Below are 117,213 nucleotides of genomic sequence, written 5' to 3'. Positions count from 1 at the left end.
GCCTCCTTCTCCCCGATGGCATTTCACAGAGGACAATGCTGCGGCGCGCATACAAGTGGGTTAATTAAAAGATTCATAAGTCAATCAGAGAGCATTAACATACTCGGGGAGCGCTTTCAATGCACAGGGTTCAGTGCGAGAAACATCAAAGGGTTTAAACTGCAGGCATGAAAGGCATGGGAAATGAGCTTTCAAAAGGAACGCATTGCCAAGCCTGCAGGAGGAGAAGAGCCTCTCGCTGACACTCAGGTACTGTAAGCCTCCGATGGAGCCGTTACACCCAACTGGCTGGAGGAGGGGAGTGGGTGAGGAGAGGATCAGAAGAAGAGAGAGAGAGAGAGGGATATGGGGGGGGGAATACAGAGAGAAAACACCTTTTTTTTATCATCCCCCCTCTACTGATAAATCAACTTACATGTTTGCTTTCTCATACCCCCTTTGTGCGGTGTGTTCTCTTTTTTTCCCCCCTCGCTGTTGCCTGTAGGTCCCCTATGAAATGAATTTCCCAGCAGTGTCTGTATTAAAAACCAATTCTCCTCTCTCACACAGCCATCCATCGCTTGACATTTTATTCGATATATATATAAAAAAGAAATCATCAACATCAGAACCTGCACTTCCAAAGCACTTGCCAGCAAATGATTTAGAGTTATAAGATGGACAGGCAAAGCAGAAAGGCTGCTATTTGTTATTTCATATGAAATGTGTATGGAAGCTGTCTGTAGCCAAATAGTAAAGTACAGCAACAAATACAGTCTAATGCATCACTGCACTTTACTGGCCTGATGTGCATTTTGCAGTGGTCCAGTACAGGTAAGTGCCACCACCACTATAACCACCATCATCATCGTCTTCATCATCATCATCATCACCACAATAGCACGCTATTCAAAGCATTTGAAAGCAAAAAAGCAAGCAACAACAGATGCAAAATAGCATGAAACTGAAGCAGGGATACAGGAACTGGATTTGTTGTTAGATGCATCCAAAGCTCTGCCCGGTCCCACACGCACCAAAACAAGCCACCAGGTGTATATGAATGAAAACAGCACCCACCCTGGGGGTCACTCCCCGCACCCTGACCTACTTCACCCTCCACGCTCCATTCACCTGACAGCTTCGATAGACATCAGCTTGTCCTGTCACATAAATAACTTTTCCAATTGCCACTCACATAAAAAAAAAATAAGTCCCATGTTCTATTCGTGCAGCCCAGAGTGCCTCAAATCCAGCGGGGGGGAAGGCAGCGGAGAAACGGGTCAATTCTAAACATTAGCATGGAGAAACTTACCCGCATCCCGCAGCCGGTCTTGACATCTTTATTTATAACGTGTATCCCCCCCCTCCTGCCGTAAAGCTTTTTTTCAGCTGACGCTCCTCGCCCTCGGGACCCTAACCTTTGCCCAAAAATACAGCCGAGCAGAGGGTAAAAAAGTGCCGGTTTGTTCCTTGGGGAGGTGAAGTCCTTTTTGGCCCGACCCGACGACGCGCAGCGCTGCTCAGACAGGAGCGCTTTATTGCTAACAGGCGCGCTACCGCAACATGGCAATACGGGGTCTAACCTAGCGTGATAGGAGCGCTTGTTAAACTGACACTGTTAACCACATGACATGAGCGTTTAGGTGGCGCTTATCAACACACTATAGTTCATCCCCGCCGATGACTTCAGCAGGCGACATCCCCTAGCCCCGATACGATCCGTTCTCTCTGGCACGGGGAGGACGTGAAGCCGAACTCCTTTTAAAAAATCTGGTGTTTTAATGCCGCCTTGCTTATCGGCAAAGATAACGACCAGGACGAACTTGACTTTAGACAGTTTACGGATCGCTAGGGTGTTCTGGGAATTTCGGCATGCCATTGATTCAACATGCAGCACTTTATTTCAGTAAAGCTTCCACTTTTAGAATTGGTTCACACTGCTCGCTAACGCCCATCACGGTGTGTTTTGGTGGAAGAAGATTGTGGGAATAACCGTAATAAGAGGTGAACACATTCTAAAAGTTGATATTTTGATTAAATAACTGCTGCTTGTTGTATTAGGTGTATGCCGAATTGGAGAATGGATCCTGAACATTTATAAAACGTCTTAAGTCATGTTCTACCTGGTACCGATAAGCAAGGAAACATTAAAGTCAGATTTCTGAATGGAGTTCGGTATGAAGTTCTTTCCACATAGGAGAACGGGAAGTATCGGTGCAAGCGACGTCCCAGATTACAAAAGGTTGCTCTTTCACGCACCGCTCCTGCCCGTTGACACCGACGGCACATGCGCATCAAGTGTTTTTTTTTAATGCCATTCATGAATTTATGTCACTTCACAGGTCATGTGGCATCAAGCTCTGTTAGGCATGTGTGGCTCTGTTGGTTTTTATCACTATAGTGGAGAGCATGGTGGGTGACCTGGTTGATGAGACCATGTTTTAACAGAACATCAAGCTAAATTCACCTAATTAAATCTTATTATTAAAGATCAAGCAAAAATAGAAATCTATTTGGAAGCCATATCTTTAAAAATATATCCCATCAAGGAGCATCAGGACAAATGTTCCCTCTAAGCTAATCGTTTGTTGACCTACCTAATAATTTATAACATTGACCAGATACTATCTTGTCAGTCATCAGTCACTGCTCCACTTTGTCACCTGAAATTGAGTCGAGAACCAAGACTCTGTTTTGCAACAACATTAAATGCAAAGCCTGGAGTCACTCCATTAACAACAAATCTGAGACTTAATGGTCATTTGCTGATTCGGGCTGCTTATTTGAGTTTTTACACCCAAATTAGTTTAATTTTATGATGGCGCTCCGAGCTCTGCACCTGAAAATATGGCCTCATTCCTAGAAAATCATATTGGGCTCCTTTTCTATTTCTCCCAATTGATTCCTAGAGCGTTACACCAGTGCAGCGTCACACTGTTTAATTGCAAACCCACCAACCACAATGGTACTGTACTCGAATACAAGGAAATAGAAAACCGTGAAGCAAAACAAGAAAGTCTATTAACTCTTCCAATGCCAACCTGCTCCCAAAGGTCCATGGCAACAAACAAGTGACCTGGAAAAAGAGGAAGATACACTCACCACCTACAGTGAGTGTATTTTCATGACCTCTGCCCTTATGACACCTAACTCACCTGAAATGAGAAAAAGAGCCTTTGACACAACAAAGATCAAACAAGCAACGATGACCAACCTCCATCACCTTTGCGACCTCTTCACCTCCTTTCTCACCAACAGCCACTTCAGCTCACCATGGACGATTGCACACACTATGATTCGCTGAAATACTCATGTCATGTTTCGCCAACCATGTGGAACCAATGGACATTCTCTAACCCAGTTTAAATTCCTGCAATATTAGGGATGGAGTGGTTCCTGGTGGAGAATGGGAGTCTGTGGTTCCTTTTTATTGCTTTGTTCTGAATTGTTTGCAGTCATATGTGATGATCAGCAGTTATCCGGGCTGGGGTGGATTCAAAAAAGTGGTCTGACAGTGGTTTGACAGGTGAACTTCAGGATGATGTGCCGTGCCACTGAGTCACTGGAGAACACATCAGCTGATGGATTTCACTCAACAAAAGACATTAAATATGAGCCCTAGTTTTAATGTGTCCATTTGTTTTTGCTCTTCATACCACCATATACCATTAATTAAAAAAACATGTTCTGTGCACATAAACCTTCACATGATTGAATCTTTGATGTTTATGATGAGATGCCCAGGAAAACGTCTCTAATGCCCAACATAAATTTACTAATCAACATAAATTTACTAATTTCATGACACATTCACTGCTTTAGACTACAGGTTACCCATAATTGCATGAATAAAGGTGTGTTGTGAAGAAATGTGCAAAGACACTGTAACAGTAGGGTGCAAACAAATGCATTTGAATAATATGAGTTGTTAATTTCTGTAAAGTGGATAGGAAGATGACAGCAGTTCAGAAGTGCACTGCAGGTGAGAGGGCAGTCAAGCAGGGCTTTGGCTCATCTGCTTCTGTTTGGCAGGTCTGTTGGAGTGGCGATTTCTTTTTCTTCCTCCGGAATAGCCAAGAAAAGAAGCCACGCTTCTTCTTTGGTTTTGCAGAAAGGCTGTCTTTGGCACTGGAACTCTGAGGTCCTGTAGGTTCGAGCAGCTGGACGGCAGGAAGTTTATCCATAAAGATAAACTGTATTTCCAACAAACTTTACATTTTGGATTTTGTCGTCTCAACTCGCTACCAGCCTCCATTGGTAAGCTGCGCTATTTTAGTGGGGGAGACCGTGGGAGTGAGAGGCGAACCGTTTCAAAAATTGTATTTCTCACTGAAATAAGTGCTGGTTGGGGGATCAGATACACGCTGAATTAAACACAGACTCATAACACTGTTAATTCACCGTCTATCATGTGTGTCTGACAGTATTTGAGGAGTTTTTTCGTCTGTTACCAAAGTAACTACCCGGTTTGCTGCTTCCTGTTTGGTGCTGGAGAGAGCGCATCTACCTTCCGATAATATTAAACATGTTTGATTGGCAAAGTTAGCTAACGTTGACTTGCAAATCGGTTCGGCATTTCGGCAACAGTACAATCCTACTGTTAGCTAGTTTAAAGTTTGGCTGGAGTCAGTGGGCCAAGCAGGTTCATTCAACATACGCTAGCCTATCTTTTCCTATGTTCTATTTTCAGTCAATGATTGCAGTTAAGCTAAATGGCATGTTTCTTACCATTGTAACAGACTCCTGTGTGGATTCATTGACAGACTGTGATTGACAGCCAAAGCATGCTGTGGCAAACGATCAGCAACGGGTTCGACTGAACCAACTCAAAGGGTGGTCCAAAAATGTGATTTTTTTATTACTTGTTTTTGTCAGTTGCTGAAAATAGTAAAATGATCATTGATATAGGCTGCTTAAATATAATCACCTGATTGCGGAGACTGTATGATGATATTTATTTTTAAAAAGACAAAAAGTGGGGTAGCAAAACCATAACTTTGCTCCCCCTGATTAATGGGGATGCATTTGCTCCACTTGCTTCATTGCTCAGGTACCTAGAGGTATCTCTTTCCAACTGCCTCCAGGTGGTAGTCACTGTCAAAACCAATGGGGGAGTGCTGAAGCAGCCTCAATCTCTCAATGATTTTGAAGTCATCAGTTTGAGCCTCATGGGATTGAGCCTCAACATGCTGAGCTGGGTGGATGGATGCTCCAGCATTACCTAACGCTGTGTCCTCGGTCATGAGAGGAGACTCTTTCTCTGTGGGAGGAAGGTCTCCTTTGTCCATATCCAAGAGAAGTTTGCATGCTGATGAAGCTGTGATGACTATTGGTTCCCATATATTGAGGCTCTCAATTCCAGGTGAAAGGTCACAGTCGAGCTCAGCAGGAACTCCAGAGAAACTAGAGGCTTCAGCATCAAAGGTACTGCTCCTTGTTCAGGACTTTTGCAAACATGCAGTTGATGTTTTCATGGCGATCGTCATTAAGGGCATTGAGTCAAGCGACCATTTGCATAGATGCTGAAAGAAATGCAATGGCAACATCTTAATGAAACAAATAACCACCTGATGTAGCTTCATTCAAGGTCAACATGCTTCATGCCTTCCATCATAGTTTTATTTCAACAACAAATCTAACTGTGAATTTACAATGTAAATACAACTAAGGAAGAACTGGACACAAACGTAAATGCTTCAACACAAACGATTAGTCTTCAGCAAAATCCTCTACTAATCTTTTTATGTTAAATAATAATATTAAAAATGCATGTGGCTTACCAAGATCGAAGTCACTCTCCATGTTTTCCGTCCTAAACGGTAGATATTGTTGTTGATGTTTCTCCAAATGAATGCAACATGAGTTTTCTTTCTCAGTTTGCAGGTGAACACCAATCAGAGAAGACAACTGTGTCTATTTTCAGGTCAATCGCTGCCTTTATGGCAAGTTCTTTCTAAATTCTATGATCTCTGCCTCCATTCTGTCCAGCTGCATTATGATTCATCAGATGAAGTTCAGGCCCCAAACTTTGATGGCAGATGACCCACTTTGTAGGCCTTTTTGGTTTATAACCAAAACATGATTAAACTAGAAGGGCACTCGGAGAGCGCAGACCTCCGCCAAGGCCAATAGTCCAGTCTTCTATGATATGCAAATGTAAAAGCGCAACCAATATACGGATCCGCTGTGTGTGTGTGTGTGTGCGTGTGTGTGTGTGTGTGTGTGTGTATGTGTGTAGAGTGGGGGAGTTAGACATATAACTCAGTGGCAATAAAAGTGCTACTGTATGGTACTGCACTGTACTGTACTAGTCTGTAACACTAGAACACTGTGGTACTGTGCTGGGAAGCATCCAGGTGTTCCAGCTGATATTCACACTGTCGAGCCAACATGGCACAAAAAATACCATTTGGTTCATAGTGAAATAAAGTTGCGAGGTGGGGATGCAGAATTCGGCATAACCGGCTCTGGCGACACGGTTCAATGACCTAATCCCTCTAACGTTACTTAAACACCACAAGATAATAACGTTACCTACTATTACAGTTTGTAGGGCAGCAGGATAAGAAGTTACATTTTCTTGTGGGAAATTTTCTATATTTTTTAATCTATAATTATTAAATAACAATTCAAAAATATATATATACTGTATGTACTGTGTATATACGTATAGTTGTGTATATATCGTTGTGGTCCTTGACCTGCACTGGGCCTCATGCTGCTACTACAGCTGTACAGAGCAGCTGAGATATTGGAGCGCTTGACTTCTTAATGTACTCCATGCCCCCACCGCTGCAGCCCATTCAGTGGCAAAAGATGATGTTGTTATCAGCGCTAAGGGCTGAGTGTGCATTCCTCTTCTTGAAGATATTGTCTCTCCCTTCCCCTGCAGACAGCCAGAGAAAGGGGAGAGTGATAGCGGCGGAGAGGTGGGAAACTCCTCTTTCTGACACCATATCAACTCACCGCTCCTTATCGTTCCCATTTGCTGCTGAGCCAGACAATTACCAGAGTGGCTTTATTCACACAGCCTCGACACTCAATTAGTCTCCCACACCCACTCGCTCTGTCAGGGCTCACCGGTGGGGACCCACAGCAGCAGACGCAAACACTCACCGCTCCATTAAAATGCAGATGAGTTGACCCATAGTAACAGATTGAAGCTTGCCGTGTTTTAAGAAAAGCTACCTCTCTTGACCTGATGTCTGAGATAAGGATTTTTTGTGTTGTGTGAAAGAAAGGAAAAATGTGTGTCTAAGTGCTTCAGTGTTTTTGTTTTATCTTGACATGGATTGTGTGGATGAATATAGTAATTAATCATCACAGTCAAGGCTGGGCAACCAGGTCAGTTATCCATGACCCTTAACACAGGGGGCAGGGGGTGAAAGTTACCCCAGTCAAATGATTAATAATGGGGCAGTTACTTGAGTTGTATTTTTTGTACTGGGAATTCTTACAATGCATTAGGCTGCTGCAGTCATATTTACTTCACACTCTGCCACAAAGGCAGAGTGTCGTTTTACACAGCAAACTTATTCAGTCAGTCAGTCAGTATTAATTTAACTGTGTAAAAATCAACACTAATTATTCTGTAAGTCCACACCATTAGAGTTCATTTAACACTTAGTTTTGAACAGCCGCTCCAGTGCCATATCAGCTCTATGAATGAATAAACAACACGCCAATCAACACTTGGCAACAGGAAAATTTGTTAGAGTTGCTGCAGAGGCAGAAAAATCTCATTGGTTGAGTTAAATCTCAATGGGCAGAGCCACAGAAACTTTTGGAGCGCAAGTTAGTTAACTGGCAAACTTGAATGGCAAAGAAGAAACTGGTCAAAATACACAAAACAGACAAATGGCAATGAGTTATTTTGTGATACAACAATAAGTCTATCAAAATCTGTTACCAAACCTTTTCATTCAACTCTTTCCAGAATCTTGTCGCTGATCTCTGGGTTTCTAGTCTTTGCACAGTGGCATAGTGACTAAGCTAGCTAACCTAGCTAATTAGCTTCATTATCGACACATCACAGCCAGGGAATGAGCACTTGCTATGTTCTCTCTTGCCTTTGACAGTAGCAAGGTAGCATTAGCTTGTTAATGTTAGCCACATAAGCTGAAACATTATAATAATTGAGTGAACGTGAAACAAACATTTTACATGAAAAAGCGTGTAGCTTAATCAAGCTAGCAAGCTGAAAAGTAATGCTTTGCCCAGTCATCTTTGTGACAGATGTAAAACACTATCAGTATGGAACTATGGGACCAAAATTATCAAATTTCAAATTCTACTACAGTTTTAAGTGTGACTTGAGTGCAAGTATAACGCCTTTTTCACTGGGCATCAGTTTAATGTTACTTAGCCAGAAAACTGTGGTTTTTTGGCTCCGCCCACTGAGGTTTAACTCACCCAATGAGATTATTTCTGCGCTGTCACCGAGAAATGTTTGTATAACTCAAAGTAGGCTACAACCTACATCAGTGATTCTCAACCTTTTTCATATCAAGGACCCCCATTTAATGAGATTTTGTGTCTCTGACCCAAATTTGAGAATATTTTTATTGTCAGATTTGATTTTGTCCACAATTCCATGACTATCTGTATTGCAGGTAGAGAGATAACAGTGAAACTATGATCAGAACAGTCATTCTTCTACATTTTCTAATTGCATTAACTTCTTGTAAATGAAATAACGGTGTCAAACAAGTCAAACAATTCATCAATTTGCTGGGGACCCCCTGGAACCCCCTCAAGGACCCCTGGTGGTCCCCGGACCCCACGTTGAGAACCACCGATCTACGTCATGAAGAATCAGTACATGCAGATTCATGTTGGATCCAAAGCAGATAGATCATCTCGCCACTTGCCAGGTAATCACTGTTGCGGTGTCAGTTCTTTACGGGAAGGAAATTGAAACATTTGTAATCGCCGGACGGTATCGATGCGTTGAAAACCGTGTTTCCCACCATTATGGCCCGCATTCCTTCCTGCCTGACAGTCTTATTCCAGCCCCTCTAACCACCAAATTACATCTGTATCGAGTCTGGATCAGCCTCACCTGACCTCCTCAAATAAAGAATCAAGATCACTATCCTCGTCGCGGTGGCAGGTCCATCGGTGATCTCAGGCTCGATTCAGCCGCCACTGTACGAATTGTGTATCTCATGTAGTTTCTTCTCTCTGGGCCGAGGGAGACGAGGCCGCTATTCATGTAGAGTGTTTGACAGGAAACGCTGTCATTTGTCCGTCTATTGACTCACAGGGAAAGTGGAGAAGACAACTTTGGTGCGTTTCCCAGGAGCGGAGACGATGGATGTCCCTTCCGCCGCGTGCTGCGCCGCTCCAATCACCAACATAATTACAAAAAGTCTATTTGCCGGGGGAGGATTTGCCTCTGCTTGACTTGACTCTGCTTTTGATCAATGTCCATGCATGGCGACCACCCCCCGCCCCACCCCCCCCATTTGGCAAATATGAGTTGAGAAACACTTACCTGTCACTGTCAGCTCATCTGTTTTTCACCGTTAAATTCCTCTGTCCTGTTTTGTTTTTTTCTTCTTCTTACCACAGCACATATTTAGAGGATCACATCTTTTTTTTTTTTTTTTTTTCCAGAATGTGCAGTCAGCAAGCCAGGCCTAATGGCTTTCATATTTCAGCGTGATGGGCATCGATGGCACGGCGCACTCCTCTCAAAGAGTTTTTGATTATTGCGGGCGGCTCGGGTTCCTGCAGACACAGCGATGCTCGGGGGGGGGGATTTTTACACCTTGAGGAGATGCTTTTCCTCCAGACCGGACCCCCCCCCCCCCCAAAATCTGGGTATCTGTGAATGGGCCTCAACTGTTTTTAATCAGCGGTTATATGCCGTGTTTACATTCAATTCAGAACTTCAGTGTGTGTGTCTGTGTGTGTCTCTGGGTGTGTTGTATAATATCTGTGCTGGGTTTGACTGATAGGGGCTTTTGAAGGCCCGATACCAATATTTGCTCTTCTGCTTTTCCTCCAGAGAGTCTAGACGATCAAATCATATTGGCCAGACCTTGATGAAATCATGGCACAAAGTCAATCAATCACACTCTCAGATATCAAATGTTTTTTCTCCATCATATTCAATAAGCCTACATCCATGTGATGTAGTCAAGCCTCTATGGTCGGCACAGTTGTGGGTTAAGAGTAACTACTGTAAATTACATAATTAAGACTAGGGTTTGACTGATATAGGTTTTCGAAGGCCAATACATAAGCCGATATTTCAATTTCTTTAAATTTGACCATTTTCATACTTAAAAAAATGACAAGTATCCAGTGCTTTCCCCCATATTTTTATTCTTGTCAGGGTGGAAAAGCCTCTGAAACTGCATTTACACCATCATGGGACACTAAAACTCTCCACTGAAATCCAGGATGATAATAATAAAACCATATTCATGCACACTTGTATGGAATCTGATCAAAATGCCTCATTAGAATCAAAGCAGGTTAAGGTCTTCCTGCAGTCAACCAGTGTCGTATTGATCAATTCTACAATAAATATATAATCAATCAAACTGCATCATATCCATCATATCAGAGGCGGACCACACTGACTGTCTCATGTTTAATAAAAGGCCAATATCAGCCCTATATATCGGTCTTACCCTAGTTTCTCTGTGTGCACATGCCTAAGTAGGCCTATGTAATGAGGTGTTACACAGCGCAGGGTGGCACTGTCCACATGAAGATGAATGGGAAGCAGCTGGACTCCATCATCTTCCCGCCTCGGGCCCCGCGGCGCCCACTCTGATCGACGCCACGGGATCTGGCGCTCCTTCGGCGCGCGCGGGATTTACGTGTTATTAACGCGTTCGCCTCAGACACACTCCGCACAGATCAATGCCCGCTTTGTCACGGCGCTCCGAGGGCTCTCACTTGCCATTGATTGACGGAGGGGAGAGAGCTGCCAAGCCTCCGCCGGCGAAATAAATAATTATTGACCCCATGTGAGAGGATAAACTGTGGCTCATCCTGGCTTAGTGAACATCTATACTGTACTGGAGAGATGCCGCTGATAACAGAGTGTCCCGGCCACGCTGAGCCACGGAGCTGACGGGAACACAGCCGGGGGGGATTTATCCAAAGATTAAAAAAAAAAAAAAAATGGCTCTTCTATTTAGTTCAAATTCTATTTTCAAAAGAATTCATATAGCAGAACAAAAAAAAGGTTATTGGATAGGGTTTGTCAATACATTGGGGCTGATACTGGCCTTTTATTACAAATCAGATATATCTCTTCCTTTGATATGATGGGGAATTGATTCCAATGTGACTTTTTGATCTGATTCCACACAAAAATGCATGAATATCATCAATATCAATGGAGAGTTTTAGTGTCCCATGATGGTCCAGATGCTGTTTCAGAGGCTTTTCCACCCTGACGAGAAGAAAACTCTGCTGGAATCACTGAATATATAATTTAGAGATAATGAATATCAGCTATCAGCAGCATCGATCCAAAAATATCGGTATCAGTATCGACCTTAAAAAAAAAATATCGGTCAAACTCTAAATGAGTAGGTACAGCGCTCACTCGTCTACTCTTCATTCCTGATCGCAGAGGCTTGATTGCATCACATGGATGTCCCGAATATGATGGAGAAAAATCATTGGAAATTGGACAGCGTGACTGATCACTTTGTGCCATGATTTCATCAAGGTCTGGCCGATATAATTTGATCTCGCAGAGTCTCTGGAGGAAAAGCAGAGGAGCAATCAAGAAAGAAGGCCCCCGTCGCTATTGTCATCCACGCCCAGCGGAGCGCCCTGTAGGGAGCGGGCCTCAAAATGCATCACCAAAAAGACATGAATGCATCACGAAGAGGTGAGACAGTGGAGGCGGCATTTATCATCTAATCCCAACTCCCCCCCCCCCCACAAGTGCATCCGTCTTCCTCCTTCATTCCAAAGCACCTTCTGGATTTGTCCCTACGCTCCTAAACAGACGTTTCCGCTGTAGTTAAATGATATTATTCAAAGTTTTTTTTTTTTTCTTTTTCTTTTGCTGAGAACAACACCTCTCATTGCAGGATGGATGGCGGGCCGTGTTCGCCCCCCCCCCCCCCCCATGGCGTGTGATTTCTTATCTCTGTCACCATGCAGCGCGGTGGTGCAGGGGCTCACCGGGGCCTCGCGGGACACCCTCCATCTATCTGAGTTTGCAGCGCGGCTCGGGGGGGGGTGGGGGGAAACTGCAGCAGGGGTCAAACGGAGGGCAGCGCGAGAAACAATAACACGCAGCAAGATAATGACACAATGCAATACACTCGGCGGAAAATGGCCGTCTTATCATCAAGGATATCATGTGTTGGAGAATGTTGTGACACGGCGATATGAGAATCAAGGACTCCCCCTAGTGAGGGAACGCTGTTTATGGATATCATTTACCTGGGCAGTGGTATATCTCAGGACTCTGAGGCAGAGGTGTGACCAAGTCAGCTTTGCTCGAGTCCCAAGTCAGTCTCAAGTCTTGAGGCACAAGTCTCAAGGCAAGTCCCAAGTCTGAATGTAGATTACCAAGTCAAGTCCAAGTCAAGTCCATGTCATTAAAGTCAAGTCTCAAGTCTAAATGTAGAACAGCAAGTCAAATCAGAACAAATCAAGAGACCAGTATCAATTTAATATCTAAAAGAAAACTAAATATCTTGGACTTTTCAATGAAATATGGTTTTATTGGGTTTAAAAACTTGGTAAGAGCATCATGAGTTTGATTTCTATAATCAGTTTCAACTTCAATAAATTCAATCATTCCATACAAACTAGTCCAGACCCAGGGATGCACGCGCCACAACTGACAGACTTGCCAAAAATGCGCATAAACAGCATAAATTTGGGAAAATGGAAAAATCATTGCCCATGTGTAGTTTCAGATTGATTGGCCAACCCATTGAGGAGCAAAATGGATGCAGACAGACAGACAGAAGGACAGAGTTTTCCTCATTTTATAGTAGGATTCAGAAAACAGAATTTAAATTCAGTCGTCTGCTGGAACAAATCTCATCACGTTCAATCTAAGTCATTTACACAAACACAAGATCTCAAGTCAAGACTTTAGAAACCTTTTCAAGTCATCAAAGTACAAGTCAGAGTCCCAAGTCACCAGAACCCAAGTCAAGTCAAGTCTCAAGTTTTCTCTTCATGCATCAAGTCAAGTCTCAAGTAATAAAAACTGTGACTCAAGTCTGACTCAAGTTTGTCTCTCCCCCTGTCTTCCCTAGTCTTTCCTACACCTGGTTTCACTCAAACTAAGAAAGGGTCGATGTTCAAACTGTGGTTGATTGCATATGGAAACCGTTTGTGATTGTAAACTAAAGCTGCAGGCCAACATTCACACAGTTTGCCAAAAGTTTGTTTGGTTGCCATGGTTTGGTTTGGACAAATATCTTTAGGAGGGCCAATGCCATCCTCTCAATCCCCCGTTTGAGTTTGAGTTTGTGCCAAATGTATTGAGGATCACGATGATCTATTTTCTTTAGCTCTGTATTCTCGCTCTGTTTTTCTTTTGCATCATTGCACGTGGTGCGACATGCAATGTTGCTGCACAGTATGGGAATCTTGCATCAGACGTCTCTTTTCTAATCAGTCTCCTAGTCTTATCAACTGCTGTGTGTGCTCATTTTAATTTCAATGATCTGCCTCAACATGACAATAGAACAATGAAATCATAATCTCTTAAACAATATAATAGCTCAGAGTTTGAAATACTTGCAGTACATTTAAAATACAATGCTATGGTTGCAAAGTGTCTGCTGAAGCAAAAGGTTCATTCAGTTGTTTCAAATTTGATTTCAATAATGCCTAATTACAAACACTGTTCACCACATTTTTGCCTATTTGACATTGGAAATACTGTTTGTTTACTGGATCTGAATTCTCAATGTAACAATGTAATTATAAGTCCATACATATGACCACTTGATGGCAGCAGAGGGCTGTGTTGTTCATGTTATATAATTTGGCTTGGCACCAGACCTGGAATTCTTTCTGCCAATCAGGTAAGACAGTGAAGTTATCACGACTCTAGACCAAATATTTCACGAATTCCTGCTCTGTACATGTTCATCATGCTTATAAGGAGAGACTCGTGCGCTGAAGAGCTCGTATCAAAGCCACAGTGGATGCCAGGATTTCCCAATGAAATATGTGGATTTGTGGGAGAGTGACATTATTATGTGTGTTTAAACTCTCTGACCAGCTGTTGGGATTACAGACTTGGAGAGCTGCAGCGGTGGAAGTCCAGCGTGTCTCATTTTCCTCTGCAGTCACAGCGGTGCAGGGCCTCCGCTCTTCTTCAGGATGATGGGATGGATCTGGCTCGGCATGACCTGAAACAAATCCTGAAGACTGGGTGTGTCGCGCAACGTACAGTACACTCACACAAATAAATAACAACGAGTAAAGTCAAGGGTTTTTAGGGTGAGCTGCTCCGTGCTTTGAACCTGACACAGTTTGGACACAGAACAAGTTTCCACATTCCTCCACTGAACATGAATAGTCACGTTGGATGCGTACAGTATCAAATCCCTATCTTTGAATATCTGTGCAGCACTGCGGTGTATTCTAAAGCAGTGGTTTCTCAACGTGGGGTCCGGGGACCACAAGAGGTCCGTGAGGGGGTTCCAGGGGGTCCCCAGAAAAATGATGAATTGTTAACCTTCAGCACTATTTCATTTACATGAAGTTAACACAATTAGAGAATGTAGAAGAATGACTATTTTGGTCATAGTTTCACTGTTACCTCTCTACCTACAATACAGATAGTCATGGAATTCTAGACAAAATCATATCTAACAATAAAAAATATTCTCAGATTTGGGTCTGAGAGACAAAATCTCATCAAATGGGGGTCCGTGGCCCTAATGTGGACTCAATTATATGAAAAAGGTTGAGAATCATTGTTCTAAAGTCATAGATACTATTTGTAGGTATTCATGCAGAGACTTAATTGTAGATTATCCAGTTGGTGATTATCATCATGCAGAAATAACCAAACCACAGAGGTGGAGACTCGAGTCACATGACTTGGACTCATTTGAGTCACAATTTGAATTGCTTGAGACTTGACTTGTTCTTCTTTAAGAACTGATACTGGACTCTTGATTTGTTCTGACTTGACATTAATGACATGGATTTGACTTGGACTTGACTTCTACGTTTAGACTTGAGACTTGAATTGAGACCTTTGCCTCAAGACTTGAGACTGACTTGGGACTCAAGCAAAGTTAACTTGGTCACACCTCTGCCAAACCACAAACCAAGCCACAAAAATAAACCACCTGAACTTTCATTTTAATAATCATCCTCCTCCACTCCACCCACTCCTAGTTAAACAGCAATTATAGCAGTTCTATCCAGTAATGTAATGGTAAATAAAAGGAGGGTAAACCACCAATATTCTATTTTAAAACATTAATTTATGCTTTTGTGCTTTATACCCCTTCTTAGAAGACTCCATCCTCATGCAGCTTAGATCAGTTTGACACTTCTTACTATAATTTATACTAAGAACCTACCTCATAAAGATTTATGAACTCTTTCTGTGAATAAAAATGTGGGTAAAATGAGTTAAGGCGGGCTTACGCTCCACTACTAGGCCACATAATTAATGTAGAAGCTCATGTATGATACAGAATCCTGTTCCACCAGAAGGAAACCCAGACTACATATCTCTGCAGTAAGTCTAGGCCAGGTCTAGCCACCAAATTACCAGAGGCTGTGCCCAGAGCTGGTTCTACTCTCTGGTTAATGTCAGTTCACCTGCATGGTGACCTGTGAAACAACTGGTTATGAGATGTTCTGCTGTGTGTGAACTGGTCTGGAGGGCTCCGTGTTGACTCTAATGCCGCCTGACAGCTCCCAGAACAAAATGCCCCGGTAGCCAGAGGGAGAGGCAGACTCAACCGCACACAGATACTTTATTTATAGGTGGAGTGGATCGGAGAGAGGTTGGGTTCACCGGGTCGGCTCCCGACACATCCCTGTTTGTATTTCACATGGCGGGATGGCACTTCAGACAAACCGCTGAAAAGCCCAAGAACGCTCCCTCCAACAGGCGGCGGGGGAATACGGGCCGGATCGATCGCATTTTTGACCTTTTTACCTTTACCTTTTTTAGGTATTTTTATCCAAGCATGTACATGTTTGGATGGACTGGAATCTCTTTTTGAACGTGAGCTTTCAACACATTATAATTATAAGTTTAATGTGCACCCACTGCTGAAATTCCTATTCCTTCTATACATTTTCTGTCTTAGTCCACCTTGATTCCTTAACCCTCCAAGCCAATATAGAACAATACAATTGTTGTAATGTTGGAATACCATGGCAAACTTTTGGAGAAAAAAACAAACAACAAACAACTTTGTCTGGAGTGAGATTTTCATGTCATGGGCTGCAACTTTTACCCCTTCACCATAAATCATTATGCACTTAGCCTAAACATTCACAAACAACTGTCACCGTCACTCGTCACTGACATGGAAAGTTGCCTGAAATGTGTAAACACTGCCTCCTCCCCTTTCAGCCCTATTGTGTATGACATAACTGTCCTAATGTACGAACCTGAGCTGCTGAGAATTACAGTACAAGTTCAAGTTCAACCTCTTTATTGTCCCAAAGGGAAATTGGTTATGCAGGTCAGGTAAAGACAAAGACAAAAACAACACTGTAGATAAAAACCGAACACATAAAAGACATGTAAGCGTCAGAATCCCTGAAATAAGATCAGCTGGGTAATAGAATAAGGCAGAAAGGAGTTGTTTGACCTGTTTAGTGTCAGGCTAGGCGGTCTACAGCCTGCCTGGGGGAAGCAGCACAGACTCAAACCGGAGAGCACGGTCATGACGGTTGAGGATGGTGTTTGTCTTCCTCAGCACCTGTCTGTCATACAGGTCGGTTAACTGTGTCCCATTCTCTCCAGTGACCTTGCCTGTTAAGTTTGTCTTTGTTAGACACATTTAGGTTAGTACTGACTCAATACAACAGTGACATCACTGACTTGCTGACATTAAGAGAGTTCATCATCCTCAGAAAGATATAAAATAGTTACTTTTTTTTTTTTTTTTTGCCTCGTTAAGGCATGTTTCACATCAAGCATTTTATAATGTCCGCAACAATCACATATCTTCTTCTGTTGATTCTGGAAATAATATCTATGACAAAAAATAACAATATCAAGATATATGAAATAAATACCAGATGAGAAAAATATGAGAATGCAAAGAAAAAAATGTGAATTTACAGCAAATGTGCCTACAGAAGGCCATTCATATGTATAGAAAGTGTTAGAATTTACACGTGGATAACTGTACACCACATGCATCACTATGTCCTCCAAATATTTCAGTATTTCGAAATAGTTCTATACAAAAAGTGCATGATTATTGGTGGTTATATAGTAGGTTTTTTTTTTAATAAATTAATAATAAATAAATAATAAAAACCACCATTTGTGACCATACACCTCGAGAATATGACTTCATCAAGGTATATATATATATACATATATGTACAAATGTATATACTGTATATTACACAAATCTTAAACTTTTCTTATGCTATGCTCCTTTAAAATAGCTGGCATAGCAAAAGAAATGCTTTTCTTTCAGTTTCTCTTCCACCATGCCACACCTTCGCTGGAAATTCTTGCCAGTTCAGTTTTTGTTTTACTTTGTAAACTCTTCGTTGGCAGACCGAGGACCGACAAGCAGCCTCGACAATGGGTAAGTTACTTTGGGGTGAGTGGGGGGGGAGGATAGAGAGACAGAAAGGTTTAGGCCTACTGAGAGTAGATGTGGACTACTGACACGTTTCCTCGCTTTCCCACAGAGGCAGCGTCAACTCTGCGAGCGCTACTGAAAACGAGCGTGGCTTGCTTTTCCCTGCGCCTGGCAGTAAAAAAAGCAGCGGAGGCGGTGGAGATAACCTGGTATTCTAAGGCTCACGACTGTAGTGTAGGCTCATGAATAAAACACCGGACTCTTAACAAGTGCCGTTTACTTCAACAGGCTAACAGCAAAGCAAAACATATTCTCAGTAGCGGCATAGCATCGTGCATTCAGTAGTAGCCATCTTGAATCTGTCTATATACAGCGTCTCAACTAGTAACTACTTTATGACAGTGCCGCCTAGTGGTAGAAAGTAGCACTAATATAAATGATGGAACACAACAACGACCTCGTCGAAGTCACAGGACTCTGCGGACTGGCGTCTCTCTTGGGTGGTTTCTCGGGCTCGGCCTGGCCTTCCTGTCTACGGCGTGTGGAGTTGCGGTGGGATCCGGTGGCGCGACGATGATTGCGAAGAGGCAAATTCAACCTGTTCTACGCACAGGCTTCACTGGGCTAGCAATATTGCTGGGATGTGGATTTGGAGTTTGGAGTTTGGAGCGCTCCTTGGATCCGCCTCAATAACTCTCATGGTTTTGGGGCTGAGTGGTCTCTTTGTGATGGGGTTCATCCTCAGCGTCGGCTTACTCGCCATAAGAAAGCAACAGAAGGCAAGACTAGCCACTGCCACAGCGATGCTCTCCCTTCTTGCCCTGACGTTCATGACGATGCTCCTCGGCGTCTGGGTAGGAATGGCAACAGTTGGATACATGGTCACTGATCCTAGAGAAGCAATTGTCCCTTGCGTATCCCTTGCTGTGGAGGGAGTTTTGGGTCGCTGGTAGCGGTGACCGGACTCCTGCTCGGACTAGGAAGCGGATATCATTCTAGAGCGAATCCATTTTTCTATGAAACGTTTTTCACAGTTCGCTCTGTGGTGTATATAGTAGAGATGCTAACCGGAGTGGTTGGTGCTGTTCTAGGGGCGGCGTCAGTCAGCTTCATGGAGGCAGACGGCTTGTCTTTGTGGATATCTGTCCCTGCCGCTGTGCTCCTATACAATCTACATGTGGACGTGCCACACACAGGCCTTCTCGGTCTGACTGAACGGTGTCTCGGTGCAGGGGGAGAAGTCGGACTGCTGTTGGGCCTCACCGGAGCTTCTGGGATCTTCTTGGGATCGTCAACAGGAAAACCGGCTTCACTTTGGCCACTTGCAGTGCTGGTATTTGTAGTGGAGTCTGGGGCCTTTTATGGAGATTCCTTCTCAGTCAATAATTTAGTCGTGTGTATGGCTTTGACGCTAACTCTTGTGCTTGCAACCGGTGCAGAGACTACAAGTGAACAGAAGAGTGGAAATAAAGTGACTCTCTTGCTGGAGGCTGCACTGAGTTTTGCAGCTCTTGGTGTGGCGATGATGGGGGCGATGGTGCTGGGGGCAGTTGGACTCCTCACAGCTGCTCTGGGATCTGCAGGATTGTATGGAGTTATACTAGCCACCCTAATAGCAGTAATAAATAATGTATATTATTTATATCAGTGGTTCTCAACGTGGGGTCCTTGAGGGGGTTCCAGGGGGTCCCCAGCAAATTGATGAATTATTAAACTTCAGCATTATTTTATTTACAAGAAGTTAACACAATTAGAGAATGTAGAAGAATGACTGTTTTATAGTTTCTCTGTTATCTCTCTACTTACAATACAGATAGTCATGGAATTCTGGACAAAATCATATCTAACAATATAAATATTCTCATATTTGGGTCCGAGAGACACAATCTCATCAAATGGGGGCCCTACTGTGGCTCTAATGTGGACTAAATTAGTGTCCTTGATGTGAAAAAGGTTGAGAATCAGTGATTTATATAACTTATATAATTTATATAATTTATATAATTTATATAATTTAAGTTAGTTCCGGTCGAGTAATGTGATTGGACAGGTGTCACTCCTGGCTTAACAAGGAAAAAAACTATTTACCATAGTGCTAGTATGTGTAAGTATGTGTATCTCTATAATAAAAATATGTATTAATTCTCTCACACAATGACAAACCATATTTATTTGGCTTCACATTCACGGCCATGGTTTTATGGAAGTTGCCATTTTTACAGTTTTTCACAATTGATTAAAAGCATTTCTTAATACTGAACTTTCAAAACCTTTAATGGAACAAGTCAACAAGTCAACCAAAACAGCACATGATGTCATCAGCTGAGTAGAGTATTTGGTCAGGTAGTCAGTTACACACTGACCCAGAAAACACTAAGAACAGCTATCAATACTGCATTGAGATCTTGTGTGGATCAGTTGACAGTATAAAATATATATACTGTGGATAATTTGCTTATTTTACTTTTGCTTGTAAAACAGCATGGGACCACTTGTTTTACTGTGTGCAAAACTGGAAGAAAGGGTTATACACATTAGAAATACTGTAGAAAAGGCTTCAGTGTATTTTACTCTTTCACATTCTATAGCGATGTGGATCAAGGTGTTTTTGCGTAATTACAAGATACACAAAACAAAATAGTGATGGAAACAAAAATTCCGACACTATAACAGGAAATACGCTAGCGACTCCGTAACCTGGCAACAGCCAATGCAGACAGAGAGAGAGAGAGAGAGAGAGAGAGAGAGTAGTATTTTCTATAAAATTTACCCCGTTTCATTATTATTCATAATTATACAACAGTTAGTTCCGGTCGAGTAGTTTAATTGGACAGTAGGCATTCCATGAGTGCTGATACAGTATAACAGAACTGGGGCGTTTTACTTTATGTATCACTCCACTTTACACCTGTTCTAAACCCCAAGCAGAGCCCAGTGTGTTCTGTACCAGAGCGGGTTGTGTAGTGAAGGCAGTAGAGAGACTTTTATGTGTGGCCTTAACATGGGTATTACCTCCCTCCTGCCTAACTCATATGAACCCCTAAGTTAAGTTAAGGTATCTTTTAGAAATCCACTACCAGCTCCTTTGTCTTACTGACGTTGAGCTGCTAATGGTTCTTCTTGCACCACCAGATGAAACGCTCCTCCAGACTTTTTACTCCTCCTGATGCATCCTGAAATAGAGGACTCATCAGAGAAGGTTAAAGGTCCCATATTCTACACTTTCCAGTGTTTTATTTTATGTCTGTTTGTGTGGTATCCAAAAACACTCTCAATCCATTTTTACACGTTCATTTTCCAGCATCTCTCTGAGCCTTACCAAGAACAGGCTGTTTCTGTCGCTGTGTCTTTAAGGCTCATTAATATTAACGACCCCTCTGTTCTGATTGGCTAACCGTTTCAAGAGTGAAATGTGAGACACCGCGGCCCGGCAGCTACAGGTAGGGAAAACTCTCCGGTAATAAACAATGACAACCGCTCAACTGCTTTGAAAAAACACTTTGTTAGTTTATTATTTCTTACAAAAATTATAATGAGCGAACCTTTGTGACGCCACAAAGTTACGGAAGTCCAAACGGCTCGTTTAGAGGCTCGCTTTTCTAATATGGATTGTGTGGATTTAGTTGGCGACCGTGCGTTTTGATACTTTCACCTTGTTTAGAGGCAACGGAAATCCTGTTTTACACCATATGGGACCTTTAAGACATGTCATGACCCACAGCTGAATCTGGAATCTTAAGTGTAGAGGGGGAACAGGAAAGGTAGAATTTGGCTGAGGCTAATGATACGTTCAAATTACGGGCTACAGAAACTACAAAATGGTCCAAGCCACATTGTTGCCAACGGAGCAGCAAATTGTTGCCCAGGTGGTCGTTGACAGTTCATGGAGCCATCACGTTGTGTACACCAACTAATAATGTAGCCTAATACTAAGTTATCTAGGTTAGCTTGTTAGCTTAGCTTGTAGCCTGTAGCAATCTAAGCATGCCTGTTAGCTAGACCAAGATCATGAATGCCATGGTTATGAAGGAATATTTAAACAATTGCCATTTATATTTGTATTTTGAGTCCTTTCTTTGCCATTCAAGTTTGCCCACCTATGTAATTGTGCTCCAACTGTGGTTTTAATTTAATCTAATACAACCCTCCAGGCACTGCTGTTCTTTTTTCTTTCTTTCTTTTGGACGGAGAAATGAAATGACATGACACAACATGGTAAAGTTGAGACATGTTCTACTTGGAACACAGCACTCCAAAAGGCGCCGTGGTCCAAACATGAGAAGCATAGTTTGGAGATGCACACCTGCTGTAACCAAACTATTTAAAATAACTGAAAAACGAAGCAGTGTCATATGCGTTCACAGTCTTACTCAACAGGTAAGATTATTTCTGCCTCCAGAGCAGCTCTGCCTACTAGAAATATCTGTATAACTGTATAACCTGTAATTCAAGAAACCATGGTGTTGCCAACCTGCATTGCTCTGAGCTTCTCCCGGGGCAGGAGGGGCTGGATAGAGTTGAGAGCACTGGAGGAATCAAAGGACATGATTTTCATCATTCTGCCAGGACTCTTCAGTGGGAACGAGCCCTGTGGAGCAGGTATAAGATGCTATCAGCCATGCCCATGTTGGCCTGGAATGAAAACATACACAGAGTTCTTCATCACGTGTCTGAGGTGCATGCAGGACCAGCCTCTCAAAGGTCTTCATAGTGTCAGATTACAGTGCCACTGGTTAAGCACGCTGTTCTGAAAAATCTAACAGATTCAAAGCTTTTACATTTGCTGACACTTGGTGTCTGGTACTGTAGGTCTTTCCAGGGAAAACATTTCTGCCGCACAGGATGTAATGCGTTTTATGTTTACAATTTGTTTGGAGTACGCTGGGAAAGTTAGCATGGTGGCACATCTGGGCTTCCAGTTTGTAGTCAGGAGGCTGTACAGTCCTCCGGCCAAACTTTGTCTCCATAGTATGTCCTCAGTCAAACTAGTAGCAACAAGATGTAGGTAAGTATACAGGTGACCCACAAGATGATCATTATCAACACTAAAAATGCTGTTTTAATTAACAGAACTGGGATTGAGTTAACCAGGAGAAGAACTGGGTAGTCAGCATGAGCAGTGATAGCCACCATGACTGAACAGACAAAGAACAGAGCGCCACCTACAGAAACTCAAACTGCATCAACAGAAAATCCAAGGAGAAAGACGTGACAGTACTGGACACACTGTTGATCTCTGGGAAGAGCAGTGCAGAAACACCACAGCAATGAGTGCTTAGAACTAAGATGGAGAGTAAATTAAAAAAACAAAAACAAGTTCAATCAACCTACATTCATCCATAGAAACATTAGCAATAATCCATAAATCTCTGAACATTTTATAATTTAACTATTTTGGCAATATTCTTGTGGGAAATTAATTTAACTATATAATTTTGAGATTAAATATCAAGTAACAGTAATGGGGTTTGCAAAATGATATAATATAATAAATAAATATAATAATATAAGGGGAAAAAAGATAAAGAATTCTTCACCCACAAGAAAATCTATTCTGGAAGAAATCTGGACTTGCTGCTGTTAGCATCACCAAGTCAAAGATCCAATATGAACCCAGTCACCCTCTTACACTCGTGTGACCTGGCCAGTGATATGACCCCTAGATCAGTGACACGCTCCTCTTCTCAGACTTGATGCAAACACACCCTGCTGTTTTTTTTCCCCTTAAACATCAACCAGCATACAGCAAGAGGTCATGTGGTCTACACTGCTGTGGATTGGCCTGTCCTCCTGGTGTGTTTGTATTCTCCTTCATGCCCCACATATGAGCGGTGCGGGCATACGGGCTGTGTGTGTTTTAACCTTGAATTCTCTGTCAAGATTTTACTGTACTAGGAGATATTCAACAGCAACAAGTTGTTCAACTGCACCTTAAAGGAAGAATCCCATGACTTGGACTCAAGTTACCCTCGAGTCACAGTTTTAATTGCTTGAGGCTTTACTTGACTTGGGTTCTGGTGACTTGGGACTTGACTTTGACTTGTACTTTGATGACTTGAAAAGGTTTCTAAAGTCTTGACTTGAGATCTTGTGTTTGTGTAAAGGACTTAGATTGAAAGTGAGGAGATTTGTTCCAGCAGATGACGATTATAGAAATCAAACTCATGATGCTCTTAACCAAGTTTTTATCCTATTAAAACCATATTGCATTGAAAAGTCCTAGATATTTAGTTTTCTTTAAGATATTAAATTGATACTGGACTCTTGATTTGTTCTGACTTGACTTGCTGTTCTACATTTAGACTTGAGACTTGACTTGGGATTCAAGCAAAGTTGACTTGGTCACCCTTGGTTTGTTTAATTGGCCCTATGTACAGTAGAAGACATCAAGATATTTCCAGCAGCTACAATGGAGTTTGATATGAGAAAATGTTTCAGGGTGTAAAACATAAGCGGTAAACGTCAGGTTTTGGTGTCAGTCCCTCAGAATCAAAGAGCGAGGGCTTCTTTCTAGAGCCGCCATTTTGCACCAAGACACGTTCCACAATCATACGGGGAGAAATCCGTCGTAATTTGACGAAGGCAGGTTGAGGGAAAGCGGGGACACGGAAAGAGTAAATTATAACATTTCATCACAAAAGAACTAGTCCAGCTTGGAGCCTTCTCCCTTAGATTTCTCAATTGGATAAAACATGGGGCTTTCCATCCGTTCTCCTATGTCTGCAGCAGTTGAAATTCCTTAAAGCGGTAGATAATCTAGCCTTCCCCGGCCACGTTAACGCTCAACCTTTCAGACACATACTAGTGATCATGTACATGAATGTTTGATGAACCGATGCCCACACAGACTTCGTTCCCCCCCGGTCTGGCTGAGGCCCCCCGAGCCCTGCGTAAAAAAAAGAGTTGGACGACTGCATTGCTGCCTGCACCACAGCACACTTGGAGTACTACCAAGTCAAACATAAAAAGCAAAGTTGATATATAAGAGAGTAAACAGGCCCTGCACCAACCGATCAGCTCCATGCAAGGCATGCATGATAGGGAGAGATAAATACAAACGGCTGCCAGAAGATGTTGAAAGCCCAGCACTAATAATTTACTGGGGAGCTGTGATTCTGCCAAGAGAGAAACTGTAACAGCACCTCAGCTAATATATTACAGAAGCAGGCTTGTGATTCAAGGGTCACCAGTTTGAATCCTTGGACCAGGGCAGGGGAAATCGTGAATGAGTAACATGAGGTGCCTCAGAGTAAGACATTTAACCCCCAGCTGCTCCAGTACAGCTGCTCAGTGGCCAGCAGCAGAAGACTGTGGTTGTACTGTAGATGTGACTGTGTGCAAAGTGTATGAATGCAAAGCAGGGCGTTCCTGAAAAAAGAAAAAGAAAGAGCATGCGTACTCAGCGAACATTCCCTGGGAGTAATACAAATTTGTGGTAATCCACAAGATTCTTGTTTTGTTTTTTAATTTAGTCTCCATCTTTGGTGCTCAGCGCTCATCGCCGTGGTGTTTCTGCACTGCACTTCACCTGTCAATCAAACACTGTATCCAGTACTGTGATGTCTTTTTCCTTAGATTTTCTGCTGATGCAGTTTGAGTTTCTCTTTTCTTTGTGTGTTCAGCCATGGTGGCTATCTCCGCTCACGCTAACTACCCAGTTCTTCTTCTTCTGTTTATTATAAACAAACCGGAAACGTTCGTCGCGCCCCGTGCAGCAGAGGATTTCTCCCAGGAAAGAGTTTAGAACAGCAAATGGAAAAGCTTTCATGAACTGGATATAGGTTGAATCACTATTGTGTTATATGTCATTTATTTACATGAAAATATCATGGATTATTACTTTAAATAGATACCATGCTTACAATATGATTAGCTGAGAGGGAGGAACATAGGCAGAAGAGAAGCATGAAAAGAATGAAGAGCTGTCATGATAAAGTTAGGGCAGGCAGGTACTGTGACTAATCTCTATATGTCCAGGACTACACCAGTGATCATCTGATGTTGTGTGAACAGACATATCCTGAGACTTGCTGCATAATCTAGTACCAGGTAGGCTAATCAGGCAATTCAGATGGTGGTATTGACTGGTATTGATAGTAGGTGGAATGCCAGTGACACAGTACACAGAAAAATAAGGGTGCCAACTGGAACCAAAAATGGTTCTTTGGAGTGACGTCATAGAAGAACCATTTCAGATCAAGGTTCTTTAAAGAACCATCTCTGCAGGGTGTGTTTATTTTCCAAATGTATGCCATCACCCACCATCCAATAACTCAAATAACAATTAAGGACCTTTTAATATCCCAAAGAACCATGAGGAACATGAAGAACCATCCACTAAAAGAGGTTCTTTAGCAGGTGATGGTTCTCTGTGGAACCACACAGCCTTTAAAGGAACCAGTTAAGAACCATTATGTTTCTATGTGATACCAGATAAAATAATGTATAATCATGCAAAATGTATGAATTTAAATGAATTAGTCTTAATTAAAAAAAAAAAAGGAAAGTGACCACTACTCATGGTCGTCACTTGGGTATGGCAAGGTGTGGCACTCTCCACCTTAACCTAAGTGAATCCATTTGATCTTTTAGTTTTTATCATGATAATGCAGAGCAAAGATCAAGCAAAAATCAGCCTGTATTTGGAAGCCATATCTAAAACAAATCCCATCAGGGAGCATTCAGGAGATGGATGCCCTTTACTAAAAAAAAAGTAAAATCACATTCTGCAACAATTGTATATGTGAATGAATGTGAAAATTATTCAGTTAATATATCAATCACAATTAATAAATTAATAAGAATAAAAAAGACAATACACGAATTGACATATTGTTATTGTTAATTGTCTATTGTTAATAACAATAATAATAATAATAATAATAATAATAATAATAATATTATTATATAATGAATGATATTGTACTAAGAATATGATTATTATGATTTCATTAAAATCCTGAACATCAAACGTGATTGATCAGGCTACCCACAACGCATGATTTTCTTAAAACACACACACACGCGCGCCCGCGCCCACATAGGCTACACACACACGAGCGCGCGCGCAACTTAGAGCATTTACTGTCTGCTGGCTGAGCATGTACTGTAAAAACAGCCAACCACCATAGAAAAAACTTGAGAGTTTGTAGTAAGGGCGAGGCTTTTTTTTTTTTTTTTTTGGTTCCTGCTAGTGATTCAGCTCTCTGATTCCCCATAGCGATCAATCCGAGCGGTGCAATTGTCAGTTCGTTAGTGTTGTTTTTTTTTGTTTGTTTTGTTTTCGGCTCCATGTTGAAGTTTTTGCTTCCAGACCAGAGACTCTTGTAGCAGCATACAGTATATTACACATACACGCACACGCGCGCACATACGCACACACACAGCGTTCGCCTGCGTTAACACCAGAGCGGGTCATTTCAGGTTAAAGCCTGGCGCTGCGTCCCGTTCAGTTTAGCCGACGGAGATCAACACTGGTTCCAGTTGAGAAGGAATGCACAGGCACTGGGACTCAAAATAATATTTGGACACGAGCTTCGAATTGCATATGCGGTATGTTCCATTTTTTGTTGTTATTTTTGACAACATAGCCTAATGACAGCCTCACCAAAAACAGGGCACTAGTAGGTGGCCATGCAATTCCAGGCTAAATGTTCATGCTTTTATGTAGCCCCCAAAATGTTCCGTTCTCTCCTATGGAGGGAACAAGTAAAGCCGAACTCCATTAAAAAAACCGCAATGTAATGCTGCCTTGCTTATCGGCAGACGTTGCGTACTTCGTAGAACACGAGTAAAGACCTTGAACGAATTATTTGGGTCTTTTGGTAAATTCGGCGTAGAGGTTATCCATCAAGCAGCACCTTATTACAGTAAAATTTCAACTTTATAATTGGTTCACACTGCTCGCTACCGCCCTCCAAGGTGTTATTTTGGTGGAATGAGATAGCTGGAATAAAAGGCAAATCCCTTCTAAAAGTTAAAATTGTATTCTAATAAGTGATGCTTGCTGTATTAGATTTGTGCCGAATTAAATAATGGCTCCTAACGATTCATAAAAGGTCTTGAATTATGTTTTATGATGTACGTATTTTAATTAGAAGCAAGGCCACATGGAATTGACTGATTTTTTTAATTGCACTTGGCGTAACTCTCTCTCCATAAGAGAACGCACATATCTGAGCTAGCTTTTATGAAGACTTCAGCGAGTTGGTTTATGGGCCTAAGTTATCGTCTCACTCATAGCCTAGCGTATAATGATAGCTTAGGATAATGGACGTCTGGCAAGGTTTGGTCAATTTTTACTTATATGGCCTAAAATATGTCAGACATAATAGAAAATATGCTACACCACCTCACTACTTCTGATGTAACATTTCCTCTCGCTTTGGCAATATGAACTTCACCGAAGCGATCGATAACATCTGGCATGCTAAATAAGCAAACCTCTTTACAGTACATCAACCTCAGGTAGGACTACTAAACATTAGGCTATATTCCATAGTCTATCACTGATATTTCAGACATAATTTGTGTTGTTTGCTTATCTAAAAGTGATGCATGAGCTGACAAAATATGTGCCATTAGCTCGGGCAAATGATTTGTTTCTGAATGTGCATTAGGAGGTTTCAACTACATGTTGCTGACAGTCAGATTGAAATATTTGTTTAGACATATTTTACAGATAATTCTTAATTGTCCTTTATGCCGTGCCGTAGACAGCGTTATAGTAGGTGACATGATACTTGTATGTGGATCAAATAATGCCTTCAGATGTGAAGTAATGACGACTTTTACAGTCGGTGGTTAAACCGCACATGAACGACCCAACAAGGTGGTATATGACTGGCAGTGGGGGGATTTTCTCTGATACCCGAGTTGCAGAGATGTGAGGTTCAGGGGGTGGATAACATAGAAGCCATGTCAACAATTGATGCTACAAGTGATGTGTAACGGACGACGTTTTTTGGCTTATAAATGAAAGCAAATTCTCTCCTCCTGCTGCTGCTACAGCACCAAGTTAGTGATTTCTAAATTAATACATCAGTAACTAAAAAATAATTTTGCTACAGGGCTCATTTTGTTATTATTTTAGACCAGAAGGCACCCGAATCCGCCGCAATTCATATTTACATCTTGTGAAGTCGGAAGCGGGAGTTTACAAGGAGCACTTGAAGGCAGCATTAGTTCGCTGCTGAGGGTATTTCAGGTCATCTGTCTGCCTACGCCGCTTGTATGCTGTGTGAAAATGAAGTCAGTTCGCGAGGTTCTGTGGAAATCGTCATCGCACAGGACAGGGTTCAGGTTTGCAACTGTGCAGCCAACGTATATTAAGCCACATCGGTTTATAAAATGATGTAATTTGCATGCAAACAGCAGCAACATTCACGGAGCTTGGGAGCAAATCGGTGGAAAGCGCGTTTGTATTAAGCTCAGTAGTTACACGGAGTTCCCTTTTGATGTCGTTGTTGAAACTTGTTCGGCTGCTTTCGAGCCAAGCTGGATGCCCCACCCCAAGAATGACAGTTGTCAAAATTTATACATGGCCAGTCTTGCTTCTTGCTAAGCGAAATTAACCCCTAAATATTATGGCGTAGTCCCAACATTTAATAGGTAGGTAGGTAGGTACTGTATTAATCCCCGGGGGGGGTCATTTCTTTGCCACAGCAGCAACAGCAATACACAGAATATCGTTTGCCTCCAAAACTGTATATCTATTTCATTTCTGGGGACAAATGATAAACGTCATTTGATTATTTGGTCAAGTGTGATAAATTATTAGACCACTTACTAAACCATTAGAAATGATTCGACGGTTTTATGAAAGCAGGAATACAGAAATGCACGTGCTCCAGAGTTTCTAGATACCGTATGCTAATTTGTGGCACGCGCTGCCCCTGTTGGTTACATTCAGCTCTAATAAAGTTCCCATTCGTTTTCTAATACAGACATTTGCCGAAAAAAGTGTGCCCAGACAATCATTTTGAGTAGGAGTGTCTATAATGTAAATATTTAAGTTAATTTCAATAAAACCTTTTTTAAAGAAGGTTTAAAATTGTCTAGTATTTAATCATATTCAATATGGCATTCCACCATTGCCATATATGCAATGAGTTCTGAAGATTTTGTCTACTTATAGGCACATAAAAAAATGAAATGGGGCTTTCAGTATAACAAGTTTGAGCTGCCTTCCAACATCCTTACTCATAAGTATTAAGCCCATCCACTAGCCTATTTCAGTGGTTCTCAACGTGGGGTCCAGGGACCACCAGGGGTCCTTGAGGGGGTTCCCCAGCAAATCGCTAAATTGTTAAACTTCAACATTATTTCATATACAAGTAGTTAACACAATTAGAGAATGTAAAAGAATGACTATTTTTTATCATAGTTTCACTGTTATCTCTCTACCTACAATACAGATAGTCATGGAATTCTGGATAAAATCATATCTAACAATAAAAATATTCTCAGATTTGGGTCAAGTGAGACAAAATCTCATCAAATGGGGGTCCGTGGCTCTAATGTGGACTAAATTAGGGGTCCGTGATATGACAAAGGTTGAGAATCACTGGCCTATTTCATACTCCACAAACATGTAACAAAAGTAATGGATGCAAAGTTTTAATGCTCTGACTTGTGATGACATTCTCAAGTGGACACATGTTCCGTTGTGTGCGCCTCTCAACCCTCCTACTGCCCCGCATGATTTAAGATGCGATTATTCGTGATTATTTATGAGCCTGCCCAGACTCTGTCATCGTACACGGACGTGGGAAGCATTATTGTGATGATGTGTCCATTGAGAGGAATGTTAGTCAACTGTTGTTGCTGGTTTCGGTTGGGCCTCCTCCTGCTAAGGCCTTGCAGTCTTGGATCATGTTGCTCCCAAGGTGGTTCTGTGGCTTATAATTGTTCCCATATATGTTTGTTGTTAGTCGCACACTCAGGAAGTAATGGCTTGATTTGTTATGGAATCCAAAGCTACAACATGCAACTTTTCACCTTGAGGCAGTAAGTCCCTCTTCCCGCTCAGTCGGTCGAGTTCCCGCCCCAACACCTGTCACTCATCTTGGTGAGCTGTATCTAGCCTGAGCAAGCATATGCCTGAGTTACTGTAAACACTTACACACTTTCTTATGAATACCTCAAAGCGTTTCCCACTAGATGTAACAAAATAAAATCTCTTCCACATAGTGAAAATATTACTTTTCACTGTCTGGCATTAAGTATGTGCCGCATGATTTGTTGTCGCCCAGTGTGTGGGTGACAACAAATCTAACTGTTGTAGTTTAAGGTGTAACCTATGGCCTTACTAATTATGTCGCCTTTTTTACAAATGAACTGCACAGGATTTCCCGCTCGCCGGTAAAAAACACAACAGTCAACATATGATTAAGAGTGAAACAAAATGATAGAAACATACTGTGTATATACCACATTTCTCAGGCAGTATTTGCTTCTAAAATAGTAGGTGTTTTCTCTACGGCTGTGTGATTAATCAAACGAAAACTGAAGTTGCGATTTAAACATGCAGGGGAAATGTGACAAATGGATTATTCAGCGGTTGTTTTGAATGCGTCAGCCAATGGCTGTAAATAAACTTTGGAAAATGAACTAGCATACAGGCTTAATAGTCTTATTTGACTCTAACAGACAATATTTCATTACGATGTACATATGTGCCAACACTTTTTTTTCTAATCTGTTTCCTAGAAATGCTCCCTTGCTGTCATTTCCCCTGACTATAGACTATTCAGTTAGCTGTTAGATTCGTTGAATGACTGGATCACCTGAAAGTGAGACTCTCACTTTATTTGTGTATCTGATCTTTCGGGGGAGATGGGATTTTGCCTCTTGGCTTCGTGAGATGCAAATCAAGTACAACTGTGAACCAGAGAACCATCTTGTGATCACAGTTGAGGTCAAACAAGATATTCACCATGGAAATTATCATTGTGTTGTCATACACATAGCAAGTCCTCCTCAGTTGTCCAGTTTTGCTGCATTAGTGACAGTTAGGTTGCCTGCAGCTGCATAAAGAGGCAAATCTATGGTAATATATGAATCAGTCCCTATCAACAGGAGGTACATTTGGCTGTGCGGTGTAAATGAGTCAAGCCCGCTGAGGGACCCGGGGCTCTATTTTTTCCCAGGCCACGACAGTCCGTTCACAAGCGTCATTCATAACCCCCGACTATTACATGAAATTGTAGGCGCTGTTAGGGGCCGCGCAGTTCATCAGAAAAATAAATACATTTGAAATTGCGAAATTGCCGTGCAGTTTTCCCCCGAATCGCCGGAGTTTACAGTTGTTTGATCAAGGCGTCGTATTCTTCAGACGGCTTCCTATGTTCTGCTGATGTTTCATTTGGAATCTTCTGTTGTATTCGAGCAGAAAGCCTCCCCCTCTCTTTGAACTTTCTTTTTTAAGATCTTAGATGCCTTTATTAGGTAGACGCTAGTGAAGAGAGACAGGAAAGGATGATGAGAGAGAGGCGGATGACAAAGGTTCTGGTGCAAATTTACGTGCATCTGCAATCATTGCATCTGCAATAATCCAAAAAATCTGCTGAGTTTCCCAGTTCAGTCAGCTCTATAGGACATGAATGGACTTCCGGTGACTTGTTGATCCTGTTGCTCAAAGTGTGCAGTCACAAATAAGGCTGTGATCATCCTCCAGGGCAGTGCAGGTTATTCTAGGTATCACAGACCGACAACAGCAGCTATGAGTAAAGAAAAGTCTGACAAGCTGAGTCATTGTGTGCTGTAGTCTACTACTGATGACATGACAGTTCAAGGTTTTCGGCCGCTACGCCAGAACGCTCGATGTATTTCTGTTGTTTGTGATTTATGTAGGCGGCATCGTACCCCTCCACCTACATTCTGAATTGCCTAATGTAGCTAAAGCCCGGTTCTTAGGGCATGATTGATTTCTCAGTGGGTGCGCTGGAAAGAGTCGATTCATATGCTCCTAACCTTGTCCTTTGTGCGATACGTTCTAAAATTGTTTATGGCCCAGCGTGCAGAAATAGGTTGACATTTCCCAAAAAAGAAAATGCAAATTTTCTGTGAGCCATTTTTTGTGGGCCATTAGCAGATGATGTTGAACTTCAAAAGCTAATGAAACAGATTTACCTTGGTCAGTGTTATGTAGCTATTATTTAGCTGCTTGTCCTGATGCTTCATTTGAGCCATAACACAGCTATATTGAATATAGCAAGTCTGGGATACCATTGTCATAACAAATACCTAGCATCAGTATGAAAAAATGGTGGCCATGTGTTATGCTTTTTTTTTCATACTATGACATGGTTGACTGAGCAATTGGACCAGTATTGGATTTTGAAGGCCTATACCAATATTTTCAAGATTTCAAGATTCAAGATTCAATAGTTTATTGCCATATCAACAGAGTTGATTGGAATTAGTCTTAGTCTTATTTTATTTTATCTTATCTTAACTTATTTTATCTTGTGTCTTATTTTTGGATTGAAGCTGCCAATAGCTGATATTTTCATTTCAATATCTTTAACTTTGTCCATTTTCATGGCAAAAAATGTGACAAATTTGAAAGTGTTCAGTGTTTCAAGTATGTCATTAAACATTATGGTCATAATTTCGGAGGGTGACATCATTGGCTAGCCGATATATGAGATTTAATAAAAGATTTAATAAAAGGCCAATAACTTTTATAGGAGTTTATAGGAACTTCTACTGTGTCATAATGTGCTTGTTTGATCTTGACCACCTCTTGCATGTCGCCGTCTGTCAAATGCTTGCTGGGTAATGACTCAGAATTTGAGTGACATTTCCCTGATAGGCTTAATGCCTTTCAACGGCACGCAAACAGTCTTACAGTCTTAATGTTGCATAGCCTATCTCTGCAATTTGTATAGGCTTGCAGCTCTGAACATAACCTTCACTGTCACGGGAAACATGGATCTTGAAACATAACTTCAGCTTTTGTTGTACTTGTACTGACGGTTTGTTTGTGGGTGAGCGATACTTGTCATGAATCAGCATATAAGCCTAGCCAAGGGGCCTTACTAGGAACAGATGTAGTATATAAATACAAAGTAATTTAGGTAGCTTGTAGGAAAGTTTCTATGAATCAAAACATAGTAACATAACAGCGATCTCACACTGTGGACTTGAAAAGCAAGCCGCCACTGTTCTGAGGTCGAGATGAAAGACTTTGAACTCAGCCGAGGAAATATGATTCACATGCCCTGTAACTGAAATCTAATCTTCATAAGCGTGCATTCAACTGATAACTTGTTATTGCCTGTATTATGCTGTAGTAGTATTGTTGATTTGTGTGGAGTCCAGTGGGATTTCTGAATTAGTCGTCCGTTTGGCTTCAGTTTGATAGCGGGCTTAGTGTTCGTTGAACTGTTGATTGGACTTTCAAGCCTATGGTGTGTATTGTTATGATAACATTATGATATGATAACATTACTCTACTAGTCTTGCCCTTTCCATTCTGCTGACTAGGCCTTAATAGAGCCAACATGGCAAGCCTCCCTTTATTATAGCTGATCATTTTGTTCCTTTAGGTGCTGTGCAAACCTTCTCCTCCTCCTCCTCCTCTGCAGTTAGTGGATCTTTGGATCAATGCAACAATTTGTGTCCGATCAGTTGTGTGTTGAGTGCTATTTTATTGGGTGCCTGTGCTGAGTGAACAGTGGTAACCTAGAGAATATACAGCTCTGAATCATGCATTTATTTCAGTAGAGCTGCCACTTCTCTTTCCAAGAATGCTTGGACTCAACAGTGCTCCAGTCCAACTGGCTTTGTGCGAAATCTCTGCAAAGTTGCATCTCTGCAAAACAAAGACGCACTTACCGTAAATTAACAATGCAAGATGGTGATGCTGATAACACGGTCAACACAGCAGCATCAGCACAATCAAGGCAGAGAGCGATGTCGAGCAAAGATATCTGGAGTGAACAAGCACTAGAACCCAATACTCCATCTAGTTACTGCATGTTTTCAGTAATGAGTGTCTTGGAACTCCAATGGGTGGGGAATTTTTGTTCCAAAACAGAGTGTGAAATCTCAACGCTTTGCCAGGTGCTTTTACCATGTAATCGATGAGTCATTGTATTGATCAACCCCCTCAAGATATACACTATAATGGTCAATTTATGCTATGGGACAGTAAAAACCCTACTTATTTCCCCTTTAAGGAATGAAGTTATTTAAGAAACTTTCCCCCATTCTTTCATGTGAAAGATTAAAAGGCGGTTATTTCTTCATGTTGCTTTTAATCATCTTTACTATAGTGACCTCACCTTTATTATAGTGATTGAGAACAAGTCTGATCTAGTCTCAAAGACTTATTAGGCTAACCATCAGTTATTATTTTACAGTTCTCATACAGGGACGATCAAAAGGAACCTTATGCCTTTTTATTTCATTTAAGTTTGAAGCATTGCTGATTTTTGAGTATACTAGGAGTAAATATCTTTAAAGGGTAAACAATTTGCAAGTAATATTCCCCTTTTCTCCAAAGATATTTGGAGTTTTGCCTTCCGCGTTTGTTATTTTCTTCGCCAACCCAAAGTAGGTCTTACCTTTGTATAATATGCCATAGAGTCTGTAAAGTCTCTCTTAAGTAAGTCTGAGTGATTGGCAATGCGCTTCGGGTTGAGATAAACCTGTATGAACTTCCTTAAAGAGCGTGAAACTACAGACAAAGTGTGTTTAATCTCACTTCCACTAAAAAAAAAACACTTTTAAGGCCTGTGTTGTTAACAGAACACGCTCCTCTCCCATTTATCCTTGTCTGAATGTCATCGTCTTTGCAGAAGCTCATATATAAATGAATTCCGTACAACTCCATTTGGCCTTATCAAAAGAAACTATTACCATGGGTAAGTAATCATTCACCTTGAAAAACGTCAGTGTTTGATAATTAAATGATGCACTGGAGCAAGAGTGTGCGGCTCTCATCTTTTTTATCGTTAATCTTAAACGCGAACCGAAATGCGTTTATGAAAGCCTTTCCAAATTGAACCATCAGAATTTATGAAGTAGTCTGTCTACTCTTGGTTTAATCTATTTATTCCCCGGATAGCCATAGATATTCATTGAATGACTGTATTTTGCACCCAGTATTCACTCCTCAAGAAACCATTTTGAGACATTCCTTTGTGAAACGATGCAATACCGGACTGTTTCATTGACTTGCCGCTTATTGGCCAAATGAGCTTGCGGTTTTAAGTGTGCCTGCAGGGGATTTTTTATGAATGATGCAGCAAAAATAGATTGAGCAGATGGTAAGCAGGCCGCTACAGGTATGAGCTTCGTGGCATGTAACGATGAGCCAAGGGAACGGCCCAGAAGGCCTGATTCAGTCTAGTTTCTCTCCCACAGATGAGAAGGATGTGTCTCATTCTGTGGCCAAGCGTTTGGATAGAGAACAGACTGTCACGGCTTGGCAAAGTAGACCCGGGAAGAATTCATATTTAGCTGTGTTTTTTTTTTTTTTTTTTGATCAAACAGGATTTTATGGCGGTTTTTGCTCGACTGGAGCTGTCAGATTTTTTTTTTTTTTACTAGTGCAGCAAACGGCACCGAGTCAAAACACAACCGCACACCGAGGTGGCCGAGCCTGACAACTGAGAAATGCGGGCTTGTGTGGCAGGAGCGTATCTGAAGCCTTGTGTTTCTTTCTGGTCAAGGATAAAGCTGCTGCCTGGCAACAAGTCTCTCTGTCTTGGAGCATCTGCCTTTTCTTTATCCAGACTGCGATCGTGATCCTGTCTTCCCACAGCTGATCACCCTGATGATTTGAGAGATTTGTCGAGATCACTCGGCAGAACGGCGTGAAAAAAGGGAGAGCGCGCGCCTTTTAATACGCCCAAACTAAGACACTAAGTCAGACGGGTTTTTTTTTTTTTCCTCTCCAACGTGCGAGGAGGGTGACGGTTAACCTGTTTTGTTTTCCTCGTGGCTGTGGACGGGTGGAGGCGGCGTGAGGTCGGACAAAGTTCAGAAATTAATGCATAATGCAATCCTTGTGCTGCTTTGATAGCCAAGTATTTGCTGTTTATTGGTTTCTGTCAGCGTCTTCGGCCAAAGTTGTTCATCACAGGGTCAAGCGGAGCGGACCTGAGACTGCGCTGACTGAAAATGTTTCTAACACATGTTTTAAGACCGCTGTCAGTTTCCTTGAAAATAGAGGGCGTCCCAAAGTTTGGAGTCATAGGGGACACCTCAAACCAAAGCAGTATCAAAACTGCTTTTCAGAAAACACACATGGTGTTTCCTTACCCCTATGATTCCAGAGTTTTCGGACACCTTGCACCTTGCATGCGTTTTGCTTTGAGATATCTGAGTGGCACACCTTGGCACATCCTGCTACTGCGAGCTTAGAGGAAACTGTGCCGCTGACGATGAGACAGAACTCCTCTGAACTCCGACTCTGACGAACAAGGCCTGTTTATGAAGTTTGTCTGGCTGGATATGCCTGCAGCTGTCAGAAACAACTGCCCCCATGGCATACACACAGTAAATCACTTTGATTCAACAATGGTCAATGCTGGACGGATGGATGGGTTTCCTGCAGTGTTTTTTTAATTCATGGAACACCATGTAAGCACTGGGCACATCGAGCCGCGTATTATGTATTCATGACATTACGCCCTATGTGACCCGGCCTTCCCTTCACTCTTCACTGTGTACCGTGCTATAGGGCTGGGCAGTACCAGTTTTGCCCAAATATAATGGGGCTGTGGCTGAGTCGGCTCATTAAACGAACACAAAACAACCTCAAAAAAGTAGAAAATATAGACTACTATACCTCCAGGCTTCTGGACAAAAAGGCATGTCTGGCTTCAGCTGTATAGAAATTGGCAGCGCACATATATACATAGAGGACATACATAAAAATTGTTTTCTCTCGACTTAATTATCTTATCACGACAAAACAAACGTCGTTTTCTCATCCTAAAGACTCATTTTTTTTATTACCACAACATAAAAGATGTTTTTCTCATCATAACAAGATCATTTTGTATTGTGAGATGATGTTGTATTTTAGACTGTTGCAAGAAGCCAAAAAATGGAGCAGAAGATCCAGATTTTATTTTGACCACGGTTTGCCATATCAGTACTGTGTCCATCACCTCCGAAGTAAGCTGTCTAATCTGGGCCTTTAGTAGCTGAAGTAGATAATAGCGTGACATTTTCCCAATAGAGAGGAGTAAGCAAGCTAATCAGAGCAGAGATCAATACATAATAATAACACACAGCCGTCTAAAACACTGGAGTAATTTGCTTTTTTTTTGGCCTGAGAACAAAATGTGCACTGTTCTAATGGTTGAGTCATTGATAGTGATCAACAACTCTGTCACCCCCCCCCCCCCCACCCACCGATATATTATGCTCATTCTGTGCTATGGGACAGTAAAAAAGTTTATTTGGCCCAAATCAGCCGACTTTTCCTCATATCACTCCACTTGAACCTGAAGAGCTGCCAAACCGCCGCAGTAGCGTTTTCTCTTTTTAATTTCCCTCACCTTCCCCCTCAGAGCGGCTATTGCAAAGTCAGTTGACACTTGCCTGAAGGGAGTAACAGTGTAATTTGCGCTCCAGCTGCAATGACTAGTGGTGCTGGTATACACAAGAGCTAATGAATAGCAAACATAATGTGTTATTTTAATAGGAAACGCAAATTATATCACAGTACTGAATATGATACCTTGAACCCTGGCATACAATATAAGAACGTTAATATTATCAATATTGGGATTCTGCCGTCTTAGAAAAAATGAAGTGTAATTCCAATGCTATCTGTCTCTCTACATCTGTATATATATGTATGGAGTGGTGTTTTTCCAGAGCCCAGTCACCGGTCACAGTTGCTCACTCTACTCTCGTCTCTCCCTCAGCGAATCACGAAGCCAGACGCTGGAGTTTCCTTTTAGACAGAAGGAAGTGAAACACAATAGCTAGGCAAAACAGAAGCTGGCAGACTGTGCTCTGGGTGCTACATGCAGCGTCTCACTTATTCTCTTCTTTTTTCGCTCTTGCCGCGTCGCGCACACGCTCTCCGATGGGTGTGTATGTGAGAATGCAGAGCACGGGTCGGCCGGTCTGCCGTGGCATTCGCCGCCAGTTGCCAGGAGGTGTGTGATTGACTCTGCGTCACCCTGCTTTCTGCCCTTCCTGTGTCACTTCTTCTTTGTTTTGTTTTTTTTTGGTTCCCTGTACCGTATATCGGTTTCTATAGGTGCTGTGTGTGTGTGTGTGTGCGTGTGTGTTCATGTTAAAGCCATTCGAAGAGTAAAGAAAGAGGAAGGCTGCAAATCATTTCATTCTGGTGAGGAAGGCTGCATGCAAGAGCAGCGTATGTTATTTATTTTGGAGGCTTTTATTTTGTATTAATTCATATATCAAATAGCTCCACTGGCATAATTGTGTTTTTTTTATGTTTGTTGGATGTCTTTGAATTATTTATAGAAGTATGAAGGAGACGGAAACCTAGCTGCAGAGGGAGGCAACTTTCAGTCACACTTGCAATATACTAAAAAAAAATGGCTTTAAAAGGCAACAAATAAGGGTTTTGTTTGACACGTGAGACTGTAGTCTTGTTCTGAGACGATGAGACAGGGGGGGGGATTGCCGACTTGTTTAGCTATGAGACTGTTGAGAGGCGTCGTGTTCTGTGTCCTCAGAGTGGGAGTTTCAGACAAGACACATTAAGGCAATTGGATTCGCGAGGCCTATAAAGCAGTCGAACGATACACCCTGATCTGGAGGAGAAGAAACCATGTGTTCGGTCTTTAGAGGGCTTCTGCCACAACACGCCCCAAACCGGCTCTTGATGTGGGGCCGAGGCTCGAGCGTAAGCAGATTTTTTGTCCCGTACCTCACCTTTCCTCTCCGCGATTAAAGCGCCCTAAAGCCGATTGTGGCTTTGCGTCGTCTGAACCCTTTTTTTTTTGGTCGAAATCTGCTTTGTCGCCGAAGAGAAGAGAACCAAAGCCTAAATCGGAAATCTCTTTTGTTTTTAGGAATACAAAGATTTGGGGACTTTCGGACAAAGAACGGCTGTTTTTTTTTTTCTGGGAATGTGGCAGAAGAGTTTTTGAAGCAGATTTGTTTGCTTCGGGTGTTAATTGACCGCATAGTCAGATGATAAAAAAAGATGCAAAGATGTCAATTTCTAGTCTCGCCGCAGAAATGAAATGAGTGTTTTCTCCGACGCTGGGATCACACTCAATCTGTAATGGATTTGTGTTGCTGCAGACCGGGTGACGCTCGATGTCAGGATCCCAAAACGTATTGAGAAGAGGCGGATTAGACGCGCTAATCGGCTGCAGCATTACAGCACAGATTTCCGATTTGGCTCTGATTCACTAACCAAATATTTTCAGCATGAAAAACTTAACAGAGAGCAAGCGAAAAAAAAAGAAAAAAGAAGCAAAACGGCATTAGTAAAAGAAATCCAAAGCATGGGACGCCTTCATCACACCGCGAAGCACCTGCAGCAGTGATGGGTACTTTTATTTTGAAATGAGCGAGCTTCCACGAGAGGTTCAAGCGCGATCCGTGGCCCGAGTCTCCTTTTTGAAAGTTCAACAGTGCACACTAAACTATATCTTTGCTTCCAAAAGTTGACCGGCTTTTTTTTAATTGGCATTTCAGCAAAAAACAGCCTGGAACGAATGCGAGTGTTGTGTTTTTGCTGAAAAGCTCCGGGTTGTCCTTTGACATTTTTTTCGGGGAGAGAGGGAAGCCCCCCCCCCCCCCCGTGGATTGGAAAAGAAACAGCGGCGTTGATCGCCGGGGTCACTGTGTGCAGCATACAAATGGGAAAGTTCACTGAATCGGTTCCCAGAGAAAAAAAAAAGGTGGCAGCCAAAATGAGCGTTACACCAATATGAAGTCTTTACTTGTCAGATTGTTTCGGTTTCTTCCCCCTCTGTTCTGATCTGTTATTCGTTCCTCTCGTCTTGAAACGTGCGATTGGGACGCCTTCTCTCTATCATCCTGACATCTTGACCTCAGCATTGGCAGCCTGTCTCAGTCGCTCTTCCAACGGTGTTGCTGTCCCTCGGTTTTTTTTTTTCTGTCATTTACCTTTCCCCCTGTAATCACGACAGCCGTCACTAAACGCGGCCCGCCTTTGTTCCACGCATCATCATCATTCATGCACTTCTTGTTATTTGCATCATTCGTTTCCCCTGCTTTGCATATGTGCTTGATGTACCTTGTTTTACCCCTGAGAGATTCAGCCGCTGCCACTTTCTGATAACAGCGTAGGGCTTCCCAAAGGAGCGGTTATCATATTCTGATGGCTTTATATTGGTTCTAATATCTAACCCGCTTTCAATCTGATCAGAAGGCTTTTTCGGTAAAAGCTTTATCTTGATTAGCAACCGGGTTTGTTTTCCATTCCATTTCCATGATTTTCTACTTCCATGATGATCCTGAATAATTTATTCGATGTCCGCAGATCAGAAAGATCAATATTGACATAATGTTATGACTTGGAAAAGCCAAAGTAGATTGGTGGCAGAAGGAGAAGGAGAAGGAGAATCATAGATAGTCAAGTATGTTTAACTAAAGGACAGGAACAAATGAGGGATGTTCTCTCATTCTGTTGACAGACATGTGTCATTTCATTGTGAATATTGCAATATTTGAATTTTTTTTAATAAATAATTTAGGACAAGTAAAATAAAAACCCCACCCCGCGAATGGTGATAATATCGTATATCGCAATATTTTGGTAGGACAGTATCGCAATATTAAATTTTGGATTTCGCCTAATTTGATGTGTATTAGATGTTGGAAAAAGATACTGTTGTCTGCCATCTTTCTGCTGGCATGTCGCCTGTAGCTCGGTGACAGACACTTCCTACTACCTGCCTTATCGAGCAAGCAAAGGTCATCACCGGCAGCACATTTCAACACAGATACAGTATACCAGCCATTCACCGTGTGGTTGTGTTTTAACAAAAGACATCAGCAGTGCAGGGAGGCCTTCAAGGGAAAGTAAAGCTTTATTTAGATGAAACCGTTGTTCTTTCACATCCAAACCGCCTGAACCGGATCGCTAGACACGCAACCTGGCTGGTTTTATTACAGTTCACCTCCCTCACAAATAAATAACTCAAGTCTGTAAGGTTTGGATCTAACCTGCAGCATATGCGGTTATGCATTTGATGCCAGTTGACCTGCTGGTGATGCAGTATGCAATGATCTACAAAAACTAAAACTAAACTAAAACTAACCTTATGCCCTCTCTTTCTCTTTTATGTGACTGGATCTCGACAACCAACTACTGACACCACTGCAGGTAAGTCCTGGTCTCTTTTCATTCCTTGTGTGTGTGTTGGATTCTCTGAAATCACTTGTTTTCCCCAAATTCCCTCGAATTTTTTTCCTGTAACTTTTCCCAGAATCATTAAGTGTTTTTACACGCGATAACGCTTGTGCTCCCAGGTGTGTTGTCTCAGTTAATAGATATCTCTGCGTAGCGCCTTTTGATCGTTCGGCGGTATCATTAATCATAGTGATATGTTTAATCATAGCGAGCACTGATATTATGGGCTTAAATATAATTTTGTAATCAAACCTAAGGCCAAAACGTTTCATCCATCGGAAAGTGCAGAGGCAGCGTCAGGTTTTATTGAAAAGGAGACTGTCAGATAAAGATGCACGCATGCACAGGCACACACACACATACACACACACATACACACACATACACACACACACGCATGATGCAGAAGGCTTCCAACACACGGAACTGCTCAGAACTTGTCACAGACAGTTTGAAAGTGACGGCACTTGGAAGCACTTGGAAAATATGTGTGGGGGGGGTAATTTTACATATCACTGATTGATGCAAATACACACACACACACGCATACACACACAGAGAAACACCCCACACATTACATGTTGCGATAATGGAATAGGTTTCTGTTTATCTTTCCATGATAGAAACTATTTTCGCAACAAATTTGCCAAAACCTCATGTTTCCTAGCGTCTGTTAAATTCTCTTTTCCCCAAACTCCAGGCTCCGTGATTCAGTCCACAGTTTCTGCAAAGTGGAAAACACAGGCCGCTGTGTGGGTTGATATAGGTACCTATGCCTGTGCCTTCAGCCATACCGCTAGCTGTGTGGCCTAATGTGATCCTGTTATAATCTGGAGTGGATCTATGTTAGGTATGAGGAGCTTATGAACCCCCGGCAGTCGGTGTGGAGCTGCGCCGTGTTTTCGTGCTTCGGGGAAAGTCTGAGAAACACTCTCAGGCTTGGATGGGGTTGAATTATTCATGGAGAGAGAGAGAGAGAGAGAGAGAGAGAGAAAGAGAAAGAGAGAGAGGGGAGCTGTAAAAGCCTTCATCTTCACTTTTCTGCCCCTGGCTGTGCCGCTCTGTGGTTGCACTCGCAGTGATGGGGTCAGTCGGGGTAAGAAGCCACGTGATCTCCCCCCCCCGCCAAAATACCCCCTCATCCTATAGATGCCACATGGAGAGGGGCTAAAAGGGGGATAGGGGGGTGGGAAGGAAACCCTAACAGGCTACACAAATTGCCCCCCCCCTGCCTGCCGCTTGTAGATTCCTATCCAAACCACACATTTTAAGGATGTCAGCGATCCCTATCTAAACATCTGCTCTGTATTTTTGTTCACCCGTCACCGTGTTGGTCGTGTCGACTTGTACATATTTGTCTGTCTCCGCTGTCAACAGATTGTAAAGCGGTGAGAAGTTATAACTTTGTAATGCTGAGGGCCATGAAAAGAGACACTGCTCGCCTGTAGGCTGCAGATGAGCAGTCACTGGAATTCTTACAGTAATTCTGAAATCTGATAATGACGTAATGATGTTCTGCTCGTGTCAGAGACTGTGGCCGTCGGTTTTTAAACGGGAGCGCCGGAGATCTCGACTTTCTTCACGATCTCTCTCTCTCGGACCCGGTCGGTGTGGAGTGCAGTTATTTTGGACCCGAGCGCGGTTTGCCCTTTAGTTCTGGTTTGCGTGGCCAGATGCGAACACTGCGATCGGACCGAGACTTTGTTGAGAGGGGAGGGAGGTTTCCCCACTTCTTTTCCCAAACCAACCGTGGAGCTTCGTTTCGGAGGGAGAATGTGATTCAGCCATGGTCCCAGCAACACACAGGAAGCACGGCACATTAAGCACGCAATGAATTATGGGGATAGGACAAGTTTTACCCCAGAAGAAAGTCTACTAACTCATTTTTTTTTTTTTTAGCAGTACATAGAATGCAAACGTGAGAAATAAAGTGTAAAATAGAATAAAAATGTATTAATAAAATAAAATGAATCAAATTAAATAACAGACACATATCAGAACAAACAGAAATATATAAACAAACGAGCAAACAAATAAATAACAAAAATGTTATTTGTGAGGAAAGCATGATGTTACGGAAATAACATGGTAATTAAAAAAGTAAAGACCAAACATTAAAGCGGCAGTACAATTGTGTTAAATTTCATTTTCACACAACAGTTAAGACATTTTGGGCAATTTTACATTAACATACTGAAAAACACAATCTCCACTGCAGTGGATCTTTAAAGAAAAAAAGAAAAAACACAGCTATTAAAGTAAGAGCTGTATGTTAGAACAGCCTAGGAACATAGGCAATAGCATGAGACCAGGTGGATAATGTCTCAAGAAAGTCTACTAACTAATGAAGGAAAAGTGGCTTTCGGTTGATACATTTTGGTTCGCTGGGAATTTTGCGTATCATTATGTGTATCATTTTAACATCAATAAATTATTACCACATTCAGTTTGAAACATTAATAGAACAAGGCAATCGCTGTGAAGATTGTTACATTTGCATATTGCATTTTACATTGTGAGCCAGCAGGTCAGATTTGGTGGGAAATCTGATGGATTGCTTTAAAAAAGGACATTGTTAGGAGATTGCTTTATGGCACAAAATAGGAACCATTTTCCCATCTTTGCAAGTAATGCAGAACTTTATTCGAGTTCCATTATTCTAACTGCAGAGTTTCAGCTTACCTGCTTAGAATGCATATCGGCTGTTATCAAGGCTGCTATTGCTCTTATCTTTGAGAAACAAAATGCTACATGTGGCACCTTTGTGGCACATGTAGCCAAAAGCAATAGATAAATGAAGCAAAGTGACAACCTGATCCCTCCTTCAGACCAAAGACTGTAGATTTAACCTTAATCTCAGTGTTACCCTCACTTAAACAGACAATCCACCCTAATGCAGATTAGCAAAAAATAACCATTTGTGATGTGTACCTTGCATTTCTGGGCCCATTTTTCTGTTTGGGGGTATATTATTCTTATTCCCTCGTAGAAGACGTGACGTCAGATCGAGATATTTCCTGCACAGCTACAACGGAGTTTAATAGCAGAAATATTTTCCACCGATGTTCAACAATCACCATCATATAAGAGACAGAGATACCAATTTCTCCACCGACAGTAGCAAGTAGTAGCCTCAAGAGACCAGAATACAATGCAGCCACAAGACATCTTGGGCTCACCTCCTTGCCTTGCGTCTCCTCCTCGACTCCTCGTGACCCCGGTGTCCTGTCAATTGGAAAGTCCTTGAACGCGCCATATCGAAGTGATGTTTGAAGTGTGGCGTTGAGGCTCCTCGCGGCACGGTATCTCCTTCCTAGCTGTAAGAACATAATATGCAAATAATGTTTAGTAAAAATGTATTATCCCTGAAGGGAAATTCCATGGCAACCCACATAAACACAGTTCACAAGAAAACGCAGAATGAGAGACACATCAAGGTTTTCAATCACAGCAAAACAAACAAGTCACCCAGAGAAGGCAGAAATTCCCCGTGAAGATTTTCAGTGCGGAGATTAATCAGCAGCCGCGTCTCCTCCTCTGTTCCTACAATCACATTCAGAAGCCTTAAAGAAATAGTTTGCCCAAAAATGGAAACGTTGTCATACTCACTCTCATGTCAGTTGAAACACTGGGGAAGTTTGTATGTCAATATAACACACAGCAAGGTGGTGTGGTGCAGCGTCATTCCAGCTTTCTCCAAAAGTGAATGGAGGCCGTCTCTTTAGAGTTCCAAAAAGGGCAAAAACAATGACCATAAAATTTCTCCAAACAGCATAATCCAAATGTTCTGAAGCCGAACGATTGCACTGTGGGTCCAAAAGTCCAACTTTTTATTTTAGATTTTCCCCAATCATGGAGCTCTGGTCACAGAATATTCAAATTAGTTGTGTAACTGATATTTTAGTAACTTTACTGGCTAAAAGTTGCTATGCACCTAAAGGCTCAACAAAGAGTGAGAATGTTACATCTTGGCGTCTTGGGTATCATGTAAAATTCAACTTTCCCATTTGTATTTACCACTTTATTAGGTCATTCAAGAGCGTTTTGCCTGTAATTCCAATATTCCCGACAGCATTTGAAGGCAACATTTGCTTTGTGCTGTAGTGATGCTTGGCACGGTGCAGAACAAGTGTGGAAAATCTGGGAGATAATGAGGTAAATATTGGACTTTTGGACCCACAGTGCAGTCATTTGGCTTCAAAACACCAGGATTATGCTGTTTGGAGAAATGTTACGGTCATTTAATTTTATTATACAACTCAATCAGAGCTGTCAGCATATGCACATTTAACACTTAACAAATATTAGGCTAAGATTTAAAACCTATTAATCTTTGGAGAATATACAACATAGTAGTTTGGGCTACCTACAGCTGTGGTTGTTTTTTCTGCACATTTCTGGCAGTGGGCACACCAATTGTCTTCACTCATTATTTTTGAGTTGAGGATACATAATGATTGCGGCCCATTTTTGGATGCCGAGTCAGCGAGGAGTCGAGGACGAGGGGGGGGGGGGGGGGGGGTTGGGGTGGAGGAGGAGACGCATTTTGGCCAAATGGGACGCACCTAAAGTCCCAAGTCCCAAACTTTTAGGTTGCGTCCCAAAAGTTCACGAACTAAGGCAACAAGTTCACACCCTTTCTCTGGGGGGGGGGTTGTCGAAAGGCATTCTGGGAAACGTAGGAAATCGCTCACTGCAGCAGGGGTAGAGGAGGCAGGTTGAGGGGTTACAAAATAACTCCTGGAATGCCCTGAGCATCACGAATTAGTATCTAACGGCGTTAAGAGCATCCGTCTTGGGATTTTTCCGTTAAGATAACATTTGATGGTCCCGGCTGAGCGGCCCATGTGGCCCCCGTCTGCCGGCCCTCCAGGCTTTAAGGAGTGCTGGAATGGAAGCCTCCAGCAGTGTGACCTGTTATGTAAGGCTTTGGCTGTTGTGCTCGGAGCAGCGTGGCCCCTGCCCCTGTCCCGCTGCCAACAAGCACAGGAGGTTTCATCACCCCCGCTGTTTCAAAGGGCCCTCTGGACTCTGGATATTGTTTTGTGCGGCAGCGCGGGCCGAACTAATTCATTCTCTCCTCTTCTCTCTCTCTCTCTCTCTCCTTTTGCACTGACCATCTGTCACCCTACCCTGGTATTCTTCCTCCTCTAAACCCTCTTTCGCTTTTCCTCCTCCACTCGCACTCCCGTTTTGCTGACTCACTCCACTCTCTGAAATTATAATGCGCTGAAATAGCTGACTCTCTCCCGTGGTCTTATTGCGCCATTTTGTTTTTTATATGATCCCCTTCTCCTCGGCGATTCCGTCCCCGCCGAGAGCCTGTCCAGCACCGGGCTGTGAGGCGAGGAAGAAAAGTTACTTTTTTATACTTTTGTTTTTTTTTGGATTTGGAGTTGGTTTGGATTTTTGAAAGTAGAGCTGATTGTTATTATTTGGCCTATTTGGTTTTGAGGGAAGCCTTATCAGCAGCCAGATATCATCATCATCATTATAGTTATAATAAATAACATTTAGACTATTACTGATAACAGAAATTCTTTAATTTCCAGTCTTATTGGGACAATCAGTAACACTTTATTTTAAGTGGTGCTCAAAAGACATTGTAAGGAAGCATAAGCACATTATAAACAGAACCTTAGTGCATGATAATTATTATAATCAGAGGATGACAAATTTAATCTGCAAAAAAGTAATGGGGTTGAATACTTTAGGGAGCTACTGTATGGTTAAAGACACGATATTAAATTGAATGTTGTTTTCTGATGTTTCTCTGATGATTATATTGTAAGAAAAATGTATCTGTGCTTTCTAATGGGCTTATAAACTGCTTGTAATGCAGCACTTCATGTAAAGTGCTGCTGTGTAAAATGAAGGAAAACTAATCGCAACAAGAGGACATTCAGACTGTGATTTCAAGCTCTTGATTCAGGTTCTCATTGCTTGGAATTTGTCAACTCGCAGCTCGGACCATTGCAAGGAAACGGGCCAAAATTCGGAGTGTTTTTCACAATGGCTGGTCCAGATTGTAACCTGAGTCTGATGGCTCTTACCCTGCATTCACACTGTGAACAACTTGGTCATTGTGATGCTCTATTCTGACCGTTTGTAAGCGATTGTAAGGCAAATGATGTGTTTTTTGCTGCTTTGCCTTTCATAACGTTACATTCTTTTGCTGAGTTAACATAGCTAGTTAGCAAGCAGTAATTAGGCAGCATTCATTTGAAATAAACAGAAAACCTACTTCAGCACTTACCATCGACCCCACTGATGGATACAACCGTTCCTAAGAATGGTTTCTGAGACATTTATTCCTGTAGTTGCAGAGAACTGGGAAGCGTTAACGGCTGGAATCAACTTCTTGTCCATTTTCCACTTTCCAGGCAGAACTATTGTTCATAGGAAGGGAAACAGCTTCTCCACACTTCATTGAAACAAAGATTTTTTAAATTAGGTTGGCAAGCTTTTCAGTCCTACATGACCAGATCTTTTAAATTAGGTTGGAAAGACAGGCTTAATTTGTTGGCCTAACTTTTTACTTTTAACTTCAGACTTGCACACCCTTATATTATTTAATATTATTTATCATCTTTTACTTATTGCCACTGCACAGCACTTTACTCGATTTGATTGTGTACTTTATTTTGCACTTCACTTGCAGTGCATAGTATCGGATCTGGTATTGTTTCCCATTTTTGGTTTTTCAGTTTCTGGTTCAGTGTGGTAGGAGTGTCTTCGTTTTTACTTGAGTTGTTGGTTGATTCCGGGAATTTCCGTGTTCTATATTTCTGTTGTTGATGTTTTTATGTTTTTATGTCACCTGATGTGTTTCGATGCCCGCTGCATTCCTTCGGGATAGTAATAAAGTTGAAGTTTAAGTTGAAGCTGAAGCTTTCGGTCCTGCGTGACCTTCATCAGACAACCCAACCGACATCCTAATTCAGTTGTTGTTGTTTTTCTTTGCTTCGATAAAGTATACAGAAGCTGTTTTCCTTTCTTTGTACTGTCTTTTTGCCAGCACTTTTTTCTGAGTCTTGATTAGAACTATTGTTCATGAAATGGAATCACATCAGTGGGGAAACACGGAAGCGCGCAAATCTGATTGGCTGCTTATGTCCGACGATCGTAAAAAAGTTGAGCCGTGGCCAACATTCCTTAGCCGAGAAGCTTGTTGACTGTCTGCATATCAGCCGAGTTTCCCAGGTCGCTCAGCTCTGTAGGAAACGAATGGACTTCCGATGACTTGTTGATTGTGTACATCTTTTAAGCGGGTAATATTTGGGTTGTATCTGTTGCAGCAGAGAGCTTTGTGCTCAGCTGCAGGAGTCCAGAATGCCTCCAACAGCTAAGTGTACCAGTGCCTTTGTTATAGCCGATGCAGTGGCTTCAGATTTGATGTTTCTTCGGGGCGTATGAATGTATCCGGACACACAAAGGCCCTATTCTAGTTTCACAGCTGTGCACGAGGCTTCAGCTGGACTCGGTGCCCCGGTTTTGGCCGCGTATTGACACACACATACACAAATACACAGGGAGCTGAGAGAGAGAGAGAGCGCTCAGGGTGGGGGGGGGGGGGGGGGGGGGGCATCGGCGGGCGAAACAATGCGTGGCGTTAGACTGCCGAGCGTCCTCACCGACCAAATGAAAGACTTTGGTGTTTTTTCCCTGTTGCGATGTGGCCTAGATTTCCCCCCAAACCCGGTTGCAACGGCTAAAGGAGGCTACTGAGTTATCTGTGGTTTTCTAAGTGCTGAAAGATTTGTCGTTTTTTTTTTATCTCTCGCTTTTCCTTGAGCGATCGCACCGCATTCAGCTGTCTGCAGTTCCTTCCAGGGCGAAGTGGAAGAAAAAAAAAAAAAAAAAAAAAAAAGCTGATCTCTGATTATCTTTAAATACGATATCGCTTTTGGTTGGCTGGTGTTAACATGCCTCAGACCAGAGGAAATCCATGCAGACTCCTGTGTCAACAACACAGAGAGGTTTCTGGAGGAACCGGCTGTTGTGCCAAGGAGGCAACCTGTTATTTGGCTGCCAAGGACTATCACATCGGTAACGGGACTTTTTTTTATTGACACAGGTTTATTTTGTCAGCGGATATACGAGGCGTGAAAGTTTTTCCAACGCACACAGTCAGCTAGCGCTAAGGAGTTTATGATTTCGTTATCATGGGTATGCGGTAGGAGAGCAGGGACAGGCCTGAGTTGTGTGTGCTCAGGCGCCGCCCCGGGAACTGAAACCGAAACCCCTCGGATAAATAAACCGTGGAAGAAGCCGGGTCCATGTCATTGTGTTTTTTGGTGAATACTGTAGTTTTAGATCGGGTTAGGCTGATTTATGGAGCTGATATTGGCAGTCCTTTTATTAAAAATCAGATCTGGTCCAGTCAGTGTGGCTCACCTCTGATATGATGGATATGATGCATTTTGATTGATTACATATTTATTGTAGAATTGATCAATACTACACTGGTTGTCTATGGGAACCTGAATATTTCTATAATGAAACATTTTGATCAGATTCCATACAAGTATGCATGATGATGATGATTATGACTATTATCATCCCAAGTGTCCCATGGTGTAAATGTTTCAGAGAATTAAAGACAAGAATAAAACAAACAAAACAAGAATAAATCTCTGGCGGAAATTAGTGAATTTGCATGAAAATGGTCAAATTTTCAACATTTTATAAAAGTAAAAAAACCCAAAACACTATGTATGCATACTTACAAATATCCAATATTATAAAAATATAAACATATACATGATATATACATAGATACATACATATTAATGCAGTGGTTCTCAACATGGGGTCCGGGGACCACCAGGGGTCCTTGAGGGCATCCCAGGGGGTCCCCAGCAAATTGATGAAGCGTTAAACTTCATTATTTCATTTACAAGAACAATTATAGAATGTAGGAGACTGACTATTTTGATCATAGTTTCACTGTTATCTCTCTCACTACAATACAGATAGTCATGGAGTTCTGGACAAAATCATATCAAACAATAAAAATATTCTCAGATTTGGGTCCGAGGGACAAAATTGCATCAAATGGGGGTCCGTGGGCCTAATGTGGACTAAATTAGGGGTCCTTGATATGAAAAAGGTTGAGAATCACTGTATTAATGAACAAACAATATTAAAATGATTACAAATAAATACATTAAATTAACTCCCATTACATAATTGGTAAAATAATCATAGTAATGACAATAATAATAATAAAAAAAAACCATTAAGGGGGTACATTGCAACAGAAGCACTTACAATACCTAAATATTCATCACTTATATTGCACTACATTCATCTAAAACAGTTGCTTAAATGACCTCTATTGCAGAGGCTATAATTATCCTTCCCCAGACTAGTCCAACATATGAGATAAATCCTTGTCCATAATATAGTTTATAAATTGGCCCCAGATACTGAAAATGGTCAAATTTAACGCTATTGAATATTGGCACAAAACATCAGCTATTGGCAGTTTCAATCCCTAGTTTTACAATTGTAGTTTTCGGAACACTAAGGCCCAGAAATCTGTTTTAAAGAACATTTCACAAGGCCGTTAAAGCATTGTGATATGAGCTACATCTGGGATGAGGCTGCTGACTTTGACCTTTTCACCTGCAGCAAGTTGAAGCCTCTGCTGTCTGCTGCTTTATCTGCAGAATATGGTGGAGTGCAGTCAAGAGTGTAGGTGGCCACTTGTGTGCGATACGCTGATAACATTCTAGTTTTGTTCACAATGCATGTTATGAACCTGCCCGAGCACATGAAGTGAACACAATAACTTATGAAAACGGTAGGTCTGAGATTTCTTTTTCGAGTCTTAAATCATGGATGACAATAATCTGAACGCACTCAGTCTTTTGGAATGAGTGAAATCTCTCCTCCGTGGGGATGGAAGCTCTTATGTCATCATTATGAATGCTTAGCCAGGATTGGGAACAGAGCAAGTACAATGATGGTCCTGGTTAAAGCAGATGAAGGAAGATTTCCGGGAACGGAGACCAAACCAAGTGAGCAATCTGCCGCTCTGTCTGGAAGCCTGTTCTGCCGCTCAGCTCCTTTGAACTCTTCCATCATGCTCAACGTCTCTGTTGTTTTTACAGTCTCTGCTTTTGAATATTTGACGTGGCACCGTATGACTAAAGCTGGGGATACAACACACAACTTGTAAAATCCTAACAGATTATGAAAAGACTGGGCGTACACGCTAACCCACTGGTTTCTGCATATTTGTTTTATGACGACTGATAAACACATTTAACGACTTGCGCCAGATGAGGGATCACACACTTAGCAAAGCAAACACGGGGGATACAGCATAGAAATAAATTCACATTATACATTTTTATGGGTACTAGAGCTTGCTGTTGTTGTTGCGCCACCATCTGCATGGAATAAAGGAAGTAACAGCAGGCAGAACAGTCCAGTGCGTGTACCTTCGTATCAGTCGTTTAAACGCAATAAATAAAAAGGCGATTTTACTGCCATTTTGCTTTTGCATTTGAGTTGACACCACAGAAAAGGAAAGAGCGATGTGCATCTTTCCTTTTTGCTTTTAGTCTGTCAGTCCAGAAAAGGAGTGAAGTGTTGCGGAGGTGTGGACAGGACAGCTGTGACTTCCAGACAGGATTTCAGAGTAAAGGCCTTACTTTTACCGGTTTTAACTTTATAACTTGTCTGACCGTAGGTTTGAATAAGCTCCTTTTTTAAGCTTCACAGCTTGCTTTCTAACGTGAGTAGCCCTAGCTAACGTTAGCCTAGACAGTGGTCGTTACATTACGCCCAGACGTCAAGGAGCAAGCCAAGCACAACAGACTGGAATAGGTTAGGATGAAGACAACGATGGATGAACCGACACTGAATAAATTACATTGAAGCTCCATGATCAGTGATGTCTTCGTTTGTAGGACATTGAAGATTAATTCCATTGTACTGATGGCAGGGTCTGTAAAAATAATATTTTATCTTATTTTCACTTTTCTGGAGGATGACATTAAGTAACTGAGTGGAAACCATAACCCAGCAAGTCAAGGTCAACAGGAGAAACCAGAGAACACCAAGCTGTTTTAACAGTAATGTACAGGACTAGGTCGATTTTGTTTTACTCTTGTTTATCTGTTACAGAATGTTATAATCTTTATTTGCAGAGATCTGCCAGTTAAAACACTGAGCCAGTGACTTGGCTTTGTGTGGTTGGACTGTCGTTTTGTTATTTGTAAGAAATCTGATCCCTGACTTCCAAAGATGTAGCTAAAATGTTCATAGTCCTAAATTATACAAAGTAATAGGGTACATTTACTGAAGGCTGTGTCCATGGTACTGTGTGAGTTGTTTTTTAAACTTGAATATATTCTTGAAACAATTTACAGTTTACTAGCACACAAGCTGACCTTGACTGCTGACTACACATTTCTTTTATTTAGGCCCACATGACTCTACTGCTGACTTTAATTAGCATAAAAAATATGGCCCTATTTAATAATTCCACAACTTTATAGAAAGAATTACATTGCTTTGCCGGTATACTGGGTGCTGCCTGGCCCACTAGGGCTCAGCAACAATCTAGTCTACAGGAATAAATAAAAAAATAAAAAAATAAAAATTCAAGTAAACAAAGGTGCTTTTCCTTTATACATCCCAATCAAAGTTGAGCGCACATGCACGAGCCTCTCACCCCGCCTTGCCTCCTCCCAGAATTAACTATGCAAAGTGTTCAGTGTTCCCCTCTCCAAATATTCCCAATGTGCTTTTACGCATGCAGTGTTTTTGCAGTCAGCGCACAGCTTCGGTGGTTTGTGTGAGCAGGTACTACACACGAATCGTTCGGACATCACACACTTGTTCCAGGACTTATTCCGAGTGCGTCTGCCCACCCGACACTGCGTTTTCCTCCCAGGAGAGACGGATCTGTGCGCCATGGATCTCTGCGCGCCTCGGAAACCGTACAGTCCCCGACGTGCGTCAACATCCCCATGTCACACAAACAAAGACAAATGTCCAGTTTACTGGCGATCTTGGTTTTGGCACTGTGAGTAAGGCCTGATGTCATCTGTGGGAAATGAGGTTCACTAGGTTTTCATTGCGCTCAATAAGTCAGACCTAGGCTACTTGAAGCGAGCCGGAGGAGAGAGAGACGCGCATTCACACAAACCAACGCGGCGATACAGCGGAGAGTGCCTGTATCTATTTCCCAAGTGGCTTTTTTTCATTCATTTAAAACCCTCATATTTAGGAAAAGTTATGGAAGGAGGAAAAAATAGCATTTTCCTCCAGTGTTGGAGGAACTAACAATTGAAAATGACAATGCCAGATGGGTTTTGGCCTTTCTAATCTTAAACATTATCCACATAAATAACCAAACTATTATGCTGTATCAGCGGAAATAATTCTCGTTTTTCATAGACTACTTCATAGATATAGCAGTGAATTGAGTGAAAACGTTATTTTGAAACATTTGGAGAGTTTCACTACTTTGTAGTTTGCCGTCACCAGCTGACAAAGCCAGACAAATGTGCGTACGCATGGTCTAAAGTTTGCGGGACGGGAACTTGACATTCTCACGTGAAGTTGGAGAGCCCTGGAGAGTGAGACACAGAAACTGGGGGCAAGAGCGGGGCACTGTGTAATCCAATAATAATACTAGTAAACTATATTTCTGATAGAAAATATGTGCAAAGACCATTTTGCTAATCAAAAGTCCTGTCTGGAATAACCTCACCTTCCTATTCCTGCTGCAACAGCTCTAACAAGTTCATCTTCCTCCTTATCCTTTTTTCTCCAAGCAAGATTTTTATTCTAGCGCGGGTAAACAGGTTTACATAATGTCATCAAATTGTACAGTAATGTAGAAATAAGAATAACGCATATCGGATCATAAATTAGACCCAATCATGTGTGATCAATCAGTAAGATATTATGGCTCACAATATATAGCGGTACATAATGGCGGTGTGTAATGATACAGTGGCTGCTGTGGCCCTGTTAGTAAGCAGAGGACGAGTCTGATTTTTCTGAAAGCGCAAATAAAAACGCATTCCAGGAAATCCATGCAGTAAATTCACGATGATTGAACAATCCTGCCATGTTTATGAAATACCTTATAGTTTGTTACTGTTCATCATTTAATTGCAGTTCTTTTGGCCGTTTTGCTACTCAAGCACTTTGGGCGATGTGCCTGTAATATTTAAGCTAATAGTGTAATGACTACGCCTCTGTTTCCTCTGTATATATTGTTTTTTATTGTGTTGCTTTATTCCAAAGATGAGGTTTTGAAGTATGGCGTTTTCAGGATACATTAGTTATTAGATTTGCTGTGGATGCAGGCTTCAGCTGTAATGCTGCTGGTCTGTTGGTGTCTGGACTCACAGCTATAGTCCAGACAGTAACTGTGACTGATCTCATCTCTCCATGGTCACCTTCTGAAAAATGGTGTCTTTTCTATATTCCTTTTGTTTCAATTATGAATATGGATCATGGACTGATGAGCAGTCCTAAACATCCCTATGCTATTTTTCCTGTCTATTTTAATGTAATGTGCACCAATTGGCTGAATTACCATAAAAATCGCTTGATATGTGTGTGTGTGTGTGTGTGTGTTTAAAATTAAAGAAATTATGTATTAATTTGCCTACTATGGCCTTAGATAAAAACAAACAGTGCACATTATACCTTACAGTCCTGAAAAACACTCATATTAACACTACTTTTTGGCCGTTCTATTTTCTTTTCAGAAACAGAAAATAAAAAATGGAAAACGAATGATGAATTAATTTTCATTTCAAAATCCAAAAATGGAAAACCGAGATATACAAAGCATTGTCCGCTTTCCTGGTGAGAAACGGCGGATACGACATTTACAAAGGACTTGATTTTCCCTTTTCTCCTTTGTAAAACAGAAAATAAAATAACAAAACTTAAATAAGCCCATTTTGGGATTGCAACCCGAATACAGCGCTGCGCGTCTTTCAGCACCATCGAGGCCTGGAAAGCGGAAAAGAGAGCGAGGGAAGCGAGGGAGGAAAATAGAATTATCAAAAAAATACACAGACCCAAAACGCATTTACACAAAGGTGTCAGAGGGACTACCAACCGGATAATTGAACCTGACTTCCCGGTCTAAAATCGGCATCTGGCAGCCAAAGTTTTGTGGAATCAATAATTGAGTCTTCCCTGTATTTTTCTTCCTGTGTGCCTTGGTACCAGAATGATTGGTAGGCTATCTATACATTTCTCGTATGAACAATTAACTAGTTGATTGCTCCTTGGTGTGGGCTTGTTATGAAGGTGGTGTGGGTAAGGAAAGGGCAGGCAGGGGTAGCTTGGAGGCTAGGAGGTAGCTGGCAGGGAGACAAGCAGGAAGACAGGCAGGCGGGTGATGATCCTGGGGCACAAGAGAGACCGGTTAGTCACAGGAAACACAAAGAGACAAAGTCACTGGGATGCTCTAACTAGATTGGCCTTGAAGCGTAACTGCCACTGAGGTTGGAACAACAATCTGGCGAAGAACGTCGAAGATACATACTGCAGGCAGATGAGCCGATGAGAGGCAGGTGAGCAGACTGGGAGAGGCAGACAGGTGTGCGGGAGAACGAGGAAGGGAGACCACGCCCCACGCCAACACACACACACACAAACGAAACATAGACAGAGAGAGAGAGAGAGAGACAGACCGGGGAGCACTGGGAACACAGGGGAGAGGAAACACAAGGAAACACTAGGGAATCTGAATCCTGGCTACAATCGGGGCAATAGTTAGTCCAGTGTATCCCCAGCTTAAGTCCACGCTGCATGGCCTTCACGCTCAATGCTGAATTACTTCTCATATCTGATTTGTTTTTGGATGACTGTTCATATTTTGAGGATGTAACACATATCTGATACGCTGTCGATGTCCAAAAGACACGTATGCCACATCCTTTTTTCTACCTATGCTTTCCCTGCTTGTTTTGGTTCCGACTTCTGACTGAATTTAGCCGTCTCCCCAAGTACAAATCAAGTCGCTCTTTGTCTCTTTTTTTTTTTTTTTTTCCCATTTCTGTCTTTTTTTTCCTCCGGCCAAGTTGTCACGGTGCCAAAATCATGACAACCGTCTCAGGTGAAAGATGTAACGTTTACTTATCGTCATGGCAACGCTGACAGATTCCAATTTTAGCGTTCAAAGTACAAGTGACATGTAGGTCACATGCCTCAGGATCAGATATCCATGTGGTTCAGATCAGAATGGAATTTGCTCTCCACACTTAGAAAACATCAGATCTGTGTCACACGTGAGGTAGAATAATCAGAATTGGGACACTTTCAGCTGCAGTGTGAACGGAGTCTATGTCTATAGTGCATTGGGAGCATCATAATGGATGGATGGATGGATGGATGGATTCAATGGATGATGAATTAACCCTGCATGTATCCTGCACAGATAACTGAGGATTGTGACCTGCTCCTATCCAGCTGTATCATGGTTTATCCGTTAGATGTCTATGCATAGCGTTAGATCAGCTTTGTTCTGCTTGCCTGGTTTAGCCTGTTTTGAAACAAAGTTGTCTGGAACAGTTACTGATTTACACTTTTGCAAAAGAACTGCACAAAGGCCTCGGCCCCCCCCCCACCTCCCTCACTCTGTCTGCTAATGCCAAGGGTTGTCTCAAAAACAAAAGCAGTGCAAAAAAAAAAAGAGAAAAGAGTAGAATGTGGATACAGTAGCTTTCTTGGGAAAAAAAAAAAAAGCATTGCCAAAAAATGTGTGCTGCTTGAAAGTTGGATTGCCTTCAAGCACAGGAGATAAAGAGAGGTGGGGGGGGGGGGGGGGGGGGGGGGGGTGAGGGAATGAAGGAAGTAACAAGTGAATAAGGGAGAGAGAGGCGTGTATGGGTAAAGTGTTTTCCGAATTTTCCCGGGATCCCAGCGGCTACAGTGTCATACAAACCAAATATGCACATGTTGTGTAGGCCTGTAGGGTGGGGGGGGGGCGGGGGGGCGGGGGGGGGTAAAGCGGTGTCGGTTGTCATTCCCTTTAAATTAAGCCATGGGCAGAGACGGAGAGGAAGCTTTCTAATAACAAGTTAGAGCCCATTGATTTCAGCTTGAGTCTTTCTTCTATTTTGGTTTCATGGTTTTCATTTGGGGCTCAGCGTTCTCTGGCACTGTTTTCACCCTCTCCTTTTCCCTTTCCCTTTTTTTAATGTGGCTGTTCAGTCAAGTGCTCGTAAATGTGGCACTGGCCGGTTTTCACTCACGCTCAGCATTGCGAGCCGGGCCTTTTGCCTTCTCTTTGTAGCTTGCGTGACAGACTACTTTCACTCGCGTCGTTTCGCATCCCAAAAAGAAAGTTTCATGCTTACTAGGGGGGGGGGGGGGGGGTGGCCACAGGTGGGAGCTGTGACTTCGAGAAAGGGGAAAGGAAAAGCTTCTTTGTGGGGTTTCAAGGCACTTTAATTCGGGTTTGACTGATATTTGGGTTTGCCGATATGTCAGGCGAAAATTGGCCTTTTATTAAAAATCAGATCTGGTGCAGTCAGTGTGGTCCACCCCTGATATGATAGATATGATACAGTGTGATTGATTGCATATTTATTGTAGAATTGCTCAATACTGCACTGGTTCTCTGTGGGAAGCCCTCAACCTAAATTGATTCTAATACAACATTTTGATCAGATTCCATACTAGCATGAATTATTACATTGTAATATGGTCTCAGAGGCTTTTTCAGAGGCCCATAGACATGAATATAATGATTATTTATTGACTATGCATGCAATATATTTATTGTTGACTATATATGGAATCCTGTGGGACATGCGACATAATATTGAACCTTTGCCAATTGCTTTAATTCTGCTGGATTTTCCTTCCGTTGGTTCTTTTTGATTCACTGAACTGAATACTTATATCTTTTGGGATTTTTTTGGAAAGAAAATTCAATTTAAACTCACTGAATATCAGCACAAAATATCGGCAATCAATCAGTAGCTTCACTCCAAAAACGTCAATGTTGGTCAAAAACCCAAATCAGTCAAAACCCCAACGTCAATCTCATCACTTCATCATTTCACTGTCCTGCGTGCAGACAGTGTATCTGCCAAGATCCCGCTGTGTTGTGTCACACATGGCTGATGGCTCTGCTTGGTTGATGTCACTGTTAACACTGTAAACATGTCAAGAACTGCTTACAATTTATAGCAGTTGTGGAAATACATTGCACATGTATCCACATTAATCATTCAGCCATTTGTTGAAGTGAGGCAAAGCCTGTTGCTGCCCCGACTGCAGCAAGATTATAGGATTTTGCACAGTAACCTTCCCAGGGACTGAGGCTTTTTATTCACCGTGCGTGCAAGTCTGTCTGGTGCAAGTTTTAGCTTAACCCTACTTAGGGTGGCAAAAGGACGTGTTTCTGTGTATCCCTACATTTAGGGATATAAACCGGGTCGTACACTTGTTCCCCATTTGTAGCTTTCCATCCAAAACGCTCATTTTTTGATAACCGGAGAACTAAGTTGAACCGCTAAACATCTGTTTTGTATTTCTGCGGGCCTGTCGTGATGTTATCCTCGTCGTGTTCGGTCTTATCCTTGTCCTGTCTCCATGTCTTTTTGCATATTTGGCTTCTGCCGCCGCTGTCAGAAGACTCCAGGATGAATAACTTTGTAACGCGAACAGAGATAGAGACAGACCGCGCGCACCGTAGCCTATTTCTGGGCTCCGCCTGAGGTCGAACGCTCAGGAATTGCACATATGCTGCTGCCAGATGTGGATCAAACTGTGACCTCAGCTCAACGCTTCACCTTTTTGAAGTTGCTTGCACATGTTAGGACACACACACACACACGCACACACACACGCACGCAGTGTAGTCCCCGTGTTTGTTGTGAAGAGCAGAGGAGTGTATAGCTCTGTAAATACCACCACTGTGATTCCCCCAATATCTTCCCTCATCATCCAGCAATCTCATCTGCTTTCATTTTACTCCCGATGAAATTAATGCAGCACTTTTTTTTTTTTTTTTTTACCAGGCTGAAATGAATCAAAAACCCCATTTTTGGTATGTACGTCTGGTTTGTGGGTGTTTACTTCCATCTAAAAAAAAAAACAAAAAACAAATACGGCGACTAACCGAGGCGTGTCTTGCCCATAATTCCTGCTGAGAGCACAAAAGGATTTTGAATTATTTTCTGCCTCTCCAGTTTTAATCTAGTGTCTTCCTCTTCCAGTTAGCCAGATTGTGCACTTGTGCAACCTCTCCTAAAGGAGATTTGTCTGCAGCTTTCATCCACTTCCAGGGGTAATGTGGTGGGCAATCAGGGTGAGGTCCAACTCATCCTGCACACGAGGGAGAGAGTGTTTTAACGCCGTGGGTGGACAGAGATGCTGCTGCCTCTCCCCGTCTATTTTCTCCTCGCCTTTGTTATGGCAGCGAGAGTGATGCTCGTACAATATGACTGAGCTAACATATTTGTTGTATTGCCACGGAAATACAGTTTTCACATTGCATAATGCTCGTGCGCTGTGCTTTCAAACAATGACAATGGGGGTTTTCTCGCTCCGGCCTGTATTATCCTCTCGCAGTTTCAGAGAATTGACTGTTGTTGCCGCCGCTTCTGGCCTCTGCATTCCTGTTTTTGGGTTTAGAATTTACCACTTTTGGTCGGCACGCATTTCTGACAAAACAAAATCTATGGTATTTCTCTATCTGCGTTTCCCAAAGCAGTAAGGGCGTGTTCACACTGTTTCGCTTTTCCTTGGAAAAAGTGCTGCCTTGACCACAGTTGAGTTGATAATGAAAGGCAGGTTGCGTGGTGTATAGGCCTACTTTGTTTCCATAACTGGCTGCAGTAGCCGTCACTGTCAGCAAGCAGCACTTAAGTACAACTGTCAAACACTTAAAGGAATAGTTCACCCAAAAATGAAAATTCTGTCATCATCTACTCACCCTCATGCCAAATGAAACACGGGTGAAATTTGTTAGTCCGTATAACACACAGGGAGGTTGCCAGCACAACTTGGTAGCAGCCTTCTCCAAAACAACTGAAGTCAATGGGGACCTGTTCTTTAGAGTTCCAAAACAAAAACAGCCAAACAATCACACTGTGAATAGAAAGACCTATACACCATTATTTGTTGCAAATCAATCAGCTGTAGTTCAGATTTGCACTATATGATGGTGTAAATATACTGTAGGTCTTTTTGGAACTCTGAAGAACTGGTCCCCACTGACTTCAGTTATTTGGAGAAGGCTGCTATGGAGTTGTGCTGGCAGCCTCCCTGTGTGTTATATGGACAAACTTCACCTGTGTTTCAACATGAGGGTGAGTAGATGATGACAGAATTTTCATTATTCCTATTCCTTTAACTACCACATCACAGTCTACAAACTACTTACTTTACTACCTTTACATGCTTAGTGATGGAAGATTCATGAATGATTCCTTTGTGGCGAACAAGTCTTCATATGGAACTGGGAGCCAGGACTCATGCTGCCAAACGAGCCCTTCATTCACGGCCGTCACCGACATTACTTCCTCAACAAAGTCCAACAAACAATATGCAAAGACTAATAATAAATAATGCAGTGTTGTAAAATGACACGACTTGCCTCATCAGGAATGAGGAGACCAGGGAACTTGAAATTAATCTTCTTCTGGCTAGCTAAATGCTTCCACAAGCAATTTCAGTTGAAGAGAAAAGTGAAATGGAAATATCAATCTTCCAGTGCAGCTGGAGTGAAGGAGTGTCCGCAGGAGCATCAGCCGGTCTAGAAAGGTTTCTACCACAGGCTTTTCAGACATGGCATTTCAACAAGGACCTAATGAAAATACTACAGGCTCTTAGACACAAGAGCACATGGAGATGCTGGACCTACTGGCATAAGCAGAATAGTGTGAACACTGCCTAATGCAATGCACAGGGTATGGATGCTCAATGCTGAATAATACTCTACAACATAAGGTATGAATTGAAAATACTACATATAGTATGATTATTAATTCATTTTCTCTGCTTTACTGGAGGTTAGAGGTTAGAGGGATTCAGGAAATTCCACATGAATTCAACCTGTGACTTTCTAGTCATGAGACAGTCTCTCTCTCCTCCAGGCCACCATACTACCTCCGCTACATGATCACTTTCTTCCATGTTGACGTTTTTGGTTCACGGCACATTTTCAAACTGAGGGGAGCATACCAACTAGTTTGTCTTTTTCTGTTGTTGCTTCTGGCGCCTCCGGCTGTTATGTGTTCCTCATGGAGAGTGAGTATGCTGTCAACACCATCAGCAGAGCAAGGCTAAATTATCACTGGCCTGGAGTGGAGATACTTCCTTTTGTTCTCCCACCCTAATTGTGTTTGCTGTGCTACAGGGTTGACTATTGCCGGTGATGTTGCCCAGCTCACACTAACACTTGTCCTTGTTTCAGTTGTAAACATCAGACATGTTTGAAATGATCACGATGGTCCTGACTGGATTGGAAGGCCACAGATTAAAGTTCTTGAACCTCAGGAAGTACAAGATCATCTGTGCCGACTGTCCATTGCGACCGCCCAAACCATCACCAACTTGCTCCAATCTTGAAAATCGGTCTTGATGAGCAGTAGTCATATATTTTGTCCTCAGCATTACAGACAGTACACCATGTTGAGCTGCATGCCTAAATTTGTCCCCCATAGAACCCCATAGTTTTTTTTCCAAAATCATTTTTTCCAAACCGTTCCTCATTTCGACACAACTCCAGTCCATCAAGAAGCACTTTTTTCAATAAAGTGACGTCTTTAAAAACTGGTTTGTACCACTCTACTGCCTCACATAATTTCTTTTGTTGGAAGAAGACAAAGAAATAACACACAAACTGCAACTGTATTAAAATTAGGGTTGCTCATACTTTCGGTCACTACCCAGACCTTGTGACCATAGGTATGGGTTGGAACGAAGATCTGAGAGCTTTGCTTAAAGGATAAGGCTGGTGTTTTTTAATGCATTGCTAACCATCAACAAATCCTATGAAAATAACAAAATCAACAATGTGTTCGCTCTACTCCCGTTACTTTCTGACTTCCCACGTACCGTATTACCATACGTATTGGTTCCAATTGTAAGCTGAATACCTTGAAATACAGCTCACAAAGACATAGTTTCCATTTTAAAAATCGCTAACTGTTACAATGAAAAGTCAGGCTGTTGTAGTTATTACCAAATCAAATTCAAATGGGAACAAATTCTTCATTATGCCGGGGACTATTTTTGGTGCTACGGAACTACTTTCCTGAGATCGCAAAGTGTTTACAGCCAGATGATAAAATATGCTGCCCAGAGCAACGGCATGGCTCTTTGATGTGTTTTTAACCGTTTTTTTAATACAATGGAGTTCTATGGCTGCTGGGACATGGCTTCATTGGGCACCGGCTACATGGACGAGACTTGTTGGCAAAACAAAATCATTGCTGATTTTGTTATTTTCATAGGATTTGTTGTAAGCAATGCGTTAAAAAACACAGGCCTTTAACGTCTCTGCTCTTTCTTCACCACCACGGCAAGATACAAGGCCCACTTTACTGCAGCCAATGCACATAACTCACAATCCTTCTTACCTTCACTTGTGAACAAGGCCCGAAGATACCTGAACTCCTCCACTTGGGTTTGACGGCTTGATTTGACGTTCTATCCAATGCAAAGAGAGATTGGGCTAGCTGGACTCCGAAAGTATTATGGTGCTGTTTTTGTTTGATAATATCTGTTTCGAGCCATCTGTAATTTCTTATTTGGGCATGATCTGCCCCATTCTTTACTTTGTTACCCTCAGATTCTTGCGTTGTGTAGTCTATTGTTGCAATAGGCTCTGATACATAAGAGTGCTTTATCGATTGCAGTAGATATGCAGGCATCGGAAAATGTTTCTATCATCGTTTAGAACTTCTGAAAGAGTGCAAAAGCCCACAAATGAAAATGAAAATGAAAAGTAGAATCTCTTTTTTAATTATTCAAGTTACCAACTGTGTTTTAAATCTGTTTTATTGCTGTCAGTGGATCTTCCTTCCATATTGGCAAAGTCTTCTGCTCATATCAGAGGTAATATGTTGGGGACAGTGGCCAAGATAGAATTAGATGTGTCTGGGGCCGATAAAGATCCTTGAGGTAATGCACTGTACTATGTTGTATTTGCTGTAAGATGGTACATTCTCATAACATGTTTCTGCACATCAACAATAGATTCTAATCTTTCGCGTGAGTTTTCATTTCAAACCGAACTGCAGTGCACAGTGTAGCGCTGGCTGGACGGGTTTAGCCGTCTGGAACTGTGCCTCGTTCTCTGGACAACCCAGGTGTACTGTTCAGGGTCAGGGAAATTGTTCTCCCAGAGACCAGTGGCTCCAGCTGTAGGGCGGAGATGAGCACCAGTATACTCACAGGGGACAGAAAAAGTTGACTCTGCCTGCCAAATCTTCATGAATGCAGCATCCAAGGAATTCGGCCCGTGGTTTCAGATAGATGTGACATCACGATGTTTATAGGCTTGAATGCATGTATGGCTGCTTGGGCTCTGAAATGCAAGTGGTCATCTTACTTCCTCGATGTAGGCGGAACACTGTGACCTTCCAGAGAGAGTGCACTCTGTAATATTAGGATTTTAACTGAGTATGTGTGTGTGTCTTTTTGTTTTTTTGCTCGAATCTGGCAGGGTTCCTAGCTAGCGAGGGTTGTGTCAGTGTGTTATCCAGGTTTCAGCCCCAGAGACGTGGAAAGCGACCAATCAGAGGAGGAGTTTTGGAGAAAATCCTAGGGTGCCTGTTGCTGACCTATTTGCCGTTAGACAGGCAGTGACATTCTTTGAAAACCCTGCGCCTGTCAGAGCAGCCCTCTGACACATCGGAAGATGTGTACAACATGTTACACTAGCTTCAGTATGGAGTTTTTACAATGAGTCATTCCGCAGGGTTCTCCTGGTTCTGTTTTTCAGTGGCGGAAAGTTTCTCTTCCTTTAGTTTCTTATTTCAACTTTACTTGTTGATTCATTTCTCTTTGTTTTCTTGTATTGCTTTCTGCTCGGACCGCCTGGAATGCTGCAGTCTGGATTCGGCTTCCTGTACGCCTGCCAAGAAACGTCTTGTCCGTCCAAGGTTCTCGCCATGGCACTGGCAGCCGTGCGCCCGTCCTGCCTCTTCCCTTCCCTGCCTGCATGGGAAAACCTAGTGTTTACCGTAGAGAACTGGGCTGTGCTGTGTGCCAGCGAGAGGAAAACCCTCCCAGACCCGGCCTTTAGTGGTTAAAGACGGTCTGAATTTGGATACTGCTCCCTAAGCTATATATTATCTTTATGTGGGGCCTGGAAAAATAGCAAGGAGTCAAACCCCCAAAGACTAACGAGTAAAACATTTGTTCTGTAGGCAACATGGAGGATTTTCTTAGAAAGACAAGCTTTTACTGTGTGGTAACTTTTATGAATAGGCTGTGTCTTTAATTTAAGGTATGGCCTAGATGCAATCACTCCCTGTGTTACATGGTTCATAACTAACTAAGCTTAAATCGTAATGTCTCTGTCTGCAGTTTTATTATAGTCATTACTGCCTTGTAAAAAAAGGAACTATGCCTTAGATGAATTGCCGAAATTAGCACTTACAGTACAAGTGAGATGTTTACAGTGCCTGAATTGTAAATCAAGAGACATTGGAACGCAAGGGGGATAAAGGTTAGTGGTTTGTACAAAGGTCAGTTTCTGAAATGTATTAGTACGTCAGACTTCAAAATCCCTTCCCATGCAGAGTTTCCATGGTGCAGTCTATTACTTGAAAGCATAAGGCCTCCTCACTGCACAAAATACTCTGAAACAGCCACATAATGGTGCGGGATTACAAGATAGCTCTCCAATGTTATTTTCAAGACAGCGCCGTGCTGTTTGCTAGAATACAATGCTACTTTGTGTTATTGCTCAGATACTGCATAATGCGCATTAAGCTTACAGGGGGTGTGTTTACATACACGCGCTGTAGTCTGAATAATAGATAATACCCCAGTTGAGGTCTTGTCTGGGATAAGCTGTTGAAATGCATCTTCGTGTCCCATTCAGAAATACTCCTGTATGCACACGTTCTGGGCGTGCTCCCTTGCTATTTGCGCCATGATATCACTTAAAAACTTGGTGAGAATTGCTGTTCAGAGTCGCAGGAATTGTTATAGCTTTCTTTCCATAGAGTCACAACTAAATTAGGCATGCATTCTCGCTTCATCTTTCTATAAAATATTTAAAAATTGAAAATGCTGGTGTCTTGGTGAGTTTAAAGTAACTGAACAGTCTTGTGGCAGGCTTAACAAGGGACAGTCTGTGCTTTGTTTAGCCAAGATTTTACAGGCTTTGGCCCCTGATCCTGCTGCTTTGCTATTGGACTTTTGACTTAAGCGTTTTGCTCTTAACTTTATGCGAGTTAGACTGTCTTTTGCTTTTGTACGTTGTTCTAAATTGTTTTGTCTGCAACTTTTCTATTTGTCATGATGCTGAATTCTTGATCCCGTCTCTCCTGGAAAGAGATTCTCACTCTCAGTGGGACTGACCCGGTTAAATAAACTTTAAACAAATATAAACAGAAACCCGAGCTAAATGTGTGTTTTTGCGATTATCCAGGTTAAATTAGTGTAAATGGGATATGTTGTTTACAGCGGCCGATTCAGAAGAACATTTGAGTATCCCAAATATTAACAGGATGTTAGTGTAAATGCACTCACTGTCAGGACCTCAGACTTAAAGGAATTCTCTCTGCGTCTTACTAAAAATGCTCAAACCATTTGTTTTTCTAAGGTATTTATTCAGAAACAACCAACTCAATTTATTTTTACAAAAACGGTAGTGAAAAACAAAATTGCCAAGATGTGATTGGTCCAAGATCAGTTAACCGAGAGTAGTCCAAAAGCATGTTCTTTTATATTTACAAGTATGCCAGGCCTACAATCTATGTTTTGGAGAGGGAAAATGAAAGGTCACTCAAATTAACCAAGTTAATGAAAAGAATAGTTTTTACTGCCACAGGAGGTGGGCAACTGTTATAGATGCTGGAACAGAAACGAAACAAACTATTCAGGCTGAATCTGTCCTAAATTAAGCTCTGCATGTTTACAGCTGGGTAAATGCTGGGCACCATAGACAAACACAAGCTGTGCATATTAGGTATGTTTCCGTCCGACTGTCAAGTGAATTGCAAGCAAACTTTTGAAATGTTGCAAAAAATAAAATGTGAATTCCGAAGTGAATAAACAGGCTTCCTGAGAATAGAATGGAGCTACAGCTGAAAACACGTCCATGATAAAAAAAAAAAGTGGAAAGAGCCTTTAAAGAATTGATTAGTATCGGTCCAATTGTTACAGTTCTTTAGTGTCAGCTCATGTCGGCCATATTTCACGCTGTCTGAAGATAAAAACTAAAGAAATGCAGTTGGTGATATTCTATTGCACCAACTAACATTTATCCAACCACAACTGAGTAATTCAATATTCAGCTTTTTATGTAATACTGAGTTCAATTTGACCAGAATTAGCTAATAGATAACAGTTTCCATTCAGATTTTCTAATTCGATAAATCATAATTTGCATAAAAATGCTTGGATGGAAACCCAGCTATGCACATACCGCAGATCATTAGGCATTGGCTATGTGGGCACTTGGCTGAGCGCTATGTGTATCATTTTAACATCAATAAATCATGACCACATTAATTTTGAGATTTTAGTAAAATTACAGTAATTAAACAAGACCATTGTCGGGGGAAGATTGGCAGCCTCTAGTGGCCTCTGCACTGCATTTCACATTGTGTACCACCAGGTAGGGCTGAACAATTAATCAAAATTTTATCGAAATCGCAATATGGCCTACTGCAATTTTCAAATCGCAGGAGGCGCAATATTTGTTAAAGGTGAAATGTGTCAAAATACCATTTTAAATGAAATATTGTGGTGCTGCAGAGATGTCCTGGCCTACACATCATATTCTACAGACTTAAACTAATCTAACAATCTAAACTAATTCTACAGACTTAAAATAATCGCAATTAGATATTTTTTCAAAATCGATCAGCCCTACCACCAGGTCGGATTTGGCGGGAAATCTGCTGGATTGCTTTACGGCACAAAACCCGATCAACCCCCCTGCAGATATATTATGGTCATTTTGTGCTATGGGACAGTAAAAAGCTTACGTACTGCACCTTTTAATGTGGCGATACACTCGCAATAACAATACCGCTCGTGTGAGACCGAGGCCACCGACCGCCTCGACTACAGCCTCGTTTATGGTAATTACACCAAGGTGTCGTGATTAATGATAGGACAATGTTTTAAAAAAAAAAAAAAAACACCTTTTAACGGCGTGACTGTGCTGCCCGGTCGCTGCTGTACTGCGCGGGGGGGGGGGGGGGGGTAGTTTCCCCCGGCCGGGCGCTCGGCACAGACGCCGCTAACCTCGCCGTCACATCTGGGAGGAAACGCAGGAGGCTGATCGGCGGTGACACGGGCTCTGTGAACATGTATTCCCTGAAGCGCTCCCTGTCTGCTGCGTGCGCCCACTTTCAACACCCACGGCGATCTGGTTCACACACTAACACACTTACAGATACCGCTGTACACACACACACACACACACACACAGAGAGAGGTTGGGCAGGGGGTCGGGTTTTCATATAGGCTAGTAGCCCCGCTTTCCTATCCAGCGGTCGTTTCTGTGCGATTGGCTTGGCAGTGGCCCCGGTATCGGACAGTTGGATGCCAGAGGGAAGGCTCGGGGGGGTGGGGTGGGGGGGGTGGGGGCTAGTTGGCACAACAGGCAAGGTCACTCCGAACAATGCTGCCAGGGTGAAATTGTATGGCCAAGGTTATGTGGACACATACCACGCACACACATACCAGGGTGTCTGCAGGTCCTTAAAAGGTCTGAAAAACTGAAAATTTACGGCCTTAAAAAGAATTCCGATGTCTTATTTTCCTGCCTTGTAATGAATGTTTCTTCATGCTGCATGTGCACTCTTAGGTTAATACAGAACAGAGGTAGCAGTACAATATGCATCCTACCTGGTTTACTAAACACAGTTGGACTTTATGGCCCTTAACAATTAATTTCTTGGTTAATAAAACATACAGTAGGAGTAAATAAATATATAAAAGCTAAAGTAAAATCAAGCAGCAATATAAGACACTTTCAAGTAGACTGTACATTCTCACCTTCAATTCTAATATAGAAGTAGGCTAATAATGAAGTCCTTTGCCTTTCCTTTGGCTATATATGTCAGTCTCTCTAATGTGAGGCAAGATGTCACCGCTTTTACCCTCTTTTATGTGTACAGGAAGCACATCCACCTTTTACCAAAAAAAAAAGCTATCATTCCCCCGGCCTGCAGAAGTCCAGAGTCTATCAAAGATGACTGCAGTTTGGCCTAAATTCAATTCCTAGAAGCACTAATTAAATTTGGCTTTCTGAAACCTGCAGACACCCATATATACCCACATATACGCAGTCTTGTTACATACACCACCAGCCTTCACCTGGGGCAGACGGTCAGACATTACCACAGTCAAACTCAACTGCATCCTCCCCCAGTATTGCGGCATGATGTGCATCGAATCCCCGGGACGCGGCTCGTTCCTGGAGTGAAACGGGAGACGCGTGGACCCGCCTTTATTTCAAGCGAAAAATAGCACTGGTACCAAAGAGCCGAAACGATTGTTTAAATGACCCGGTTCATATCGTGGGATTCGGTTGTGCGTGGTTGCAAAAGTGTCTTTCCCCCCCTATCTGTTTATCGACGCATAGAGAATCACCTGAAAGGCTAAAAAAACTGGGGAATTGCTGCGTCAAACATTTCTTTTTTTTTTTTTGTATGTGACAGAATGCGATGCTGCTTGAAATCCTCCATCTCTCACTGATACTGGCAGGATTTATTTCGGTCTCGTTCCCCTCCCCTCCCCTCCCCTCCCCTCGCTCTGCATCTTTTCCCTCTTTTTTTTTTTTTTTTTTTTTTTTTTTTTCTCATTGTGAACAGCTTACTGCAGTATCCTTAAAGTCCCTGCATTTGTCCTGAGTTGTCCTCTCTTACCCAGCATGCACCGCGGTGATCTGGAGCTCTGTCGGCTCAGGATGGGTGCACACTTTTGATGTCGGGAGAGCGGAGGGAGGGGGAGGGAGGGGGAGGGGGGGCGGGGGGTCAGGCAGACGCTATGATGCTGCATTTATATACTCCTTTCAACGGTTTCCCTCCGCTCCCACTGCTGCTTTCGGTTTGAAAAGCGCTTTTTTTTTTCTTTTTTTTTTTTCCTTCCCTTTTTCTTTTTTTTCTTTTTTTTTTTTTTTTTTTCATTCTGGCACTGAAATAGTGTCCATGTGGTTGCAAAAAAAAAAAAAAGAGGGAAAAAAAAAAAACTTGGTGTTGCTGCAAACAGAGTCTGGGAGCCGGCACATCGTCCTGATTTGACCCATACTCGCTCATACTAGGCAAAAAGCAGCGGCTGCCGAGCTGAAAGAGGGGAGGGCGGAGGGCGGAGGAGGAAGAAGGGGGGAGATGGGATATGGAGAGGGGGGGGTGGAGGAGAGGAGGGAGGGGGGGGGGGGGGGCTTGGACCAAAGGGATTCATGCATTTTAGACGATTTGCCACTGTTTATTTTATCGAACATCCCGATGTTGCGCGTTACTTTCCACACGAGCGCTTCTCCCAAACTGCTTTTTTTTTTTTCTTTTTTTTTTCCGGTGGATCGTTTCACAAGACTAACGTAACGTCTCCCACCGCAACCCGATCGACACACACACACACACACACACACACAAACCCGATTTTGCCTGCTGTAGTTTTGCAGGGCTCGTATTTGTCCTCTGTGGCAGTGTATGGTGCTGCCGGGTTGCGTCGATACAGAATGTACCGCGGGGTTTCGCTGCTGTTTCATCCTCTGCGGCGCGGACCCCGAACCGGATCTGAGGATCACGGCCGGCAGAAATGAAACTCAAATAAATGATGTGGACCTAGCGGGGAGAAGGATTTTTGCTGGAACAATAGACATCTTCATGAGGAGTGCTGGACCCAAAAAAAAAAAAAAAAAACCCACATGAATTACCTAGGAAATTCCCCCCAAAAGCAATGCTCTGATGGAGGGTTTACTAGCCAAAACCCAGTAGCGTTTTATATTTGTGGGATGTGTTGCCTTATATTGCTTTTTGGGGGTCTTATATGTGTATGGACTATTGCATGTCCATATACAGTACAGACCTGTTTGTACCAAATGCACAATGCACTGTTTAGTAGTTACTTCTTAAAGGGGCATCAGGTAATCTATGCATTGCTATACCTTAACTTGAAAAACTAATGTAGTTCTGCAGACTAGTTGTTTGGTCTGGTTGGCCTCTGCCACCACATAAATGAGTTGCCTACTGTTGTCAGAACTGATCAGATGATGAAAATAATTTAAAGAACATAACGCTTATGAAATAATAGTTCAAATCTAGATACTCATTCAGCAGGAAAAAGGGGAAGAGAGGAAGAAGTGTTGGGGAAAAGAGCGGCAAATAAAGTTCACGCCCACTGAAAGATGATTGGTTCCAAAGCATCATCATTGGGTGTTTGTATGTTAGGAACCAGTGTTAGTGGCTTCTAATTGAAATAATAAAGTAACATTTTCACAATAGAGCGCAGTAAGCTATCTGATTAGAGTAGAGATCCAACAGAAGCTTATAGTGAAGAGGTAATGTGTCACCATGTTAAATACTGGAGTAGTAATAATGATTTACAGCATCTGGACAAGTAATGGTTGAGTTATTGGTACTGATCAACAACCCTATTAACCCCCAAAGGGCATTTTCTGCTATGGGGCAGGAAAAATAGTACTTATTGCATTTTTAAATGCTGTGTTTTGTAGTATTAAATCCACATGTGGTTTTCCGTGAGCAGGTTTTACTTGCATACTCCATGCTCGCATAAACCTGCTACCATTTCGGAAGCCTTGTAGCAGCGTCCAGATGGAGTGCTAATGTCTCCGAGTTAATAACAAGGTAATTGGAGGCGGTAAGTAAATAGTACAAATCACGCTGGAGCTTGATGTGGGGACTTGCGAGTCCGGATCCCAGGCAGAAGCTCGCATGCTTGGCATTCGTCGAATGTCCCACGGGCCAGCAGACACACCCCTGGAGGAAAAAAACCCTCGTGAGGAGGAGCTCTGCCCTACCCAGCCACACCGCCTCTCCTGAACCGTTTCCAATTCAGCCCGTCGCCCGCTCATCTGGACCTCATCTCTGTGTTTTCACCAGGCAGCCAAGCGCACTGTGACAGCCTAGGGATAACACTGAATACTTGAAATTTTGAAAAACCCTTTGGTATGGTATTGGTCAGATATAAAGGTCAGCTACTGGCAGCTCCGGTCCAAACATATTGGTATTGGCCAAACCCATATCGGTCGAACTTCTCTACCCCCCCTCCCCTAGTGAACTATTCCTTTTATCTCACTATTTCCTCTGTAAAAGCCATTGATACTTTTAGCACACTGCACTGGAAAAGATGAAGATGACTAACACCAAAGTGAATGCTGGAAATGTGCGTCACTTTTTCAAATATAACTCAATCACCATGGAAACTGAATAACAGAATGTATCAGCGGGCATTTTTTCACAACTTTCACACATACACACACGCAGACACACACACACACTTTCCCTTCATCTCTCTCTCTCCCTGTCTCGTTCTTCACTAAACAGATATACATATTCATAACTGGAGAACACCATCAGAATCCATAATGGCTTGTTGGCAGCGCTTAATTTGTAAATGATGAGGTCCCGGAACACTAAGGGGTCGGTGTTCCCGCGAGTCGGTGTGGAGGGAAAAGGTTCCGGAACATATCAAGACAACAAGCGCATTGGAGGCACAGTGGTGCTCAGTGCAGCCATGTAGCTTACTGTAGACCTCACAGCCTAAACATTACTAAATGACCGACTATATGACCTTAGAGTGCCGACTACTGGGGACCTATAACAATATTTGATTATTGCATAGGCTACATAATGCTCATTTTTACAAACCTGCCCTTCAAGTAGTAGATTAAAGATATCATACATAAAGGAAACTGCAATGGCTTCAACCATTTACCAGATAAATAGTAGTTACGCATTAATATTCAATACAAATACTTTCATAGGATATCTATTTTGAATGTTGGAAACAATGTCAGCGAATAAAGCAATAAAACGTGTTGTGGTGCAGCAAGAAGTAGACCTAAATTACCAATTATTTCTGGACACTCAACATAACATGCGCAATTGCCCGCATATTTAACTGTGGGACTTACAGGTCTGCACTCCAAAAAAAAATTCTGTTTCGCAGTTATCTTTGATTGTCCCAGCAGAGACCTAATAGATTACAGAATATGCTAACACGTCTACAAACAAAAAAAAATCATGCTGACCTTGTCTAATTTTCCAAAATAGTCCACACAGCGGACATATGGACAGCAAATTCAACTGTCTTTTAGCCATGACGCTGTCTGAAGTTTACCATAACACACTCTGCAGAGCAGCTCACTCGTGTGTGAAGTGATTACTATGCGCTTGTTGCTATTTTCTAATATGGTAAACATCTATCTTCATATGGAAATGAGACAGTTAGGTTTTTGGAAGGGAGGGGAAAGGAAAGAAGAGTCAACTATTGGGAGTATTACATGGCAGACGGAACAGGATCCGGCACAAATTAAGCACTGCTTGTTGGTAGAAAATATTTTTTTAAAACAGCTGACAAGAAAATGAGAGATGAGATGGAACTTTAATGATCCCTGTGGGGAATAGTATACAGCACAGAAAAATAAGAATATAAATAAGAATAAAGCAAATGGAGGGTATTAAAGACAATGCAACTAGCAATTCCAACATGTTACAAACTATTAGTAGTTTTTGGGAGACTGGACTGTTGGTCAACTTCCCTGTTAAGTGATGAGAACATAAACACCAAAATCATCCATGGCTCCAGTGCTCCATGCTAACACTTTAGCATATGTTATGTTGAGTGATAGTAGGCTCCATGCTAACTCTTTAGCATATGCTATGTTGAGTGATAGCAGGCTCCATGCTAACACTTTAGCATATGCTATGTTGAGTGATAGCAGGCTCCATGCTAACACTTTAGCATACACTGTGTTGAGAGATAGCAGACTCCATGCTAACACTTTAGCATACTCTATGTTGAGAGATAGTAGGCTCCATGCTAACACTTTATATGCTGTGTTGAGTGATAGCAGACTCCATGCTAACACTTTAGCATACACTATGTTGAGAGATAGTAGGCTCCATGCTAACACTTTATATGCTGTGTTGAGTGATAGCAGGCTCCATGCTAACACTTTAGCAAACACTATGTTGAGAGATAGTAGGCTCCATGCTAACACTTTAGCATATGCTATGTTGAGTGATAGCAGGCTCCATGCTAACACTTTAGCATATGCTATGTTGAGTGATAGCAGGCTCCATGCTAACACTTTAGCAGTAGGCTCCATGCTAACACTTTAGCAGTAGGCTCCATGCTAACACTTTAGCAGTAGGCTCCATGCTAACACTTTAGCATAGCCTATACTATGTACAGTGATACTGCTAACACTTTAGCATACACTATGTTGAGAGATAGTAGACTCCATGCTAGCATTATTGAAATTAAAAAGACTGACCTTTAAGTAATAAAATGTTGTTAATGTTTTTATTATATGGCCTGTAGATTAATAAATGATTTAAAAATGAAATATTATTAACTCAATACAGCTGATGTAGCCAGGTTTATTTCTGGAACTATTTCAGGAGAATGACCACATATTCATCCACTGCACAGTTACCACAGTTTCCTGTCACCCACCATTTCACTTCCTGTGGAAACTGGTGAAGTAGTCCCTGCTTGTTCGAAACAGTATGTTATTTTGTACCCTATTTTGCATAATTTTTTTTACCCATCTCCCACACAAAACTGCCAGACTTAACCGCATATTGTTTAAAGATACATACCATTTAGCTTTAGAGCCACAAGTTCTGCTGCAAGTAAATGCTAGTTGCCTACTATCACTCAACATAGTGTATGCTAAAGTGTTAGCATGTAGCAACAGAGCCGACGATCTACTGGGGACACATTTTGATGATTCTAGTGTCTATGTTCTCATCACTTAAATCAGTTGACCAGTGGGACAATCTCCCAAAACTTGGTGGATTACTTGAAAAAATGTATGAGTGAAACTATGAAAAAAATATGAATTACATCATTATGAGGGTGTGCAAATTAACAGCTGAACAAAAATGGCAGAAATATGAAGATATTGGCAATGCATACAAATGAGTACAACTCTGAGGAAAACAAATATGTGAATTACCTACAAATAGTATTGATGATGGACTTGATGATATTGTATTCTTATGGCTTGACATTGTTATCATCCCAATTATTCCCTTTCAGATGGAAGTGCAGTGTTAGATTAGATTTCCTCAAATTAGTAACAAAATGATGTGTGTGTGTACGTGCGTGCATGCATGCTTGTTTGTGTGTGGACAAAGTGTGTAAAAGAGTGAGATCGAGACAGACCGAGCATGAAGGGAGGAAAACCATTCCCATTAGAGTGCCCATTAAGTCTGATTACAAGTGATTACCGTCTGTCGGAGAGAAATGACCAGCCCAGTCCTGCCAGTGAATTAATGGCATAAACAAATGCTTTCCTCTCCCTCTCTCATGACAATCAAACCGCCTCCTGTTTTTCTATTTTTTATGTCCTCTCCTTTGAGATCTCGTCATGAACTTGACACAGCGATGACTTTGGCGAGCCGCCGATTTTTAATCAAATCCGAACGTGCGTTTTCCCTTTTCTCTGCGCTCGTCGTTTCATCACCGCCGTTTCATTTATCGCCTGCGATGCACAAAAGAAATATTGACTCATGAGAGGGCTGCGGGTCAAACAGGGAGAGGCAATTTATAGTGGGATTTCTCCTCCCTTTCTGCAATTACTATTAGTATATTAGTATTTATGGTCGTAACCACATGTGGCAAACACCAGAGGTTAAGTGCGTTGTAAAGCTGCTGTGGGAGCCTCTTTGTTGAGGGTAATGTTGCATCTGGGGCATTTTGTCCGGATGTTGTGTCGTTTCTACATCCTGCCACAGAGACTGGAGCACAAAGGGTGTCAAAACCATCCTGAGGAGGTGTCAGCGTTTCACTGTGACGTATTCATTTCCTTTAAGTGCGTTCTGAAGAGGAAATGAAGGTATAGGCCGTTACCTGGATTGTAGGTGTTTTTGAATGTCTTAGCCCTCACCCATTAAAGGCTTTTAAACTTTCAAACCCACACGAGTGCCTGGATTTGGACTTTTTTTTTATACCACAATAGCAACTGTGTTCTTCCTTACTTTATGACTTACTGGTTTTGCTAATATTAGGAGCTAGACTGTGATTTTTGTCTTGGTTGTGTGTTGTAGGTGTTTCTCTGGGGGAGCTCTGCAGCTCCTTAGCGCTGCCTGGAGTTGGACTTCACCACTTCCTCTGGTAAGACCTTCATGTTGCTCAACTCCACACAGCCAGAGTCCAGCAGCTCGCTGCATGCCAAAGGCAAGTGGGCCAATACGCAGCAATTCACCAGACCTCCCTGCTGTGGCCGCAGAGAGCGCACACACACACACACACACACACACACACAGGTGATGACACATCAGTGTCTCCAGCAGTTGCAGGTCGTGGTAAATGTAATGAAGCCCAGACGTTGGTAATAGTCCAGGATAAATCACCGTCTGCCTGGCTGGTGCTGTGTCTTTATTCTGCTCAATGTCTTGTAGTCTGGAAGGTGAAGACCTGTGCATGTGTGTGTTGGGTTGTTTTAAGATGGATACCAATGTTAATGTTAGGGTGGTCTCATACACAGCAAGATTTATTGATCAATTTAAGTACAAAAGCTGCCCAGGCAGCTGATTTCGAAACATCAAGAAGGATGGGCACATAAATCTTCTGGAGTTGTGTGTGAAGGCTTAATGGGGCATAAATCCCCCAGATCTTTTAGTCTTGGGTCCACATTTTGCGGGCAAATGTTACCACAGGCTTGACCTTTCCTTTAAACTTTAAATAATCATCATCCAGATGTTGACCATCTTTCTACCTGCCACACTCAGATGAGGTTCCATTACAAATTGCAGCAACAGCGAGCTGGCAACATATCTCTGTTGTTCTTAGGAGAGAAGTGGGGTTCTTAGCCCAAATAGACAGACCGTGACTGACTGTGGTCAATTCGTGCCTTGGCGCCACTAAAGGCTAACTTTTAATGCCAACAGAATATGTAGACAAAAGTCAATGTAGCCTACTCACTTAAAGGAATACACTTTCTGGGAGATTGTCCTGTTGGTCACTTTCCCTGTTGAGTGATGAGAACATAGACAACAAAATCATCCATGTGTCCCTGGTAGATCATTGGCTCTGGTGCTCCATGCTAACACTTTAGCATACACTATGTTGAGTGATAGTAGGTGACTAGTATAATCTCTAAAGTGAGAAAATGAGAACTTGTAGCAAAGCTAAATGGTAAGCAATCTCAAATGATACATGACTAAGTCAGTTTTGTATAGTAGATCTGGAGTGCGACTTGTTTTGTTTCCATAGAAATGGTGGGTGATGGGAGAATAAAATAAAATTCAAATTTTTGTATTACTAAAAGGTCAGTCTTCTTAATTTGGATAATGCTAGTGGCTTATTATCATTCAGTATAGTATATGCTAAAGTGTTAGCATGGAGTCTAGTATCTCTCAACATAACGTACTAAAACTCAACATAGTGTATGCTAAAGTGTTAGCATGGCTCATCAGAGCCAATGATCTACCGGGGACACATGGATGATTTTGGTGTCTCTGTTCTCATCAGTTAACAGCAAGTTGACCAGGTCAATCAATTAGAAATTTGGTGTATTCCTTTAACAGTTTTGTCCTGGCTGTTTATGCTGTTATGTTTTTTACAAGAGCTTATAGCCACCTATGCCCCTGCCTGTTGCCTGTTATAGCCTTTGGCTATGTAATTGTAATTATCATTGGTTGTTGTGATATACACATTTTGGCTTTGAGTAGGGATGCACATTTTAAATGATTTTCCAAACCCATAGTCATTCACGTTAATCAACAAAACTAGAAAATGTCAAAGGACCTGAAAAACAGTGGGTATTTTGTTCTCCAAACTCCAATCAAAGCGTTATCTAACCATTTGACTGACACTGTGGGTATATTAGAGCACAATGCCTGCCATAATCTGAAAGCACAAAATGAGAGTAAGCCCCATAGGCTCTGCTGTTTAGTTATGGCTTTGAAAATCTTGCTGTAGTCAGCGCCAAGCTCTCACCTCTCCAAGTAATAGCTGATACAACAAAGTCGCACTATAATTTAATGTAACGTAATTAAAAAGAAACCCAAAGCATGATTGAAAATTGTTTTGACCATTAAATAAAGGCAGCTGTTATACGTCTCCCATTGAGGAGGCATGTGTAACCCTATAAATTCAGCTATGACAAAACCAGCATGATAAAATATATTGCAAGGAGGAAATACAGTATATGACACTTCTTAAAAATGAAGACTATCAGACCTGGATTGCTCAGAGATGTCCAAATGAAATGGAAAGGGCTTCTAGCTGCACACATAAGGGGGTAAATATGTTAATATATTATGATTAAAACATAGACACCAAAATCATCCATTTGCCCCTGGTAGATCATTGGATCTGGAGGTCCATGCTAACAATTAAGCATACACTATGTTGAGTGATAGTCTTCATGCTAACACTTTAGCATACACTATGTTGCAGAGATAGTAGGCTCAATGCTAACACTTTAGCAGTAGGCTCCATGCTAACACTTAGCATACACTATGTTGAGTGATAGTAGGCTCCATGCTAACATTTTAGCATGGCCACTATGTTGAGTGATAGTATGCTCCATGTTAACACTTTAGCATACACTATGTTGAGTGATAGTATGCTCCATGCTAACACTTTAGCATACACTATGTTGAGTGAGGCTCCATGCTAACACTTAAGCATACACTATGTTGAGTGATAGTAGGCTCCATGCTAACACTTTAGCATACACTATGTTGAGTGAGGCTCCATGCTAACTCTTTAGCATACACTATGTTGAGTGATAGTATGCTCCATGCTAACACTTTAGCATACACTGTGTTGAGTGATAGTAAGCTCCACTGGAGCCAGCGACCTACCGGGGACCTATGGATGATTTTAGTGTCTATGTTGCAGCAAAGTTGACAAACAGAATGATCTCCCAAAAACACGGTGTAGTCCTTTAAAAAATCAACATGTCATCTGTGTAACACATAAATACATGCTTCTTATGATATATCATAGGACCGGTAATGGTCCTATGATATATCATAGGACCGGTAATGGTGTATTACTGCAATAAGAGAATTTCTACCAGCCTGATGTAGATGCTATTTCTCTAGAGTTCAAATCTTTATTATGGTCATGAGCAGAGGTTGACATCAATATAGAATTTCCATTTAACTATCAGATGTATTGTACTGATATAATGTGAGATACTATACAGGAGTATCAGTTTTCATCAAGTACTGTGATTTCATTGGCCAGTACAGTCTGTACAGTACAGTACAGTACAGTCAGTACTGTAGCGTTTGTTGACAAGGTGCACATAATGGCACACACCCCACATGCAAATGTTGTACACTTCCTTCAATATAAGAGAAGTAGATCAAACCCACTCCTAGCCTATTAAAGTACATACAGGCCAGCAGAAAGGGGCACAGTCAGTTTTGCTGTAATAAGCCAGTGTTTGTATCACACCTTTTTCCATACATTTTGCTTTTCTAATCCATACTATTGATATCCTATTGTGCCTGCTGCACCGATCACCAGTCATTAGAGAAGTGCATGGATTATTGGTTAGCATACTAATGACTCATAATGCATTATTTGAACCTGCTTAGCTCTCAGTCTCCAATGCGATATCTCAGATGATGTGCTTGATTTTGCACATTGGAACAGTAACACTGAAGCATTTCCAAAATACACCGGATAGCCCCCGTGTGTAAGTGAGCTTTTTGGACATGGCAGTGTGTTTTTTCCCGGGGGCTAGAGAACTTAATGTAATATGATAAGTGCACTAGAGACTCCCAAACAAAGTCATTCGGTTGATTCTTATATCAGCTTGAATTCTTTAATGAAAACACCATCTGCTGTCCTTTATGTGATCCGAGTTGCCATGATGATGTGCCCATATCAAATTGCATGGTGTGATTCAGCTTCGTAAATTAAGTATTAGAGAGCTGGAGGCATAATGTTCTGCAGATGAAGCTTGGCTCTTATCAAAATGCCAGCTCAAATCAGATGCATATCGGTCAAGGCTATGACTATTGTTTACTGCCGGTTCGCACTTTTGATTCATGATGCATGCAGACATTGCGCACAATGAGATTATGACTAAAGAATTCTAGGAGGACTGACATTCAGACTTGAAGATCAGGCCCTAATGCCCTTTGGCGTTGTTTTCCCAACAGTGTACAGTAGTGCTTTTTACAGCTGTAGGTTGTGTTATGTGGCGTTGTGCTCGGCGCCATGTGGTCTAAAGCAGAACTTTACATGTTAGTATTGAAATCTAGAACTGTCTGCACTGTATGTGGGGAGATGACAGTGCTGAGAGTGAAACCTATGAGTCATTCTTATACATTTTCTAATTGGGATCATTTTTAGATGCTGAAAAATCGGCTTCTGGTTTCAAAAGTCACTGAGGGTGTTGATACATAGCATATGTGTTTTTCATCAACTTTCTTTTACACTGGAAGAATGTGGACTTCTTTTATGTCTTCCGCTTCCTCTCCATTTTAATTGCTCATTGTATTGTGCTTCTCCTCTCAAAGATTCATTACCCCAATTCTTACTGGCAAAAGTTTTTACATGGTAACAGAGATTGCCAGACACTTGAAAGAAACTACAAGAGGCTTGATTGAATAGTTTCCTTAGCCAAGAGTGTATTGAAGGTGTTTGCTCTGATGTCTCATTATAGACATAGAGTTTAGTTTTATAATTTGTTGCGGTAAAGAATGTCCCATTAAGTTTAATGCAAAGATGGCATGGTGTCTTGGTTCAGGCTTGGTTACATCTTGGTGCTTGTGAGGCACAACTGATTCTCTTCATGCCTGTAGATGCTAAGATTTGTTTCACTAATACTTCAAAAACCTTTTTGGAATCTGGAAACGAGGCAAAGTACAGTATGTACCCTGTTAACGTGCCATTTCCTGTTTTCTGCTTAGCCCAATTTCACTGAGTGTACCAACAGGGGGAAAAACTATACTTTATTTCACAGGGTTTTTTTTATGGTATTTGTGCAGCTACTGTCCGTCTGTGGTTATTGCGTCCTGCTTGCACCCATATAAACTTAGTGGTCCTCTTGGCTCTGCCGTCATTTAGAGATGTGATGGTGAAATGATTCTTAACCCTGACTGCCTGTGCTTTACATACTGTAAGCTCGCTATTCTAACAGCTCGGTCTGCGTAGAGGTCAGCCAGGCCCAGTGTTTTAAATGAGACTATTCTCATGTGGGAAAAATCAACAACAAAAAAATGATGAATTGTATTCTTGTAAAAGCCTCTGAAACAGCACTTACACCATCATGGGAGGTGGGTTAGCAACTCCTTAATAATAACTTTAATATCTTTACTTGCGTAGCACTTTTCTAAAAACAATGTTTACAAAGTCCTTTACATACAATAAAACGCAGAGACACTGGTGTAAAGTACCTCAAATAAAAATAAGAATTAGATTAAAAAAAAGTATGGAAAATGAACAAGAAATGATAATAATGGTTGCATTAATTGGACACCCTGAGCACACCCATCACCCACCAGTGATCACTCCTCCAGAAGTACCTCCGTAGCGCACGTCCACAAGTACACCACAACACGCTCCAGCCAGTCTGCACACACACACACTTTCACTGGAGGTTTTACATACAGACACCGCTGACGCTGTTGAAGAAATTAAGGAGGACCCTCCACCATATCGGTTGGCCTTCCTAAGAAAAAGGCCAGTCTGTCAGACACAAAGTTCAAAGTAAGTTCAAGCCTGTATGTATCCGGTAGGGATTTGTGCAGTGCGTACTTCTAGGCAGCAAGCAATCTGATTGGTTAAAGAAGTGTTGCAGGTCTATAACATCAATATATGTCCTTGTATCTGTGGTATAAGCTGCCATAGTTGTGTAGCATGCACAGCTGCATAATGCTTTTCCTGTGGTGTCAATAGTAAGCGAGGAAATCAATTTCATTAGAGCGTGCTGGTGAGTTCACATTTCTTAATCATGCAGTCATGTTTGTTTTAGAGCTTCGGTAATGCACAGTACATAGTGTTCTTCTGTCTCTCGTCATGCAGGATGTGGTAGTTGTTGTGGTCGAGAAATTATGCGTCCCGGTGTAGAGGAGGAAGTACCCGCCCACAGCCTTCAGAATGCTGCGCGGCCTCCAGCAAAACCCGTAACACACTGAAAAACCATGAGTGAATCTGACTTTCGAGCACCGCGGCTCTTGAGTGTTTACAGTTGCGAGGCATGAAGGATCTGAAAGGAACAGGGAGGTTGGATGTGGTTGAGAATATAACTTCTGGTCTATAAATCAAAAAGGGGTTGGAGTTGGTGTTAAGACTTCACCAACTTTTTGGGAGTTTAGCCCATTGGTCACCTAGAGGATTGATCCCAAAATCATACAGTATGATAAGTAATCATAGCTTTATTCTAAAAGTGAGAAAATGAGATCTTGCAGCAGCTCTAGGGCTGGATGGTTAGTTAATTTTAATGACACCTCTCTAAACCAGACAGGCTTGTTTGGGGATTGATAAATAAATCAGAATGAACTTTCCTCTTCCCGCGAGACTTCAAGCCTAGCTTGTTTTGTTTACACAGGAAGTGAGCTAAGTTAGCCAGACAGCTAAAGTCTTTTGTGCTGTTGATTCATAAAGAACTTCACTAATGACGAAGATTGAGATTTTGTTTTCAGAAGTTATGATTCTAAGCCACAGAATAACAAACCAATACCAATTTTGGATTACTAAAAGGTTTATCTTCATATTTTGGATCATGCTAGACGCCTAGGATTACTTGACATACTGTATGCGAAAGCGTTAGCATGCACACCAAAAGTCGGTGTAGTCCTTACCCATGTCATTGTTCTTGTCAACAACTTTCTCTACCAATCACCTAAACCTAAACCCAAGCTTAACAAATCCTTCCTTTTCCTCATCTAGCCTTAATTTGATCCTAATGAGAGTTAACTGCTAAGCTAACAAAATTCTTTGTCTTTGGTGTAGGGGTCTCCATTGCACTGGCCACTAACATTTGAATGTCTCAGCTATACACAGTCTTTGGTCTTTGCCTGTTCTCAAACTTTGTCCCTGCTGGCCGCTGTACGCTCACTCTGACCATGAGCCAATCAAATCAAAGCAAAACAATGGCTCTGTATCAAACAGGCTCCTGATTGGCTGCCTGCTCTGCACAAACCAATATCTCAACTTGTTTCTGTGCTGTCTGGATTGGTAACTAGCCTGATGTTAGTTGAAACTTCATTCCCATAGTAGGTGTGAAGCCGCCAAATAGCACTGAAACTTAGTAGGGTGGAAAATGTACAATAATTATTTTGGCCGGAAAAAAATATACTTGGCAGGTACTTTTTTTTTTACTTTACCAGCCCTTGGCTTGTGAGCCAAAAAGTTAATTTCAGACACTGCCTGTAGATGTAGCTGTTTAAAGTACCTAACTGGGTTGATAATAATAGCAACAGTACTACTAATGTGATCCAGCTGCGAGTATAAACAGAGGCAGCAGTGTGTGGTTGCGGTGCTGGTGGTAGCGAGGCCAGGCATGAAGGCTGCAACATGTTAGCACATGCACATATATGCAGGCACACACACACAGACACCACAACATACACACCGTAACACACAGCTTGCACAATAACGGAGTAAGTGCCAGGCTGCAGTTTACCTTGTTCAACATCATGGCTCACTGCTTTCTCATCAAAGAAATATGTGCATTCTTTGTTGACTTCATTTGGCCCTCTGGCTTTTCCAGGAAGGTCTTGGGATGGAAATCAATATGTGCATAATATACAAGCTGAGAAAATGTGAGACACACATAAGTCCACGCCTGGAGCTGCACTGCCCTGCTCTCAAAGACGGGGAGAAAACCCTGGAGGTTTTCTGTGTGTTTGATAAATTCCACTCCAGTCTGGTTGAATGGAGAATAAATGAGGTTTTGACTGTATGATAACCTTGGCTCACCTTGCTCTGCGTTAAACCCGACTAAATGTTGGAGACTGCCGCCACCTTGCCTGGCATTGCACCAAGCCCTGATGCAAGGGCTAAATCTGTATCAAGTGTATTTATTTAAAAACATATTGTAGCCTACATTTATATGATCTTATCTGGAACTATTGACATTGTACTGCTGTCATAGGGATTATAAAGAGATTAAGGCATAAAAGACTAGGTTGCGGCCTTTGCTTGTGCTGTCACATCACTGTCTATTAATGCCAGACATAACTGCACAGTCAGTCACAACACATTTACATAGGGCGCTGACACTTAACAAGTAATCTTTCCAAGTTTTCACTGACCAGACAAGATCCTCAGATCAGTGGCTTTTGAAGTAGAAGTTGGCACCAAGCTCTTTTATCGGAGCCTAAAGAAATAATCAGCGGGGCAGGTCAGAGTGCAGCGACTGGGAAGACAGCACAGAGTGTCGGGATTCATATAGTTGTGTTATCTAGCTGTCCAGCCAAGGCCACACAAAGAGTTCAGCCTAGTTTCTCAGTGCCAAAGTGTAAAAAAAAAAGTGAGACAGAGCAAACAAGGAAGAAGAAAAGCCCAGAGCCTGATGAAAAGGGAAAGGGTGGACTCGAGCAGCTCCACTCTCTGCCTCTCTAGCTAATTTACGCCTGCGGTAGAAGTCCATTATTGTCACTATTGTTTATTTGGGACACTAATGTGCAGAAATGGCAATTAGAGATCCACCAAAGCACTCAGTCGTGTGATTTTTTTTTTTTTTCTTCCAAAACAAAGTGCCATCTGTGGACAAGACCTCCTGTCTGATGGAATTGGGTGACCTGAAATGCCTCCCTCTAACCACCTATGGGAGTGGCTTCTGCCCGGTGTGGTGCCAAATTTTGTTTCCCCTCAAAAATGCGTATCCCCTGGTGGTGTTGTCTTTTCACCCTCGGTTTCGCACCAGGGAGGGAAAGAACAAAATTGTTTGAGTTTTTGTGGATCGTTTCGCCGGCATTTCAAACGGTGAAACGTTTTAAAAGCATTTGACGGGATTACAAAGGATGAAAGCAGTCTACCGAAAGTAACCTGCCTAGTTGTCTCAATGAATCACACTTGTTTGCAATCTTAGGGGTGCGTTCACACCAAGCATGTTTGCAGCGATGGCACGTTTCCTCCTTTAGTTCAGTGGCCAAGTGAGAACAATGCCATTTGAACTTTGGTGCCACCAAATAACAACACTGAGACGCATGAAAATACGAGTCTCAGTCCTTTAACAAGAGAACTGCGGTGCGGTTCATTAGGAGTGAGAACGTAATCTGAACCAACTAAAGGAAACAACCCCCAATACGCAAGGGTTTATGGGTAGAAGGAGATGGACGTTCAACAGAATGACAGGTTACCAAAACTCTGGTTCACTTGTTATTGTCCAATGTGAACCTGAACCAACCAAATACAAAAATTCAACAAAGTCAACTTTTTGATTCAGGCCAAAGAAACCAAACAGGAGGTGTGATAGCATCCTTATTACCTTAAACCACAAGCGTCCAGTGGCTGTACGTTAGGCCGGCGTTACACAGTGAAACTATTCATACAACTTGGTTGTGTTGGTGAGCTGCGAGTTGAATGAGGATCATGCAACTTTACTGTTACACAGGTTGAAAGTCATGTTTTCCATTATTATTGACATCGTTTTGTGGTGACATCAAGCTTAAAAGTAAGTGATTCAGCATGTTAAATCTTTTCGCTGTGGCGTAATATTAACATAACATAAGCTACACAGTTAGTGGTTAGCTTAACCCCTAACACACTAACCACAATGGCAGCTAATGTTCACTGCAACTTAATTTTCTGTATGGGAAATACTTAAACTACCTGGAATATGACAGTATTTTAATGTAAAGTGAATCCACAAACTTTCAAAATACTGGATGACTGATTTATTTTTCTTGGATGTATGTCACAAGCTGTATGTCCTCCATTGTTTTTCTTAGTTACTCTATCAGCTGGCTGTAGTTGTACCGGCCCAACTGAAAGTCACGTGACATGTCATCAGCGTTTTGATTGGCTGTTGCACGAACCTAGTTGCAATAAGTTGCTGTTTCAACTTTTCAGTTAATTGCAGGGGGGGTATACACAGTGCAGCATGAAACTTATTTGCATACAAAAGAGTTGCAAAAAAAAAGCTTCCCCATGTAACGCCGGCCTTCGTCTACTCGCCATTTATGAAATCCATTTCATGGCAAAACAACATACACCAAGGACAAAACAAGGACACACCACCAGGGGAAACATTTTATTTGGGAGGAAAAAAAAAAAATCTGTTTCTCAGGTCTGCTATCTAGTGAAGGTTGGACTCCTGTTCAGGCTTACAGGCTCAGTCCCTGCCTTTGATAAAGAAACCCTGATAGCAGGTTACTGATAAAGATGTTCCCATGAAGTTTGCTCAGTATCTGCTGTGTCTTGTTATCTCGGCGTCCCGCTGTGGCCCCCGCAATCACTGAGCTTTTCCGTGTATGGATTTACTTTACCGCCCGCTGTTTCTCGCTATTTTCCCCGGCTTTCTCCCTTAACTGTACTGCGCCGCGCTTTGGACGTCGACTCGGCTCTTTCTCAGCCCGAGCGTCTTCGAGCGTTTCTTGTTTTTTTTTTCCGTCCCTGTCCTCATTAGAGCCTTGGAAACCTGTTGTATGGATGAACCGGGATTTGGGCCTTCCCCCAGCTGTTGTCTGGATATTAAATGCTCTCTAGGGGGGGGGGGGGAACGCAGCAAAACCAAAGCCGAGTTTCCCGTCATGCTTTTCAAGCCAGCTGTTCTCCGGTGGAAGGGAATTATGAAGGCTGTAATACTTTGCATTTACCTTTTTTTTTTTTTATTGACCTTGCTGACAATGATTCTTTTTTTAAACAACATGTAGGCTGATTAACGAAACTAGAAATCCTAGTGAATGGTTGGAAGTCAGTTGATTAATTAGAGCGTTTTCTCATTATTATGGGGTTTCTGCAGCTCCTGAAACTGTTCAAGTGTCTTAAATGATCTCTCCTCAAGGCCTTAAATGCTCTTAAATGGATATTAAAGGTGTTAAAAATGTCCTGGTGAGAAATCAGCCCAGTCATACAGACTTTTAGAACCTGAGTCTGACAGTTTTCATGTTTTTTTCACTTGTGAACTTGGTCTTATGCCACTGTAACTTGCATTATAAAGGTCCCAAAGAGTCTTCAATGCATCTTGCTTGATTTCCCAGCTCGCCGAGGCCATTTACAGTGCCAGACTCCACACTACACTGCCAGTGTGAGTCTCCAGAGAGGCAAGAGATGCTGCTGTGTCATATGTAGTAAAGAGTGAGTCAGGCGGAGGCAGCGGATGCCCGGCTGTGTGCGCGCCACCCTGTGGCGGAAACGGCTCAATGCGTTTTCTGCTGTTGTGGCCTCAGATGCCCCTTGCTGCCGTTTTTTTTTTTTTTTTTTTTTCGCTTTTTTTCTCCCCTCCTGGATTGTCTCGCTGGAGCGTCGGCTGAGGCGGTGACGGCGCCGGAATAGGATGCACAGGCAGGCAACGCTTCCTGAATGGATGATGACACGGTTCCCACCGGTCAGGGAATCTCGTGGAATATCGTGGAATTTGCAGAGGCGTAATTCCAGACATGAAGGAAGGGAATTGGATGAGTTCTCTGGGGGGAAAGTCGGGGGGGAATATCAGGGGGATTTTACACATTACAGGACTACAGCAGAATGTTTTTTTGCAGCTTGTCTCTCACATTGGTTGCATCAGCTGGTGGTTTTTCAGCTGTTTTTCCTCCCCAGCAAGCCCGACTGTAGTGGGAAGCAGAGTGTTTGCCCCTTTCTGTCTTCTCTGAGCTGAAAAACAACCCAGAAAAGAACAGAATAGTCAGTCAAATATGTAATAAAATAAGTCTATAAAATTTTATAGCATGGAAGTGCGCCGACTTAGTCATGGTAAGTCACGGAAAAGGCAAGGAATTTAATATCACAATGTCACTGTGGGAATCTTGTCTTGTTTACTGCCAGTGTGTTCGGACTCAGTTTGTCAACCTTGATGCACATTTTTACAGGAAGCAATTTTCCTGATATAATAAAAAGATTTACTGGTATAGCAGCGCATGTTCACGTTTTGATTGAACATAATATAATCAGGGCAAGACAGAGTGAAGTTTAAAGGGCATGTGGAGAGCTGATATGAGATGTACTGTAGTCTAGACCTGTGGTTCTCAACGTGTGGTCCGGGGGACCACCAGGGGTCCTTGAGGGGGTTCCAGGGGGTCCCCAGCAAATTGAGCAAACTGTTAAACTTCACCATTATTTCATTTACAAGAAGTTAACACAATTAGAGAATGTAGAAGAATGACTGTTTTGATCATAGTTTCTCTGTTATCTCTCTACCTACAGTACAGATAGTCATGGAATTCTGGACAAAATCATATCCAACAATACAAATATTCTCAGATTTGGGTCTGAGAGACAAAATCTCATCAAATGGGGGTCCGTGGTTCTAATCTGGACTAAATTAGGGGTCCATGATATGAAAAAGGTTGAGAATCACTGGTCTAGACGCACACACACACACACACACACACACACACACACACACACACACACACGCGTGCACACAAGCAACACTTCCTACTTAAGCTCTTTTTTTGGCTTGACTGTTATTTGTTCTTTTGCAACCGTGTTATGTAGGCGACAAAGAAAAATAGTTCAGTAAAAAAAAACTTCAAATAGGTGTCAGATAGGGAGGAAGACTTGATGGAAAAATCTTCTTAAGCTGCAGTGTTGAACACGTTAGATGTGGCGTTTCAAAAAAAACAACATCACACTTTTGTCTCTGTCTATGAAATGCAATGGGAAGTGGAGGATTGGCCACTAGATGTCACCCTGCACTGGGGATAGGAATGGAACGAGAACCATCCCACCTGCACACATATATAGTGTGTGTGTGCAAAATCCCCTTTGATAGACAAAGAAACAGTGATAATTGCATCCTTGAACGTCCCCTGAGATGCAAACAAAGGGATATAAAACACAGGCTGTTCAAAGACAATTTTATCAAGCTGGGGAAGTTGATTCTATCCAATTAGTAGTACAATATCTTTTTTAAAACGGCACAGCAGGGTTGGACAAGCTCAAAGCATAAAATATGTAATTCCAAGACTTGCAGTGGAGTGTTATTGTCGTTATTGTATATGCACTTATTGATTGATTCTTCTTTTTCTTGCCGTCTGTCTGTGTGTGTAGGCAGGTATTCAGATGTCTGTGGAGGCTCTGAGGATGAAGTCTTGGCCTTGAACCCCACCAGTATGTCAGGTAAGAATACACACACACACACACACACACTGGTGGAAAAGCCTCTGAAACAGCATTTAGACCATCATGGGACACTAAAACTCTCCATTAAAATCCAGGATAATGACATTCTTTTAGTGTTAGCAGCTCCTTAAAGCAGAGAATCCCCCCCCAAACACACACACACACACACATTCAATGGTAGGGAAACTCTGGGATACATTACCGCCTTTAAATGAAGGATAATTATGCAAAAAAACATACGCAAATGAAACAGGGAAAGACGGGGAAAGTGCATTTACGAATTTAAGCTCACTTGCACACATAAGAAGCCGCTTTAGAAGAGGTGTAACCGTCGTCATCATCATATACCAGACAGCCTTATATGACTTGTCTGGCTTCCTACAGGCAGGACGTCCCATACGTTGAACACACAGCACTCCGCCCCATGTTGACTCAGCGGAGATAGCGCAGGAGGCGAGCTGGATTTAAGCGACCTCGGCGACCCCGGCACATATGCCCCTCCGTCTATTGCGTCAGTATAGTGAACGCAGACAACCAGATCACCTCACCTCAAGCGCAAGACAGTGAACGCACCACCAGCACACACACACACACAACACACACCGTTTCTGATCCCGTCATTCCTAGGACTTCACAATAAGCTGCTGTTTTATGAGACTGTGTTCTGAATGTTGGTGTCAGTGTGCCTCTCTCGCCTGTTTCACCGAGAGAACAGCTACACATATATATATATATATATTTTTTAAAAGTGCCTCTCCGTCTATTTTAGAGCCAGCAGACAAATGCTCCCCCCGCTGGAAAGATGAGGCCATTCAAAATGGTAATATTTATCCTCCCACTCAACACTGCCTTTCCTCCTCCTCTCTGTCAGGGTCTGGGTGAGCTCTGGGGGCGCTGAAAAAGACATGCAGGGCTTTTTTCAGCGCGAGACGAGCAGCTGTTTCACATTCAGATTTTTTTTTTTTTGCTTTACATGTTGGGAAACATGAACTGGAATGATTCATTGTGCTTAGATAAGGTAATTTGGGCGATGTGCAGTCTCGGGAGAATGTGCTGAAACCCACTGGTTCATTTTCTCTCCCTTTTTTCATGTTTTGTGGGGCTTTTGTCCTTTCATAAAGACAAACCACAGTTACCCAAAACCTCCTGGGGAATTATGTTTTTATTTCTTTCTTTCGTCTAGATCAAATATCTTATAGCTTTTTTTGTGAACTTGACCTTGCAAATGCATGTTTTAGGTAATGTCAGGTAATCTCTTAGGTACTTTCCTAAACAATTCTCCACCCATTTGGTTGACTTATCAGCTCCTGTGGGTGAGGTTCTACTTTGCGGTGAGCATTGTGCGCCCGGCCCACTGGTCTTAAGGACTTAGTGATGTTAGATTTTAAGTACAGTGACAAACAGCGTCGCAATTCAGCCGTTTAGCAGATGTCCTTATCCGACTTAACAGTAAGTGAAACCACAGAAAACATCAGTGTCTGTGAATCCCATAATTGCAACCAACCTGGTAAACAAATAATGCAAGGGACAAGATAATGTAATCCTGCTTTTCCTTGTGATTTAGTGGAGAAATTTGTACTTTTGTGTGATGATCAACATTACGTGATCGTAAAGGAATAAAGAAAACTAAACAATGGAAAACAATCACAAAAATCAAAGAGGCAGCAGGCAGTTGGAGTAGTCACATCCTTATAAAAAAAATGGATTGTCAGGATACTGGTGGATGAGGAACAAGCCAGATGAGGTGTTCGCTGTCAGTTTGAAAAGACGTAAATATTAGCGAAGGGATCGGCGTGCGTGGGAATCGACAACTACAGCAGTCAGAGGCGTGTGAAGCTGTTAGTGAGACTGATCAAGCAAAACAGATTATATTTAATTGTATAATTGGGCTGTAACTACTGCACTATCATTATATTTCTGATTGATCTGATGCCTCTCTCTCAATCAGTCAGTCGATTAACCAATCAGTCAGCGGTCTGTAAGAATGCCACAGAGCTTTTTGTGTGTTCTGCTTCCCAACACAACTCTCTTTATTTCCCTATCTCTGTTTTTCTCACTCTCACCCACCAGTGGATCCCTTAGAATTCAAGCACACAAATAGAGAAGCATGCATCTTATGATATAGCATGAAAATATGATAAGGATAGCACAACTTTTCATGACTACTGGACAGCAAGGGAAATATCAAACAATAAATAAAATGCAGACACACAGTCTGAGTCTCTCATATCAAGTTTTCATCACGCTTCGCAGTTAGACTCTGCGGTGCATTCAGGGACACCTCAGTCAATAAAGTGATATGAGTTTCTCATAAAGGCTTGACTGTTTGTGAATAGGCTTGAATAATTTCTAGTCCTTGCATAAACTGGCTGTAGGTTGAATCACTATTGTGTTACATCAGATGAAGAGTTGCGAAACAGACATTTATTTAGATGAAAATGTCACGGATTACAACTTTAAAGAAGTCTTGATTGGTAATCAGGCAGTGAGGCTTCTTTGAATCCAGAAACAGTAATTGCCCACATAGAGGTTTTGGGTGCTTTGTGTCACAGATGTCTTGATGATCTTAAATCTGTAATCAGACAAAACTGTGGATGACTCAGAATGCGTCATCGCCCCTAACCCTCTTTGGAGAATACTGATCTGTCATGCTGAACTTGAACGAGCGCTCAAAAGTTTTTCCTATCTTGGCTTTTTTTGCATGATCAGATTTGTTTGTGACAAAATAAAAAACGTACACTGTATACAAATACAAGATTTTTTTTTCTTATTTACAGGGTATCATTGCGTCTTAGAAATGTAAATAGTCTTAAAAAGCATCAAATGTCTAAAATGCAGTTATTAGAGGTCTTATTTTTTTCTTTATTTATCCACTCTTATATTAATCCAGAACAGGGTTAATAGCACAATATGCATCCTGTCTGCTTTACTAAACACAGTTGGACTGCATGTCCCTTACCGTTTCATTTCCTGGTGTCCTTTCTCTTATTCTACCCATTTATAGCTTCACAACTTTCATTAGCTATATTTGATCAGGAACAGGCTGATTTTGACAGCTTTGTTTCTTTATTTGTTTTTAAAGCGGTCTTCAATTTATTTCCTGGTAGTGTTTAACAGGCCTTGAAAAGTCCTTAAATTTGACTTTCCATTAGAAAATGTACAACAAAAAATATGACAATATCCTGTAAGGGTTCGTCTCAAGAAACCTTACAGACAAGCATAGGAGTTCAATACTACAATACGACTGCCACAGTGATTCATGTGTTACACCTTCATCTCAGTAGTGGTTTGTCTCCAAATTTTATTTCTTAATGAGTTCAGTGAGGAGGAAAAAAAAGCAGCACTGATGAATTGTCAATAATTTAGACAAAAATCTACAGTATGTCAGTAGAAGAATTATTCCACAGCTAAGAAAAAAGCCTAGGTTTAAATCCTTACGGTGACCAACAATTAAATATCATTAAAATATCAAAGATTTTTTTTCCCTCAATGCATACCAAATGCTTGGATATTATTGGATATTATTTGTCCTATCTTTCTCTGTTGGAATTGACATGATGATGAATTATGGTTTGGATTTAGAATAAGAATAGGAATATTTCTCTCGCCGCTCTTCACTGACGGGCCTTGAACTGAACTTGAACTGTCACTCGAGCCTGAGCAGCTAAATCCTTTCTGAGCGGTCTGGGCATAGAAACACATTCCTCCGGTACCTGTACTTTGACGTTGATCTTATGGCTTGTCAAGTACGTGTAATATTAAGAATGATTTTTTTGCTCATGTTCACGGAAAACAACAGAAGGAATATTATTGCAATTGAGCTGCAAATGCCAGGAATCTAAGTAACGTGGAGAAAAGAGAACGGATATTTTCCCGGATTTTCTGTTTTATTCTAGATTTAGAAATGTAAAGAGAGCAGCAGCTGAAATCGACTCCTCCAGTTTCCCCCTTTTGTTCTAAAGTGCGGGATAATCCTATTGAACTTTGCACCTCTAAACGAGTGGAACCTTCTGTTGTTCCCCTGAGCTTACCCTGAACTTTAAGGAGAAGGTTTCCCAACTAATGTGCTCCTCCTCAGGTAACACCGGAGTAGCCGGGGACAATCTGGCTCAGGTCACCGTGTCAATCGAGGGCCACCAGATCCCTGACATCCAAAAATTGTTCATGACCGGCTTTGAACCCCCAAGGGCCCGAAATAATCAATCAGGGAGGGAATATATCTGTGCAAAAGCCTGCTTTAGGGCCACTGTGTGGAGGTGCCACCGACTGAGACGCAAAGTTCCCATTTGGAAGTGTACGGAAGGAAGAAGTTGTATCAGTGGAGCTTGATCGTTCCGCTAAAATGGAAAGGCCCTGCTGTCTCGGGAATAGCCGCGGAATAATCGACTTAATCATCGATATGATTATTCCAGGGAGTGTTTATGCCTCAGCGTTGCTTGACACAGGCGGTCTGAAATATGCCTCTGGACGATATTATTCCTATGTTTTATTTAGAGGAAGGTTGAACGTACAGAGGAAAAGGATGCATCTGATAAAAAAGACGTTCGGGGTAAGTAGAGAAGTGTTCAAATAGTGCAAAAAAAATGGCGATAGATTGCTGTATTTTAAAATGTATGCGAGGCACTTTGGATAAAAGTGTCCACTAAATGGCATGCTTTTTTTTTTTATTCCTCTGAAATCCTGTTAAAGCTCTTCAGTGAAGTCTATAATCTTACTTTCAATACTCTAATTTTGTCTGTGTCTTCATACCAAAAGAAATACTTCTAATAGAAGGAAAAGCTGCGGTTAAATTCATGTTAAGCTTTACATTGCTGTACCAGAGGATTCCAGTGTAGAAAGTCTTCTTTTGAAAGGCGTTAACTGTTCATTGTCTTGGTAGGAGGTGAATTTCATGGATATTCTCGGGAAGCCGAGTTTAATAATTGATTTATTTGTTATTAATGTAACATAGTTGTGGTTATTTCATTGCTAATTGCTCCCGAAGGGACTGTCAAAGCAAATTCACCAGCTGTAACATTCCCATGTATTGCAGTAAACACATTGATTTAGATGTTTGCATTGGGGTGTAAAGTCGAATTTATAGAATATGTTTTTTTATATGAGCAATGAAAACCAGTTAAGATGTTTTCACAGCATTTAATATGCAGGATCCAGTCATTCCAGTCAGGTTTGCTGCAGCCTTTCAGCATCTTTCACCATTTTTCATACAGAAATATAAATATATGAGATTCACTGTTTCTATAATGTGTGATTCTCTACACAGACTTGGATGGTAACTTCCTACTATTTTATTTTTTGAGGCAGCAGAAAATGAATTCAAAATGTATTTCAACAAACCTACATGCAAAACATCATAATAACTGCTCACAACTTACATAAAAATGTGAAAACCGGCAGGAGAAAAGCTAGACGTTACTCTTCTGAGACTCTCAGACAACAGATTGTTTTAGTATGGACAGGCCTAACAGTTTACCTAAAGTCCCTTAAGAAACTCCAAACAAGATTAGTCCACAGCATGGACGTCACCTCATCAAAAAGTTAAACTGGTATCAAGCCCTCTTTGCGAGCAGATTTGCCTCAAAGGGCCCGGCTCTTACCAGCTGCTGCGTGTCGATCACACCCACCAGTCACACAACACACTTATTACATTAAAGGAGCCAGGAGCCAGGAGCCGGTCTAATCCACAGTGTTGACCAGTGGGCTTCCTGCAGTGCAGATGCATATTGTGCTGTTCTCAATAGGGAGCTACTGATTTTGTTCAAAGGTTTTATAGATGAACTCTGAATTCCAGTGTGTTAAAGCAATATTCCACTTAGTTTTAACTTGGGGGTTATTTGGCACTTGACCACCAGCATTTTTATTGATAGACAAGAACATAGCAGAGGGATACATGCCTCCACTTTGTTCTGTTCTATCAATAAAAATGCTATTTGATAGCATTATTATATTATTATCATATTATTTTATTATCGTTATTATGATGATATTGCTGTTACATCATATATTTATTACTATAACATTAACACTATGTCTTTTTCTTTCTGCCACACATGCCACACTCCTTGCTTCACACGCCAACCTGTAATCTCTCTGCTCCTGGACTCTTATCATCACATACATCATCGTAACTGCTTTATGCTATTGTCTGTATGTCTGTCCATTATGTCTATCTTGTTTATCTTCTATGTCACTCTTTTTTTTTTTTGTAATGCTATTTCACCAATAAAAAAAAAAAAAAAGCTATTTGGGGAAATTATGCTCTAAAAAATTATCAAAAATCACAGCAGCAGGATCTGTTGTTGAATCTGTTCACCAATGTGTTAAATGTCAGTTTTCAGTCTATTTTCATGGCCTCATTCAAATGAATGGGAAGTAAAAATCTGAACGCTACAAACTCGTACAGCTGCATCTGATCTTGGTGATTAGTTTATATTCTGGTTTTCATGGTGGTCAAGAAAAAACTAAGTGGAATATTGCTTTAAGAGGCAGTCACATCTGTGGTTTTCTATTCAAAAGCTGAATACAGCATGTATTTTTTGTATCCAAATCCAAGAAACACATGTAATATATCAAATTATTCTACATCTGCTTTATGAGAACCCACTTTAATATTATTGAAATATTGTTCCAAAGTCCAAAATGAAAATGGCAAAATCACAAATGAAGAGAAGCAAAACAGTAAAAAGGTTTCTCACTAACTTTTCTCACTACAATTCTTAATCAAACAGGCATAATTGCTTATAAACTTCACTCATAGAATGTTTATATACTAAAAGTATTCTATTACTTCAAAATTGGCCTTGTCAAGGAAGGCAGACCAACATAAAATGAACCCTGTGATGCTGTAATAAAGTTAGTCATTCTCCCACAAATACATTAAATATCATAGAATGTTATGTTTTGAAAGTTAAACATAACCCACTAATTATTTGTACACAGGTTACATCAACTACTTCAAACTACTAAAACCATTCCCTTACTTTACAATATTGTTATTGTATTGGATTTATGAGAGAGTGTGTTGCTGCATTTTCCATGAAAAATGTATTTGGTAATTTCCAGGTGTTGAAATGTTTTGGAATTGGGCAACACGTCAGAAGAAAAAATATTGTTCACTCTTGATGGAATTATTATGAGATATTTTACAGAGCTGTAGGATGCTGCTTCACATTCATATTTTATGTTATGAAGAAGAATCTTCAGCTACAGAGTTATTTGGTGGCGTAGTTGGTAGTCATATTGCCCAGCCACTATCACAAAACATCATTTTCAATCAGGAAACAGATGATGAATTTGATGATGCATTCAGGTCATATCAGATTTCCCGTAAATATGACTTGCCGTTACGAATTGTGTCAACACAGGCGTCAAAAACATAGCAGCCAATCCACTGTTGTAGGCAGTCCAGTGTAATAAAAATCCAAATGATCAGTTATAGTCACACTAGAAGTGAGTAATATCTGCTGCAGTTTGCAAAACTAAAAAAACTAAACATGGAGAAGCAGCGTTCAGTTTTTATGCTCCACATATCTGGAACAAACTCCCAGAAAACTGCAGGTCTGCTGCAACTCTCAGTTCTTTTAAATCAAGGCTGAAGACTTTTCAGTTTGCCGCTGCCTTTTATTAAATCAAATAACTATTCATCTCTCACACTGCACTGTAACCTTTATTCTTGTATTTTACACCTGTCTTATTCTATTTTAGCCTATTTGTTTTGTTTTTATTCTCTTAGCTCTTGAACTTTATTTTTCTTGGTCTTTCATATGAATTTTATCCTTTTCATTTTGTCTCGATGCTTTTAATGTTTTATGTAAAGCACTTTGAATTGCCTTGTTGCTGAAATGTGCTATATAAATAAACTTGCCTTGCCTTGCCTTGCCTTGCAAGTTGTAGCAACAAGATTTAATCGATAACACTTTACAATAAAGTGATAATAATAATTATTTAATAGTTTATAAAGATGACTATTAAATAATGTATAGATCAATACCTTAGTTAACATGAACACCATTAGTAAATGATTACCAGACACATTAGTTAACTGTTAATTAATGTACCCTTATTGTAAAGTGTTACCATTTAATCTAATTCACACATAAGGGATATTGGGACTAGACTGCCACGCAATGGTCTGCCAGAGGGCTTAGACTGCCTCAGCTCACCCTGTGTCTCATGTCTTCACCATGATGCTACATGAAGAGCTTGCAGACCCTCTTTTAACATAGAGCCGATTGGCCCGTCTCAGCTTAACTATGCAATATGTGGACGTGTGTGCTGCACAGAATGCAAAATGCTGTAAATCATGAGATGATCTTGTGCTCCACACTTAATGAGTTTATAAAAGCAGCGCTGTGTACTCAGACGTGTGACTTAAACATGATCCCGTGACAGTTTTAAGGTGCTTTAAGGTGCTTCATGAGTGTTAGAGGCTTCATATGGCATTTGTAACTGAGCTCATAACCTCATAATGCACTTGTCAGCCCTTCACTAGGCTCTTAGTCTTTGTTGTCCCACCTTTGTGACCCTCCCGGATTATGAAAATGAACTAAACAGGCAGTGAAACATATGTGACGAATATATGTTTTTATTTTATTTTTCAGAATCAAAAAATACCTCCCCAGAAAGCAAATATCTGTATTTGAGCATTTGAATATTGCGGGTTGTGCTATTAGACCGACTACACAGCTTCTTTTTTTGAGAAACATTTTGGCTAAAGGTTATTTTCTTATGAATTCTAAAGTACAAATAATGTCCGCTTCTTCAGGGACATTTGAAATATTTTCATGAAAAAAATACATGTTTTTGTGTATGAAAATCAAATTTAACATATGTCACAAAACATATTTGACTATGTCAATCAATAGAGGAGGTGGAATTTATGAATCTATTTGAAAAGTACAAGTCATTTTTGCAAAGGTCTGAATTACAGACTTGCATGTAGTCAAATTCCAGATAATTTTAGGGTTATTTCTAGGTTTTTTGCTGTGGTATAGAATGGACTATATGTATATATATGGCTGACAGATGGATTACAAGATATTCAGACTGTCAGAATGTTTATGAGAAAAACACATGAGGACAGTGGAAGCACAACCTTCCAACCCAAAAAGAAAAGAGGGCAAAAAGGCGATAATTAGAGGTAAACCTACCCTAAAATACACTATTTCCATTTTACAGCAGGGTTGTTGTATTGTTAAATTTTACTCCCAACATCTTTCTGTAAAGTCTGGAAGTCTGGAAATGTATAGAAAAACACTTTGTCAATTTCCAGGTCTGGAAAGAGTTTTAAATTGCACAAAATAATTTGGAAAATTTGGGAAATATACAAAAAAAAAAAACCATTTTCTGTGTTTATTGATGCCGTGTCATCTCACATATCACTGCTATCCTGTGAGAACTTTGTAACTCCAATTTTCATGATTTTCGTGTTTTAACTTCAGTTGAACGATTACATGGTTCCTCTATGGTTGAGACCAATTCTGTGAACTTTAGGCTTATGAAACTCTTCCAAAACCCAAACTGCATGGTGGTCAAGCTAAAAACAAAGCTGCTTTCTCTAGATCCTGAAAAGTTGACATTTTGGAGATGCAAGGTTTTCGCCCAAAATGTGTTGTTGTGAGGACTAATCTTCATTTATAGAGTTATATGGTGTGGCTGATAGGAGCTGGGTAATATCACTGTCAGCACAAATCATATTGAACACCAACTGAAATCTTGAAATCCTGTCAAGGTCTGGAAAACGTGTGGGATTTTGTAGTCGAAGTGAGTAACTGTAGAGCAAGAATGAATCAAAAAAGCCCAACATTATTTATTCACAAAGATGGAGAGCGACAAGGTTGATCCTCTGTTTCTGGAGGAGACACAGCCGTGCAGACTGCAGCCTCTGATTCAGAGTTCACATGAGTACAAGCAGAAGCAGCGGGGATTTAGAACCAAAACAGCACGCGACTTCACCATGTGTTCACACATTCACATGTCTAGCTGTTAATTCATATCAGAGGCATTACTGTCGTTGTGCTAACTTGTTATTTTCTAATCAAAAATACATTAAAAGAAAAAAATAGTAAAGCTTGACAGAAGCTTAACAGAAGATCACAAATATACCATCTTTCTGATCTTGATGTATGCTGCTCATATTACAACAAGTGGAATTTGTTGTTTAGGTAATCTATGAATATGAGCACACATGCCCAAACAGTGCAAATATTGGCCAATAAAGCTAAAAAAGATAAATTCACTCTCCTCTCCATCCAAATAAAGACTTTATTTTCTGTTTATTGTCACCAACATGTTTCAGGTATATGGGTGCCTAAGCATGTTTTATGTGTAGTATGTGACTAACAGGCTGTAACCTCTTTTTTTTTCTCCTGTAATTTCTTTTTGTCATACTTTCTCCTAAAAAGTGGAGAGTGACCAATTAAAAAGTGAACAGAATTGAACCTGTTTGTGACACAAAGGGCACAAACACAGTAGCTGTGACACCAGTCTTTGAGAATAAAGTCAATTACACTTTTCCAACCATACAATATTACTTATGTTGATTATATTAGCAAATGTTTAACAAATCCTTATCTCATCCTCATTTGTCAATAATGAAAAGTCATATGATAATTTGTATGTTTAAATGCAATAAAAGTCTATTCTGTAATAATGGCAACTCAAAAACAAATAAACAGAAATAATAACAATAGAGAAAGTAACTGTATAAATACAAAGTGAAAGTAACTACATAAAGTAATGAAATATATTACATTTTTCAAGCCACATGAATTAAGTCTGCTTCAGTATTAACTGATTTATTTTGCAGTATTATCCATAACTCACAATAAAGACAATCGCCTAAAAATCAGCAGGTTTTTTCTTCTTAAATCATCAAACTGTAGGAATTGTATTTATAAGTGTCACTTTATACAGCAAAGTGGGAATAACATGTTATGGTGGAGTTATGGTGAAGAAAACACTGTTACTTAGTTAGAGGCATTACGAATCAGAACAGATACACATCCTCGCCATAAGGCTTATCCTATCCTTATTGATTAGGACACATAATTAATATGACCAAGTATAGCTGGTGTTGAGGATAATACGTGTATTATCTGAAAAAAATCAGGCCATTTGTCGCTTGTTCTGTATCCAGAGTGGGGGGGGGGGAATTGATTTTGCAAAAGCTACATAGAAAATGGTTTAATGTTATTTTATGCTGCAAATGCATTTGTAGAATAGAGTGTCTACCCATCAATTGTCCAGAATATGTGTTGCAAAGAAAATAACAAATTTTTACTATATACAATTTAATAGTAAGTAGTATAGCATGTGATGCATGGATAAACTTGAGTCCATTATTTCAATATATTTCAATAATCAAGATTTCAAATTTCTTAAGGACTTCTCCTTTAAAGTCTGTGATTTTTTTTTTTTAAATTTGGTGTTATTGCATTTTAGATGCGCGTCCTTGTCTTTTGACAGAACTTCTCGCTATTTAAAAATATTAAGCATGTACTATATATTCTGAATTCTAAATCTGAATTAGTTTCTTAATTTGTTTAGTATTCATGTAAGAAGTGTTACTTCTTTGCCGTAAGGTGGTTTCTTTTTGACAAAGGCGGCTAAACTGTTCCGGTGTTTTGGTCATGAATGTGTCAAGACCGCAGACAATGAAATCTTCTTAGTGTCACAACATTTACACAGATTGAACTAAAGTGTTGACAGGAATAATGAAAGTGAGCTAAGGGTGCTTGTCTGAGGCACCCGCGGGATAAGCAAAGGTTAATAAGCAAAGGTTAAGGGTTGAGGGGTAAGATTAACCACTAGTTGTTCCACCATATGGGAATCCTCATCGTGTACAGTTGGTACAAAACATTTTTCACCCCGCACCGTCTTCCTAAACACTGGCTTTGCCTTATTCTGGTGTGTTTTCCACTCGGCCGATGCGATGAGACGGTATTTACTGTAGGTGCATCACGCAATGTCTCTAATCTGTGACATTTGCCACTGTCTGCTGCACTTCTAGGATTTGTCCAGCGTCAGATTAGAGCCCTGCGTCGTCATAAATCTCTGCTTCCCAATTCGGCCAGGTGGTGGCGGGTGGGGCAATTGCTCGGTATAGGCTGCGGATTTGGTGGATGAAGGGTTCATTCGCCTACTAAGGTCAACTTCGAGGAACTTTGTTGTTTTTTTTTTAGATTGGGGGTACTTCTAATTGTCCTAGGGAGCTTGTCACGCGGCTTGATGCTCTTACTTATCGAGTTAGGAGTTGATTTCTTTCGCGCTTAGGTTTTACCTTGAAGGGATTTTTCTTAGAGGAGTTGAAGCTCTTCTAACTTTTTATGGTAGTTCGCTGTAGCCCTCCGTCATGAATTACTGCATATCAGACATGTTCGAGATGCCTCACGGCGGGGGGGGAGGCTACACGGCGCAGGGCGGCGGGGAATGCTGCATGTACCCGGGTGAAGGGCCGGGGTTTGGACATTGCGAGCCCCAGCCGATGCACCACGCGCCCTGCATGGAGCAGGCTTGGCCGCCCGGTCAGCACTACTCCTGCGCGTACGCCGGCGGCGCTCCGGCTTTTAAAAGTGAATTTTGCGGCATGGACATCCCTCTGAGCCATTTCCACCATCAGCCTGAGTATTTCTCTGAGGGAAAGCCCGACTTCTTCCACCTGCAGTGGATGCAGGGGCAGCACAAGAAAGGTACGACCTCCAGATTAGCGTGGCAGCTTGGGTATTAGTCTACTCCCGATGCATGCTGTTGTTGCCAACCTGTGTTTGTTGTCCGTGTTCCTCTTTGACTCTGTGAAATTTTGTCTTTGGGAACAATTCTGTAGAAGGCCTATGTTGTAGTTTCCTCTTGGTGGAAGACTTATGTTTTTGCTTTTTGGGTAGCTGATAAAAAATGGGCTGAATTGCCATATGCTTGTACACTTTCAAGTGCATAACTGCAATATATTATTACATTTGAGTTGAGAATTAACTAATGAAACGTGGTTGCGGTTTATGTGGTTGCCTCACACCTTGTCTTGTCTAAAGTACGTTGCGTGCCTCTTGGGGTGTTTTTTTCTATTTTTGGTAATTAGTGATGAATCCTCCTCCTTGATCAATGAATCAATGATGTCTGGGATTTTCAAGTTAAGTCTGATAAGCGTAAATCCAAGACTTAAGGCGTCATGCAGTGGCAGATCAGTGATGCTCGGGGTGTTTTAATAGGGAGGGGAGGGGTCCATATTGATTGATGGTGATGGCGGCAGCCCACAGACGAGGCAACAGAAGGCTGATGCAGGCTGAATGATGGCTCTCTTCACAGACCCTCAGAAGTATTGATCAGTTTTTGAACCTCCGGGCCTGCAGCCTGCGAGAGGTCAAAGGACTGAACTCGTTAAGCTTGAACCCCAAACACAAAAGATAAAGAATCGAGTTAACTTGGGAGGTAAACTGGTATCTCTGGAGGTCAGCACTAAAAAAACTTTAGGTGTCACACTGTTGGACCGTCTGTGGATAGTGGCTTCAAAGCTGGAGATAGGACTTGACTTTGCATTCTGTTTTTTTTCTCCATTGTATGCTGACAGGGCCCAGTTACCTTTTATTTATTTTGTACATTGACATTTTTAATGTGACACAGGCCAAGCCAACATCAATTGACTGCTGTTCTGAGTTTTAGAATTGAAATATCTCTGCTTTCAAAATGTCCTGCCATGACTTTCCTCAGACCCATTTTCTGTTTTTCCTGTTTTTCTTCTTGGTTTTCTTCTTTTCAGATTTTGTAAATCATACAAGGAAATAGTGGTTATAATTATATATTCCCTTTTAAATTGACAGCTGGTTGGACTTCTCTTATGCCCGCAAATCCACTGGCCTTTCTACTGTTAAATAACTGTAATCACTGGAAGTAGTTTATTGCATGTATGGTTTCTAATACACATATATTTCATGTACAATAAGGCAAAAATAAGCATATCAGTAATAAAACTCCAACTCTTCAGGGAAACATAAACCCTTTGAGAGTTGCTTGTGTCAACATCACATTTCAATTTAACTTTTTCCTTCATAAAAAGAAAAAGGAACAACAATCATTTCAAAAAAGCAAAGTTATCTACCTCCTGCAGAAGAACCTCCTTTATAAAATTTTAACCTATAATCCTCACACCTACAGATACTTATTCTTGAGGACCATGTATTACTGAAGACTAAGATACATTAAGGGCTGTTGTATGTTATCATTTAATGTTTCCATGCAAGTGAGCAAACTCAGAGACCTTTATGGGATTTTCAGAGCAACACATGTCCAGCCATATCGTGCCAAGACACTTTTTGTGGATGACTGTTAAATAACATTGTTAATCTCAGGTCAACACCAACTTCAAAGCAGGTTAGCAACATGTATGCCCTGTGAGCATGTGAGACCCCCAGTGAATGAACAGTTTTAAAAGCCACTTCTAAAACTACTCCAGTGATATTTCTTTAAAAAAAAGTCATATTAACCATCTTGATCTTCCTCTCTAGGGTACATACCAAGTTACCTGGACAAGGATGAGCTATGTGTAGTGTGCGGGGACAAAGCTACAGGCTATCACTATCGCTGTATTACCTGTGAGGGTTGCAAGGTAACACAAGCGTGGTTTCCTATTACTATTATTATTATACAAAACTAGTGTAGTGCACCATTTTCAAAGCAGCCTTGACCATGTGGCGGTCTGCTCTCTAGGGTTTCTTCAGGCGGACGATCCAGAAGAATCTCAACCCAACCTATGCTTGTAAGTACGAGGGGAAATGCATCATCGACAAAGTGACCAGAAACCAGTGCCAGGAATGCCGCTTCAAGAAGTGCATCGCAGTTGGAATGGCGACCGATCGTAAGTTCCTGCGTGCCGAGGCTGTCACACTAAGCGCGCGACCCGAGTGGATCTGAAGCCTCCTGTAATGGCATTAATATGGCGGCTTCGGAGACCTTTATAGTTTCTATTAATAAACCGAACGTTAGGGTTTGCACGGCAACACACAACGGTAAAGCAGCTTAAAGTGACTGAATAAGAAGTTAAAGAATAGAATTAAACATGTTCCTTATAACCTGAGGTCTTTGTAAGTCAGTGCCCTTTGCTTATTTAGACAGTGCAACAATTGAATTACACAACAGTTCTCACATAGCCCGAGTGTGTGAGTGTCATTTCATGCAAGGATACTTTGCATTTGTTATACATGCTCACTGTAGATTGGTAATGCCTTCATAATTACATACTTGTTTGATACAGTATTTACTTGAAGTGGTGTTCATAAGGTACTGTAGTGTAAGCACATTGTGAGAGGATGATAATTATTATTAATTACCGTCAAGCATGGTAATGATAAACACAATGTGCAAAAAAATAGAGGGCTGAATACTGCTTCGTTAATGACACGATATTAAATTAAATGTAATCTTCTGATGTTTGCCTAATGATTATATTGTAAGAAAAGTTTATCTGTGCTTCTAATGGAATTATACTCTGCTGCAATGCATCACAGTGCACTTGTATATTGTGTTTATTGTATCAAGCTCCAACTCTAATAATGATCATGCACTCACAATGTGCTTATCATGCGCTTATGATGCCGTATCATGATTGCTTAAAGTCAAGTGTTATCTAGATTGAATGTCATTTTCTGATGTTTGTCTGATGATGAAATTGTAAGAAATATATATATATATCTCTGCTTTCTAATGGGTTTATAATCTGCACTTCAAGTAAAGCGAGCCTTGCCCTGTATTTTCAAGCGCGTCGGCAACTTTCTTGCATCGTTTCATGCCTCCTCCTCCTCCTCCTCCCCCTCCTCATTCCCGTCCACTCTCATTGTCTTTTCTCCCTCCCCAACCCCCCCCTGGCTCCCTCCCCTCCCTTCCCTCCTCTCCCTCTCCCTCCTCTCCCCCCCCCCCCCCAGTGGTGCTGGACGACAGCAAGCGGCTGGCCAAGCGGAAGCTAATCGAGGAGAACCGGGAGCGCCGCCGGAGGGAGGAGCTGCAGAAGACGGTGTGGGACCGACTGGAGCCCACCCACGAGGAGTGGGACCTCATCCGTATGGTGACCGAGGCCCATATGGCCACGAACGCCCAGGGCAACCACTGGAAGCAGAAGCGGAAATTCCTGGTGAGACGTCTCCTCCTCCCCGGCAAAACAGCCTCCATTGTATTGATCACCCCGGCCCAGTTTATCCTATCCACCCCCCTCTCCTCTTCCCCTCCCTAACCCCCCTTCCACTTCATGCCCCCCCCCGCCCCCCCCAAACCTCCATCCACCCGCCACCACAACCACTGTTCCACTGTTCCCTGTGTTAATATGTCCATGTGTTTTTTTTTTGTATCTCCTTGTAGAGTGGGGAGAATTAGCTGGACGATGGAGAAAGTGTGTTCCTCCGCGCAACAGCACTAATTTATAACGGAACATCTTTTCCTTGTCTTTTCTTTTTATCTCTTGCCAAGCAATGTCCTTAATCGCCAGTACTAATAACTGATCTTTTCTTGCTGTTTTCATTTTTCTCTCTCTTATCAGTTTGAACAGTTTGAAGCTTTTGATTTCACACCCTACCTTTTTTTTTTTTTTTTTTTTTTTTTTAACTAATTTTGTTTCTTTTCTGTAAAAGTCTTAATTGCTCTCTCCAGATTGAAAGTCCATCTAAACTCTTGACTTTATCCCGGGTTTCTATGGCAAGATGAGAAAGAACACCGAGACGTTTAACTGATTTGCTTTTATCTGGGTTTTGGGCTAATTGGGTGTAGTTTTTAAACGAGGTTCCCACTGGTTATGGAATTTCTGGAATGTCATGGAGGTTAGAGAGGCCTATTCCAGACAGGGATAGTCAGGGGATTTCATAAATTCTCTGTGGAAGTCAGAGAATATCATGGAATTCTACACATGGGTCACTTTACAGGAATATACCAGAATGTGTTTCCAACTTGTTTCACACATTCATTGCATTAGATGGTTTTCAGACCAACTGAAATGGAAACCAGGCTGTTCACCCCTTTAGAAACACAACATTAACAAACCAGGAAGTATGAAAAAGTGGAATTTTACACCAGGGGCCACAGTGGGAACCCTGTTGAAATATTTGTCTGATCACCTCGTTTGTGTACTGCGACGCGCGGCGGGGTCGTTTTGCGTTTTCTGAGGACCCGTTTGAGGCCGCGGCTCCGAGCCCCCCGACTCTCGCCATAGAAACCCGTCTTGCATTTCTGTGCTCACCTGTTTTCTCTCTGCACCACTCTGTCATCTGTCCTCAGTTTTAACTTGTTTTTTTTTTAGTTGGCTTGACACGGGTTCTTCATTGAAACTTCACGATTCCTGTTGATTATCCAACAGGTCGAGGAAGCAATGCTACTTAATGAAATAACATGTAATTTATTCTATACTTCTGACCAGAGCGCAGTGGGGGTGAAGGAAACTAAGGTAAGACCCAGTGGACAAAAACATTTATTGAAATTGCGATACAGTAATTCCAGTAAGTGTTTTATCACCAATATCAATATACATAACGCTGTTTATTAAGTCCATAAGAAATGTGAGGGCTCTGTGTACACTGCCAGTCAAAAGTTTGGACACACCGGATTGAATGTACTATGTTTTTCATTCTCTTAAAGCCATTTTGATCTAAAGGCTTATGATTAAATGCTTGAAATCTGTTTTTTAGGCAAATATAAATAGTGAAGTTGATGCCTATGTATGAATTTCTTTCCAAAGCCTTTGCCTTTCCATCAAGGCAAAGGGCGGCTACTTTAAAGAAGAAAGAAGATAGTTTTGATTTGTTTAGCACTTTTTTGGTCACTGCATAATTCCATTTGTGTTATTTATATTAGTTTTGATGTCTTTACTATTATTCTAAAATGTGAAAAATAGTAAAAATAAATAAAAATGTGGTGTCCGCAAACTTTTGGCAGGCAGTGTATATTATGACCTGTCTTATATAGTATTCATATTCATAGGGAGAACTACCTTGCCAACAAAATCCAAAGTTAACAGCTTTATTGCACTTTGAATTATCATACTTTTAAGTTCCTCCTTGGGCTTGTGTCCTACTTAGAGGAGAATAAGAACATTGTATGTGTTGTTTTTGCAGTCTTAGTGGTTTGGATTTTTCGTGCTGGCAGACTGTTCAGTCATTATGTCCCAATCCTTCCGTGTCATTTCAGCCTGAGGACATTGGTCACGCATCCATCGTAAATACACCTGAAGGAAACAAAGTGGACATAGAAGCCTTCAGTCAGTTTACAAAAATTATCACCCCCGCCATCACCCGTGTGGTGGACTTTGCCAAAAAACTGCCTATGTTTTGTGAGGTAAGTGCAGCTGTAGTACAGTGTATAGTATAGATTTGAGAGCCATATAATCCTGTGAACCAAACGCTCATCTCCTTCCTGTCATCCTCAGCTGCCTTGTGAAGACCAGATCATCCTGTTGAAAGGCTGTTGCATGGAGATCATGTCGTTGCGGGCCGCCGTCCGCTATGATCCGGAGAGCGAGACCCTCACGCTCAACGGGGAGATGGCGGTCACCCGCGGCCAGCTGAAGAACGGAGGCCTGGGCGTGGTCTCGGACGCCATTTTCGACCTGGGCGTGTCGCTGTCGTCCTTCAACTTGGACGACTCTGAGGTGGCTCTCTTGCAGGCGGTCATCCTCCTTTCATCCGGTAAGCACACCTGGTGTCCGGATTCTTACCGAAAAAATATTTTGTCCGGTCAGTGTGGTCCATTTCTAATATGATGGCTATGATGCAGTTTGATTAATTCAATATTTACTGTAGAATTGATCAATACTGCACTGGCTGTCTATGAGAAGACCTTTACCTGAACTGATTCTAATGAGACAATTTATTTATTTATTTTATACTTTTTTTTGTTTTGTTTTATAACACAGTAAACATGAGGTCACTCAGTTACATTGGATGATGTACATAGGGGTTGTTAGTCATAGAATGGTACACTTTCATTCACATTCACTTTTGTGTTTCACATTTTGCATTTTCTATAGTTTCAGTTGTCAGACCCTTTGTTAGTTGGGTATGTATCCCATTTAGTCCAGTACTCTTCTCCCCTTTCTTTCTGTAATCTTAAACTGAATGTCATACGATCCATACTGTATATGCTGTTTACAGTATCTATCCATCGGTTCCGGGTAGGAAGCTCTTCAAGAAGCCAGTGTCTTGTAATTGCCTTCTTGCTTGCTACCATGAGAATTTGTAGTAAATATTTGTCTCTGATATCCAGGTCCTTAGATACAGTATGTTTCCTAAGTAGAGAGAGAGACAAGTGAACTCAGTATCAAATCCTAATATACTCTTAGTGGCTAATGAGACAGTTTCATCTGATTCCACACAAATATGCATGAATATGTATTATTATTATTAGTAGTAGTAGTAGTAGTATTAGTATAGTAGTATATAGCAGTATAGTAGTTTTAGTGGAGAGTTTTAGTGTCCCGTGGTCTAAATGCTGTTTCAGGGGCTTTTCCACCCTGACAAGAATAAAATGCTGGGGAAAACACTGAATACTGAAAGTTTTTGGCACAAAAATAGTCATATTCAAAGACACTGAATACCAGCTGTTGGCAGTTTTAACCAAAAAAATATCTGTATTGGCCCGGGTCAATATATATCAAATCCTAGTGGCTACTGTAACTGCAGGGCTTCAGAGGACAAGACAGATGGGCAGGTTAGCCCCACCTCACGTATTGCATGTACAACACACAGCAGAGCAATATTGATCTTGACTGAGATACCACGGGGAAACGGTGCCGGAGCCAAAACCAAGCTAGCTGCACAAAGCTTCTCAAAACGATTACGACGATTAGCAGACTGAACTGTACTTTGGCATCGATTCCATGACGAAAAGCCAATGCGCGCAATCTGTGCACGGGAGGATAGATCAATGCTGTCCAGTTCAAGCGGTGCCTTTGAGATGGCAGGGCGAGTGATACACAGGGAAGTATTGATTCACTCAGCTGTGGTACAAAGGAAGGATAGAGACTTTTTTTTTTTTTCATTTTCCTTCACTGGTCTCAATAAATCCCTATAATCCCAAATTAAACCATTGGTTTACTGGTCTTTAAACAGGCCGTCGGTGGAAGTGATTAGCAGTAATAACTAACAGTGGTGACTCACACGTGGAAACATGTCAGTGGTGCTTTAATGCCCGTCCTGCTGTATATACTCTGCTGTATTTGGCTTATGGTATTAACACCGGGAAAGAAGATTGCACTATCCATGAGCAGGGATCCAATATGCTACAAATCCATTTGGGGGGAAAAGTTACCTAATGTTCATTGCTAAATATCAAAAAATATGTATGATTGCATCCAGTAAATTTGTACTATTTTGCAAACAAAGGTCTTACAATAACAATATTTTTAATCCCTTTTAAGGATGAGCACCATTTTCAATTTGTGCATTATGGGCAGAGATTAGTACCAGCAGAAACTTTAAATTGAATTTTTGATGCTCAATATAAATCATTGTAAATTGTATCCAAAATATTAAAAAAAAATTAGATTAGTAAGTGTTTCCCCTAGAATTGTATTCTTGTCAGAGTGGAAAAGCCTCTGAAACAGCATTTAGACCATCATGGGACACTAAAACTCTCCATTGAGACCCAGGATGATGACAATAATAATAAAACATATCCATGCATACTCAGTGTGTATCAGTGTATATGTTAAAAAAAAAAAAAAACTGCATCATATCCATCATATTGGAGGTGGACGACACTGACTGGACCAGATCTGATTTTTAATAAAACGTCAATATCGGCCTGGTATTTTGGCAAACTGATATATTGGTCTAGGGTGTCAAAGTTAGTCTCAAAGTAGGGTCTGGGCGCCACCGGGGGTCCTTGAGGGGTTTCCAGGGGGGTCCCCAGCAAAATTAATAAAAGTTTTATTTCACTATAACTTAATTCACTAGAAATGATCCCAATGAGAGAATATATAAGAATGACTATTGTAATCACTATGATCCTTCCATGTACAGTGTAGACCGTTACTATACTAAATCAGTTACTATACTAAGAGATCTAACAGATCACAGCACACTGTCTGATCCTCTCTTCTTGGCCTGTCTGTCGTCATCAGATCGCCCGGGCCTGAGCAGCGTGGAGCGTATCGAGCGCTGCCAAGAGGAGTTCCTGCTGGCTTTTGAACATTACATCAACTACCGCAAACACAAGGTGGCGCACTTCTGGCCCAAGCTGCTGATGAAGGTGACGGACCTGAGGATGATCGGAGCGTGCCACGCCAGCCGGTTCCTTCACATGAAGGTGGAGTGTCCCACCGAGTTATTCCCTCCTCTCTTCCTGGAGGTCTTTGAGGACTGACCAATGGATATGTATGACTGTGTGTGTGTGTGTGTGTGCGTGCGCATGTGTGTGTGTGTGTGTATGTGTGTGTGTGTGTGCACATGTCAGCGCCTGGGCACCCTGGTGGTCTCAGGGGTGGAACCAGCAGAAGGCCCGTCACAATGAACTTTCTCTTAGCACTACTGAGTGTCACTTCATTCCATAGCTTAGGAGTAGCTTTTTGGTCTAGTTTTGGATGGAACCATTCCTTACAATGCGGGTACATGTGAATAGCATTTTGTTCTTATTATTTTTTTTTTTGTTGTTGTTGTTGTCATTGTTGTGGATGTAACCTCTCACCTCTGATTTTACTATAGTTTTTTTTTTTGTGTTGATGATTGTACAGTTGGCGTATTCGTGATTTTGTCGACACTTGTTCAGTCATTAGAAACCATGCAAATGTTGTGTTTTCCTTCCTTTATATTGGAAATTCAAAATGGCTGCTGATTTGATAGTTAAATACAAAACAAGACACGTTTCCAATCCGTTAGCAAGTTTTCCTGCCCCCCCCCTCAACTTTAACACACCCATTTGCTAGTTAAAACAGTAGCTCTCATGTAGTCGTCCATCCGGTGAGTGTCTGACCTGTTCAGTACTGCCATACTGTGACCTGACCCGTACCATCCACACTCACTCGCATGGGCACCAACGTATAAGCCTTCGCGAGTTTTCTGCGTAGTCGCACATCACAACGTTAAGTCATCATACGCTGCGTTCCAAAGATGTCGAGAAAGTCGGAATTTCTGATTTCCTACCAGGAAAAATGTGAGCAAACTGACCTTCAAGATGGAATTCTAAATAGGAAAACCTTTTCGGGTTTCTGAGACGCAGTTAGCCGACATCACGTCTATATGGCGGCATAACACTGTAAACACTACACAGCATTGCTTTTAACGTGTTTATAATCCTCAAAATATACTTACGTTTGATTCTTAGCGTTGCATGACCTTAAATCCGTGAAAACAGCTGTGTGGTAAATGGTTAAACATCTAAATTTGATTTGCAAAGTTGCAAAAGATGCTGCCGCTAACTAGCTAGCTAACATTGCTAAGTATCACTGACATTAGCCGCTGCATGGGGAACATTATTTAAGCAAAGAATTAAGGCATGCTTCTCTCCTGGTTTTTTCCGAGCTGGACCGCCGGTTGGAAGTACAACCTACTAGCCGGGGGGGGGGGGGGGGAATTTCAGACTTCCGACTTTACACGGAACGCAGCGGCCGCGGTGAAAACGAGGCCCGCTTGCCGTGCTAGAGACTCGTCAGGACTAAACTAAAGCACATAACGACACTGATGTCAGGAAAAGACAATCATAGAGTACTTGTTCTCTTCGTAAGAATGCCACATATGCTGTGCCAAAACCACGTGAATGACTCAAAAATGCCCTCCTATCGATAATGGGGTTACTTAGCGATATCTAGTCGTGACCGCTTGTCCTTGCTAGTGCATGCCGCTCGCACGTCAGTCGTGACCGAGACTCGTGCGTTTTTTTCGTCTTCGTAAAAAAAAAAGCTGCTTCTACTAAACGACCGGTATGGGTTTAAGTGTTTCATCTCGGCCACGTTGCCTCACTAGTCCCATATAAAGCGATTTCAGAAGTTTTTTTTTTTTTTTTTAAACTACTCCCCGAACACGGGAGACTGTATGTTACAACGGTGACGCCATGGTGCTATGGTGGGTAGGGACGAGGAAATGGCTGACTGGACTTTATTGGTCCTTACATACAGAAATGAAAATTATTCCGCTTGCAGAACACCCTACCACCCCACTCTTAGGACGGCACGCATATACACTAACACACACGTACATACGGTATACATACACCTATACATATACATATGCATGTGCCTGGATGACATATGGGCCAGACCCCACCACTGTGAGCGGTCGGTTGGGATTTTGACGCCAAGTAAACGTTGGCTGGCCCAAATGAATTCAACTAAATAATTCATCATCAGCGAGGTACATTGAGAAAGCTGGTGAGATTGTGAAAATGTAGCGCTCTTTCCTTTCTCATATTTTAGCCGGTATGTTTTTTTTGTTTTTTTGTTTTTTTTTGTTTTTTTGTTAAAGCCTCGATATGGTATTGCCGTTTGCGACGTGACAAACATTTGCTTTGTATATCTCGCTTGTTCAAGCTTCACACTACTCCTCAAAGCAGCTTGTGTTTTATTCTGTGAAGTGATGCCTTTCATCGAAGCAATAGACTTGCTGCAGTGTTTGAATGACCAGGACCTCACACACACACCTCACAAACTGTACAGACTCAAAAAAAAAAAAAAAATCAATGCACAGACAATCAGAGAGAGACAGAGAGAGAATAGGCAGACAAGCCCAGTTCACATATGGGCCGGACCATGCTGAGCCAGAGCCGTTTTGGGAAAGTGACACCGGCTATGTTTACATGCACATCTATTGTCCGTACGCCCGTTAAGTTCTTAGTCAGGTCAAGCTGTTTACATGAACCTTTGATAGCCTGCGATTGAGTCTCATAGTTGCCACGAATAAACCAGTTAACAATCAGCCTGTCCACAGATAAAATAGTCCGCCAGCAAAAAAGTATGAAAAAGTTTTGTTTGACTGAAGACTAGGTTACTTCTAATACAGGGGAAAGAACTAATCATCGTAACTGTAATAATATGTACTGCCCAGTATGTTTTTTTGTTGACATCAAAATGTTCCCATAATGCCGTGGGAGTCTGAGTTTACGACAGTGAAAAACAAAAGTTGAAAGATGTTTCCATGCCACAGTAACCTGTTTAATATGGGAGTAAGCCAGACATCTTACCCAGGTTTCTCATAACCAGAGTATGAGTTTCTTTCAGATAGGATAGGGATATAGGATATCTTGATACAGTGTAACTCTTTGACTAGGTGTTCCGAGTAGCGCGAAATCTAAAGTTCTTCCAAATCTGATCTAGAATCAATTTTCCCTCCATTTTGTTTTCCTTTCTGCCCGGCTACTTGTCGTTTCTATCGGACACGCAAGGGCTTCATCACAACTCGGGGCGCAAAAGCTCAACAAAGTGGAACAAGTGTTGCCAACTCTTTTCCGAGGAAACTAGCTATCGGCTGCTCGAAAAGTCGCGAGAATTCGCCAAATGACAATGCAATTTCGTACGCAAGGGCCGAAAGCAGTAACGTGTTTCCGCGCCACAGTAACCTGATCAGTATAGGAGGAAGTCAGGCATTTTAACCCAGTTAGGAATTTTACATGCGTCGACCTGAAATCGCGTTCCCCGAATAACGTTAACGTAACTCTGTGCATGTAGACGTAGCCAGTGTTGAACGCTGGCTCGGACAACGTTAGCTGTTCCTCAAGAGGCACCAGTACGGTATTATCTCTCTTAAGAGTTGTTACTCTTAAGGTTACTCAGTTACAAACCAATAACATAGAAAAGCTATTTTACAGTACAAAGGAAAAAGGATGTATATTTTCAGACTGCAGATTTTTTTTTACGGATGTTGTTCGCATAATATGAACATTATATTGTTTTGCATAACATTAAGAATACAGTATCTTGCTCTCAAAAAAACAAACACAATACTGTTTCCACTTCTGCACAAAGAAGAACAATGAGCAAGACATTACGAATCATAAACACTTAAGTTAGTGCAGCATTAGTTCTACGATAACGGATCAGCTATTACTGTACTGTAGCTGTACTTCACTGTCAGTACAAAACAACACGGCTACAAGTGAATACATGTAAGACCAACTTCTTCGTCGAAGCATTACCAGCATCAGAAAAACAATCCACTGTCAACACAGATTTCTCTCCTCGTGTGTTTGGGTGTCTTCTCGTTCAACTCATTTTGTTCAACACGTACTGGAAAACCGTCATGGAGAGAAAGGGAGTGAGACTAGAGTGTGTGTCGATGAGTAAGAGTGAATCTGCGGAAGAAAAGATTGATTGAGTTTTGTTCCAACGTTGCAATGTTGCACTCGGCTTTGTACACAGGCGACATTGCCCAGAAAATACATCTTACAGGTTTGGACAGTGCTTTGGCCTGACCCTGGAAGACAGGAGAAGTTGCACTTAAAGAGAAAATTATTTTGATGCTCATGATTGATGATGTTTGCACTTAATGTGAATTGGCTCTTGAGAATAAAGATGGTTTTGAGAAAATTTGGTTTCGAGTTCTTTTTGGTGTTTTGCATATGAATGTAGTTTATTTAAAGGGTTTATGTGTAATTTCTGTTAATCGTTCCACGTTGTCATGGCAACAACAGTCTACCCTCCGTACAGCGAGACCATCATCAGCATGGTGGGCAGGTTGGACTGTTTCACAATCAACAACGATTAGCGTTCTATCATGTTTTTTCAAGTTAGCGCATTCCTTTTTTTATTGGATGGACACTTGTTGTGATTAGGATGCTGAAATCACCATGATTCCTGTGGATTTTTTGGAAAATATCAAAGGTAAGGTGTGGGGGGTGGGGAGTTTTGCTGTTTTGTGTGTGTAGTAAAGCCACTTCCCCGGCACATAAATAGGCCGGTCTTTTAAAATTCAAGATGTTTGGCGGATTATATACATGCCGAATTTACCAGAACACACTACAGATTAGTAATAAAACCTCAAATTATATTTCGATCGATATCCGATGTGTGTTTCTTGCCGATAAGCAAGGCAAAAACAAATGACCAGATTTTTTAATGGACCTTGGTGTGGTAGGAGGACCTTAAGTTTGATTGTGTTTTTGAATGCAGAAATCTCTGCAGTAAAGTGAGCAGGCACTCACTTTGTTTCACTCACTGCCATTCAGCAACCTCTGCTGATATTTACTAGTCATACTATGCCTCAGTAAAGAAGAAATATTACACATTTAACCTTTAAAAGTTGTATTAAATTAAATAAATTTGAAGACTCAGTCCTAACAGGCAGAACAGTCACAATACTGGACCCTGATTGGCTGACAGCAGCACCTCCCAGAGCCAATCAGGACCACTTGTGTCCAGTTGTGACGCATTTCCTGGAGTTAGTCTGAAACATGTTGGAGAAATGGATTCAATCTTACTTTTAGCCACTCAAACAAAATCTAATTTTAACGTCAATAAAAATCTTTAATAATATATGTATATAATAGAGGAACATTTGAATTCCTGTTATATGGGTCCTTTAAACGATAGTCTTTTACTCTTACTGGCCTTTTATATTTTTCAAACACATGTCCTTCGGCAAACCCAGGCCTTCCAGGATAGATTTTACCACCGCAATGTTTTAGTGATCATACAGCATATATCAAAAGTAGGTATACGTTTTTTTTGTGACCAAATTTTTATTTATTTTCATCACTTTCATTTCATATTACATTCCAACCCCCCTACCCCCCAGTCACCCCTGGTTCCACATTCTGCACACCACACATTTCATATCTGAAACAATTAGTAGGCCTATGAGGGAATAAAAAACAATCATAAAATAAAAAAAATAAACACCTGCATGGGCAAACAATCACAAAATCATCAAAAATTAGTTCAGTTGAGGTATTAACACATTAATTGAACACCTATTCATACATACATGAAGCATAAACACACATTGGCATACATGCCCAGACAGAGTTCTCCATACATGCATGCATACCTATACTGCTCATATTTAGTCCTCACTGCAGCCCAAAGTGAGATAGGTAGGTATACATTTTTAATAAAACTAATGAAAAACAAAGCTGTATAATTTTAGTAATTTTTAACTTATTTAAACAAAATAATTCAACATTCAAAAGTCCGTCAATAATAAGTGCATCTGTATGTTACAGTGGACAATATAGGCCTAGGATTTATAACTTATGCTAATATTCATGCATGCACAGATGAACATTGATAGAGGTTTAATATGAATTGTGGGGTTTGAGGCTGTGAATATGAACCTGAAATTCATATTAAAACCTCTATTGGCTGTCACCTACATTGAATTTCTGTGTGGTAATATGTTTTTGTCCGACTGTAGAAATGACTTCATTGGTGGACACAGCAAACTGTGACCCACCTGCTGGTCATGTGGAAAGAGGCTTCAGGGCGGATTAGCAGGCTCCAGGCTGCAGGGAGTGGTGGCAGGGGGACAGTGATAAGGCTGCTTCATTGCCATCTGGTGATGGATGCTGGCACTGCTGAGTTTGGATTTCTTACAGCTTTAAGGGGAATTTGTGAAAGAGAAATTCTTATACATAGGAGGGGAAACTGAGAAC

General features: G+C 41.5%; 1 protein-coding gene across 5 annotated transcripts; it reads left to right on the top strand.

The window, feature by feature from the left end:
• The first annotated feature begins 17,712 nt into the window (after positions 1-17,712).
• thrb (thyroid hormone receptor beta) lies at positions 17,713-115,142 on the top strand. 5 transcript variants are annotated; one of them, XM_071538389.1, is made up of 12 exons: positions 26,988-27,287; positions 28,189-28,202; positions 76,518-76,584; positions 89,602-89,670; positions 90,443-90,493; positions 104,169-104,269; positions 104,371-104,518; positions 105,582-105,787; positions 107,000-107,086; positions 107,827-107,973; positions 108,065-108,323; positions 110,759-115,142. In XM_071538389.1, the coding sequence occupies exons 4-12, from the start codon at positions 89,664-89,666 to the stop codon at positions 110,998-111,000; spliced, it is 1,248 nt and encodes a 415-aa protein (XP_071394490.1). In that variant the 5' UTR covers positions 26,988-27,287; positions 28,189-28,202; positions 76,518-76,584; positions 89,602-89,663; the 3' UTR covers positions 111,001-115,142. The 5 variants fall into 5 exon arrangements, with proteins under 5 accessions (XP_071394648.1, XP_071394722.1, XP_071394490.1 ...); XM_071538547.1 differs by lacking the exons at positions 26,988-27,287; positions 28,189-28,202 and adding an exon at positions 17,713-17,738; XM_071538317.1 differs by lacking the exon at positions 28,189-28,202.
• The last annotated feature ends 2,071 nt before the right edge of the window (positions 115,143-117,213 follow it).

Source organism: Centroberyx affinis, unplaced genomic scaffold (assembly GCF_046629955.1).
Source record: "Centroberyx affinis isolate AG114_WGS23_722 - 3 ecotype Tasmania unplaced genomic scaffold, CSIRO-AGI_Caff_v1 ptg000018l_1, whole genome shotgun sequence".
Classification (NCBI taxonomy): domain Eukaryota; kingdom Metazoa; phylum Chordata; class Actinopteri; order Beryciformes; family Berycidae; genus Centroberyx; species Centroberyx affinis.
The sequence above is the reverse complement of the archived record's forward strand: the minus strand, read 5'-3'. Positions and strand labels throughout refer to the sequence as shown.

What these genes read in the sequence shown, in the direction of transcription:
- thrb (XM_071538547.1), top strand. An exon ending in AGTTGGAATGGCGACCGATC is followed by an intron (nt 104,519 to 105,581) that starts GTAAGTTCCTGC and finishes CCCCCCCCCCAG; the next exon opens with TGGTGCTGGACGACAGCAAG. An exon ending in TGGGGGTGAAGGAAACTAAG is followed by an intron (nt 107,087 to 107,826) that starts GTAAGACCCAGT and finishes GTGTCATTTCAG; the next exon opens with CCTGAGGACATTGGTCACGC.